Source organism: Amblyomma americanum, chromosome 8 (genome assembly GCF_052857255.1).
Source record: "Amblyomma americanum isolate KBUSLIRL-KWMA chromosome 8, ASM5285725v1, whole genome shotgun sequence".
Lineage (NCBI taxonomy): Eukaryota > Metazoa > Arthropoda > Arachnida > Ixodida > Ixodidae > Amblyomma > Amblyomma americanum.
In genome coordinates this window covers 64,082,620-64,204,515 of record NC_135504.1, presented here as the reverse complement: position 1 = coordinate 64,204,515, position 121,896 = coordinate 64,082,620, and the positions used below count along the sequence as shown (strand labels likewise).

General features: G+C 45.4%; 4 protein-coding genes across 9 annotated transcripts in view; 1 reads left to right on the top strand and 3 right to left on the bottom strand.

Moving 5' to 3' along the window:
• Positions 1-3,882: 3,882 nt before the first annotated feature.
• LOC144101794 (centromere protein X-like) lies at positions 3,883-15,817 on the bottom strand. Of its 2 annotated transcripts, none has more exons than XM_077635009.1 (6): positions 15,655-15,817; positions 13,852-13,903; positions 13,511-13,564; positions 10,823-10,854; positions 7,636-7,692; positions 3,883-4,068 (listed from the first exon to the last, which is right to left on the bottom strand). In XM_077635009.1, exons 1-6 carry the CDS (start codon positions 15,787-15,789, stop codon positions 4,051-4,053), a joined length of 348 nt encoding a protein of 115 aa, XP_077491135.1. In that variant the 5' UTR covers positions 15,790-15,817; the 3' UTR covers positions 3,883-4,050. The 2 variants fall into 2 exon arrangements, with proteins under 2 accessions (XP_077491135.1, XP_077491136.1); XM_077635010.1 differs by having other exon boundaries at positions 15,708-15,811.
• Positions 15,818-16,191: 374 nt separating this feature from the next.
• Positions 16,192-58,390, top strand: PICK1 (protein interacting with PRKCA 1). Of its 5 annotated transcripts, none has more exons than XM_077635006.1 (12): positions 16,192-16,384; positions 19,366-19,483; positions 26,818-26,929; positions 28,922-29,050; positions 31,194-31,260; positions 32,637-32,726; positions 34,493-34,609; positions 39,271-39,404; positions 42,098-42,190; positions 44,808-45,003; positions 46,911-47,258; positions 51,215-58,390. In XM_077635006.1, the coding sequence occupies exons 2-11, from the start codon at positions 19,392-19,394 to the stop codon at positions 47,219-47,221; spliced, it is 1,341 nt and encodes a 446-aa protein (XP_077491132.1). In that variant the 5' UTR covers positions 16,192-16,384; positions 19,366-19,391; the 3' UTR covers positions 47,222-47,258; positions 51,215-58,390. The 5 variants fall into 5 exon arrangements, with proteins under 5 accessions (XP_077491132.1, XP_077491130.1, XP_077491134.1 ...); XM_077635004.1 differs by having other exon boundaries at positions 31,191-31,260; XM_077635005.1 differs by lacking the exon at positions 16,192-16,384 and adding an exon at positions 16,697-16,715 and having other exon boundaries at positions 31,191-31,260.
• A 1,647-nt stretch (positions 58,391-60,037) lies between these two features.
• LOC144100385 (uncharacterized) lies at positions 60,038-67,803 on the bottom strand. Its single transcript, XM_077633351.1, has 2 exons — positions 67,654-67,803; positions 60,038-61,461 (listed from the first exon to the last, which is right to left on the bottom strand). Exons 1-2 carry the CDS (start codon positions 67,784-67,786, stop codon positions 61,232-61,234), a joined length of 363 nt encoding a protein of 120 aa, XP_077489477.1. The 5' UTR covers positions 67,787-67,803; the 3' UTR covers positions 60,038-61,231.
• Positions 67,804-117,190: 49,387 nt separating this feature from the next.
• LOC144100384 (MIF4G domain-containing protein A-like) overlaps positions 117,191-121,896 on the bottom strand; it is a 15,793-nt gene continuing 11,087 nt past the window's right edge. The window contains exon 5 of the mRNA XM_077633350.1: positions 117,191-117,568. Coding sequence (XP_077489476.1) covers positions 117,296-117,568 — 273 coding nt within the window. The 3' untranslated portion in view covers positions 117,191-117,295. The remainder of the gene's footprint in view (positions 117,569-121,896) is intronic.

The window sequence follows — 121,896 nt, the reverse complement described above, 5'->3', positions numbered from 1 at the left end:
CAATGTCAGCTGAATGTGAGGAACTGAAAAGGCGATGTTCTGACCTAGAGCAACGACTCATTGGTCTGGAACAGTATTCCCGAAATAAAAACCTTGAGATAAAGGGACTTCCAGCACAAGAAAATGAAAGCCTACCAGACATGTTGCAAAAAATTGGCGAAATGATTGAAGAGCCAATACTGGAGAGTGATGTTGATATTTGCCACCGTGTTCAAACAAAGAATAAGGCTAGCTCGAATGTGGTTGTCCAGTTCAAAACGCGAGGAAAGCGCGACAGTGTGCTGGCAAAAGCTAAAAAGACAAAGCTCGTAGCTGAAGACCTCGGTTACAATGGTTCGGATACTGTGTATGTTAATGAGCACTTGTGTCCCCTGCTCAAGAAATTGCTGGGTATGGCAGTAGCGCGGAAGAAGGAACAGAAGTGGAAATTTGTTTGGACACAGAACGGCCACATTCTTGCTAGGAAAACAGAGTCGTCGACAATTGTGCGTATCGCCCGTGAGCGAGACCTGGATAAGATAGCATAGACACCACGCCTTTTCTGATACCTAACAGTACAACGACCCCCAAGATGTACACATTCGTTCTGCCTTCTGACTTTTGTGCTATATCTGCACACAAAAAGAATGCTGTGTCCTTCTTTCATCTGAATGCGCAATCTTTGCGAAACAAGGGCGATGAATTGGAAGCATTTTTTTGCACACTGAGCTTCCGTTTCAATGTAATAATGATTACAGAAACTTGGTATGAAAGTAGTAACGAAGTTTTGCACCTGCCCGGCTACAACACGCATGTGCAAAACCGTACTGGCAAACGAGGCGGTGGTGTCCTGATAGCAACGGAAAAAACTTTCAAATGCACCATTCTTACCGACTATACTATAACCCACGAGGACTACGAAATACTGTCGTTGCAAAGCGGTAGTAGTGTCTTCTCCATTATATACCGGCCTCCTAAAGGCAGCATATCTAATTTCATCGGCTTTCTTGACGAATATCTGCAACGGATCACCGCAAACAACCTTAATCTAGTTTTAGGCGGTGATATTAACATAGACTTTCTATCTCAATCTACAAATAAACGTGAGGTCAACTGCGTATTGCACAGCAACGGATTTACTAATGTCATAATTAACCCCACGTCTTCATTAGTAACTATCCAGTTGACCGTCTTCATTCAGGAGTCATTAATGCCCGGATAAGTGACCACCTACCCATATTCATGTTTGTAGACTCTTTTACACCCCCAAAACAACGTAAGTTTCCCGCGGTACAATATCGGCGTATAAACCAGGCCACATTAATTTCCTTTCGCGCAGCACTTGCAGGCGTGGACTGGCATCTCGTGCTCAGCAATAATGATCCAGAGGACGCATATGGTGCCTTCATTACTACATTTAAGTCTGTCTATGACCAAACATTTCCACTTGTGACTTATAAAAAACCCCGCAAGGCCCGCAAGCCCTGGATAACAAAAGAATGCCTTGAAATGGTAAAACAAAAAATGAATCTTTACAACTGCTTTATCAAAAGCCGATCCCTCGATGACCTAGCACGTTTTAAGGCGTATCGAAACCAAGTCACTTCTTTTCTACGCCAAACAAAGCAAGAGTATATGGAAAAACTATTTAATCCAGACGTAATTAAAAGGAGTGACCTTGTATGGAAAACAATAAATCAAGTTTTAAACCCAGGTGGACATGCAAGCGGAATGCTTGAGGTCTTGGTTGATAACACACCAGTCAGTGGGAAACCTTTGGCAGAAAAATTTAACGATTTCTTCGCGTCACTGGTAAATGGCAATCACGGACCCCAGGATATCAAATGCCTCGACTCGCGGGTTTCTTCCACTGCATTCTTTATGCCAACGGACGCCAATGAAATCAAAACTTGCTTACTCACTCTCTGTAACAGCAGGTCACGAGACATAGACGATCTTAAACTCCAACCAATAAAATATGTAGCTGATGTAATTAGCCCAGTTTTAGAGCACATTTTTAATTGCTGCCTCGAACATGCGGTGTTTCCCCGACGATTGCAGATTGCCAAAGTAACCGTTGTTCATAAGGGTGGAGACAAAAATGACCTGTCCAATTGTCGGCCAATTTCTATCCTCCCCATTCTCTCGAAGTGTTTTGAAAAAATATTATACAAGCGAATGTCCAGTTTCTGCGAAAAATGTAACATATTAACGCCTAGCCAGCATGGCTTCAGGAAGAACTTTTCTACAGAAACTGCGCTTCTAACCCAAAAAGAACTAATTATAGAGTCCTTTGAGCAAAAACTTTTCACTCTCGGCATCTTTATTGATTGTTCGAAAGCGTTCGATCGCATCAATCACAGCACAGTGTTGGCGAAACTCGAACACTATGGTTTTCGCGGAAAATTTCATCAAATAATTACCTCATACCTTAGTTGCCGTGTCCAACAAGTAACAGTAGGCAACGAGTCATCAAATTTTATACATCTGTCTTCTGGTGTGCCGCAAGGCAGTATATTGGGACCGCTGCTTTTCCTTCTTTATGTAAACGACATAGTCTGTATAAGTAAACTTCCAACTTTTGTCATATACGCAGATGACACCACTCTATTTTTCCGATCAGCACATGTGCGAGATCTTGAACAGCAAGCTACAGATTGTTTGCAGAAACTTCACGAATGGTCTGAGTCCAATTCACTGATCATAAACACTGGAAAAAGCAAAGCTGTACTTTTTAGACCTCGTAATAAGGATCCTGCTGTCTCACAAGTTCATTTAAAAATGGGTTCCTCAGTCATTCAAATAGTTCCTACGGTCAAAAGCCTAGGAGTGCTTTTTAATGAAAATTTATCATGGGATGAACACGTTGAAAAAGTCAGGGACAAGTTGTCCAAGGCTGCTGGTATGGTATCCCGCCTGCGATACCTCTTTCCAAAGCATATTAAGCTGATGCTGTACAACGCACTGTTTTCCTCTGTTGCTAACTATTGTATTTTGGTCTGGGGAACAACATCATTTACGAATATCAAACGGTTGCATTTACTTCAAAAGAAAATTGTTCGAAATATTGTTAACGCTTCACGTTTTGAACATACGGAACCAATCTTTGCATCGCTTCGCATCACCCCCCTTCCCCAAGTCTTTGAATCTATACTACTGAGGCGGTATACAACAAGTATTAGAAAAAATAATCTATTTATGGTGCACCTGTCGAACTTAAAATGTAAAGAACTGATGTATGCCACCCGTACTGGTTTCACATGGTTCGTGCCAAAAACTCGTACGAATTATGGTCGCCAAATGCTTTCACACACTCTTCCGTCCTCATTAAATAAGGCATCTAAATTTGTGTGCACTTAGGTACCGAGAGAGTTGTACTTATTACCAACTGAGAGTTTTACTTATTATTTGTATTTTCTTTCCTGTATGCTTACTTGCCGTTTTATTTTATTTTCATATTCATGTTATGATCCTGTTATTAACATATATGACACCCTGTATACCATCCTGATGCTGCTGTCAAGTCATTGTAGGGTGCGTCGACCCCTGTCAAGCCTTCTCTCTGGCTTTTTGTCGACGCACCCAACATCCTCAAGATGTTGAATAAATTGAATTGAATTGAATTGAGATGCTGCAATGTGCTATCCTCAACAAATGGAACGTGAACAAGAAACCAAATGCTAACAAAAAAAATGCAAACATATTAGCTCTTGGAGGGAAAATACAAGCGAGGTTCATTTACACTTCTAAAGGACAGTCTTTGCACCTCTCAAAGTGAAATTAAACTGTGCTTGTACTTAGCTTCCCCCCCAGCTAAGATCACCTCATTTTGCTACTCACATTTCTTGAGGATAGCACAGTACCTACATTGTAGTACTGTAGACGCACAAAGGAACACAGAAGTACTCTTTTGTAACACCTTTATACAAGAAAATTTTTACAAACAGTATATAGTACATGTTATACACAGCAGTTTTAGCTGGAATTTAAACGTGTGCTTGAAGTGTTGTACAACGAAACCTTAACATTGATTCAGGTTGCCAGCCACTTGCCATCTTGCCTGGCGGGAACTCATGGAAAATCGTACATCTATACAGAAAAAAGGAATAAGAGCGTGAACATGTTATCAGACTACAATGGTGGCATATTTTACTTAGCAGCTTGGATCATTCACACAACATGAGGAAAGTTGAGTGCTACTGGCTGTTTTTGTGCCCCCCCAAAAAGCCAGCGAGGCAGTGAAAAAAAGAACCTTTTCCAGTCCTCTATGAAATTCTAATTTTGTGGAAAAAGGCCACTCTAACTGAACTTCTGACCAAGTGATGTGGACCATCAGTAAAGGAGCATTTGCACCATTTCAGGCAGTCCCCTGAAGGTTGGTCAAGTTGGTGCCTGGAGGAAACAAAACGTTTCGAAAGCAATTATCTTTTTTTTAAGGTGTGGTAGGGGGGAATTATCGATTTACAAAACTGTTTCTGACCTTTAAGCCTGGGCATGATTTGTGCTGGATCCACCATTATTGCCATTAAACCTAATAAAAGAAAAGTTTTCGCTAAGCTAACACTGGGCTGTTGTTTATGCCATCCTTAAGGCTTTATGTAACTTGAGGCAAGGTTTAAATAAAATCATTAATGTTTGCAAGATGGGGAACTGCAGCAAGATGAACACCCAGACTTCTTTTGGTCAGAAAGATATTACAGTGGCAGCCGACATATATGTAGTATACGATGAGCTCAATTTACAACATAACTTGTACTGCATGAATGGGATAACAAAGGTCTTCCCCCAGTTGGCTACTACAGGTAAAGGAAACTGTAGCACTGCACAGTTATCAGCTAGCATCAAACCTAGGGCAGAAGTCAACCTTCGCTGACACCACCCAACTCTGCATCTACACGTTCAAGTGCTCATTCAGCCTCTCACAATGTTCCGTACAAACAGCACTAGACACACTAAAAAGTGGAGACCAACATCTCTCAGTAGAACGGTATTTGAATGAGTTTTTTGATGTGGGCTCAATCAGTCCTAAGAAGTGTTTGCCTACCACCAACTCAGGTCACCGACCGATTTTTCGGGCTTCGTTGAGGAACCATTACACACGTCATAGGAATGTGTACCTATTCACAACCAATATTTCACACACTTTGCAGCCCGGAAATTCTTTTTGCACTAAAATAGATGCGAGCGATACTGTGATTATTTTTTTGACTGGAAATTCGCTTTTTCGACCTAATGTTGACGGAAGTCTGCATCGCTGTCACAACCAACCGACTCTTCACCGTCATGAACGGCACCATGCACCTTGGATTTAAACGAGTCAGTTGTGCGGACTGGCTTGTTGCCACCCAAGTTAATGGCATGCTCTTCATTAACAACTGGTTTTCAGGAAAAGAAATGGTGCAGTAACTGTTTCAGTTCTCGGTGGACAACCGCGCCGTAAGAGAAAAGATACAGGAGGAAGTGAAAGAAGAAAGAGAGGAAGGTACTGTAGTGGAGGGCTCTGGAATAATTTCGACCACCTAGGTATCTTTAATGCGCACTGACATCGCACAGCACAAGGGTGGCTTTTGCATTTCGCCTCCAACAAAATACGGCTGCTGTCGCCGACATTGGCATCGAAGCAGCCTGTAAAGAAGGATGCGTGAGCCAGGGCATGCCATCATGTTGAAAATTAGATAACAGTAGCGTCCGCTGTGGCGTGGACAATGCCTATGGTGTGGGAGCCACTGTGGGGCCGTCGGGGTGAGGCACAAACGGAGGGTCTTGCTTCTTCTCGGGGTTCCCTCTCGGTTGTTCCCGACCATTGCTGCCTAAGAAAACAAACTCATTTCTTGCGTCTTGTGGCCCACATAAAGCGGCGCGAGGTGTGCATTGCAGCGTCTTTGTGGCATGACCTGCGGCACAGTGTGGTATCTGTGACATGAGGTGGCAGTGGTCATAAGAGCATGACTCTGGATCGAAGTATAATATTAACATTTCCAAATGGAATGTGGGTAACGGCAAAATTCATGATTTTTCAAGCTGCTTTCACATAGATAAGTGATTTTTTTCTAAGTTCACGAATTAATCGGCCGGTGACTATAGCACACTATTAACCTCATCCATCGCTGACGAACACACCCAGCCCTCTTTACACAATGATTTTTTTTTCTGTTATGTATTTGGTTGCATCCTCTTGTATTGTACTGCACCCTCGTCGGTAATGAACATGCAGATTTCTTTTTATGATGTACACTGTTAAGAGTGTGTAATATTGTGTAATGTCCTGTAACAACTACTGTTTGAGACTGCTTTGTTTAAAGAAATTTTTTACCACTTCATCAACTGTTCCTCTGCAAACTGCTCTGCATGTTTGTATTAATTTGTAACATTTTGCTAGGTACACAATTTCCCCTTCCTGTGCATGTTCACTCAAGTTTATGCAGCCATTACCCCAACCTATATGCAGTTAAACCTTGATTTAACAAAGTTGGTAAAATCTGCAGTTTACTTTGTATCACTGAAATTTTGCTACATCAAAATTTGTCTCCTAGCAGGCAAAGAATCATCCAATGCATGCCAATCACGGGAAAAAAACCTTTATGTGCAGTGAAGGTGGCTTTACATTTTTGCTCTTTTTTCGCCATCGACAGCACGTTCGCATGCCCATTAGGACTGCAATATGTCTTGCTCATACCACAAGCTCGCGAGCTGGCTCAGCATGTTTGTCGCACCACGCATCTCGTGGGTGACAAGGGTGACGCATCCGTTTGGAGTTTTGGTTTTGTTATCATCGTAATCCTCTTGTGTGGGCCTGAGCACACTGCTGTGCTGACACGCTATGTTCCCTCATCACCGCCGCTGTGTCCTTGTGGGAAGGAGATAGCTAGGGAAATGAAGGAAGGCCGTCAATGTCGGGCCCCACGCCGACCCCCGACCCCCCCCCCCCCCCCCCCTTCATGTTGGCAAGAGCGAGAAGAGTGTCCTCCAGTCAATACCCAATAAAATGAGACTAAGCCCATTGATGTTTTGGCCACGACAGCATGTGCGTGCATCGTCTAAGCAGGAAGCGAGGTTGTCAGGTGTCAAAAGTGAGACAGGCTACCAGTTGACAGATGTTACGATGGACCAGACCATTCTAGTCCATTTAACAAGATTCGGGAATCGATAAATGCGGTGCACTGCCTTTGAGCACAGGCAGCACATCGCATATGGCACCAATTATGAGCAAGGCAGCGACAGCTGCGGGCTCGCCTGGCAGGGTGCCAAGGTGCCAGCCTCGCCAATACTGCCACAGATGGCGCCATCGCCGCCTGACTTGCCGCCATGATCGCCATCGTATTTCCGTCGGCCTATGCATTCCATATCTGCCAGCCGCGCAGCGCCTACTTTCACATACACACTCCACTCAAGCCTGCGGCACACTTTCTCCTTGTGTTCGCTTAAAGCCAGTAATGAAATTTCGTTATGTTGAAAATGCAACAAAACCGTTTACTTCGTTATACTGAAGCTATAAATACACGGTGTTCTATGGACACGAAGTAACGAAAACAGGAATAGTTTGTTACGTCAAGGCTTAACTGTGATGTTCGTAATGGCCCTTGTGGTCCAGACAAAAAAAGAGTGAATAAACCTTGTAATGTTAGAGTGTGTGCAGCACGACAGATGTATGCTCACCAACTGTGGCAACACTTTCTCCAGGTGCTCATTGGCAACTTCAGTGTCACACTGGATCTGAAATGTTCGGAAAACAAAAAGTTTGGTTAGGTTTAGTGGGGTTTAATGTCCCAAAGAGACTCAGGCTATGAGGGACGCCGTAGTAAGGGTGCTAGAAATTTCGACCACTTGGGGTTCTTTAACGTGCACTGACATCGCACAGTACACGGGCCTCTAGAATTTCGACTCCATCGAAATTCGACCGCCGCGGCCGGGATCGAACCCGCATCTTTCGGGCTCGGAAAACGAAAAGAAAGAAAAAGTAGTGACCAAGAAACCAGGTGAGCATTCGTCGCCCTATAAGGAAGCAGTTGGCATCACTAACGAGTGCCTTATCTCCCACACTCGAGTCTTCACTGAAACTCTCTATGATTTTCAGGCTTAACAAAAAATGTCCTATTCTATGAGACGCAAGAAAAACAAACGAGAAGAGCAGCACCTTGCAAGTATAACGGGTTGACAGTTTCAAGGCATAATTTGCAGACACATTATTACTGATCAAAGCTTTGATCGAAACATTGTTTGTTTCATAATTTACATGCCTCATATTTTATACTGGTTTCTTACCCTCAACTTTTTACAACTCGTGTCGAATAGGAAACAGATTTTTTTAAAAAATGCGACACAAGGAGACAACACATGTTCTTAATCTGTGTCCTTTACGTCACACTATTTTGCAGTTTCCATTCGACTTCAGGACAAGCCAAATTTTCATTCTCAACAGCGCACCTTCTTTGAATGCTTATATGTAGTATGAATAAAAAAAACCAAGAACTTGATTTTGTAAGAATATGGCATTGGGCTTTACCACTGACTGTTTCTTTACACCACCAATCATCAGCCGAATCTCCCTTATCTGAATGCAAGCCTGCAGCCTGATTGAAATGACACAAGGCAGGTATTTGCAGCTCGCGACACCATTTGGTCAAGCGACTGCTCTTCGCGTGCCTTTGCAGAGGCATGGGGAAGGAAGGACCATCAGCAAAGCATGCATCGCTTGCCATCAGTGTGGATGAACATGGCACCTCCAAAGTGACAGTCTAAAACTCATTCAATAGTAGGTTCAGTTGGCAACATGCAGAAGACTTTGCAAGTGTTCTTTTCAAAGCACAAATTCAGAATCATTGGTGCAGCATGAACATACTATATAAACTTGTAATGGGCTGCACTTTTTCTTTTGAAATTCGGGCGTAAATATTGAAGGTGAGGCCCATACCCGAATTAAAAAATGTATTCTTTTTTCCAACTACATAGTCCAAAACGGGAGATGTGGCCTGTACACAAATGTGGCCCTACATGAGATTATCCCCTTCGAGCGCCGTGTCCACATACGTGGACGCGACCTAAGACTACTATTTTCGCACAAAAGGTGAATTTCCTCCTTTGAATACAGCGCTCTTACTATTTTGACCCTCCCTGTCAAGTTTGTGGCGCCATCTCTTGCAGCTACAGCAAAATGCGTTTGTAAAAAAAAAGAAAATATGTGCATCAAGCCGTTTTTTTGGAGGGGCGAGTAAATAGCTTTACATTTTGCATTCTATCTTCACAAATGATCGCGAATGATGCAATTTAGGGCTCAGAATGTGTCGATAGGTTAATGCAGAAATGGCACACCAATTTTCATTGTCATAGATGAAGTAAAAGTGCTACGGTGGACGTTCAAAGTGATGCGTCCAGAAATTTAGACGTGACGCCTTAATGCCGAAAATATCAAAGTGGCATTTTATACCCACAACGCACCGTTTTTTTGTGCAGGATGGTACGAAATGGGCTTACTGCTAACGGGCGTTGAAAACTATGCTTGTACAAAGAGAACGTTGCATGACTCTAGCGCTGAAGCATTTTTCATGAAAATAGCCAATGAAGAAGCACTTCCAAAGAAGTGCGGCCGATCGAACAATGAAGACCCGCAGATGGTCGCAAAGAAACGCCACTTAGCTGAGCCGCTGCCAGCAAACACAGTGCGCTATGACCAGTGCTTAAAGTCAAAGAGGTCTTGGAGGGTCTTAGGACCCTACCAATATTCAAAAAAGGATCTGAGACCATTTGTGCTAGATTGTAGAACGCATGAATCCGAAGGAAAAAACCATTTTCAGTGATGGTCAGAACATCTTTTCTCTATCGTTTTGAAAATTTTGCTGTGGTTTTTATCAAGAAAAATTATATATTATATGAAACCCGAGACAGAGAAAAATACAAAGTGGCAGCACTGCACAAGGCAGGGTGAAAAAGGGGAACCCATGCCCTCACACCATGGTCAGTTCAGAGCTGGCCACTCAGCTCCAAGGCTACAAAACAACAACCAGCATATTGGTAGAGCAAGGGGACAGTTTGTTTCAGGTCTCTGACATAAACTGAGCAAACAATGACGTTTAAAAATGATGAAAAATTTTTGCAAAACCCATGTGTAAAACAGGCCGCAAGATGCTATCTCTCTCTCTCCCTTTCCACCCGTGCTCGCATCACACCAGTCCCCTTCGATGCAGCCGGAATTGAAGCATTACTTGTGATGGAAGCAACCATTGGCCCCAACTTCTGAACATGTTAATTACATAATGGTACCGACGTGAAGGCTGCACATCTAAAGCCATGTTCGGTGCTCAAAATACCCTATTTTCCTCAGCCTGTTTTCACAGAAAGACTGCTTTTATCTGTTTTATAAGTCATGAGCTACAGAATAATTCGCTGAAGTGTATATTCTCACAGCCAAACATTTATTCGTGTCTAACAATAAGTTAGAAAAAGCAAGCAAATGTAGCAGTACTTACGTTCATGTATCAGGTTTAGGCACCATGTTCACAAATGTGGACGCGAATAAAATATGCTTAAATATAAATATTTTTGCATAATTCTTTGCACATTACTTCTGCTTAGTCTACTGATCATCCCTTATGCAAAAGAAGAATTTTCCTTTCAGCAGATTAAATTGACGCCTGAAGGGGTTATACAACATAAGGAAATTTAGAACCTAGAGTAAGCCACGAGAACTGCTGCTTCTTGATGGTTTTCATACACAGCTAAGTGCCGAAGGCTCTTATAAACCCCTGCAAAACCAAAGGCAGATAATGGAGTGCAAAAATTATCATAAACCGACACCATCACAGAAAGATGTTCAAGAATATATAACAAATGCACAAACAGTCCACACCTTTGCCTGCTCTGTGGCCCTTACTATGGTCTCTGCAAAAATAAAAGAAAATGTAAAGGCAGACAAATTAGAAGGCAACCACATCTCCGTCTGTGCACAAAAAATAAAAAGAGGTAGTCAGTGCTATACTCCATCTCAGTAGTTCCTTGCAGCACTGCTACTAAAGCTGCAATGAGTGCAGAGACGTTCCGACGTTGTGGAATTTAGAGCCAGTATAAAATGTGCGTATGGGATAGCGTACGTAAAAAAAGAAATAGCATTCATCATAGTGTACATGTGCCAAACGCTATTTCAAATCGAGCCTTACCGTACGCTTGAGTTATGTAGGCTATTTCCAGAGTTTAGCGTTCGTGGCTCTGCTAAAATATCTTTCCAAAATTTCAACGCCCTTCAAAGCAGGACCTTCGCTTTGGACTGTATTCGTCATTGTTACTGCTGTTTTGAGCACTTTCAATGCCATAAATGAGACACCTTGAACAAAACGTATGAGCAATAAATTTAGTTTATTTTATTTATAGTAACAATTCCGCTACTTCCAAGCCTAGGTGTGGGTGTGTTGACAAAAATAGTTGCTTTTCAACCAACCAGATGGTGCCACTAGGTTGAGCTTATCGTTGCAATTCCATTTGCATACGTTGAACTATACCTACGTGCAAATGTGACAAATGGTGTAACAGCCCGCAAAATGCTAGTGTTAAGTGTACATAAACGTGCATACGCTTGTGGTACATAGCGTTGATTTATGCTCTTTTCTAACCATACCTGCGTAGGCCAGGAGCAGATCACGTGCAGGCAACGAGGTGTGGAGGAACACATTTAACGCAATCTGCTGATTGGCTGAGGGAACTTATGAGATGGAGTATAGTGACCAGTGTGCAACAAATTGCATTGTACTGTTGCACCATTTGTTTCAGGAACAATTTGAAGGACTTAAAAAAAAGGTGCAGATGAAATTCAATTTTATTTATCTACTTAATATGTCCTGCCTTCTATGAAGGTATGACTTAGGACTACATGCATGCTGCATCATACAGCAACAAGAAAGACAATAGAGCAACCTAGAGCAAAAAATTGAACAAATTTAAAATGCACACAGGATCACAATAACGCAACACGTAAGCAATGAATGTGTGAAGAAATAGTATTTGGGCATGTTTTTTGAAAAATTTGGAAGCATGAACAAAGGAGAAAACAGAATACTGATAAAAGTACAAAAAACAAGGTAACATGCCCATGACTGGCATTTGGCTAGTTAGCCAGGACTATCCAGTAATGCAGGGGTAAAAGCCATCTGGACCTTCTGCCAGACTACATACGTTGCTCTGATCTGGTCCACAGTATCCACACAATGGGTGCATACAACGACTCAATTTTTTAGGTGATCCAAATAGAGCAGTCTCCCTCAATGATCAATTCTGAGCAGGGGGATTCCCCAAGATCCCAAACAGCTCGAGGGTCTTGCAATTCATTCCTACAGGAATAATGTAAAGAACAGGTTTTGGGAGCATATATCTCGAAGGTGAAGAATATAGACTACTGGCATAGCAATTGGTGGATGAATTGCTCTTTATGAAGCTCACACAGAGAGTGGTGCCTCTTTTACCTCCTGGTGATTTTTAAAAATTCTGTGCCTTTGTAGAGCCACCAAGGTCAATTTACATAGGTCACGAAGGTGGAGCTCAAATGCAGTCTAGAACTAAGCGCCAGCAACGTCAGCTAGGGCTGTGGAAATGAGTCGAGTGGACAAACAAAAAATAGTTACATATTTGTGATTTAAAACCATTTAAAACACCATTCCAGTGAGTGGTTTTAAAAATGTTTTAGTTGCATACGTGGTTGGGAAGTACAACGTCTGTTTTATCAAATATATTGATGTTCGCGTTCTCACAGTAGCGGACAGCGGCTCTTATGCCATCCACCATGACCAAGGTTAAATGGAATGGCTGCTAGCCGCCGGCTCTGGATGCCCTATGTAGGTCTCGTAACTTCGCTGCCTGCGACTGCTCGGCTCTTAGCGTCAATTTTAAGTGCTTGGTTGCTTTTTGCTGTTCTGCTATGTTCTCGATGGTTACGTGTGTGTGCTTGTTTTTTGCTATACCGGCCACAGTTCCAGTAGTGGGTTCTCGTGCTGCTGCCTTCAGAAAGGTGTCAGTGTTTGGTTGTCCACTCATTTCGAAGAGGGTGCAGGCTTCGCACCACAAGCCACCATGTTTCGAACGTATGGGCTTCTGTGCAAGCTATGCTACCACTCTACATCTACCCTGCAACTACTGCTACAGAAGTCACAACATTGTATCATGCTTCATGCTAAATCCCAGGCACATGGCATGCTCCACTGTATATGCTGCCATTTATGTATGTATATGTAGCTGTAGAAACACTAAAAAGTAAAACAGAGAGAGAAAAGACTGAGAAAGCTCAAGACAACAGCCTCAATAAGAGGTGTTATCAAAAGCAAGGCACCCGAAGAATACACCAACTTTTTTTTTCAGTGCAAATACAATTTCATACAACTAATTTTCAGCACCCCTTCTGCTGACAGGAGAAGCAGCGAGCCAACATTCAACAAATTGAGCAACATTTAAAGCCCTACACAAAGCAGGTTGCAAACAGACAAGGGCCACTTGTTAAGCTCTGCTGAGAATCTTGGATGCCCATTCTCTTCGAAGATTGATGAACACAACTCACCCACTGTCATCATGCGGAAGAGTTCTGTCAGCATCTTGAGTGCGTCAGCACTGACTGCAACAACAAAATAGGATGAGGTTTAGTTTAGTTTATGTCGTTAACGTCCCAAAGTGACTCGGGCTATAAGGAATGCTGTAGCGGAGGGCTCCGGATAATTTCGACCACCTGAGGTTCTTTAACATGCACTGACATCGCACAGTACATGGGCGTCTAGCATTTCACCCCCATTGAATAAGACCGCTGCTGCCGGGATCAAACTCGCATCTTTTGGGTCAGCATCTGAGCACCATAACCACTGAGCCAGCACAACGACAAAAGAGCCGGCATGTACAGGTACTCACTTCTTGTTTTCTCGTGTTCGAAATTCATCTTCATCAGCTCCTGGATGGTCTTCTGCATGGAATTCACAGAAAAGCAGCAAAAAAGATGCACATTAGAATATGCATGAGCTTTATCCCGAAAATTGCAAGTTGGTTCTATTTTAAATAACAAGCATGCACTGCATAATTAAGAACTGGGGTGCGAGAGCAACCCTAGGTGTTGAAAGTAAAATGCAAGCAAACAATTCAGTTCCAGAGGCGATACTTAGCTTTCCTTAAGGCGTCTAGTTCAGCACCAAGGTTGAAAGCATTGCGGTCTGTACATAACCCCAAACGGCTTTAATTTGCACTGGCTGGAACTTGCAAAGCTTCACATCAATGCATAAGTAACAAATATCAGCTATAATTGGTTCTTGTGCATGAGAAGCTCACATTAGGATACAATAAAAAAAAAAAAAACAGCAGTTCGTAACACTGGGCCACGGTATCCTGCATTACTTCACTGGCCAATCGCAAGTTTGCAACAGTAAAAGAAATCAACTTTTTAATGTTTGACTTTATTAATCAAGCCAAGTATAAAAAATTCTAGAGCTTATAATCCTTTTCTTGTGATTGATTTTCAACAACGCACTACTTTTTTGTCATGGAGAAATTCTGTGCGGCATTACTGAGCGTGGGCGGAGCTTCACTGTAGAATTCATTTGTATCCGACTATAGCATTAATTAGATTGCCTGGAAAACAATGTTCGGCAGTCCGGCTACTCCTAAGATAAGCAGCTATTCCTATGTGTTCCTGCCAAAGAGAGCTCATCGATACCAATGCACTATATATGAGCCAGCACAAGTGCGAACCCTAGTCTTTGTTGTATTATCCGCCATATTCGCAAGATGTCTTGCGAAACGTCTGGCCAAACGCAAAGGTGAAATGACATGACAAAACAAACAACAAAAAGATCGTCTTTTCTTGCAAAGAAATGTTGATAACCACAACCATAACACCATAGCATGGCTGTCTGTAAAAATAAATATAAGCGATTCAATTTACCTTTGACTATCGGTTGTAAATATCTAGGACGAGACTACGGCACCAGCAGCCGGCAGAATAATTGCCTGCAGGTAACTTTGCTGGCAGTTTCACCCCATTGGCTGATTCCGTACACATCACGGCACACAGCCAATGAAATGACACTGCCAGCATTCTTTTTTTCCAGCCGTTCTGCTGGCAGAATACCCTGCACAAGAAACTGCCGGCAATCAAACCTAACCCAAAAAATCTCAGAATGCTATCAAAAGGCGACACACTCCCAGGTGAATGAAATATTGATTTGTCCCGTTTCCTTTTCCATTTATATAAAAAAAAATTCTCAAGAAGAGGGGGGGGGGGGGGGGGGTCTGTGCACGTCACGCACGTGACTATAGCGTGCCAATAAGACGACGCTGCCGGTACGTGTCATCAGCAGCATCCGCTGCTAGGCGCCTGCATGCCGCGCATAACACCCCCTCCGCCACAAATTGCAGCACGCACCAATATAACGGCGTCAATTTAATTACTTCCAGCACATTTTCAGCGCCTCCGAAGGAGGCTCACTGCCAGCTCACTGCAAACGCCAAACACGAGCACGCTTCATGATCCCTGCTTGTGTTTTAGCAGTGTCAGTTCCCACAAGCTACTCTCCAGAAGCTCAAATACTTTCCTCTGTGACCGCAGATACATTGTTCTAGGCTCCAAAACGGCTGAAAAGCCGTGCACCGCATTCGCACCAAGCGCCGCGCTAGCGACCGACACATCACAGCGCCTAAGACGAACGGGCTTCGCCAACCTACCGTTTTGAACGTAGGTGTTTCAACAATAGTAGATTGCTCGGACTGCCTCCTACCCTTTTCACCATTTTCGTCCAAGTGAACACCTCCGTCGTCAAATTGCGCTCTCGAAGTACCCGCTTTGGAACTGGCCGCCATGTTGAGGTGATGCGCAACAAATAGACCGATGGATACCGTAAAGCTAAGGGGCTAAAGCTTTACTAGCCACTGTTACCACTGTAGTGCCACCAGCCATCGAGCGAACATTCTTGAGAACTTGATTAATTTTATAGTCTAAATTACGTACTGTACTGTACCTCACTTTATTAGAAAAGAATCTTCAGGATGCACAACCTTAGTAAATAAAATTTAAATAAAAGATAAAAGAAAACAACAGCGCTGAAAAGAAAACGCATTCAAAAGAATTGAAAAGAGAAAATTTGCCTCATAATTAGTCAGTCAAAGTGACGTTTTATTTCTGATAAATCTGGTAAACATAACTGTTTTAAAACATAGAGAAATGAAGAAAGAGGCTTCGAGGCTCGACCACTTTTCCCCCCTGTCAGCGCGCGCATCGGTGTGCCGTGCCGTACGTGCCTGTGCTGCGGTGGTTCCAATGGTTCGGCACTGTTGAACCCGCATCGCGTTTCTCATTTTTTATTTCCCCTCGTTCCGGTCGCCTTCGCGGGTCGTCCGCCGCCGTCGCAAACATGCTGGACCTCGAAGAGAACTGCTACTTCGAGGAGGACAAAATGTGCGTATCTGACACAGCGGCCGCGCGTATGCGCGCAAGCCAGCCACCGGCCGCGACCGTTTCCGTTTGCTGCGTGTCGCTTGAGGCACCTGCCGCAGCTGTTGCCGTGCGTTTCGTGGGCCTCTCGCAGTGGCTTCTGATCTTATTTCTTGTTTATTCTTCCGTGGTCGCCATGCACGCGATCCCGATCCACGCGTATGCGACTAGCTGTTGTCAGGTGCGTTGCGTGTGCACAGCCGACATTCGCGGTGTATGTTGAGTTGGCACCTTGAATGCAGTTTTCCCCGCCGTGACAACACCGCGGTTTAGCGGAGGAACTGCTCGTTTTCAGGTAACGCCGCGACCGGGGTCCGGCTGGATGCGATTTGGAATTTTCCTCCTGCCTTGTAGCGAGCTTGAGGTAGTGATGTCTAAAAAAAAAAAAAAAAGGTGCAGTGACGGCTTTGAACCATCAGCGCGCTTAATTACGTGGTAGCTGAGGTTCAGCTTGTTGCGCTTTCCGCAGGCTTCACTCACAAAAAAAAAAAAAAGAAAGCATATTAATGCTTTTCGTACAATGGGCGTCTTTGCAGTGCAGCTTAAGAGTATTGTAGGCAAGCCGAATGCCACTTTTATATCACACGCGCATCAAGTCGTTTGCGAGGACTTTTCCCAGCGTGTTTCAGGGAGATTCTCTAAGTGGAGTAAAATACGAACAAGGGTGTAATTCTAGCCACATAGCTACAAACATACAAGGGCAGTTCTGTAGTGGCATGGCTGTTCTTGTGTGAGTTTTTGCTGTTTCATCTTTCTTAATTCATATTTTTTGTAAGATCGTTCCTAGTGAACTGCAGGGCATCCTTTGGGTGTATTCTGTGTATCTCTTGGAAATATTCCGCATAAACGTTGCACATATGAAAATTATTTAGCGTATTATCTGGAGTGCATCTCTCTCAGGTGCTGCAAACGAACTCCCAAGGATGCTTGTGATGTGTCTGAACGATATTAATAGTGGGCTTGTTTGCGAATTCTTACGGGATGCAGCAATCAAATATGCATCTTTCCGATATGCTTTCAGTGCTGTATTCAGCAGGGTCTGCCGACATTTGAAAAAGTAGTGTACTGTAGTGCTTGATTGCTGACATGTGTCTGCGCTAGCATTTCAGTGTGTCGCACACTCCTTCACTGCTTGCTTTACTTGGTTTACGGTAGATCAGTTCTTCCCTCTTTGAACCCACTTGCCCAGACTTCACGAGAAAAGTCTAGCTGCAAGTCTTGGTCTTCTAAAACGCACATGACGCAGATCATTCAGGGTGTTACGGTACAGTCTGTTACTTTGAAATTAAGGCCCATTTGGTATTCGCATTTGGTTCTGTTCTGATAACATAAGTGCAGTCAGGCCAGCATGAAACGCTAATGGCGCCAGTGAACAAAATAAAATGTTTTACCTGTGTACTTAAAGCTGCTCTGCGCAATTAGCCTGATTCATGTTCCGGGGTAAAGGGTCTATACCGAGGCACATATTCATCAACAGTTTGCGAATTAATATCTCGCTGCAAAGTAGAGAAGTACGCCACATGTGCGCTCACATTTCATTCCGGCCTGACTGTACACCGTTGTAACTACCAGTGTGAAGGCTCTGAGGATCCCGTGTGAGCTGCACTTCAAATGTGAAGTAATGTTGGTGTACTTGTCTTCAAAGCTCGAACAGGGCTGTTAAAGGTTCACTAAAGAGAATTCTGAGCTCGTCTTTTTACTGCAGGAACTTGACCTACAAGCTTCGAGCATTCCTAGAAACTTCAAAATATTGTTCTATGCGGCCGATTTCCCTATTAAATCGTATTAAACACCCTGGCTCCCACCTTATTTAATGCGAAAGCATTTCTTGTCTCATGAGTGACGTGTACAGGACCTGTCAGCAGAGCTTGTGGGCAAAGCGTGCCATCAGAGCGTGCCCACACGAAAACGACCATTCGAAAAAAGAAATTCGCCGGCATTGCGGTTCGAACTGAGGCCCTCTGTGTGCAGGCGGGCACTCAAAGCATATGCCACAAAGAATCGTTAGTTCAAGCACGAAGGGAATGCGTTGTCGTGTGTACGACAATAAAGTGTGTTGGGAATGTGTACTGATGTTAGACAACAATGACTTGCAAAGAAAAGTTCAAACACAAATGCCTTCGCATTTCTCCAATGCAGCAGACTGCAGTGCTCGACATTTTTGTTTTAAATTGACCTGTGAATGTAGGAGGAGCCAACCGATGCCTGCAATGCGTTTCAGCCAGTCATGTGGCAGCTTCGCTCTCGATTTTATTTTGTTTTTAGGTTTCCGCAAAAAAATAGTCTCAGTCGCAGACAGCATAGCTGCGAACTAGGCCCACGGAAATCAACATACACGTGGAGTCTTTGCTTTCGCAAATCACTCCGCCTATTACTGCATATCACTTTGCCGATGGCAGAGTGGCAAGCTGCCACGCGACTGACTGAAAGGCACTCCATGTGTTGATTCACTCCTCCCACTCTCGGAGTTCAGTTAAAAAAGGTGGGAGTCGGGACCTTTAATCCGATTTAATAGAGAAATAGGCCACACAGGACAATAATTAGAAGTTTCTAAGAATGCTTGGAGCGTGTAGATTGAGTTCCCGCAGTAAAATGGTGAGTTCAGAATCTCTTTTAGTGCACCTTTAACGAATCAAACTTTTTGTTTCCTTTTTTTTTTTGGCTTTCACTTCAAGAAGAGGCCTGAGCCTAAACATGACTGCGCTGCACCCTCCCACTCGTCTGTCACATCTTATCTCCTCCTCTTCTCGTTTTGATGGGCTGTGTCTGCTCTCTTCTTTTGAGTTTATGCTTTTGTTCCACCAAGTATGCCAAGATGTTCTTAAAGGCTTGTCGCCTCTAGTGCGTGTGCACGTGCTTCTTTTGCATCCCACCCATGCCCCCACAGTTCTGTTTTGTTTCCTGTTTTCTTTTTCTTTTTCCCCCCGTTTTCCGGCCCCCTGTAGTGGTGGACGCGCTGTGAGCGCGTGCTATGTCTGATGTGGCATGCGCCTACCACCTCATCCCACAAGAGGACCCAGACAACGCGCCGGATACGTTCTTCTTCACAATGGAGGACCGCATGTATGTCTGCTCTGACGACCCGCTGCTCACTAATTAAGCTCTTAGCAGTTTTCGAGAAGTGGCCTTTGTAGATGTACGCTGCCTCTTTCAGTTTCTCTGCATGACTGCACATATAGGGCAATGTTTTCAGAAGGGAGCACTTTGACTCGTGCAGTGCAGTCGGCGTGACATGGCAGACTGTTGTTTACTACAAGACTGGTCCTGTACAGTGTTTTTCACGTTAAAAAAGCAGTAGGGCCTCCCATCAGTGCCTGTACCCTACTTCCTTTCTTATTGGCTGCAACATTGACGCAGCACTTACGTATAGCATGAGTAGGCAATTAATGGGCAAATTTTAAACCTTTTAAAAAGCTAAACTGATGTGAGTAGGCGATCCTGTGGTCGACGCTCATTTGGCAAAGTATATACCATGGAAACAGATGAAAGTCGTAACTTGGTTGCTGCATGGCCCTTCTGAAAGAGCTTAGTTGAAACTCCCTGATCAGTCAGTTATATTGTTCTGGTAGTTTTCAGCACTTCGTCACCCAATGGGTCTAGTCATTAAGCATCGATTGTGCTATTACTGCAAGTAGTTCTGATAATGTACCCGTCACTAATGGGTGTTGCCGCATGAGAACTATCACGAGTTTAAGTATTATGCGCAAATGGAAAAAAAACAAGCATGGAGAAATGTGCAGTGCAGTCATGTTTCGTACCTTTACTTTCCGTTTTTTTTTTTTTTTCTAGGAGAACTGTATGTCTTCTCGCTTTAAATTCTGCAGATCTGCTCCAAAGCATTGACTGAAACCTGCTCTGAAACCTGTCTCGAAATGCGAACTTACTGAACTTATTTCCAACACGAGTCTGCACGTGTTACAAATTCTAGTAATTGCAGGAGGCAGCAGTAACCTTAGGCATTTTCATATTTTGAATAGCATCAGCTTGCTGGTATGCCTACAGAGGAAAGTGTATAAGAGTTCTCTGAGTACTTGCCATTGTGCGTACTGTGGTTGCTACTGTGAGTAGTTAGTTGCCAGTGCTTTCCTATGGTGTGGAAATTTAGAGGCTAATGAAAAGGTTTGTACTTGATAGAGGACAGTGCAGTGAGCTGTAAAGGAAAATGATTGGTGTAACGTTAAGAGATCGGAAGAGGGCAGAACGGCTCGGAACAAACGCAGGTTAATTACATCCTAGTCAAAATCAAGAAGAAATGGGTATAGGCAGGGCATGTAATGTGAAGGCGAGATAACCGGTGGTTGTTAAGGGTAAGGGACTGGATTCCAAGAGAAAGCAAGCGTAGCAGGGGGCAGCAGAAAGCTTTGTGGGTGGATGAGATTATGGCCATCGTAAAACAATGTGAATTGGGGTTCACTGGGAGGGCCTTTGCCTTGCAGTGAACTTTGTAACTGAGTGACAACAACAATTACGATGACTGATTTACTTTTCACTGATAGCACTGCTTGTTCCTGTCAGCTCAGCTGTAGCTCTTCAGTCTACTATTTTGTGTGTTGCGCATAGTTGTGAGAAATTCATGGAATCAACTCAGTGATTTCCCTCACATGGTGTCACTTTGCTCTCAGACAGTCAGCTGCACCTGCGCTTATCAAAGTGGTTGCACAGGACTCAGTGTCTTATCAGTGGTCGCATGCTGGCAGGGTTGAGGGATGTGACTGCATACTTGGAGGCTTTATCTGTTAATGTACACACCGTTAGATTTCGGTCATCCCCATTAGTGTGAGGATTCGTGATTTGGGGGTTAAAAAGAAAGGGTGTTGCAAGTTTTTTTTTTCACGCTGTATTTTACTGTCTTTCGTTAATGCGTCCTTTCTCATTTAATGAAATTTGTTACAAACTTTTCTGTTTGAAACGATTAAGTGGTAAACTGCCGTGAACTTGGCTACCCTCTGTCTCACCCTGCTTTCCATCCCTTATTGTGTGCCTATCAACGTATTGAATTGTGGTAGTAACAGAAACAGAACTTAAACAAGTGAATTAGTAACACAAACTGTGTGTTTGACATTACCATGCGTGTTGTTGTGATGTTAAAATTCTTTAAGGTGTTTTGCTGTTTCCTCGGTATGGTTTGGCTAATAAATAAGTTGTGGAGAAACTTGAGTTGGCAGAGAGTTCCACATTCACTTTCATTCTAAGTTGTGTAGTATTCAATACTTTGGCAAGTTAGTTGGCACACATCCATCTTCAGTTTGCATGGTTTCGTGTTTTGGGCAGGATAATTTCATCGGCAGCTGCTGAAAAAATTTTTAACAAATTAAGTGAATTAATGAAATGAATGAATATTAGAATTTGTGGGGCTCATAAGAAGGATGTTTAGTTTGTCTTCATTCCTACTGTTATAAGTTCTAGCCCTCGGAAAAATACACATTTTTGTGAGGCTTTTCTGAAAAAAATTCGGGAATTAAAAATATTTCTTATGCCGCTTTGCCCGTTCGTCATGGCTAACTGGCTTCTCAGTTTTGAAGAGCTGTGTCTTGAGAACATTGCCAGATGGATGCTCGACTCAAAATGGATTAGCGGCTGCCAGGTCTCTTTGATTGAGTGCTGCAATAAAAATGAGATGCACACAGCTGTGGGCAGCAGTAAATCGGAAACTGATTGCCAGAGCGCATGGTCGTGATCATTGCTGGGAGGCTTGGCAGTGCTACTTCACATGCCAGCATTTCCTTAATGGGAGCGTTGTTCTAGGGTTGTGACTAGGGTCCTTACTGTTGTGTCAGTGGTAAGGCAGATTGTATCTTTGGATGGAGCACTTCAGAGATCTGGTGACTGCTTGGAAACTCTGGTAAAAGGCGTCCAGTTTTTTTTTTTTTTTACCGCAGGTGTTGTAGTGCAGCATGTTTACTAAAGCAGCCTTTATGTTAAGCAGTTAACAGCACGCTGTAGGTTCAGGCCCCGAGAGGCCAGCCAGATGGGCCACAGTGGGGGCGAGGGGAAAGGATAGGCAGGGGACTGGAAGGCCGGGTGGTACTGTGTAAAGCAGTGCTCTATATCTGCATATGTGTCTGGACAGTTTGAGTACTGAGATGTGAAAGTGTACCTGTACAAATAAAGTTTGGTTGGTGTATGAAAGAGATTAAATTGTATTCAGCGAAGAATGCGAGCTTCACGGATCGATAAGTTTGAGTGTGGCGGTGGTAGATCAGCTAAGGCAATTTTTGCTACATGCAGTATTTTGCGGACAGTAAGTTTCTAAGCCCTGACTACTGCGTGCACCATCAGTGGGCTTGTCCATGAGATCCCTGGTGCCCGGTGTATAGCATCGCAGGCAGGCTGGTGAGCCAGGTTATTGCCGGGCATGCCCATGTGGCCAGGGATCCACCAAAGGGTCACTGGTTGTGGGCTCAATACTGTAACTGTGCCATCTAAGGCTGGTCGGGCAGAGAAAGGGAGGGCTCTTTCATGAAAAGCATGCAGAGCTGCCTGCGCGAGGCCTGCGACAATTCTAATAGTTGTAGCTGAATAGATTGTAAAAAATGAGGCAGTGAGGGAAATCATCACTCCCGGTGAAATAAGTGGCTGTGATGTCACTATTTTGCTAGCCTGTGAGCGCTGGTCACCACTTAGCCTAATCCCTGTCTTGCTCTGCTTATTACTGCCTCTAAGCAGTTGGTTAAGAAGGGAGGAAAGAAAGAGGGTGTTAGCACTAGATATAAATTAAAAGCTTGCTCGTGCTTGTTCCTGGCATATGGTAGCAGACTTGAGCAGCACAGCATTGTATTCGTATTGTCAGTGGACTTATTAGTAGCCTGGAGCATCAGTGAACTCCTCTGACAGGTACTTCTCAGAGCTTGAAAGGGGGGGGGGGGGGGGCACATTTAGCATGTGTTTCTTACCTTTGCCTGCAAATTATGATTTGGTGGTAAGCCGTATTGTTTCCTCTTGGGATGATTGCGTTGTTGCACCCACATGGGTCTAAATGTGCTCCTTTTAGATGTTTACTACTTCTTCAGAGAATCTCATTGGTTTCACATGCCTCCATATAACCGAAATGTCTGCATAGGTGTGTAATGTTTTCAGAAAAGCACACGAGGATGGGCGGTAATTTGCTGACATTAGCTTTTCTTACTAATTGTTAGGTTGAATTTGTTTACATCATTGCACTTGACTTGGGCTTTGTTTAGGTCGCATATGGTCTCGAAGTGTAATTAGAAGTTGCAAAATTTGTGCATTTGTCAAACATCATGCAGACGGACACTTTTCAGCTTGTATGCATCATTTATTTCTCCATAATTTTTTCCTACTTATGGCGCATACGACATAGTTTCGCTTTGAGACTTGTCTGCGTGCACTGTGAATTTCCTAGGTGTTTGCGCGTAATCATGTGACTATACGTTGTCAATATTCTGGCCTCTGTTCTTGCGGCAGGTAGCTTGTGTCGGTGTAACATTTTTTTGCCTTACATGTTGTAGTGACACTTTCCCTCCCTTCCTTTCACGCACTTCCGAGATTATTTTCTGAAAACTTGTAGCCATGGTTTGTGCTTGGGTTTTGAAGTGCAGCTACGACAAGGACAGGGCAAGACGAAAGTGCAAGAACTTATTCACAACTGAAATTCGTTTTCGAAAAACACACTTTTATCAAAGGCAAGGAATATGTTATCCACTTTTTCATGTAACTTTAATTCTGTTCTGCCACCTGAATCGGCTGGGAAGAAAGATTGTGGAGGTGCAACTTGTTAACAAAAGTACCTATGTCTTCATCATCCAACCTGTGTAGCCTTTTCAATGAAAGAATTCACTTAGGTGCCAGTTGACATTGTGCGTATGTGGTTTTTTTTCTTTCTTGAAATGGCCCTTTAATTTTGGCAATGCAGCATACTTGGTTGTCGACATTATTCTTTTCCTGCACAGAAGGCTATGTTTTTCCAAAATAAATTTCAGTGCGAAGTGAGCTCTTGGGTTGCCGTCTTGCTGTGACCCTGTCATGGCATTTCAAAATCCAATCATGAATCTCACAAAAGTCACCAAGTTTTCTTTTCTTCCGTCATACTTGAATATATGGGGTAAAGAGTCGTTAGCATTAAGCGTCCATTGCTTTGAATTCTGACGTCGCTTTATGTCACTTATTTTGTGAGTGTAATCCAGACTTCCACAGCTGCATCCTTAGTGCCATAATTTACTCGTGGAGCATTCATAATGGAGCCTCGTCATGCATATTTGATTAATTCATACTTCCAGTTTGTTCACTGATGTTTTGGTCCTGTCAGCATCACATTTGTTAAGAGGAGCCTGATTGATCGAGTTCCCCTTGATTCAAACTCTGCATGATATGAACATATTTTTGGCCTCCCTTTGAGTCCTAATTAATTGAGATTTGACTGTAATAGCTCAGCATGGTACTCAGCTGGACAAGTTGGTAAGCTTGTTCTCTTCCAGACTGAAGTATAGTTTTTAAAGACAGTGCACAAATGAAGAAGTGGGCAAGCATGGCTTTGTGATCTGAATCTAGGCTAGTTGGTTCAAAGCGCAGAAATACCAACAGCCAATGAGGGACACCATGCAGGAAGGAGACACGGCACGAGGCTTTGTCTTGTATGACATGGCTTTGTCCTGTCCATTTCTATCGGCAGTGGGATGTACTGGCTTGTTTACTGTGAACCGTCTTGTAAAATTAAGAATATTTGGTGAAGGCCAGAAGGATTGCTAAGCAACTTCACAGGTGTCCTTTGTTTCATTAAATGCGCACAAATTTTATGCTAGACGAGTATCTTTGTGGCAAAGGGCTTAGCATTCAACCTTTTAAAAAGCTTAATTGTTGTAAAATATGTGTAATGCTGTGTTTTTGTTATTGTGCATGCACTAAAAGGACAATGAAACAATATTTACTAAGGTTAGGAAAAGTGCATGAGCAATTGGTATTCCATCACTTGTCACTGCACCGCAGACATTTTTAAGATAGCTTCATTATCACTGATCATATCAGCGACTAAAATATTATGCCCCTCCTCTGCCTCTCAACTCATACATGCTGACACACCAGAAAAAAAAATGAAAATTTCAGGAATGCGCCCTGCCCCACCTTGTGTCTTGTCCACATCACTTGGGCACGCCCAGTCTGAAGGCTCACCCAGGTTTTCCTCTCTACTTCAGAGGGGTGGTTACTAAGAACACATGGTGAGAAGTCACCCTAATCGGTTGCGAGCAGCAATTTTTAAAAAATTAATTGTTAATTATGGGGTCCATGCAGAGCATTTAAATTAGACGTGACTACTCACAAAGACCACCTCTGCACATTTGTGGCATTAGTGTGTGACCACCAGAATTGGTCCAGGGTGCCTTTAACATGTAACAGCAGTCTTATTTCAGGTACAGTCAAACGATAACTTTAAATTGTTACCTTGTGTGACTACAAACATTTTCATAGCTATCCTGGGTGGCTGACATCAGCGCAAATCAAAGAAAAAGAATTTTTGATTTCTTAAACCTTTGCATCATCAGTTTTACCCTTATGACACGGGGTGCACCTCCTAATGAATGAAAAATAGCAATATTAAGCTAAAGCAGGCTTCTGGGTATACTATACTGAAACACTGATAAGGCATTGCTTGACACAACCTGGAATTGTTCATGGGTCAAGCTCGCTTTTGCCAGTGCTGTGAGACCAAGTTGGTGTTCAAAGCTGCCATTGCACATTTTGCGGACTTTTCCTGGATGCCACCTTCCAAACCTTTCCACTAGTGGGACAGTACTTCATTGTTTTGTTTATTTTTCATTTATTGGATAATTAATTTAATTGATGATGTCCTTGTGGGACCGCAGCTCGCTTCTACTGGACAAAATTTTTTTTCCAGGGACCTTGCTTTACTGCAAGGTCGCTAAAGTCTTCTTGGGGCACCAAATTGTTCAGTTACACCTTTTTCCTCCTCGATGCTGTAAAGTGTGCTTGGAACCGGCCACATGAGCTTGCACATGCGACCCCAGAACAGCTTCTTGACTTTAGGTCTTTATAATGTTTGCGATTTCTGTACACTGTGACTACCATACTAAGAATATGAGACATTTTCTTTTTGATGAAAGCAAATAATGCAGCTGACGGCACCAAAATGGTTTCTTTTTTTTGTTGAAAACCCTTGAAACCTTGTTTAGGGATGGTGTAATTGGATCACTTTGTGCATACTTTAACTACAGAAAAGAGTGCCTGGGCTGTTTGTGTTGCTTTCATATGCCCCGTTCTTGTGCTGCTTGTCTGTGTGACATGGTAGCGTGCTGTTTGTGTGGATTATGTTCATGTCTCTTATTAGAGGAAGCTGCTGACTGGGCGAGGTGAAACGTGCTTGTGTGAGTACGTGACGTTGACATCACCTTTGCGCGTGTTTTTTGCCGTCCACTCTCAACCAGGGGCATGACGGTGACCTCTGGCAGTGTGGTGATCCAGAAGGACGATAGCAACCTGATTGGCATCAGCATCGGAGGTGGTGCTCCCCTCTGCCCCTGCCTCTATGTCGTGCAGGTGAGAGAGCGTGCTCACTGCTGAATGAAATGGAGAGGACGCCACTGGGTCGAAATTTCTCTGCAGCTCTCTACTACAGCGTGCCTTTCTCTCTTCCTTCTTTCCTTCTTTCATTTCCTCCTTCCTCACGATGTGGGTGTGGTGCCCACCAAGAAGAGTGAGACAGTTACTGTGGACTTTCCTTTCTTCGAAACAACTTTATTTACATTTCACAGAGGTCAATGTGTGCCTCATGATTCCCTGCCTTGAAAGCCTTTAAGACGCTGGGTAGGAGATTAATTACAGGAGTTCAGAAGAAGGGAAGAATATGAGATATGAAAAAAAGCACTGTTGTAACCAGAAGAGTGCCTACTATTTAGCCAGCTGTAAGAAGAGTGAGACAGTTACTGTGGCCTTTCCTTTCTTCAAAACCAGTTAACTTACATGGCATAGAGGTCAATGCATGCCTGCATGATTCCCTGCCTTGAAAGCCTTTAAGACGCTGGGGAGATTAATTACGGGAGTTCAGAAGAAGGGAAGAATATGGGATATGAAAAAAAGCACTGTTGTAACCAGACGAGTGCCGATTATTTAGCCAGTTGTAAGCTAGTTGTTGGCTCATTTGTGAACAGTCAGTAGCAGCACTACACTGATTGGTATTTTGCACTCTTTGTGGGGCACTTTGATTTTCCTCTGTCTTTGTGTTGCTGTTCGGATCATTCAGACAGTTATCAGGATAGTGTACCTTCACAAGCAGTAAGGTACATTCTCCTCACGGTATTAGTTGCAAACAGCCCTGAACAATTGTAACATGTTCACTACGGCAGTGATTTTCGGAGCCCAAAATCCCCTTGAACTGTGAAAAATTTGAATTTGAGTAAAAGAAAATGCCTTGTGCCATGGCGCTCTTTGGCCATAGATGCCCTTGCGCCATAAAAACCTGTCATCATCATCATCATCATGATCATCGAAAATTTGAACAGAGCGCAAAACAAGCAACGCAAGGAATGCCTTTGAGGCAGTCGCGTAGCAGCTTGCCCCTCTGGCATTGGCGGAGTAATACGTAGTTATACGAGGAGTGATCTCCGAAAATGTGTGGTTTGCTCGCGAAACGAGCAACACTTGCATCAAAACATGATGGCATACCACAGATCACACGAAAGTGTGTAGATCCATGGATGTCGCGGCATTGCAAAACTGGGGAGTGGGCCGGACACGGGATCTTCGAGCAAGAACAACTGTGATCACTGACACACCTCAAGGGAAGAAGCAAAGCGCGCGCCTTGGCCATAGCAGGCGGTGCGGCGCATCACCTTGCGGCAGCAGTCTCGTGCAAGCAAGGGTATTTTTATTTCCGTGGGCTTAATTTGCGGCTATGTTGTCTGCAACTGGAATTTTTTATTCATGGAAACCTAACAAACAAAATAAAAGTGAAAACGAAGTTTTACCGAACACTCTTTAGTGCACATTTAAGTGCCCACCGTAATGAGTGCTACTGCACGATATTTCGCGCTTAGCCTTGCCATAAACCGTCTGATTTTCTCATTTTGGTTTTCCGTTCGGCATTTTCCTTTCGGGTCTTCGCGCGAAAACTGAACATAACGAAAACCTGCCTGTAACGAAAGATTCTAGACTGTCCTGTAATATTAACTTTAGTTGCTGTTTAAGTCAGGTTTTCCACTTACTGTGTGTCAAAACTTTTATAGCTGCAGACTTTCACTGGCCACCAACCTGCCTTCGAGGTCTCGGCTTTATGCTTGTTCTGCTCTGCGGAATGTTGCATGCCAATGCCGCTTTGCATTTTTACAGCCCTCCTCTTGTGTACATCTATTCTCTGTCCATTATTTGTCCAGCAATGGCATCAGTACCTGAGTGGTAAATGTGTTGCAAAGAGACTAATCGGTAGAAACAGGAACTTTCAGGTTGCTGCCAGACAAAGTAGTCAGTAATAGAACAAATGTCTCAAGAAGGCAGTAAAAATTGTGTTGTCCTGATTGGCTGTCTGGCCCACAGGTATTTGACAACACACCAGCTGCCCGGGATGGCACTCTGCAGTCAGGCGATGAGATTGTGGGGGTCAACGGATCGGCCGTCAAGGGCAAGACCAAGGTCGAAGTTGCCAAGATGATCCAGAGCGTCAAGGCAAGAATGCTGCTCTTGTTGGCACTTTGTGTGCATAACTTTTGATGCCATAAGGTATCTAACCATAAAATGTACCTTTCATTTATTTGTCTACTCTTATTTATATATCTGTTTCCTCGTGTTATTTTTTTGTACAGTTTATTCTCGATAGTTTGTACTTCAAAGGGATCGAAAATTTTGTTTTAGTGACGTGGAATTAAAATTAGGGTACGTTTTAATACACGCTCTACGTTGATGGACGCAAGTGTGAATTAGAACCAACTGCTTCATTAAATGCGTTCAGCAAGTGAGAGTCTGCTGTATTGTTTTACACATTTCATTACTCCATCATATAAATCCTGTTAATTTTACTCAATATGTTAAATGTTTAATTTTACTCCGTATGTTGAGTGTTAGGTATCATTTCCACAATACTTTCACTCCCATTCTGTCACTGTCACCACACTGGTTTCAGCAGGGGGCAAGGGTTTCCTTGTTGGTTTCTTTCCAGAAGCAACCCCCCCCCCCCCCCCCCCCCCCACTTGGTGCAAGACTGATGCTGGGGTCAAGGCGTATTTCTGGGGTTTGTGTGTCGGTAATGCATTGTGCATCAGTGTGTGGTACAGAATTTAACAGGGTTTTTATTTACGGAAGGGAAGTTTGGCACCAGATTAACGCAATCTATTTCAAGTCTTCCTTGTCCCTTGTCTTTTTTTTGCACGGTTTCAAGATGCAATCTATTTCATTGGGAATTTTGTCACTTTGCTGTTCTGGTACTTAGCACAACATGTTGACAGCAGAAAACAATCTGCTGTATTTATGGAAATGAAGTGGCGTAAATTGTATGTTAGAGGTAGTTTCACTGTCATGTGAGGGTGGGCACAGCTGGCAAAGGACAGGGCTAATTGGAGAGCCATGCGAGAGGTCTTTGCCCTACAGTGGGTGTAGTCAGGCATATGGTGATGATGATGGCTGTGTAAAATCACAGCAGCTTTCCTAGTCCAGACATGCATTGGATTGAGCTCACTGTATCAGCAGTTATTGATTCTGGGTTCAACTACATCCGAGGCGTACATGAGAGATGCTTTTCAAATTTCTCAGACGTGTCTGCTACTAGAAATAGCCAGAATAAAAATAGTTTTGTTTTACCATTGAGTGTATTAAAGGGGGACGCAGCTTTCAGAGGCGAATTTTTTTACTTTTTGGTGTAAACGATGGAATTTGGCACGCTTATTGGGCAGTGCACTCAATAAGTACAAATTTCCACTCATATATCTTAAGTAGTTTAGACATTATAAATTTTTATGTGGTTCTTCACTACAGCACTCTTGCAGAAAGCCTGACATGACAGAAAAATGTAGAGTCTAGAGCAGGTCTTTAATTTTAGCGAAAGGAATGGTTCATGCAGTGACATTCTCAAAATATTTTTATCATACAGATTTTTTCTGCTCAGAACATTATATTCATGCTTGTATAATGCACCCATTACAGTCATGTCAGATAAGTGACAGGGAAGCAATGAAAAAGTAATTCAGAAATACAGGAATGTCACTGCATAAAGAATTTATTAAGAACACAATGCAGCAAATCACATGAAAATATATGAAGCAATTTGTCATGCTATGCTTTCTGCAATCAGTATGGCCAAGTCAAAAAACATTTGAGAAAACTGGCATTTTTGTGCAAGTCTCTGCCAGCTTTTTGCTACTTACGGTCACAAAAAACATTTTTTGGAGTCACTTCTGGGCTGTTTTTGTGGAAGACCTTTCGGGATATCATTAGAAAGATTTTTAGATGCGAAATCTGGTGTTTTCAAAAATTAGATTTTTTTTTCGAGATTTTCGTGATTTCAAAGTTGATTGGATTAACTGCGCAGTGTTTTCCTTAGACTTGCATCTTTGCTTTTGCTTAATGGAGACAAATTGTGGCTGTTGATAAACTGCTGACCAAGGAAGTGTGGAAAAGTACTTGGATATGTGTACGTGCTGCGTAGTAATGAAGTTTTGTTTTGCGCTTTCCCGTCCCCGCCGAACTCTGTCCTCCTTGACCCCTCTGCTTGCTTGCTTGCTTTTATTTTTTATTTTTTTTGCTGCCTCCCCTGCTGGGTGGTGGGATCACCTCCTGGGGTCTGTGCCCTTTGTTTCCCGCATGTTTACCCCAGCAGAAAGAGGTGACCATCAACTACAACAAGCTGCACGCCGACCCCAAGCAGGGCAAGACGCTCGACATCGGTAAGTTGACAGTGCCCGCTTGTGAATTGACCTGAAATCTCCTACTACTGAGAGTAGAGGATATTGAGAGTGAGCATAATGTTGGAGTCCAGATCATCAAAGATGTAATTAAGTAGAGAAGTGTTTTGCTTAAAGAGATACTGAAAGCAAAATTGCAGCTGGCCTTTATCAAGAGGTTTTTGTGTTCTAATAACAAAGGACTACTTTCACATAAAGTATTGCTTTGAAATGCTTGAAAGCACCAAAAATAGGAAGTGTGGGTATTGTTGTCGCTGGCTTTTTTTTTTCAGACACACTGTGGTGATGTTGAAAATTATTTCGCTTCAAAAGGTTTTTGCTGTATCACTTTGCGATTCGACGATTTTGTGATAGTCGGCGGCTGCGGCCAGTTGTGGTGAAAAAAAGTGAACATGCTGAATGTCGGCCTGATGGTCAGGTATGCGTTTTTTATGCTAGGTTTAAAAAAAAAGGTAAATGGTTATTGACAAAAGTGGTGGGTGGGTTCATTATGCTAGTAAATACAGTATTCGAATTACAAGCTGTAAAATTTTTTTGTCACCTAAAACAAATATTGCACCCATTCAAATCGATGATCCAAATCCCAGTAACATTGGCTATCAAGTGGGCTGCTTTCTATATTTTTTCTTAGACTAGTTCAGGGTGAAATGTACAGCCAATTACACGAAAAAATGCACTTTATTTTGTTTTTTTTACCTGTAATGTCGTCTACTATACTCTAGTCCAACTATTTCCATAATGTACATGTCTGAGGCACGCAGTAAAAAATTGTTATAGTGGCCGCAAAAGAAGACTACATATTTAAAAAAATTGCAAAATGATGCAATTCAAGCTAAACTTAAACGCTAAAAATATACATAAGAATTGAGCATTGCTTTTCTATCTTGCACAATAGGAAAGAGCATTGCTTGTGCATCGTTAAAAAAAAACTGAAGCATCAATGAAACAAATTTAATGTGAATTTTTTGAATAGACCCAGTTTTCAATTGGTCTGAAAAATTCAAAGGGCTGTCCCGGAAATTTTTTTGCCAAAAATCTCCTGGCAGAAGACTTTTGACAGCATAGTAAAGATAAGGGCCATAAATTTCTTAACAGAATTGTTGCGGGTCAAGCGCAGTCTCTAACAATCTCTTGTGCGTCTGGTGTGAAATGACCCAGTAACAAACATACAGTATCTATTAGACCTTACTCCGCTACACAGAAAGTCAAAAGCTTTTGTCTTGACATGTATTTCGAGGAACATCAGTTCGAGCTAAGATAACTCTGATTATTAGTATGGCAATTAATTTTTGATAGGTATTATGCCCGTGGCCTACCTTGCTGAAAAGAAAGTTGGCATTTCTTGTTTTGCATTGCAGTGCTGAAAAAAGCCAAGCACCGCATTGTGGAGAATATGAGCTCCACCACGGCGGATGCCCTCGGACTGAGTCGTGCCATCCTCTGCAACGGTGGGTTGAGAACGGCTTGGAGAAAAAGAAAATACTTTGCGCTCGTCTCCCATTGTGTTCACAGTAGTCTCGTTATTTGAAGTGAAGCTTGGCACAAATGTGGAAGGCATTCATCAGTGGACAAGAATGTGTTAGAATGCAACCACTGCTTTGAGTGCCCTACATGAGCAGTAGTGTTCTTGAATATTCTGGGCTTCTCTGTTCCTTAGCTTCGGGGAAGCTGAGTGGCTTTCAGCAAGGTCCCTTTCTGCCTGATATGCATAGCAAAAAGAAGGACACGCTAGTGCACAGCCCTTTAAAAATACTCAGATTCAGCCAATATTGACTGGCTGTATGTCACAACATTCTGCTGGAAGCAGTTGTGGTATGATTTGTCACAAACCAAAGTTGGCAAAACGAAAAGTGGAGGCTTGAGGCAAGCATGGGTTTACTTGCTCGTGGAACACGAACAGCACTTCAAGGAATCAAGTTTGACAACCCCTGCTCTAGCACATCAACCAGCAAGGCTGATGATGAGAGGTAGAAGTCTCAGTCACCTTTTTTCTTTGTGCGTTGGTGTTTAAGACAACGGCAGATGTGTTCTATGCACTTTGCTGCTGCATGCTACGCAAACAGGTCTGCGGTAGCTGACGGGAGGCCAATTTAAGACCTCGATTATTCGAACTGTTAATGGCTGATCCCAATTTCGCCGCAAACTGATAAAGCAACAGCCCGTCGGAGCCACGATGTGGTGCTGCAGAGTGATGCCCATTCTTGATATTCGAAGCACTCCACCCCCAGGACTCCCAGCACAAAAACAAATCTATGGCACAGCTTGCACAGCACCAAAGCATGCGCCTGCAGGGAAGACATGCTTCACTGCAACTGAAAAAAGTCAGTAATTCATATGCATATCGATTCCGCTAAAGGAAATTTCGAATTATGCGTTGTTTATCCGGCTCATTCGCTCTGGTGGTCATTTCCTCGAACGAGTGGTAGGTAGTGTGAAAGCAAGACTTCAGATAATCTCCGGGGCGTATGTTGCGCCGGAACCCAAAACTACAGCACTGTATTCGCCTCTACGTGCTGCTGGTCGCAAAAGCGCAATGAAAGGTGGAGTGCCTGTTTTTCTTTTGTTTTTGATCTTCATTGGCTTCAGACTGCTGATCGTTATGCGTTTATTGCTTTGAAATGGCGCCTTGATGTTATCTCGCTGGAAGCTACAAAACAAAGTGTGGCGGAAGGATGGAGCGAGACAGGGATGTATGCGTCAACCTGTATTTGAAGTAAACCTTTTTCCAGCCTGCAAGGGCAATGAGTTGGGGTTTGATTTTTATGCAGCACTATAAGGCAGTCGCAGACCTCATCCAATAAAGGTGACATGTTCTTGCAATGGAATTTTTTGCTGTGTTTAGTTAATTCAGAAACCCAGTTAATTCGAATAGCTTTCACAATCCAAATGACTTCGAATTAAGAATGGTTCACTGTATATACCAATAACACACGCAGGAAAGATAGCACAAGAGAGGTAATTTTTTCGATGCACACGAGAGTCGCAATTACAATTTATGCTTCGTAATGCGCAGTGTGAGGGAAGACAGGTGTGTGCTACAAACTGCTTGCCAGGGTGCAGGTAGCGAAGGTACCAGTAATGTTTTGCGGCAGCTAGAGGTTTAGAATGCATCTTCAGGCTGAAGTTTGAAACCAGGAATGTTTTGTGCTTCAGTGTCCTGTTTGTGTGTTTCAAAGGCTTGTGTGCTCCCCCCCCACCCCCCTTTCTCCCGCAGACAGCCTGGTGAAGAAGCTGGAGGAGCTGTCAAGGAATGAGCAGATCTACAAGGGCCTTATGGAACACACGCACCACATGCTCAAGGCCTTCTTCGAGATGTGCCACGTTTACCGCAGTGAGTGCGCACACGCTGTTTGGTCCCGCCACAGCAGTGTGATGGGGGCTTGCTTGACCAGGGGTGGCAGTTGCTGTGGTTGTTATGGCCATTCAAGGCAGAAGCATTGATTTTTATCAGGGGTGTGCGAATATTCGAAATTTCGAATACGAATCAAATATGTTTGATATTCAATTCGTATTTGTATTCGAAAACTGATATTCGTGAATTTCCGAATATTCGAAAATTCCCGAATATTCGCCAGCGATCGTATACTGCGCATACTTCCATAAATTCGACCGTCGCAGAACCACAATATCTGGGCAAATTAGCCGATGATCGGGTTAAAAATTCTAGGAAACCAATACAGAAGTCCTATCTGCTTCCTTCTCCGCCGTTTATCACGCGGACCGACCGCACCCCGGCGCCGCAAGACTTCACCTCGTGAGAATTTCCCCAAGTGGGCTTTCCCACATATCACCCGTGCTGCGAACAAGACGGCCGACAGCCCGCTTCGAGCACTCGCAACGTGAAATCGAGCTTTCTTTTAATCCCTCGGTAATACGTTACATATTTAATGCCCACATCCGAAGAATGCAGCCTGTCGCCTTCATAACTCTCCGAGCGTGACTTCAGCCACCCCGTTTTGTAAACTACGCTATGCGGGAAAGCCTACTTGCGGAATGCGGCGGGAGCCTCCTGAAGGGGCGCGTCGAGTAGTCACAATAGGGCAAGCGATCCTGTTAAAATCTTGCCTATTGCATGGTGCATTGTAACCCGCACACCTCTTTAGCGGGCGTAATGGCAGGCGTGGCAACAATCGAAAGGCCTCTGTCGCTAGGGCAAAAAAAATAGCCTGGCTGCGTATTTTTGGTTTCTGAGCCTCACCGCTGCCCCGTGGCAACTTCAAAGGTCGGCCCGCGCATTCGCCGATAGTCCAATACCAGCTCAGCGCGGCTTATTTATTTTTCTTTTTTAGAAACCGCCTCGCCGCTTCGACGCCAGCGTGAGTTCCCCGGCCCCTTCCTTGCATTTGTGGTGTTCTTCCAGCACTCCTAAACGGGTGGCTCGTCACGGGCTTACAGGTGTTAGTGCGATGGAGCCGCCTCATGAGGCCTTACTGCATCTTCAGCATTTTCAGCAGCATTTTCGGGAGCATTTTTTTTTTCCCGGGGGGGCTGAAAATTTTATTAACAGAATCCTTCGGATGAACCGGGCATTTCTTCCGATCCCTTGAACTCTAAATGAATGAAGTTTAATAGTCACCGTGTTATTTTTTTGTTGCCAGTCTTGTCATTGTATGGATTTTGTTTTGCACGGTCTCATTATAGTTTGGATACTGTTATGCTGTCTTATCAAGTAGTATACATTTCTGTGCACATCATGTTTTTTTATATGGTACTGAGGCAGTCTAGTTTTGTTTATTTTAGTTGCAAAGACCATACACCATTTTGAAAAAATAAGGGCAACAACGTTTGCTTGCTGATTGTTTTCTGAAATTTTTTTTGTACTGAATAGATATTCGATATTCGAAGCCATTTTTTCTTCATATTCGTATTCGATTCGTATCTGAAAATTTCAATATTCGCACACCCCTAATTTTTATATCTACTGTAGGGTCTTGATGATACCAGTCTCACAGGCTCACAAAAATTATTCGTATAATTCGAATTTCATGTCATCCATACAAGCAAAATCAGTATGCAGAAGCATGGGAAATGCATTCCCATAGATTTGTTTGGGGCTGGCAGGACTTGGTTGCGGCTGCGCACCATTGCTCACTGCTTGCGGTAAGTACCGTGTGGCTGACAGCTGCGACGTCGGCGAAGAGTGCGGCCATGGCTGTTAAGATATTGCGCTGAAGAGTTGGTGAGAGTTTGTACTTTTTAGAGAGTCTGGGAGTTTATTTTTTACCGGAATCCATCTCTAGAGCATGACACTTGACCCAAGGTGCAGCAGAATATTGTCATAGCTGAAGCATTGTGTCATGAAATACGCAATGGAATAATTACTCCACGGTGATTTTGGCTGATCTGTGATGACAATTTCAGTGTGCTAAAGGGCAGATTGAAATCCTTTGGCAGTGAAGCTTAATGAATGAGCTAAATCAGATGGTTGCTAGACTAATGGCAGTGCTAAGTTCCAGGCAGCCTTGGTGCCTTGGGTGACGTGTTGGTGTTACCGTGGAACAACCAGATGTCGGCCGTCCATTGGTAAATATGTCTTTTGTAGCCCGGCAGCAGTCATTTCGTGTTTTTCTTCACCTTTCATGTCTGTTCTTTCCTTTGTCCTGCAGGTTTTCTTGAGGGTTTAGATGGTACGAATTCCGTTTTAGAAGAAAGAACTTACCGTAAAAACCGGACTATAGGTCGGACCGGAATATAGGTCGACCCCCTAACTAACCAATTCTAAAAATGAAAAAGATCTTTTTTCAATGGGAAAAGTACCGAAAGACATCCTTACTTTGAAACAAATGCGACTCGAGAGGTTGCACAATGGTGACAGTATTTAATTTCATTTAAATGCTGCTTGTATGTACACCCGGCAAATTTTTTAACAATATCGCGCACCAATCGGCCCGCGTGTTTGTTTCTGGCACAGGCAAGTACGGCGCCATAGAGCAAAGCCCTCCTCTTCATGAATCGCCGCAACCAGGATGGCGAGCCTTTGAATTGCGCCCTCATGAGTCTATAGGCACGCGCGATCTCTGCCGCTTTCACGCGGATGCATTCGGTAGTCACAGGCAGCGATCTTGCTCGCAGCGCAACGTTTCCTTCCTATTCTCGATACATTACGCAGCTTCTGCCTCCGCCAGTACTGAATGCTCTTTTCGGATACTCCAAATTCGCGCTGTGCCGCCAGGCTCCCGTGAGCTTCCTCGTACTCAATCGTGTTTTTCTTGAAGGCGACGGTAAATTGCCGTTAGCTTCCGCTTTGCATCTACTGAAACGCAAAATGGCGGCACTGCTGCTGATGGCGATGGTGATGGAGGCTGTTGACTTCAGCCACCCATTGTTGCAAGACTTCCGTATTTTTTCCGTCAATGACCGGTATATAAGACGGGGGTCGACTTTTCACCATGGTTTTTTGAAAAAAAGTTCGACCTATATTCCGGTTTTTACGGTAGGTCACTGCTTCATTGGCGGAAACCATCGCTGCTATGCTGGCTTTCCAGCCTAGTCACTTGCCAATCGCTGCAGTTTTCGGTAGCTTGCATCAGGAGGTTCCTCTGAAAGTCCCTGGTATACAAACTACTATTCTGCCATTTTGCATTTGTTTGCATTCATTGCATCAGCTGAATGTTTGTGTTTTTATACAAATTGCATGGCTCTGACAGTATGTCATTAACAGAATTGGACAGGATTTGACGTGCACAGCAAGCTGCAGGGTGTTGCGACCTTGACGTGATCCCGTAACGCTCGCCACCCGTTTTGTGACAGAGCGTCGCCAGCTCTCAGTTGGTAGCGAAGACTCCGAGTCAGGCGTCGGTGAGAACAACGAAAGGGATTTTATACATTATGTACAGAGCATTATACAGGACGAGATCGGCACAGGGGCCGAGAGCTAGCAGCAAACGCGACTGTTCTCGCACGATGACGTCCGGCAAGGTTCCAACGCTTCACACATCACACTCCACTCGGGAGCGGCACACTCTGAACGGGCTCGGAAGAACGGAGTCCAGAGTCTGTCCTGGTGGCAGCGTTGGGGCTTATATAGCCCCGAGAAACGGTCGTCACACAAACGAACCAAAAAAAAAAGCGAGCACTTGACAGCCGTCCGAGATTTCCAACCAGTGACCGCGCTGGCCGCCCGCTTCAAGTTTGCCGCGCGCGGTGACTCCCAGGGGGAAAGGGGAACCGGCGCCTGGCTGTCTAGCAATGTTGCAACATGTTTGGATATGTTGCTCGCCGATGCTTCTCCATAGGGTCCCGCTGCCTGCTGCCTGGCGGCGCAGCATCATAGCTTGTTAAGGGAGCGTTAGGGCGCTGTATCCTAGCGGCGCAGCACCGGGCTTGTTCAAGGGCGTTCGCAGGAGAAATTGTGCATCTTGAAAATGTGGAGTCCGGGCTGGTTGTCCGGGCACAACAAGGGTCTGGGTGAGCAGGTTTGGGAAGAGAAAGAAGTTATTGTCTCTGCCTTTCACTCAACGCCAGAGCAGTCATGCAAAAGACTAATAATTGCTCTTGTGGCCTAAGCACATGCAGCTGAGAATAAGCTGAGGGCATGGCAGCTACACATGAAGGTGTACAGAACTGCTGCACCTTCTACCTGATCGTGTCTAGGCTGTGAGGAATTGCAGGTTCTTTTTTTCTACACTTCTAGTGTTTCGCAAGTATATTTTTCATTATACTGCACGGTAAGAACTGGTGGAGCACAAAAAAAATATTACTTGCCGCAGTGTTGTTATTCTTTGTAGATGCACTTTCTCTTAACAGCGCAGTACTTTCATGCCATCACCAATGGGAAAACACCCTGTGTGCTTTCTGTTGTCCAAATAAAGCGCATCCTATAATGGTCCATGTTGAATATTAGGTTGAAAGTGTTGGCACATGCATGAAAGACTCTCATGGGTGGGCGCTGATTGTTCTGACCTTCCTTGCATGTTCTACCTTGTTCTTTCTTTCCTATGTGATTGGGCATTTGTGGAATGCACGCAAGCTTTGGTGATTGACTCGTCGCAGTATTTGGTGACGTCTTTGCCGAGATCGGAGTCCGTGAGCCGCAGCCGAGGGCCAGTGAGGCCTTCACCCGCTTTGGCGAGGCACACCGCAGCATCGAGAAGTATGGCATCAAGCTGCTGAAGACCGTGCGACCCGTGAGTGACACAATTGGATATATTGCACTGGCTGTGTTGGGCAATGGAAATTTTGTAGTTTGGCAGAGGAGTGACCTGCCAGTTTGTACTGTGCAGGTGTTCGCGCACCTAGACAGCTAGGGCAAACCACCAAACCTACTCAGCCACTTGCCGTCAGAGCTTAAAGTCAATCGAAATTCAGTCATCATCATCATCAGCTGGACTACGCACACTGCAGGGCGTATAATATATAGGCAGAAAATTTTAAATTTCGCAAATTGGGAACAAAGAAGCTGGGAAATTTTTTGGGAGACATGAAATAATGCTTGAAAATGAACCTCGCTTTATATTCTGAACCAGGGTAGAAATATGTAGTATCAATTCTTTCTTCTTTTACTGAGTTTTTCAGGGCAGCTTAAGCAACCTTTGCCACTGGGCTTTGAAAGCTGCCAGGGGAAGGCAGATTTTTTAATGACCTTAATGACTAATAATATTTATTTTAAAATTCTCCCGAGTTCTCAAACTTCTGTTTCGCATTATATATTCATATGCATCGTTTTACCATCACAGTGCCATTTGTATTGATGTGCATGACAGCAGTGGCATAAAAAATGAGAATGTGACTGCTAACACACAGCTCTGCAAAGAATGCCAAAATCCACAAATTTTCACAATCACAGGAAACTAGGGGCCTTACATATGGTAGTATTTGTTTCATGCCTTGTATTGTGTTTGATATAGATTAGTTTGGCACAAAAGATTCATGTTTGGTTGCCTTTTTGTTTGGAGGGTGTTTGTTATTGGTATTTTTTACCCATGTTTTTCTTTTCCCATCTGTCTGAACATTATGATAGGTCCGTTACAACGTTATAAAGAACGTTGCACTTAATGTTACGAGCAGTGGCGATAAACTTCCAGCGATTTCCCGCCGTTGCTCGTATGACATTTCTGCCTTGTATAAATATGTAGCCTGTCTCTTGCTAGAAGACAGCTGATAGTGAGTGCTTATCCTGTAGTTTCTGTTTTCCCGCTGTTTTCTTCTTTTTCATGCTGCTTAAAATGTTAAGATGAGAAACACATTAGCCCCTACCAAGATATTAATCAGCTTGTCAATCATGTTGCATATTGGCTATCCTGGTAATAAAATGGCTTGGGCACCCACTGCTTAAAACGATGCTTGCAAAAGGTCAGTACACCGTGGCAAAATTGAGCGAGAGTTGTTTCTTGCACCTCATTTTGCTTGTCTAATTGCTGTGTCTATCATTTGCTATTGTAAGTTAAATGATGCTGTCACTCTGGGAAAACTGTGCTGCCTGTTTCGTCCGTTAACAACAACCAAATAGCATTCCAGGCGTTGTTTTACAGCAGGTGTCAGCCGAAGAATTTGGCTTCAGCCAAACAGAGACGCTAAATCTTCTGCAGTTTTTTTTTGGTGTCGTTAGTAGAGCTTGACTTCTAGGCAGCATAGTTTAGTGTGAGGTTTCTGGCTTGCTGTCTTTGGGCGCAGTTTTTTTTTTTTTTGTACACAGCGAGGTTTTGGCATAGTGTTTGGACTTAATTGTTAATTAGGAGCACAAAATCCAAGGGTAAGCAAGGCTGGTATGATTTAACAATTCTGTTCTAATTTCATTCTATTGTGATTCATATTATCATCTTTTTTCTGTTTGTCATTGAAGCGTTGTCACGCTTGTGCTATCGCTACAGCATTGAGTCAGGGGTAAAAGGTGAAAAAAAACTGTTTTTCTCACCCAGATTAGCAGTATTGTCACGTAGTGGTAATGGCAGGCAGATATGAAGATTTAGAGGTGCAGCATTGCACAGAAATTAGGGCCATTTATTCGGGTGAACTTGCCACCCATAAGAAAATGAAGCATGGCGGCAGTCACAGCTACTCGTGCTCTCAGGACTTGTTGCTGTCAGAACGGGTGAACCTGTTAGACGGACCTGTTAAAGCATGACTTTCTGGGTAACGCATGCATATCTTCGTGAAAATTTTTATTCGCTTAATTATATGCACATGGCTGTGGATGTTTGCAAACAATCAAGCAATGTCCAGGAACAGCCGTATGGTGGACCATTCGCTCCATGTGGTGGACAAGGTAATTTAATACTGTGCACTGGAAGCGATAAGCAAGACAAAGTATAAAGAATGTAAACAGATGATGTCGTGGATGGAGGACGACGACTCTGGACGATGGTTGTGGAAGGAAGAAGGGAAGTCAGGAGTTTACTGGGTGAACTGTAGGTGTCCACAGAGAAATGAACGACTAATAACAAATTAACCACAATTGCTCTCGTTTGTGCTCAAATTATAGTTGTTTCACACAGCTAGGATTATTTTAGAGATATCTGGTTGCTACTCGATGGCTAATGAGAGAATGAGGCAACATGTTGGCAGCGTTGAACAGGGAATGCAAAAAAACAAACAAACAAATAATTACAGCAGCAATATTTTGGCAATATCGGGGCAGTACTTTAATGTTCATTCAGGTACTTCTGGAGGCACTGGCATTCATGATTGTCTACATGTCACGTTTTTTTTCTTTCGCAGATGAATGAAAATGTGCTTCCACATGTGGTTTAGTGTTTTTATGTGTATGCCAGTTTTTTGGATGGTTCAGTTGTGCTTATTTCATCATGAGACAACATGCAGATGGCATTCGATGTCTGGTCCATTGCCTGTTCCTCACATCGAGCTGTCCGCCATTGTGCAGATGCTGAGTGACCTGAACACTTACCTGAACAAGGCTGTACCCGACACCAAATTGACCATCAAGAAGTATGCAGACGCCAAGTTTGAATACCTGGTCAGTAGTGTCTCGCAGACGCATATGCTTCTTTCGACCTTTTGTCCGTGAACTGATTTGTGCTTCAGCAGCTGAATGCTTTGGTCCGTCTTGGAGGTACTAGGTTTCAGCTCTTTGCTGATGAGCTATTGACTGAGGGGAGCACATAGTCACTGCATGTTTACATTGAGAGTCAGTGATGTTACTAGTTTGTGGCATCATTGGCATTCAGGGCCACCCTGTGCCAGATGCAGAGATCAGGAGCTTACTTTTTTTTATCCCTTGGGACCAGTAATGGTGTGAAACCTTTACACTAATGCGACCATTACAGCTGATTGATTAACCTTTTGGTTGGTGAAAATAAATTTTGAATGCACAAATAAACCTGCCTGTGCACTGCCACTTCCTAGGCCGGCTTCAAGTGCCCCTTTCCTGCTTTTCAAGCATTATTCTTCGTATATGTCACTGCAAGCATATAGAAGCTATTAGCCAGATTACTGCTGTGTGACAAACATGAAGTATCATTTGGGACGTGGACCAAGAGAAGGCGGCAGAGGCAGAGCAAATGCGGCAAGTACCGTATAAACTCGTGTAAGAGCCGCACTTTTTTTTTAACTATGGTGTGAATTTTGAACGTGCGGCCCATACACGAATTAGAAAAAAAAATCGTAAAATAATTCGCTTAGACGAAATTCGTAATATAAAATTTCGTCAGAAACGCGTGCAACAGCGACGCAATTTAGTCACTGAAAGAACAGCAATTCTGGCGATCCTTACTAGAGAAACGGTGAGTCGTTTTTTAAGGTTTTGCCGGCGTTTCGAAGGAGCTCGCGGCTGTTCAGAAGGCCGAGCGCCAGTTAGGTTGGCTTCCCCGCACAGCACCCCAAGGGCAGATTGTGTCGGCTACGGTGGCTTCCCCGCAGCACAGCCGTGTAGCGTGGAAAGTGGTCGGTCAGAGCGAAACCTATCGTCGTTTTCACCACCTCCGCGACAGCTGACGTGAGCGCAGGATTGTTACTGCAAGCTTACAACCACCTGCGCTGTTGCTTTCATTGCACTGTTGACGCATGTCGGAGGCGTGAACGCGTGCTGACTGCCGGACTGCAGCGCTACACGCCGCTGGTGGCGAGTGCGAGATAAAAGTGCAAACCTTGGCGCGAACGCTTGCCGCATCACCGCTAGTCACTTGTGCAGTGCGGCGAAGCCTGCCATCCGAACAGGCGCAGTTTGCCACTGGGGAGTTCGATATATCAGCTTCACGGCCAACCGAGTTCTATATATAAAGTAGAAATTGCATGCGTTTGTCAAAAATATTTACGAAGAGTTCGTCACAGGCAATAATTCGTAATATCCGTGTTCGTTATATCGAGGTTTGACTGTATACGGTTCTGCACCTGAAGCAGTCGTGATTTGTGTAGACATGCAAAAGGAAATGCTGAAAGATAAAAGTGCGGCATGTCACTTGTCACCAAGTGAAGCATTCTATGCACCTTGCTATGTGCGTTTTTTCGGACACATATTTGCAGCACATCCTGAGTGATGAGATCAGATGTACAGGCTTGGAGGTGCTGAGAGGCATTTTGTTGATCATTGATAGCTTTGCTGAAGATTTCAAAAGTTCTTACTCTGGGAGATTGCAATAATAGTACTGTATCGCAGTTAAAAGATTTTGCAACTTTCAAGGCAGATACTTCGGTGCATCTTCGATGCCTTAGTTCAGGTTAGCACATGAATTCTCAATCTTTTTTGCTTCAGGGAATCCCTTACGGCTTCTTGTTTGCTGGCATCCATCTCTTCTTGCCTATCATGCATGATAGAGAGAGCTTGCGGCACAGGGCACTTCGAAGATTTCTTTCTCAGTTCAGGTTCAAGAACCCTTTGGTTAAGAGAAATATTCTTGCTCATATTAGAGGTGGCATAGTGAACTGATGTGATTATAGCAAATATCAAGCAGGCCGTCAGTCAAACATTTATTTTTTACCGATGAAGACATGTTTACATATAGTATTATTCAGCAGGAACTCCCAAAGCAAAAGCAGTGTCTGAGGTCTCCTTTCTAAAAAAGAATCAAAAAGGATGTCAGTTAATATATATGGGCAAACAAGAAAACAATAAAGAAACTTCTAATGGTTGCTCAGAAGAAAGTACAGCAGTGCACGGCAGTGACCATTAGTGGACGGCCAGAAAAAAAGTTCCCAAGATTTTTATTAAACGCTAGGTGGGAGGTATGTTTTAAATTGTCGTTTAAAGACTGCGGAATGCTAGCTTAAGTGGCGCTATTAGGCATGGAATTCGGTTGTTGAGCCCAAAGTGGTGTAATCAAATCCTGTCCACGGCAGCCACATTTCCATGTAGCCAGAACATGAAAGGCGCTCGTGTGCTGTGTGATGTGAGTGCTTGCCAGAGAACTCAAGATGGTCGAAATTAATCAAGAGCCATCCGCTGCGACGGTTTTCGTAAACAGTGTGCTGTTGCTGTACGTTAAATGCCACATACTACATAGCGTAATGATACTATTTATATTAGGGGCATTAGTCAGGCATCAGTGTGACCATGACAAGTTTGAGGAGAGCATGGGTGCTCTTATGTATGAGAAAAATGGATGGGGCACACCTCTGATGATGTGGCTCTGTTTCAGTCGTACTGCTTGAAGGTCAAGGAGATGGACGATGAGGAGTACGCCTACCAGGCGCTGCAGGAGCCTCTGTACCGGGTCGAGACGGGCAACTACGAGTATCGCCTCATCCTGCGCTGCCGGCAGGATGCGCGTGTGCGCTTCGCCAAGCTGCGCTCTGATGTGCTTGTCAAGCTGGAACTGCTCGACCAGAAACATGGTGAGCACCACCGGCACACTCTCTTCTCTGTGTGGTGTATGACAGATTTCCACGTTGTACGAATGGCTCCAATATGAAAGGCAGCAGATATTTTTCACTCATCCTATGATTACTACTCTTCGAGTAGTGTGGGTGAAAAGCACACTTTTTGCTTTCTTCTAAGTAGTTTTACTTTTGATGGAGAGACATTTTCAGCTTCAGTGCAGAAGTAACAGCAGAATTCATTGTGCACAAACTTTCTGCTTCTTTTCACACTGAAGTAACATGTACAGTCAGGAACAAAACTCCCTAGGATGCATGAGCCACAATTGAATCTGACAGCTTTTTTATTAGGTGCCGGATTGAGACCACACATGTGAAGGTGAAAGCCAAACTCACCTTCTTTAATCTGTAATGCATTCTATATGGTCACTGACAGGTATGGTGCCTATGGGCCTTAATGGCCTTCTGAGTGTCCTAGAGACTTCTGTCCCTGATAGTACAATGCCTGTGTGTGCAGGCATTATACAGCCCATATCTAGATTATTAAATCACTTTATGGCTAGTGCGCACCTTGTATGTCAGGTGCATTTGACGATGCTGTGGATAACCGTAGATAATGTAGATAGCTCTTATTTTGTCCAAACCGCAGCAGGCGAATTTAGATGGAGGCAAAATTCTAGAGGCCCGTGTACTGTGTAATGTGAGGGCACGTTAAAGAACCTCAGCTGGTCGAAATTTCCGAAACCCTTCAATACGGCGTCTCTCATAGCCTGAGTCACTTTGGGACGTTAAACCCCTATAAACCATGAACCACTATTTTATTGAAAGAAATTCATAACCTTTAGGGGATGCATTCATTGCACGGAGATATGTTAGCAAAAATTCACATGTTGACAACCAAAATAGCCAGTGTGTTCACTATGCAGGAGGCAAAAAAAAACAAACTGGGTAAGACCATGGCTTCATGGTTGAAATAGCTGTCACGACGAAGGCACAAGGAAGAGGTAGACAATTTGGGCAATGACGGCTAGTGCTAAATTTCAGTGTTAGGCTTGTTTGAGCCTGTGAACTAACAGAGCACCTCCTGATGTCTATCACTGTTGATACTAATTCAGCATGTCTGTGATATGCTGAAAGGGGAATTGGAAGCATAATTTCATTCTTTTTGAGGGCACAGAAAGAACTCGTAACTACAAGTGGCACCTCCCAGCTCATGTAACAGCGAACAGGAGTTTTGGCTGAAATGGGTCTTATTATCTTACCGAAAGCTAACAAACACCCTAAGGTGATTGTACCTGTATAATTTGTAGAGTCTTTATAATGGGCATTAAAACAAACAACTTCATCTAATTGTGCTGTTATGCGTTTGCATCAAGATTTAATTCTTGCTGCTAGGTGGCACTGCTTAAACAAAAGTCACTGCCCCTATTCAAAGGAGATGCGAATAGTATTCATTTATCTATCTTGTGTTGCTGCGCCTTTCACAGAATAAAATCATAACCCAGAAGCACTGCTGAGTGAAGTGCTGGAGTCAGTGTTGAAAACTTACAACTCTCTCTCTCTCTCTGTGCTGAAAAAACTGACCTCCAGTTATCACATCTGTATAACACAAGATTCATTGCCGTGTACAGCGCTGTGTCTCGCCTCGTTTTTTTTTTTCGTCTTCATCTTTCGCACTGTAGAATTATGGAATTGAACCAACTTGCCCAACTTTTTGTACTCTAGATTCATTGACAGCTGTACGCTGTGGTGAATGTGGCATTTGCTGCGCCGCGGAGGGGTGCAAACATTAGTTCCCGCCGTTGCGCTCAAAGGGTGCCATTTGCCTTTGCACCTTGCTTTTCCTTCATGTTACACCAACGCCGCCGCAGAACTGGGAAACCTGCCCTTAACAGCTCTCGCTGTCCAACAAACTCTCCTTGCAGTGCAGGACATAGTGTTCCAGCTCCAGCGCCTTGTGTCGGCGCTGTCCCAGTACCACAGTGACTGCCATGGTGTGATGAAGGGCAGCTGCATCTTCCCCATCGAGGTGGACCTGTCACGCTCCACCTTCCACTACCCGGACCCTTCGGTCAGTCCCTACCAGGATGAGGAAGAGGAGGACGAGGATGACGACGAGCTGCTCACAGCAGGCAGCGCCTCTGGTGTGGCTGATGGCGGCAGCAGCAGCGCGAATGCGGCTGCCTCCTCCGGGGCCGCTGCTGCCATCGAGAAGCCCTTGCTGCTCAATGAGTAGGACCTGCCCAGCTCCACCTCATAGATGTCTGGATGTGGTGAGGAAAATTCTTTGACCAGTTCCTTAGACCTCTAACATCTGAAAAATTTCTGGGAAAAGAAAGGTTACAAAACTTCCCAAAGTACTTTATTTGCTCATTTTTTTTATGCCATGCTGATTTAAGGGGGGGGCTTGACTTAAGAGGGGCTTGTTTTAAGGGGGGACTTGAATTTGAACTGTGTGTAATCAACTTGTTTGCTGTGGCAGTCACTTTAGTTCCTCTGTGGTGTCATGCATCGGTGGCATTGCATTTCATCCCTCAAAAGAATGGAGCCAGATCTGGGCTTTAAGGGAGTTGTGGCAGAACTTCCCATCCCATTTCGCGTTGCAAGGTCACTTTTTTTGCGGGTTGTTCATCACGCAATGCAAGATGGAGCTTCTGCAGTACAGTAGAACCTTGCTATAGTAAACTCGTATCTAATAAAATGAAATTGCGATCCCATTTCTTTCGCTTTCCATAGACGATTGTGCATTTTTTTCATTTATTGTAAAGATGCGTTTAATAAAGAAACTGGTACAGTAAAGAGCATCGTGCCACAGCGACATACTTTCCGTGGAATGATGACATTGTGGCATGCGTGCTGTCTAGGTCATCTCGGAACTACAGACGTGTAATGGTGCAGTCGCGGGGCTAACATTCAGAGGCAAATGGATACCAGAGAGGGTAAAAATGGCGCTCTTTGAGATGGCTTAACCACCAGGCTCGTAAGCTGCGAGGAGAAGCCAACTTATCGACGTCCTTGGGGCCACAAGGCAAAGTGGGCAGCATGCACGAAAAAAAAAAAAAAAAGTAAAGCTGGCTGTGCATGTAGGAAAAAATGGCGCAGGCCGCTGAGAAAGGAGAGACAGTAAAAGTGCAGTGGGGAGTAGGGAAGGGAAGGAAAGGGTAAATATTTGCAGCACTGGGCAGTTTTGCCGCACTCAACTGTGTGGCCTGCTTTTCTTAAATGCTGCCTTTTAAGTGACACTGAGGCTACGGAAGGCGGCGCCGTGTTCACACAAAGGTCTGTTTTCCATACGGAATCAAACTCTGGTCATATTCATAACTTCGTTGCATTCGTATAAATGCAGCAATTCCACGTGACACAAATAGAATCAAAAACATGTTAACATAAAATGTCATAACTTAATATAAATAATTATCACATTAAGGAATGATAAGAACAGGATAGCAGATTTTTGAGCTTTTCTTTGTAAAAACCAATGCTATGTGTTTAGCAATTAAGTTAATTTCTACAATGTTTAAGTGCGAGCCTTCTTCTCCCCTGCATCTCTTTCTTCCGCTGGTTCTTTTTTGCCAAAACATGAACCTACTTGCCCAGCAGTTCACGCTTCAAATTAGTTTACTAGATAGCATCCTCAGAGCCAAGCCACCACCAACAAGTGATATAGTGAAGACACTGAAATAGTAAAGATTTTTGCTGGTCCGAATGACTCTCCTAAGCCGGCCAGCATTTATTGTTTATTGTATGCATCGGTTCAATGCAATCAACCAAAATTGGACCTTCTGTGTCCAAGAAAATTATGCCCTGACTTTGGCATGTGTTGCCCTAGGTTTTTATTATTATTTATTTTTTTGTGACGGAGTGTTCTTGTTTCAGGCTCAAAGTGCTGAAAGGAGATTTCATCACTGGTCACGACATAGAGCAAGAAATCATCTCCTTCTTTTTGATATTGTTGCCGAAGTTCTGAAGTGGTGGTTCATGCTGAACTTTTGTGGTCTTCGGTTAATAGGTGTGGGTGTTGGCAGGCACAAATTTTCTGGTAATTTCAGTCAACCCATGAACTTCACTATGCACTTCTTCATGCATTCTTGTTATTTCATCTGTCGTTACTCACCTGTCTTGTTTGATGAATGCATCAATGGCTTCCGTGTTGGCTTACGTCGGTGCTGTCCAAGAGCAACCACTCCATGGCTGGTTGTCCATTCTTACCTGGCCATCTTCAAAATGTCTGACCCATCTTTGTACTTGAGCTCATGCATGCATCTCTCTATGCATGCTGAAACCTCTCATCAGTTTCCTCAGCTGAAATTTTTTTTTCAGGGAAATTCTATGACTGCATCTTGATGAAATGAGATATTAGGGACTGCCAATTTGTTTAACACCGTGGTGGTGGATGTTTTGATACTAAATGGCAACTTATGATTGCACTTGAGATGTCGCTATGTACCACGAAATGCCCATTCAGTTCAGTTCAGTTCAGTTTTATTCCTTAAAGGCCCCCATTTCAGGGGGTGTTACATAAGGGGTGGGATTACATTTGTAGTGAGGAAAACAAACAGCGATGGTAAATTAACATTGAAGGTGATCTGTTACGCTTTCTTGAAAAGCAGATGTTGAAGCGATGGCGACGATGTCGTGGGGTAGGCCGTTCCAGTCCGTGGCTGCTCGAAGAAATAACGAAGCTGAAAACGTAGTAGTGCGTGATAGTGGGCGGGCAACTTGAAGGGGATGACTGGTGCGGTGAGATATGCGTGATGCGGCGGCGATATACAGTGCTTGATTGAGAGAAGAATAAAAGAATTTGTGATTAAGGGTGAGGCTAGCAATGCGACGACGAAAAGAGAGGGGTGGCAGTCCGGATGTAGCTTTCAAGGATGAGACACTGACGTCATATGAGTATGAGGAATGAATGAATCGGGCAGCACGATTCTGCACAGCTTCCAATGCGGTGATTAGATATGCTTGTTGTGGGCTCCAGATGGGGGATGCATATTCTAATTTGGGTCTTATAAGTGATTTATACGCGAGCAATTTAACATTTGGTGGGGCAAGACGAAGGTGACGTTTTAGAAAACCGAGTGTTTTGTTTGATGCTGAAATGATGTTACCAATATGAACCTGCCATGATAGATTAGAAGAGAGGGTGACTCCTAGATATTTATATGATTGTACTTGCTCAATCTGTGTGTTAGAAATTGAATAATGAAAGAGATATGGATTGTGACGACGAGTGAAGGACATGAGTTTACATTTAGTAGGATTGAGGGACATTAGCCAGTTATCACACCAATTTAGTATGTTGTTAAGCTCTGTCTGAAGAGTGTATTGATCGTGACTTTCATACAAAAAATTGATCATTATGCTCTCAGTGCAACCCTTATGGTTGCATGCATTCTTGGAAACATTTCATATGCCTTCACTTCTGATTGCTGGCCTATGATCCGTGTGCACTGCACGTTTGTTCAGAAAATGGCTTCAGTAGTACCAATATATTTGGAAAGGTTCCATGGTGAAATTATGGCTGCTGCAGCCACATTTTAGTGGACGTGAAACATGAAAGACACCCACATGCTCTGTGATGTCAGTGCACAATAAAGAACCGAGGGTGGTGGAAATTAATTCTGTGCCCTCCACATCTGCTATAGCCCCATGTCCAACTTTGGGGCTAGACTGACACTTCATTTAAAAATTTGAAGGTCGCTTAATTACCATTACCCATTTACAATTCGATAGAATGGTATTCGTTTTTTTCCTTATTTTATTCACACCTTTGATAATTGAAGTTATTGTTTCAAACCTCACCCTGTTCCGTGTTATTTGACGCATACTCGTCAGATGGCACTTCCATGCACCTTTTTTTGTTGCCACTAAACTGGCCCCGCATTTGAACTCGGGCTCACACATTCTCTTGCCTTTTGACTGACTTGCACCCAGATGGAAGTTGATAAAGGTGACAGCATCCAAAGCACAGCATGGGAGGCCGACAGTAACGCGCGGGATTTTAGGGAGTGCCGATGGTACGTGTTATGGTCTAATGCAGCGGCCAGCAGAACTTATCTGTTTGCGAAGTGACGGGTTTAAATGCAGCTCATGGCTCTAACGCTTTTGGAATGTTTCCTATTTCTTTGACGCCGCGCTTTCTCAACCAATCAGTGATTTTCTGTGATGAACCGATGCCGGATTTTTCTCTGATGAGGCCTTTAATGCTTTTGCATTAAAACCCTTGCAGGCTACAAAAGCATTGGTCTTCATCATCATGCTTCACGTAGCATCAAACAACAGAACTGTGTGACTGGACCCCTTCTCGTGGCCTATTTTTGACCGCCACCTGGACGAGACCACTTGGAGTGCTGGGAGCCATCGCATAAATTGTCACCGCTGCCTGGCAGTGATGATGCTTGTTGCATTCCAGCTTGCCACAATTGTTCCCTCTCTTTTTCTTTTCTTCTTCAACATGTCCGCAGGAGAGTGATTCGGGGGCCAATTAAAGCGAGCACCTACCAAGCATTCTTGTGTGTTGGCACTCATAAAGGGCTGTCGGGGTACTCCATGTTCATGGGGATGCACGGTACCTCTACTTTCTATCAACAAAGCTGACAGGACCCAGTGTGCCGCTTATTCTATGCTTGTGCCTATTGTACTGATAGCATGACCTGCATGAAAGATAGGGATGTGCATTAATATGTGTCACAGGGTTTGCGTACGGTGTATTGTGGCCATGTCTGTTAGATGCAGGATAGCAGCTGCATGTCGTGGCTTAGGCAAAAAAAAAAAAAGGCCGACAGTTCAGCTCAGGCGAACACTGTCATCGCTCAAGTGGTTGCACGTTCCCTTCGGATGGTTTATGTCAGCATTCCAATTGTCCCAAATTTTGTGGGATTGTTTGGACTTTACATGAAAAGTTGGAAGTTTTAACTTGCACTGATGGAAAAGATGTTTGTCATGGATGGAAAGAAAAATTATAGGTGCAACGTTGATAGACCAGAAGAGGGCAGAGTGGTTGAAGGAACAAACATGGGTTAATGATATCCTAGTCAAAGTCAAGAGGAAGAAATGGGCTTGGGCAGGGCATGTACTGTGAAGGTAAGATAACTGCTGGTCCTTAAGGGTAACAGAGTGGATTCCATGAGAAGGCAAGCGTAGCAGGGGGCGGCAGAAAGTTAGGTGGGCGGATGAGATTAGCAAGTTTGCAGGGATACAGTGGATGCAGCTGGCAGAGGACAGGGTTATCTACAGAGACATGGGCGAGGCCTTTGCCCTGCAGTGTGTGTAGTTAGGCTGATGACAGTGATGGTGCGACGCACACACTCAGACCCCATCGAACTGCACGCTTGCACAGCGTAGCCGGTGCGGCTGTTTTCACTCTGGTTGCAGCTGTGAAGGCCATTAGCCAATTTAGTATGCGAGCCACAAAAACCCAGCTAGTGCTTCACCCACTGCAGGCTTTAAGCAGCAAGCAAAATATTGCTTTTAATTGCAAAACTAAAAGCAAATTCAAAAAGTCTGCTTAGTCTTGTTATTTTTAATTCCTACAAATTCTTTACTGAAAACATCCTATCCTCCCACCCTGGCCCCTGATTCCTTCGTTGAATATACAGCAAAAGGGACTGCGATGCTGATTTGAGATCCATCCACGCTTTAGTTGCATTGAGCTGCATTTCTTTCTTCTTTTTGAGAAGCCACTACGAATTCGATGCACTTGTAGATGATGTCTGCACTATGCATGACCTTGTATTCGAATGCAATCTTGTTGGTCTGTGAGTCAAACATTGTTTGTACCATTCTAGTCAATGCAGCATTGTGGGGAGCTTATGCACTGCGTTTTTTTATATTGTTTTGCTGTTTACTTTTTGTGCTGACCAGTCTTAAGGTATTTATCTCGAGCCCTCTGTCTTTCATTATGAAGGGGTTTTTTATTGGCCTATTTTTGCTGGTGTGTACCTCTGGGTTGTCGCAGAGCCTCGGTATGCTTGCAAGGCTCAGTATGCTTTTTCAGTATTATTTGAAGACTTTTTTTGTACTCGCAGCCATTGCTGCATAAAACGTTCAGATGATTTCACAGCTGTCCAGTCACTTACTATGTGACTGTTTGCAGCTTTCTGGCTGGAAGCTAGAAAATAGTTTATGGTTTATGGGGATTTAACGTCCCAAAGCGACTCAGGTTATGAGGGACACCGTAGCGAAGGGCTCCGGAAATTTTGACCACCAGGGGTTCTTTTACGTGCGGAAGCTAGAAAAGGAAAGTGGTATACATATATGTACTGATAAACTTTCATTTATCAAAGTCTGTTAAAATCTGTTGTTTACTTTGTAGCATACATATTTTGCTACATAGAAAGTAAAACACTTTGTTACGGTGAGGATTTCATTACACTGAAGTTCGTTACATCAAGGTTTAACTGTAGTTTGTGTCCATTTTTAGCGTATGTAAAAGAGTAATGATTGCCTAGAACATTTACTCACGTCTGTCTGTCTGCACAGCATTCAGTTAACATGTGCTGATCTCTGCGCCAGGAAACCAGTGCAGACTGTTCTTTGTGATTTGTCTTTAATTCTACCAGTGCCCTATTTTCTTCACATCAGTTCTTCATTGCGTTAAATGTTGATTGACGTCACTGAAGAAAAGTGTCTTAAGTCAAATCTTTTTTTTTCTGTAAAATGTTTCATTGCAGTTCATTCATGCACCACTAGCCTTTTCTCTTCAGGAAGAGCACTATCTGCAATAATTTTTTCCATCTAAACAGTATGTACACGCCTGAAAAAGGACGCATAGTCAGGTTTGTGGTGCACATCAAGAGTGTGTTTATTTTTAATTTATTAAATTTTGAACAAAGTGTGTCATTTTTGCCACACAGATGATGGAGAGTGTAGGGAATTGTATATTTTCTTTCACGAAATACGTGACATTAGAAACGCAGAAAGAAATTTTACCGGTGATGGAATGTGTTTACATAAGTAAGTCGAAACACATGCTGCCGAGATTTCTGTGATGAGAAATATTCCTGCATTTGCTAGTGAGCGTTAATAACATGCTAATTGTATTAAAAAGAAGGATAAATTAATCTATAAAAAAAAATTGCTGCAAGCTGCCACACACTTCCACAAAAGAGCTGTAAATTATGTTCAGAATTTTGTGTATAGCAGCTGGCTAAGCAGTAATAATTGGGAAGCAATTCCTCTTCTACAGCTTTGATGTGGCACATGCCGGGTCAAGATGGTGTTGAGTCTTCTTTGATTCCTCATTCCTAGTCATTTTGCTTGCACTCTCTCTATCTGTTCTGAAAGTTCTTTGAATGCATTCCAAAAAAAGTGAGCAACGTCACTTAGTGAAAGCAAAATCTTGATACTGAGGCGTATTTGCTGCATACTATGTACTATATATACTACATATGAAAAGTACCATGTAGTATGTACTATATATAAGAATCCTGTGCATTGAAGAGTTGCGCATGCCTTCCCAGGAACGGATCTAGTCGTGCCTTTTCTAGTCGCTTTGAGTATTTTCTTGCCACTTGTTGTGTGTCAGGTGATTGCAGTATATGTGAAAGCAGAGTGATACTGAATGTGCAAGAATATACAAAACATATATATGCAGAAAAATTTTTTTTCTTTTAAGGTTGTGGCTGCACTGATTGTAACTAGTTTTTTTTTCCAAATCTTGTTCCTAAAGATAGATGCAAATTTGCTCACAACTTGTCATAGGCATCACCTACCTGAGTGTGCATGGTATAGGAGTATTGGTCCAGGCAGGGGAAGTAAATTAGGCCTCCTTGAACTCTCATTATTTGCTCAGTGGAAAGAGGTGATTTAATGCTGAAGAAATTTTTATCCTTTTTTGAGTTAAACTCAGATGTGAGCAGTAAAACTGAAATGTAAGAAGTCAAAAGGCTTGAAAAAAAGTAGTGTGGCATTCATATTGCTGAGGATTTATAAGACACTGTGAATGCTGTTAGTTCCGTGTACTGAAACGAGCACTGTAATGTGCAATAGCTTTGCGGTGGCAACATTACATTGTTGCGCGTACAGAGCTGTCACTCACATGAGACTTCTTTCCTGCTTCCTGACGTTACCTAATGGTGCCCTGATGGGGCTGCACCATGTACCAGAAAACATAATGGTCTAGGTCTCTCTCTTGGCGGTCACATATAGATCAGGTTGCTGCGAAAGGGATTCGGGCGGTAGGCCTTCTGCGAAGGATGAGTAGCCCTCGCTGCGGTATGCACAGGCATGCTCTTCTGCTGATTTACAAAATGTATATCCGGCCAATCTTGGAATTCGATTGCGTTTTGTTTTCTGGAGCAGCTGCATACAAACTGCGCCCACTTCTGCTCTTAGAGCGAGAAGCTCTGCGCCTGTGTTTGGGTCTCCCTCAATACGTGGCAAACAATGTTTTGTATCTGGAAGCGTGGGTGCCGTCTCTTACTGCAAGGTTTCGCCTTTTGACAGTACAAACGTTTTTAAAGTTTTGCGACTCGGAGCAGCATGCATCCGAGTTGATCTTCCTAGGGCAGCGAGCGGAGTTCTTGGGTGTTGGATGGTCTCGCCTTCAAACTCCCCAAATCTGTTTCGTTGAATCTTTGCTGGGCCCACTCAACGTGCGAATACCTGAAATGGTTCCGGTGCGGTCCATCCCCGCAACTGTGTCTATCATCTACGATGACATTTATTCATGTAATGCAAAATTACTGCCTTTCTCGTGGTTAAATGGTATGTTGCAGGGTTATTTGTCGACCTTCAGCTCACATGTTGCAATTGCGACTGATGGCTCGGTGTGTGCAGAAAAGGCAGGTGTAGGTATTTACTCCCGGTCCCTTGACTGGTCTTTTTCTCTCCGTCTCCAAGATTTCACTCCTATCTATCTGGCTGAGTTTCTAGCAGTGGTTCTCGCTCTGCGCAAGGTACCAATTTCTTTATCAGCAGTAATAATAATTACAGACTCGTTATCTTTATGCACTTCCCTCTCGGCGTCCACTGAATCGCAGCTCTTTCGGATACTAAAATTCCTGATCCCTCCACACATCACATCAATTCGATTTCTTTGGGTTCCTGGGCACAGGGGTCTTCTATTAAATGAATCAGCTGATGCTTTAGCGAAGGCAGCCCTGAGTGGACCGATTGTTGACCCGCTTCCAACAACTGCTTACATCACGGCGGTACGCTTTCGACGGTGCACTGTAATGAACGAATTGGGCGCATCAGCGCTTACTTCCTTGGACGACTTCCAGCACCTACTGTTCCCTTGGAGAAGCTCAGTCTGGCGATCGCGCAATCTTGAAGTTTCCTTCACGAGGCTTCGTTGCCGGGTGCCACAACTAAATTTTTACCTCTACAGGCCTGGTCTGGCGATCTCCCCATTGTGTCCGTATTGTGCGGAGCCGGAAACAATAGAGCACTTTCTTCTTTTTTGCCGTCGCTACTCATCGATTAGGAGGCGACTATTAGAAGTTCCAATACAGAATCTCAGTTTGCGCCTGTCTTCTGCGGTTGTTCTGTCTCTTGGCGCTTCTATGCTTGGCCATACCAATGGGAATGTTTGCTCTGCCGTTCAAAATTATCTCCTAGAATCAAAATGTCTACCATCATGAGCTTTCGTCCTGCCCATCCCATTATCAGCTTCTGTATTTCGGTTTTTACAACCACTTATAGTAATCCCTACCCCTTCTTTGCCTAAATTATAGTTTGTATGACCCCCCTAACCTCCTGCAACCACCTCGGCTACGGAAACTGTGCAATCCAAATTTTGGTAGGTCATCCCTTGCTTGCCACATGCAACTGGTTATTTAAATAGTCACCGCCTGGTTATGGCTAATCCCCCTTGTGGGTATGTGCCATTGTGTGAGGTCAACAACAACAACAACAAATCAACAGAATTCGCAGCTGTGTGAGCTGTCAATGTAGCATCATGTGAAACAGTGTTTTTGTTTTATTTGGTTTTTGCAAAATACTTTATTTAGTTGCCAGCTTGTTTTTGCATAGAAGACCTGCAGACATTTCCAAGTGGGAATGCCACCTGATTTTTGGCACAATAGTGTTTTAGTTGTTAGCAGTCAGCTAGGTCTAACCAGTCAATGCAAGAATCGGTGACATGACAAGAAGCTGATGGAATAATTTCGGGGAAGCATTACCCCTTCTTGATGCACATTTACTTTTTTTCTTGTTTAGCAAAAATGTGCTCTGTTTACTCACATAATGAAGGCATTTCGTCCTTAATAAAACTGGTGCTAACTTGGGAGGCATATTTGTTGTGCTGGGTAAAATTTATGTTTTGAGAAATTGGGTGTTTTAAAATTTCAGTGACTAATGTCGGTGATAATTTAATATGCGAGTATGTTTGTCTTGTGGTTAAATATAGGCTCCACTCGTTAGTTTAAACGTTTTTTTGGAAGAATGCTACTTTATGTTGCCGGACACAATGTTTGCCTTTGGTGTCCTAGTAATTACATCTGAACACTGCTGTGTTGTGCAACAAGTTTATTGACCCAGGGCTATTTATTGTGCTAGACTGACAGCATGAGACTGCAGGCATTCTTCTAGTCCACATAAAGCTTTTTACGCCAAGGGAGTTTTAAAAAGTTTCTACAGTGTAAGCATCTCTTGAGACACGATTTCATTCCTCTTGCATTCTTTTTAATGTGATAGCATTTAACTTGTCACCTCGCAAAAACCATCAGGTTTCTCCTTAACAAAATTCTCTGTTTGGTCGAGAGAGTTGGGACACCATGAGCACTGTCAAATTTGCAAATCTGAGGAATGGAATGTTCGAATACCTTCCATTGAATTATCATGGGGGATCATATTAACCTGACTCACTAATCTACATTAATCAACCTACTATCCCAACAAAACCACCTTAATTCATATTCTGGGGCGGGCCCTACTCAAAATTGGGGGGGGGGGGGGGGGGGGGCAACTCACAAATGCTATTGCGTTTTCTTCTTTTGAGAATAAGGTTAAGAAGGCCCCCAAGATTTTTTTTTCGGCATTTTGTATTGCATTGCCACACAGCATTGCACTAGCATTAAGGTTTTGTTGCGCACAGCATGGAACAGTTATCATTGCATGGCTTCGTCTGCGGTGCTGTATTTGCCAAATGTATTGTGTGCAACCCAAATTTCATGTCTTTCGAACAATGTTATTTTCAGGGCTGGTGGGGAACTTCCCTTTCTTGTGGCAGAAGTAGCATTTATTTTTCTTATGCAGTGTCCGTGCATCCACATTTCTGTTCATGTATCTGCAATTTAAATAGAAATGTGCAACATACGTAAAGTGTGCTTCCAGTGATGTTCTCATTGCCTTTTTGCACTATCTCTCAGTGCTGGACGTGTTGCACCATTTTGATTATGCTTTTATGGTTTTATTGTGAGCTGAACCTGTGTGAAGAATAAACTGACCTTTGTTATTTTGAGGTCTGGGTGTGCAACATTGTGTTCTAAGCTTGAATTCAAAGTTTTGCAAGACCAAATTAGCTTTATTCAGGAAGTGGTGCTGCTGTTTGGGTGATGTCGGCCTGCAAAGCTTGTTTACTGTTGTGGCCAACTGTTGCAGCTTCGATGGTTAGGAAACTGCAAGGCTCGTGCCAAAGTAGGCACGTGACGGCAGAGACCCAGCTCTGGCCTATGAAACAGGCCACAGGCTGTCACGTGGTGACCGACTTCTTCCCTTTTGTTTTCTATTACTGGGCTTCACGACTATCACGTTAATGCTCCATTCTGCATTTGCTGCCCAATACCTACACATTACAATAGATTGAGACTGAGATATTTGGGCCTGCGCGTGGCTCATGTGAAGTGTGCCACTGTTCTTGACTTCCTGCGCTTGCGCAGCGTGGAGGCCTGTACTTAGCATTTGCAAAAGAATTGCATGTTTCAGGTCATTAAAGGGGTGGTAGGGAGATAAAAAATAGCGTTATATGGCGTGCGCAACCGTTTTCACCGCGCCGCTCGTATATATAGACGAACGACATGTATATGATTGAAGTGGTGGTGCTCGGCTTGCTGTGTGCGTCATACGGCCGCTTGATGACGTCGCCCTTTTTCTTGCCATCGCTGGACTTTTCTGTACCATCTGCGAGTAGACACACTCACACACACATCTCCAGCTTGTCTCGTAATGGGATGATAGTAATGCTGTCGCATTAAAAGTACTGATTTTGACCTTGTTCAGCGCTTCTCGTGGTGCACAAGAGCTGATTTTTATCCTGATTGACTATTCGCTTGGTTTATAGCCGACACTCGCGTGGCATTATCCCTCACCGCTTAATTTGTTTACTCAGTTTACGTCGAAGTGTACAATGTGCGTGCGTTGTAGTCTTGTTATGACAGTGATGGTTATTCCTACTTGCAGTGCACGAAGTACCGAATAAAAATAAGTCGACAGGATCGTCTTCAAACGAGCAAATATATGCTCTCAACCAGTTACTGCTAGTCCTATACACAACCACAACATTGCGAAAGCGTGCGAGATGCAACGACCCTTGTTAGGGCTGTATACTGTCTGTTCTAATTTTCTTCAATTATACCCAGTTTAGTACGCATCCCATGAAAAAAAGAAATTGACATGAGGGGCACATTTTGTAAGGGTAAAATTCGACCGTCAGAGGATTAAAAGCATATGTGCGGCCGTGCTCACGGCTGGGCCACAAAAAGGAGCCACTGCGATGTCGTCCCTGGCCGGAAGGGGGAAGCAAACGGTGCAAACGGTTTCAAATTAACCTTAGCATATGGTTATGCGTTTGAATTACCGGGTGTTTTTCGAGAGCTTACTCTACGCTCTAAACAGAAAGGAGTAAAAACAGAGTGAGCTGTCCTGTAATGCACTCTTTCTCTACAAAAAGGAGTGTGCTAGAGGACAGCTTACTCTCTTACTTCCATGTAGGTGTATTCATATGGGCGTACATAAAGGAACACTGATGACAACTGGAACCTATCTGATGTTGGCACAAGCCAAGAGCTGCAACGCATGTGACTACTCGGGAGAAGGAGGCGCAGCATATTGTGCACAGGTAAAAGAAAACCGCTGCATTTTATTTCCGGTCACTGGAAGGATCAGTCTCGTGCCTTCTTGCAGAAGTCACATGGCTCGTTCAACAAGGGCACCGAAACTTCTGTTATGACAGACAAGCGATTCGTCTCTGGCCGCTGAATGGGCTTCTTTCGACGCTGCATAGTGTTATTACAGAGCTTTCGCTTAACTTTACGGAATACCTGCATTGTACACCTTCACTGCCAGTGCGCATGCGCAGATTATCACGAAGGGGCACGTACAGTCTTGGTCAAAAATCCTAAGGCCACAGCGTTGAGCTGCAGCGAAACGAATGTTCCTAGAATGCTCCGTGTAGCGGATCACTCAAAAAAGTAAAACATGAAGCTTTTCTACCCGTCACGAAATCGCGACGAGTGATGTGTTATGGATGCGGTGCAGTGGAGACACTGGAGCGCCTGCTCCTTCGCTGTGCCGTGCTCGCCGACGCTCGTCGCTATGTGCTCGCGGCCTATAGGGCGCAGGGCATACTCCCGGACTCGCTCAAGACGCTATTGTGGCCGCAGGGCAGTGCGCGCACCCGTGAGCAAACCTTGTTGAGCCTCTGTGCATTTCTCGAACAGACGGGCTTCACGTCCCGTCTGTTTTGTGCCAGGTAGTGTCGCGCAGTGACCGAACGGTCCGCGTGTCCTACCTTGGACGATTAACAGCTGGGCGCGCCATCCCAGCTGTTGTGTGCAAATGGTTGTGCGCGTTTTTCTTTATTGGCTCTGCACGCGCTTGAACAAATGTATTGTTATGTAAATAGTGTATTTATCACCTCTCCCTCTATCCTTTCTCACTGTCCCCTCACCTCTTTCATTTCACTTCTTTAAACTGCCTGCTATCCTTTATTTCCGCAGCCCCAGCTCAGGTGCCGCCGTAGTGATGGCATATGCCGGAGTTAAAATCTTTTACCTTCTTTTGTTAATTTTTATTTTACATTACACACTTACCACTACTACTAATACTTCTATTGCAAGAAGAAACCTGCTAGCATTACAATTTCATTCGGTCTTTAATAGTGCCGTAATGGCTGTTATGTGGCTGAAGCGAAAAGCCTTAGGCCTTAAGACTTTTGACCAAGACTGTATGTCCGCAGATGGCCTGTTCCTGTCCTGTCGGGGCCATCTGCCCATGCACATATGACGATAGGGGCATGCGCTGCAAAACAATTCACTTTGAGAGGCGATAAGTAATCGGCAAGTTATCTTCCCGGATTCCACTCCTACGCCCGCGGGCCAACGGGGATTCGGGGCCCGCGGGCGACGCGGCTAGCCATGAAGTCGTGCAGGTCGTCGTGGACTTCGCAGAGTGCGTGCACGCCACACACCCCTCGCTGGCCCATGCGGTAGATGCCGTTGACGCACTGGCAGCCTGTTTCGTTGTTCACCCGGCAGATGGCGACACCGGGCTGCGGGCACGAGCAAGGGATGCACGCCTCTCCGTATTCGCCCTCTGCGTGGCAAAGGACGCTCGTGGGGTCTGGTTACCGCCATAATCATCAGGCTAACTACGTCCATGGCAAAACAAAGGCTAACTCATTGTTTTTCAATTAAGTGCTGGGCCAGCTTCGGCCGCCCAGTCTCCGCAAACTCCCTAATCTTATCCGTCCACCTTACTCTGGCGTCTCCGGCAAGCTTTGTCTTCTTGTATGTGAATAAAAGCTGTTTCCTTAAAGGGCCGGTGATAGCGGCTGCTGATAAAGTTGCGCTACGCTTAGCATGTTAAAAGGATGCCGCTTCACAAATATCCTCAAGCAAGAATTTTTTTCATGCGCTTTGTGTAAGCCGAGTTATCTGTGGTCAAAATTTGAATTTTCGCGTCTCCGCGCATTTCCTTCTCCTCTCGTTACTTGTTGACGCTGAAATGTCGGTGCACCTCTCCTGGCCCCACCCACTCGGCCCCTCTGCCGATGCCGACGCGCGCGAGAGTTCCCCGTTGGGCGGAGCTTCCTGACCCACCGGAGTGGCCCTGAACGACGAACCGACTCTCGGCTGTTGACGTCATTGCATAATAAGACGTCGTGTGCCAGGTTTCGCGCGAAGGCCACTGTCGCTGCGAGTTGCGAAAGCGGGATTATTTAAAAATATATTGTAAATTATCTGCAAGAGGCCCCCTAAGGTCTGACTGAGGCAGCGGAGGGGCCTCTACATCGACGGCAATAAAATTATCTTGAACTTAAACTCGCGTTTGAGGCCTCCTACGGGGCATAAACGCTTGGTGCCTGTAACCTACTTCATGAAACCATTTTATAGCCACCCACTAACACTGGTTTTCAGGGGTATCCGCACAATATTGCCTATGTCCATTCCCTTACAAAAATTTCTATAGATGGTCTATAGACTGTCCATAGACATTTGTCTAAGTCTATAGACTTTCTGTAGGCAAATCCTATAGATGAACTATAAACAATGCAAATCCTGCAGACAGCCTATATACGATCTACATACAGATTTGGCATTACACTTTTAGTGTACTTTTCTCTGTAGACAGAATAGACTTACGGAAATATCTATGGAAAGGTAAGGGAGCCTCTAAAGGGTCCGTGAAAACGGTGTGAGGTTGTCTATAAAATGCTCGCATTATGTAGAGTACAGGCCAAGGAGCGTTCATGCCGCGCACGAGACCTGAAAAGCGAGCCGATAATTTGCTATAGAATTTTAAAACTCCCGCTTCCGCGCCTACCGGCTACCTGTGGTGCTGGGCTTTAATAATAATAATTGGTTTTTGGGGAAAGGAAATGGCCCAGTATCTGTCTCATATAGGGCGGTATCGCGAGGGGTACCTCAGGGTAGTGTCCTGTCCCCAACGCTCTTTAATGTTGTCATGGCTGGTCTTCCCGCAAAAGTGCAAAAACATTGTAGGCATGTCCATATGTCGATAAATGCAGACGACATTTGTCTTTGGTTAACTGGATATCAACGCAAACGCTTAGCTCTATTAGCGCGACAGGCCGTGCTTTCAGTTAAAAGTTACCTTAAGGTGTTGGGTTGACTCTCTCGGTGGAAAAATCTGGCTTCGTCCTGTTTCCAGGTAGGGGACGACGGTATGCGCGGCTGAGCATAGACCTTGATCAGTCTTGCCTTCGTCAGGTTAACCACATACGTTTTTGGGCGTCACTATTGACTCACGTCTACAGTGGCGACGAGCTGTGGACTCGATTGTGGCTTCACTATCTTCGCGTCTCAATGTGCTTCGTAGAGTTGCTAGTGAGCAATGGGGAAACCGTCCTGCTTCAATGATCAGGCTTCACGATGCCCTGGTGACATGTCGCATAATGTACCAGCTCCCTTTAATTTCCCCCTCGGTATCGCAGCTGGAACGCCTTGAGGTTTTACACAGAATGGGATTAAGGAGGGCTCTCGGCGTTCCGCAGGCTGCTCCAAACAATGCAGTACTGTATGAGTCTCAATCGAAACCTCTTCGGCTAGCCGCTTCACAAAGACTTTTGCTGCAAATTGGCCGCCTCAGAGAGACTGTTGCCGGGAGAGCGCTTCTACAGCGCCTTCGAAAGAGATCTGAGTCCCGGGCGTACTTGGCTTTAAATACTCTTCGTTCTCTGGGTCTCGACCTTCGAGATCGACCTAAGACGTTGAAGCCACCTTGGTCCTTTCCGAGCCTCGATTGTTCCTTGACAATTCCCCACGTTCGCGCTAAGCGGAATTCTCCTTTAGCGGCAATGCGATCGCTCGTACTGGAACTTCTTGAGACCGAATATGCCAGTCATCTTCAAATTTTTACAGACGGCTCTGTGGACAAGGTAAGAGGATCTAGTGCAGCTGCTTTTCATATTCCGTCTTTGAAGTATGATTGGTCTGTTCGTTTTACTAAAGTCGTGTCCTCCACAATGGCCGAAAGCGTTGCCATTGAGGCAGCTCTAAAGAAGCTACGGTGTTGTACTTCTCAACCTACTGTCATAATTACGGATTCAAAATCTGCCCTTCAAAGGTTAGAGTACGGGTTCCCCACTGATGCCTTGAGTCTTAGATCCCTACGTTTGGTGCAGAATCTACATAGCAAAGGCTTCTCTATACGCTTTCAATGGGTGCCCTCGCACATAGGTGTCTTAGGCAACGAGATAGCTGACAACCTCGCCCATACAGCTCTCTCCGGGATTCCAGTACATGGAGTCCCTCATGAAGTCAAGCAAATGTTAAGAGATGTGGTGTTGTGCCACTTCAGTTCTTTGTGGAGCTCTCCTCATCAGCCATGTGTGACCAAGGGTCTCAAAAGGTTCCAAGCCACCTTGCTGCACCGCGTTCGCACGGATTCTGCTCGTACGCCGGCGTGGATGTATAAGACTGGCCTAGCGTTGTCACCATTGTGTTCAATGTGTGGTGTGTGTGGTGACATAGAACATTACCTCTTGTGCTGTACTTTGTACAACGCAGAACGGGCTGTGTAATTCGGATCCCTCAAGAAGGCAGGAGTTCCTCACAGTTCTCATCAGGACATTGTTTTCCCGCGCGGGAGCCAGTCGAGTAGAAGGGATGCTTCTCGCCTTCTTCTACTTTAACTGCAGGACACGGATTTGGCCTCCACATGGTGACCTCAGGAGTGTCTATTTGGGCTTTTTGCGGACAGTGTTTCTGTGATTTCTATTTAAGTGTCGCTACGGTGGAGCAATTGCCGGCAGCAACTGCAAGGCTAATCCCACCGGTAGTTTACAACCACTCAACTCAACTCAACTCATGTATCGGCGGACACCTGAACCGCGCCGTAAGGGAAGGGATTAAGGAGGGAGTGAAAGAAGGAAGGTAGAAAGAGGTGCCGTAGTGGAGGGCTCCGGAATAATTTCGACCACCTGGGGATCTTTAACGTGCACTGACATCGCACAGCACACGGGCGCCTTAGCGTTTTGCCTCCATAAAAACGCAGCCGCCGCGGTCGGGTTCTAACGCGAGAACTCCGGATCAGTAGCCGAGCGCTCTAACCACTGAGCCACCGCGGCGGGCCTGGGCTTTCGCCAGAATCCGCGCTCGTTACGTCAGCAGCGGACTGCTTGCATTGGTTCGCGCCCGTCGGCAGCCGGCGGTAGGTGCGAGTGCGAGGGGCCGGCGTAGAAGCGCCGACATTTCAGCGTGCAAAAAGGGACGAGAGAGGGAAAAGCGCGAAGAAGCGCAAATTCAAATTATTACCGCAGATAACTCAGCTTCCACAAAACGCATCTAAAAAATTTTTGCTGGAGGATATTTGTGAAGCGGCATCCTTTATAACCCTAGGCACATCGCATCTTTGCTGAGAACCCCTTTTCACAGCCCCTTTAAGAAGTCTATGAAAGTCTATAGACAATATAAGGGTTTTTCTCTTCATAAATGCTTCAAACATGTCATCAGCTGGTTATAAAATTAGCAGACGATAATTAATACTCTCTGTAGAGCGAAGCGGCGGCCACTCCGCAATAGTGACGACACTAGGTCTCATGGATATCCGAATCATAGCCAAATATCCGAACACTTGTGAGTACTTGCGAGGGATGTCCGAGGCAAGTCCTTGTTCTAGATGTCCTGACACGTTATCCGATGGATGTCCCGTTCGGGTGATTTATGAACATTTACTTGGGTCACTTTTCATTACACATATCCATAATGTTCGCGACACAAATAACAGAGAGGGCTATTTAGTTTTTTTCTAATAGAAGAGACCTGCAACATGGTCCGCTCATTTTCATTCCTGCTTTGTATCATCACGAAAGCGTCTTTGTGCATCACTTTGGCACAGTTGTTGATGATCTGAACTTCAGCTATGGTATCGAGGAGCCCAGGCCTTAATAAGGCAGTGTAGTAATTTTTTAGAGCGCCTACATTCTTTACTGCCTTCCGACGACTTTGGAAGAATATGGCTGCACCCACATAATATTCCCAAGCACCTAGAATGTTTGGCGTTTTTCTAGAATTCTTCCGGCGGCTGCGTTTTTTATGGCGGCAAAACGCTAAGGCGCCCGTGTGCAGTGCGATGGCAGTGCAGGTTAAAGATTCCCGGGTTGTCGAAATTATTCCGGAGCCCTCCACTACGGCACCTCTTTCTTCCTTTCTTCTTTCACTTCCTTTATCCCTTCCCTTACGGCGCGGTTCAGGTGTCCAACGATATATGAGACATATACTGCGCTATTTCCTTTCCCCAAAAACCAATTATTATTATTATTATTATTATTCCGACGACTGTAATTAGTAGCTCTGCATGAACAGCAATATTTAGTTGAAAGCTTGCATAATCGAGAAAATGAACATCAATGACGTACTGAATCAAATGACACTATACCAGACATTTCTAACTTCTTGTGGCACCTTAGCCGCGCAAAACCAGTAATCATAATCAGGCAGTTTTTGACTGGCCACACCACATGTGTGTAAGGAGATAAAGGGAGATGAAAGAGGGGAAAAATTAAAGGGGGCACTTAAGCTCTGCTTTAAGGGTGTGACGCGATAGATTTGATGGGTTAAAGTCCATGTACGGTGCGTTCGTCATCCTCCACTTCACGATCATAGAACTCTGGGAGTCCTGATACAATTCCTGGTGCAGTGGTGCAGCGGTTAAGCAATGACCCTTGGATGACAGGTGCTGCTTTCGGTGGGACTTGTACGATCCAGGAGACCAATCTTTAGTTTACCAGCCACCTGTTATGGTGGACAGTTTGCTCACAATCTGGTTGGCAGATTGTGATGACGTCACAAAGTAACGTGGCCTAGGTAGCCGAGCTAGGTTGCTTCTGCGGGGATTTTTCGCTCACAACGCCGCCGACGACGAGAGAGAGAGAGAATTGGCTTTGGGGGAAAGGAAATGGCGCAGTATCTGTCTCACTGTATCGGAGGACACCTGAACCGCGCCGTAAAGAAAGGGACATAGGAGGGACTTAGATAATTAAAGAAGAACCTCGACGACGACGCCGACGCTGGATTTTCTGTACAACGAGAGCCTTAACGCTATCGCGTTAACAGGGAAGCTGAGTTCTGTTGTCTATATATATATATATATATATATATATATATATATATATATATATATATATATATATATATATATATATATATATATATATATATATATATATATATATATATGCTGCCAGTGTAATATTGCTAACAACGAAATATCGTGCGAAAGCACAAGTGGAAGTTCATAAAGACGCTGACGTGCAATGCACAATGCGCAGAGTGAGAGCGTGTTGCAATTTCAATGAGGCATGATAGGCAGTGCCCTCGTGCAGTGGCCAGCGAAGCTGATCTGTTCGCGCCGCAGCGGCTTCGAAACCCAGTCACGGCAATATTTGTTCTATTTCTCAAGATTGGCAAAGGTCATCTTCATTCAAAGTCCCGTTTATTTCTTTCAATTTTTCGCATCACGCGACTAACTTCAGAGGCTCTACATACACCTGCATTTTCGAGGTTATGAGGAGAATAGTACGTACTTTCACCCTAAAAAATACCAAAAATGCTGCATGCCTGTTGAAAAATTACTGCGGTGGCATAAAACTGAGTCCACAAAGGCTCAGGTGGATGCACTGTGAACGACAACGAGTTCCCGTGCTCTTGATATCCATAACGATCCCCGATATACAAGTCCGGGCTTTGCTCTTTAAGTTCCGGCGACAGATGTTCACAGAGGATGAGTGAAATGAAACGCATAATTCAAAGTGAAAGAACTTACTGGGAGGAAGGTTCGTCGCCAGGACCATGGCAAGAGGCAGTGAAAGAGAACAGAGGATGCCCTTCATGACGAAGGCATCTGGACTCCAAAAAACTTTGTGCACGAGTCTAATACTGCTGTCGATTGTTTCCATTAGATGCGAATCTGCGGGAAGGCCGACTATGAAGTTCTGAATAGACAGGCCGCACAGGCCAATGTGCACCGGAGTCTTGACTACAAAAGAAAGCGGTTGCTTTCTTTCCTTGCTTTAGCGAGTCTGAAAACGATGTGCTATTTCAGCGTTCGGCTTTAAACTTGCACGAAGTTTGGATCTCTTCCTCAAGAAGCATTGCTATAAAAGCTGCACCTATTGGGTTGAAATGATAGGCCGGCTTGATATGTAATTCTCTTGTTTAGCCTAGGAGGGCTTATGGGCAAAAATATGTGGATGACAGCTTGAACCGACTAAAATAAGTTTTGCAAAGCAGTGCCGTCATGTATTACATGAAAGCAAAGTAGAGTAACAAAGTAGAGAACAAAGCTTCGCAGCGTCGTTACGACGTATTGCAAAGAAAACATTGTATTCCGAGTATTCCCTGTGCTTTGGAAGGAACAAGTTTTGAAATATCCTGACGCTTGTTTTATGTTTAGGCGCCCAACGCCTGGGCAATTTTATATGTAGAGTAATTATTTGCCTCGAACGAGTTTCAAGCTTTTATTGTTTCAAGATGCAGTTGATGCCTTTATATACGCCTGTGTCAGCAGGTGTTCGGTTACTGCGGCTTTCGCCTGCTGCGTTAAGATGCTTGAAGCGTGACTTGCGTGCACGCATTAATCAGATGTACGCATGCATTGCTACATATGTGTACCCGCCGTCATTAGGTTACGGAAAGAGACTATTGCATAGAAAAATGCTTTGCATTCAGGACGAATTCCACGATAATTGCTGTTGCAACCTGTAATTCTCCTCACGGCATTATGCTTTTTGCCAATATTGTTTTTCGTAAAGCTTTGCATCTTACTTCAGCCAAACTAATTTCGGTGTTTTCTCTTTCAGATTTCCGTCGTCCTTTAGTGATCTCAGTTTTCTCCCTGTCATATACTGGGTGTTTCAGCGAACCCTTTCGAATATTTTCAAAAATACGCTTTTTGGGGTTAATATTTGGCTTTTGCTGCATAGTTTTACCAGCGTTGGCTTACACCACAAAAACGGTGAATCGTCTTAAGTAGTAAACTGGCTAATCAATTATTGAGAATTAACTTTTTAACTAGTCGCCGCGGTGGCTCAGTGGTTATGACGCGGGCGGGTCTGATCCCTGCCGCGGCGGTCGAATTTCGATGGAGGCGAAATTCCAGAGGCCCGTGTACTGTGGTATGTCAGTGCACGTTAAGGAACCCCAGGTGGTCGAAATTTCCGCAGGCTTTCACTACGGCGACCCTCATAGCCTGAGTCGCTTTGGGATGTTGAGCCCCATAAACCAAGCCTAACTTTTTAACTATTAGAGTTAGGCGCCTAGTTGCAACTAGAGATTTGTAGCCGGTCGTTATAGTAATAGCCATATCAGTTTTTAGAATTTCGAAATTTGGCTGCATCGTGCGAAAATACATGCGCTTTCGAAAGCATACAGGCAAAGCAACCGCTCCAGTGAACGTAGCTAGTCGAAAAAGCCAAATTTTGTCGAGCCACAGCGCCAGGCGTAATCGCGTTTTCGAAATTATAGAAACTGATATGGCTATTACTAACGACCGGCAGCCAATCTATAATTGCAACTAGGCGCCTTACTCTACTAGTGAAAAAGTTAATTATGAAAAATTAGTTAACCAACTGACTACATAAGACGATTCACCGGTTTTCTGGTGTCCGCCAAGAGTTGTAATACTATGCCGAAAAAGCCATATTTTTACCCCTAAACCATATTTTTACCCCTAAAGCCTACTTTTTGAAATTTTTTTAAAGTGTTCGCTGAAACACCCGGTATACTACGGATGACACCACCTGTTTAGTTATCAACTTGAATAGTTTTAACAGTTCTTCCTCGCCTATGGAGCTTGTTAATTCCATCCTGCGTTGTTTTCCGACCAGACGCTTTGCTCTTTGTGTTATGCGTTTTCTAATGGCTTGCCTGGGTGAGCTACGAGTTACTGTAATGGCACATGTTTTTAAACGTTTGGAAAGGGTCAAGAAATGAACGGAATGATCTGAAGTAAAAGAACTGTAGTAAAAGAAAGTTTCGCCGACTCCGTCGCTTTGACCTTCAGCGACCTTCAGCTACTCCGGAGCTGCGCCGAAACCGATGAAGAGCGGTAGCTTCGAAAGCAAACGAAAGGCGCATAACTTTCCCCTTAGGACAGTGGACACCAGGGTCGCGCTTTAAGCTACGTGGCTGTAGTAACAGATGTGCGCTACATGCGTTGGCATTGACAACGTTGTGGCAGAAGTGCGGCACTGAAGCTACAGGCCGTCGGAGTTCTTTGTGTTTGACGAAAATAGGCGCCGACCAAAAGAAAGCATGTGATGACGTTTCGGATCCCCCACGGGAGCCTTGTTCACAATCTGCGATAGTTGTAACAGCCGAAACGTCATCTCATCCTTTCTTTTGGATTCTTTTCTTCTTTCGCTCCCTCCTTTATCCCTTCCCTTACGGCGCGGTTCGGGTGTCCATCGATATGTGAGACAGATACTGCGCCCTTTCCTTTCCACAAAAAAAAAAACAATTCAATTCAATCCTTTCTTTTGGTCGGCGCCTTCTGTTTTCGTCATGCATCCCGACCAGACGGGTTTCCGTCAGACACTAGACTTCATTGTGTTCATTGGCGTTAGCGTTGATGACATCCTAGACTCCAATGATTTGTAGGAAATGAAGGGCGCATAACCGGCTCCCTGTGTAAGTGGACACCTCAATCGCGCTTTGAGGTACGTGGCGGTGGTGAGAGAGAGGTGTGGGCTGCATGCGTTAGCGCTGACAACGTTGTGGCAGACACGCGGCACTGCAGCAGTAGGCCGCAGCGTTCATTGGGGGACAAACCTCTCGCGATCAACGATTAATTTAACTGCCACCTGCCAGGGTGGCAGGGTGGTAGCGCTGCCTATCCAGTGTCCGGAACGCACTCAGCGTAGCAGACGCCAAGCCGCGTCTAGTTGCCCGATACACCACAGCTTTCGCTCTCTAGTCAGGTTCAGCAAGTAGTAAACTGCAGCAAATTATTTTGTTTCTGACATATTTGGCGTTAAATTTCGAAGTGAAAGAAATTTTTTGTATGTCAGCAAGTGCAAGGTTGCAACGGTTTGTGCTCGCTGATAAAGGCTGTTTGAAACATGACCTCTTTGTAGGCGCTAAATTAGACGTACGCGCGCATCGCACCTTGCTTTCTTAGCATTTAGGACTCTGCCACGCTTGAATGATTAATCGATTATGTGTGTCTGACATTTTCCACTTGCTAGATGTTTATTAAAAAAAACTTGGATGTTTATTTCATTGTGTAGTTATTTGCATCCTGAAGGTGAATGACATCGCAGCGGACTGCGTTTTACATAAAGAAGCGCAGTAAAGAACAGAATAAAACACAAATTGCAATTTCTTCCGGACCGCGGCGGTTGCGTTTTTATGGAGGAAAAACACTAAGGCGCCCGTGTGCTGTGCGATGTCAGTGCACGTTAAAGATCCCCACGTGGTCAAAATTATTCCGGAGCCCTCCACTACGGCACCTCTTCTTCCTTTCTTCTTTCACTCACTCCTTTACCCTTCCCTTACGGCGCGGTTCAGGTGTCCAACGATATATGAGACAGATACTGCGCCATTTCCTTTCCCCCAAAACCAATTATTTATTTATTTATATTTCTTCCGGATGTATTGAGTTAACGAATGCATCGCGAATACATTGGCTGTCCTTAATGGTTGCAATATTGCGGGGAAGGCGGTTCTACCCAGGAAATGAATGAAATATGGTTAGCACGGCTTTGCTCCATGAGTGAGCAATCACAGCACACAGTGTGCACGAAAGATACCTTCCTTGCAGTGCTCACATTGTAGAAGACACAGGTAAAAAGCAGCTGTGTTGCGCTGTCACCCATTTCGCTTTGCGGTAGGCACAGCCAATGGGAAAATAAAACCGCCTCTTGAGAAAGAGTAATGCAAACTGAGCCTTTGTGCGTGGAGACAAGTCGCCTTATGGACCTTGAATTGTGGGACATAGAATATGAGGGACGCTGTAGTGGTGGGCTCCGGTTTTATTTAGACCACCTGTGATTTTTCAAATTCCGCTGCCATTCCACACGACACGGCAGTTTTCGTATTTTGCCTACAATGAGTGGAAGACTTTATTGTCTAAGAAAAGAAGACGACCGCATCCTACCCTCCGGCTCTCCCTCTCAGTCGAGAGATGAGGGCCGGGAGGTATTGGGGTGGAAGGGTCGCCGCCTCAGATGCTGGCCTGGATTTCTTGAATCCCGGCGTCCTTTTCAGCCAGTCGGACGGCGAGGAGCTGGTGCTCAGTGTCCGGGCAGCGTTTCTACTATCTATTTTATTCGCCCTGCCTTGAGATTGTGTGCACTGCCAAACAATATGGTCGAGGGTCCCTCTCACTCCACATTTCTTACATTTGTCACCCTCAATTTCCGGATTAATATGTTTAATTAATATTGGGTGCGGTTAGACGTTTGTTTGAAGACGTCTCCACGCCACCGCCTGCTGATTATTAAGCTTCACACTGGGCGGGGGAACTTGTCTGCGGTGTTGCCTGTAGTGCTGAGGTACTTCTTGATATGATATTAGTCGCCCTTCTCTTCCTTGGTTCTCCAGGTGGCGCCTTTCTTGAGCTGCTCGGGTGTAGATATCTCGAGCCAGCTCATGGGCAGCCTCGTTGCCACGGACAGATTCGTGCGCGGGTTCCAGATTATGTTAATTGGCCTGTCCAATTTTCTTTGTCTTAAAATTTTTTCTGTGAGAGGAGAGATCCCTCCCTCTACCGAAATTTGTAAAAAACAGCCGCCGAGGCTGGGATCAAACTCGTTACATTTGGATCTGTAGCCTGACTGCAAATCAATGGAGCCACCAAGGCAGGAAGACTTTATACCTATCCGAATCATTTGCAGAAAGTTGTGCGGCACGTTTCCTCATTGGCCATGTTACTGTATACTGCCGCCTTGTCAAATTCTTTAGCATTTCTGATGTTACGTGTATACTTCTCCTGGCAGAAACGAATACGTGGGTTTTGCGCAGAAGCGCCTGTAAAATAATACCAACGCAGCGGAGGTGAGTTTAATTTCGACTGGTTTATTCACTCTTACACAAGCAACACCGAAAACACTCGGGAAAACATGCTGGTGACGCAGAATAAATATCCACAGCAATAGACAACTTACAAATTTTAAAGAACGACAGACAAGTGAAGATTATTTATTAAAATGAACGCATAAACAATATCAGCAGCGAACAAATGTGCAGATAAGAGTTTTGGCAGCAGAGCTTCATACTCAGTCAAAGGATAGCGGTTAATGTTTATCGTCCCGAGGCTGTCAGTGGAGTGCTCGCGGATAATGATGACCGTATGGAGTTTGATATTACGCCCTGATAACGCACAGACCCGGAATTTATTTTCAATTTTGCCTCTATGTTCATCAAGATGAGACCAACGAAGCGCCATTCGGTCTGCCGATCTTCGGCTCGTCACCAGAACGCCCTGCCCATTTTTGTCGCAACTGAAGCACTGTCGTGAACAAGATTAATGCATATGAAGTTCGGAGCGCGTGGTTCTAGAGAACACATGAACACAATTTGGTATTTGATAGCTCGAGACACCTTGCATCATTCGTACATATTTATAGCGGCTATCACCATTGGCTTCATAGAGCTCAGGGCTTGAGGTTATTCTTTCTTACAGGTAGGCCACACGCCATCTTAAGCAGCGCATGCTGCATGGTGGCAGAGTTGGGCTCTGCCTGTTTTCTGCGAAAAATGCGAGCCTTCTAATGATGTGGGTCGTATAAAAATTTCGGCCATACCAATAACACAAATTTGTCAAGGTCGACAATGATGGGTTTTTGTGGAGCAATGGCTCGTCCATTCTACGATCCGTCACAAGCAGCTCGCACTTTGGACATTGCGAATCAAGGAGTTTGCATCACCGTGCTCTTCAAATATAGACGGAACCAAGGTGACGCTGATGGTCTTTCGCAAGCTTTTGTTGAGACCACCGCACGATCAATGCGATCAGTGCAGGCGCATAAGTACTGGCGACAGTAGCAGCGAACCGGAATATAGGCTGCGGAACATCAAGTTGCAAAGCCTGGGAGTCCACATCACCACCGCACACTTGGAAGTTGCTGATGGTGAAGCGAGGGTCTTAGTACTACAGGCTGCTTCCATGCTATACCTCGCGAGTACTCTTAGAACTTTGACTGTATAACTATACCCTCTGCTTCCGCCAAAGAAAGCTCCAAACAAAACACAGCCAGTGTCATTGCGTGAAGACACAGGAGGAAATGAAAAAAGAAAACACTCGTGAACGAAGACATCTTCAATGTTTGGTCATCAGAGTTGCTTGAGCATTTTTTGGGCACTATCTTCACTAACGCCACACGTTATCGAACTTGTGATAGTATCGATTCAGAGCCGTCTCGAACATCGTACGCAACAAGTGGCTGTACGCCCGAGTGTGGGAGAAATCCTTCCGCACAGGGGTGGTCCTCATTGCGAGATTAAGCCTCTCCCGAGATTCAACGAGTCCATGGCTGTACAAGTGAAGTGTGCAGCGCCTCAGACGAAATAAGAAGCACGCGGATTGTGGCCTGGTTGCGCAGCTCATACACTCTTCCTGAAAACTGAAAAAGCCGTCGCGTGTATTTACTATCTCTCTGAAAAGCAAGCCTCAGTTTCATGCCTAAGCCGAACTGTAGGCCATCCTCTTCGGCTTGTACAACTGTATCTAAAGCACCGCCACTGATGATGCATGGCTTGAGCAATTGCCCTCTGTCCAGCGCTACCTCCAGCTCTTCCAAAGTGTCCAATGGGTCGGGGGGCAGCGTGACGCTTAAGCGAGACGTCACCTCTCCACGAATGTAAATAGCCAGGGGAAATATGTCCAGGAGCCAGAACATCAAAATAGTCTTCCGGCTCCGCTCCGAGTTGTACGCCACTGAAGTCATCAATAAGGACGCGATCAGGAACATCGCTGAGTCGAAAGCGGGTTGTGCGAGGTCGCCACCAAATCGCACGTGTTTTACGGTGATTAGGGTTAACCATGTGGCGGACATGGTGGTAAAGAGAAGTACGAACGCCACTTGAGATTGAATCAGAACTGCAGAAAACGAGACTCGAGAGACGTACGCGTCTTTTCATGTGTAGAATGTTTCGGGGTGGTAATGATACAGCGGGAAACGTGAGCAGAAGGAGATCATCATGCTGAAGAGCAATTATCTGCATGATGATGTCAAAATTGCTGCATAGAATGCCCCAAAGGGCACTCCTCTGAGTGTCGTAGCCAATGAACTGCAGCGTTGCATTCAAGTAACGCAACATTGATAGTAATTCCTGGGCGTCTGTTGTTTGACATGAGCTTATTCTCGAGTTTTTGAAGACTCTGTGGCGCAGGCATCCGAAATTTATTTTCTTAGTTCGTAAAGAAAATGCGCTCTGCTCATCTCTGTTACGGATTGACTGCGCGCACCTTTTAGACAGCACTGTTAGCTCCGGGACTTTGGAAGTGCCGCTCCTTTGACTTGTACGGAGCGAATAAGCGGATCTTTTTGTACAGGTGTGGAGCTTTACGTCGAACGTGAGAAGCTCTCGTGAGTTCACACCCAAGTTGTTTTTGTCGTGAAAACGAACCATTCGATTAAGTGTGTGCAGAGGGGCGGATATAGGGCACGTCGCAAGCAGTCTGACTTCTCCCCGGAGGCACCTAACTCCAGAACCACCGTCGTCTTGTGCATTATGTTTGCCACCAACGTACGATAAAAACCAAATTCGCAGCAAAGCCAACGTGTCGCCTTCGTGGAAACCATGCGCATCAACCCCATTTCAAACTGGTCTCTGTGGTTATCGCAAGATAGGAAGGCCACATCGTCACGAACTCCAATCCACTGTTCTAGGAATTTTAAAACTTCGAATAACCGCCTGTGTGGAATGTTTCTATTCAAGTCTGGCACGGCTTCCCCATGTGCCGCTGCAACAATAATGCACGGAACTGCAAGAAGGCGATGCATCAGGTTCTTAATAACTTTACTGGAGTCACGTATAAAACAAACTGCACTCAATTTCGAAGTTATGTATTTGTTACGAAAATCTTGAACCCGAGTAAAGTCAATTAATATAGTCCAAAATAAGTCAAAATTATTACTTTGCTGTCGAGAGAGGAGATTTTGCTGCGTTGCCACTCTTCTTAGGCTTGCATGCTTCAACGAAACAACAAATTACACGAAAAGATAAGAATTCACGCCGGCCCTAGAAATGAAATTATTGCCGGGATAACGTTGCGAGACTTTAGCGTGCTGCTTAGCAGTTCGGGAAACCTTATTTTTGTACCGATAGCCATACTACGCCAGCCACTTCAGGAGGCCAGCGTGGCTGCGCGCTGAGCCGTGGCACCACCACTCCGCCAGCTGTGCGCATGCGCGGAGTGACGTCATAGCCCGCAGCTGGTGTGCGAGCCGGCGCCTTGCCGCTGCACCGACGGCGGAGCAGATGCCGCCTGCTTCGTCGGTTGTGCGCATGCGCGCAGTGACGTCAGAGCACGCAGCTGGTGTGCGCGCCGCGTGCCTACATTACACTAGCATTTCGAGCCTTCAGCATGGCGGCGCCGGCGCGCCTGCGAAACCGAGTGGGGGAGGAAGGGAGAGGGGTACAGCGGGGGGAGAGTGAATCCACGTCCAGGGACGAAGATGAAGAGGGAACACCCAGCGAAATGCAGTGGCGAAAGACTCACTTTGCAGTCGGACTGAGCGAGTTCCACTCGGCCAGCTGTAGCTATTACGTCACACCAGGCTTGACCAGGGCTAAACCACAGCCATTTTTTGCCTTTATGATTCGCAGTACGATATTATTTTACACAGCGACACTAAGACAGTCTTCTATGTCTAGGGTTACTGATATGCGCATGGGCGTCAAGACACAGGTGCATGAAAGGTCCACATTGAGATCATCATTGTTGGGACACTGCAATGACATGGAAGTGAAAAACATGTTAACGTAGGTGGCTTGGGCGTCTTTAGTCGGTATAGCTCGGAAATAATGATTTGATGTTGACAGCAGCATTGCGACGCTTTTGGTTGGGTCACTGCCTGTTTGATTTCTTCCTTACAATATATCCGCGAGACGAAGGGCAGGTTGCTCCTGGAATATAAAATTCATGTCTGTAGCAAATCCAGGCACAAATTTGCATTTTACGTGAATACGTTTTACGAAGGCCTAATTGATTTGCTAAAGGTTTCAAAAGCAGGTAAAGAAATTTGCTTTTTCCATCATCTGTGCTCCGTCCACCGTTCATCGTCCATCAGCGTCTTCCGTGTGTCTCGTCTCGTCCTCTGTGTTTTTTAGCGCTGGTTTTCAATACGATGGATCGCCACCAACTCACTCAATCCTCAGTTCTTCTGCAGTTCATTCCGGGATGCAGTGTTTTTTACGATGTGTGCTGTGAACACTCTCAATTTTTCTTACATATCTCTCAAGTCACTTCCGCTTAGTCTTTGAAGTGGTTGACCATCAGACGACGTGGCTTCGACGGGCAGCCACTACAACTGCATACTCCTCTGACTCGGATTACGGGCCCTTTCGAAATCTCCAGACAGCCTCGGAACGCACCGCTACAGTGCGACATACCGAAGTTGAGAATCAACTCGAAATGGAAGGCCCGGTAACTCCAGGATGAAAAAAATTATCTCTTCTCAACATTTCGGGCTATGCTTATAACTGCGCAAAAAGTAGGGCAGGATCTTCTACAGCTTGACTTGAGCTGCTTACCTTAGTGCCTTTAATAATAATAGGATATTTAATTTAGTTTCTGGTCTTAGGTACACGTGTTAACGCTTTTGTTTTGAGCATAATCCTGGCTCCCGTGATTCAGACAACAAAAAAATTTTCGGCAATAATATCAAGCAATACAGGCCCCTCCACTCTAGCTTGGAAAGTTAAAGCTAGAATCGACCAGAAGTGTGCATATGTTTCGAAACTGTGACTGATCTGTAATATTTTGTGGGAGTTACCATGAAAGCTGCTTCCTAAAAATATTTGTAGTTTCCTGGCACAGTCCAGAGCCCGAAAGCAATGACGCGATGACGTGACGGACATTTCTAAAATATCTTGCTCTAAGAATACGAGGAGCTGGGCAAAGAAAAGCATAAGCTTACCTTAATGAACTTTCGTTGATGCGCCAAACTTTTCATGGCAGATTTATTATAGCAGCAGTGAAGACGGTGCCTTTTGGACCTGTGCATTTAGTCTGAGTGCTTCGGCTCCAGCAGGGTACGAATGAAGTCGAAAGACAAACAACATGTTTCGTGGTTTCCTTGCCTATTTCTCTCTTCCAGAAATGTGGACACATATCAAACGGATTAATAATTAGGGAGGACAATAATAAGGGACGATGTTGAGGTTAATAATTGTTCTATCATATGACATCCTTCACTGTTAATTCAAGCAGGCCTATTAGCGCTTAAGTGGGCACAACGGATATAAGACATATGAGCGTGGCATTTGTGGTTTCGAAGTTACATACATTCATTACCGTGCTTAAACGAGTGAAGGTTCAGGTTGAGCTCTTCTATCTTTCAGGAATGGAAGAGGGACAAAAGGCGGGGAAGCCTGACCAGATCACAGTTCCCCAAAACAGTGAATAGAGCAGTGCGCAACAAAGATATTCCAAGTAATAACAGAGCATAAATAGCAATCAAAACAGTTACATCAAACGTCAGTATAACAGCGCCAGATTACATGTATGCACAGGCAGTACACCAAAAGTCAGGACAGTCTATAGGCGTGGCACGAAATAACCAAATAAACGACTCACACAAACTACTAAGGTATAGCCACAAATTTATTGTGCGCCTGACGAAAAAAAAATTAACTTTGATGTGAAGAGGGTATTACACATTAGGAGCAAAAGTAGTAGGATCTTATTGCACTTGACAGCCCCAGCTCGCAGCCGCTGAGCGGAACTTTTTCTGTGTTGTGTTGCATTGTATCCCCTTATGGCAGATGTCACCATTGGCAACAGTCCGCCAACAATCAGGCAACAAACTTTAGCACTCATCGTAAACATCCAATAAAATTTTCCATTGCTCTGAAGATGGGGTTTACTTGGTGTTTGTGCTTCCATAAAAGTATCCTACCTTCCTAGTACGCCCCTAAGGGCACTGTGTAAAAGCCTAGTTTGAAAATGCTGAGTGGAAATTTGACAATTTCGTTTTCAGCCAGCTTGTCTCTGGCGCGAGAAGGCGACTCTTCGATCACGGACGACCTGAGCAGGAGTCGATAGCAATGTACTTGGGTAGTTTCTGGGCTCTGGAGATGAAGTGACTGGGGCCGGCAGGAAATAAATTACAAGGTTGTTTTATCTCTAAATTGATGGAAGCATAACTTTTTCTTTTTTCATCTTGCTTTTTTGCTCTTTATGCCTAGCGCTGTTTGCGATTCATGAAAGGCCAGCAACGTCACCATACTGACGGACACACGAGAGGCATGGAGGGGCCATAACAATTTGAAAATATCAGAAAGACTAGGAACTGTGCAGGGCAGCGTAGTGACAATGTTCGACCAGTACGGAAAGAAAGGAGGCTGTGGTAGGCGAAACACTCTTAATGAAAAATGGGGAATCCAAACATGCCCGTATGCGGCCATGAAGTTAATGCATGCTCAAGTTTTATAAAGGCGAAAGCCTTTAATGGCTCGTCGTTGTCCGTCCGTCCGTCCGTTCGCGAAATCTGTCACACTATAGCTGTCAATCAAACGTGGTTTGGGTGTCCACCGAGATATGTGAGACAGGCGTCATTTCCTTTCCTTAAAACCAATTTTCAGTTCAGTTTCCTTCTCTTACGGCACGGTTCGGGTGTCCACCGAGATATGTGAGACAAGCGTCCCTTTCCTTTCCTTAAATTCTCCAACAGGCAAGGCGCCGCGCCGAACGGGCGATGGCGTTCCGTGGACCCCTTGGAAACGCTGCAACACGCTGTCGCGTTCCAATCCAGACGCCTCCTTAACGCCGATCTGTAAGGATGCCGCCTAAACGCTCTTTGTAGTCTTTAATCAATATCTTCACCACACATCAGCGACACAAGCAGCAACACCACGCTAAAGGCTTTCGCCTCTGCAATTTAGGTCACCAAAGTGCCCCTGAATTTTTTGTGCATGTTCGGACAGCGAGCCGGTACACTGCCCTTACCCCTGCTGTGGCAGGAATGATTTGTGCACTGCAATGTTGATTTCGCAGAAAAAGATTTATGTTTGCTTCTGGAAGGGCAAGGCTTTCGCAAAAGAGTTTCATTCGGCTCAAACGTGATGAGAAAACCTGATATTGAGACGTCTCTATGAGTATGGTGTGCTTGCACTGGTTGCAGGAACAGTTACTAAAGCAGAGTTCCGGCAAGTAGCCTATTGGGGAGAACTACTCTGCCTTCTCTTTCACTCCCGATGGTATTAAAAACTTGACATCTTGATTGGACAGGCACGCAAACAGACCTTATCGCACAAGGCGGATTTTCGTCCTGTGACGCATGGGAACGAATCACCGACCTGTCAAGGCAATGTTTAGGTGCATTACCTTTTTCCCATTTATTGAAACAATCAATAGCAGAGCACCATACCGAGGAAATGCTTGTATCCATTAGATAGACGGTGGGTATAGAGCGTCACATGGGATCGAACCCAGGACCCATCGAATGTGAAGCGGATGCTCTACAAGACCAGCACTTCGGTTCATGAGATCATTCTGTCAATATGAGCCCATTGTCATGCAAGCGCCCGTCTTCAAGTGAAGAGAATATCAAAGCACTACCAATAGAGGTCAACTGCAGCATCACATTCAAATCAACTATAGCGTATTGTTTTTAGCTACTTAATTTTCAGAAACTTTGTAATGTATTCAGAAACTTTAGCGCAAAAACAGCCTTGCAGTGTATGTACTTATTTGCTACCGCCACTAGTGGCTTCATCCTGAAAACAACTGCCTAAGTAGAACGACCCCCGCTCAGCGCGTCCGCTATCGGGAGCCGCGTTCTCGCACCAGGAACACGCTGGCCGCACTGCAAATCGATTGTCAAATTTCCACACAGCAATTTCAATGTATGCGTTTTGGCAGTGCAATTTATACGGTACCAGGAAGGCAGGAGAAATTCATACCCCCCAGCACTATCATCAAGTAAGTCGCACGTCTAGAGCAATGAAAAATTTTATTGAATGATCTACGATGACGGCTAAAGTTTGTTGCCTGTTTTTTTGACGGATTGTTAAGGCATAGAATGCAACGCAACCTAGAGGGCAGTTTCGCTCAGAAACTGGGAGCTGGGGCTCTCGTGTGTGATGCGCTCCAACTAATTACCCTACTATAATGTGTGTTCCATCCTTACAATGAAGTCATTTTTCTTTTCTCTGTCGGATGCACAACTACCCTGTCGCTGTATCTTTGATCGTTTAAGCACGCTACCAAATACACAACTTCGCGAACACAACTTCGACGCTCCTTCCAGGGCACCAAAATGTCCGACTGAATAAACAGCGGAAGGACATCCACTGATTGAAAAATGATCTGTAGTGCTCTTATTACATCCTCTCTTGGAACTGTTTTACATCCGCCCTAATTCATGTCGCCTTCAGCCGTTTCTGCATAAATAATCCACTAAGTCTGTGCCAACCTTTACGGCTGAGAGAACTAGGCGAGAGAACCACGAAAAAAAGTCGGCTGTGGTTCAGCTCGGCTGAACCTGGTTGGTTGGAGAAAGGTCGGGCGCGCCATCTGCTGGATCATCGCCGTACATTGCGTGTTGGGGTGTCAGTGGGAAGCTTTGGGACGTTAAACCCCATAAACCATAACGACGATATACCCTGATGAGGTGAAATATTGTTTACTTCTGCTCGGTTATTTGGCACGTGCCAATAATATTAAACAAATGCACTGACAAAACTTTACTGGTATGGACTTGGACCTTTCTTCCCACGCAGAAGCTCATATGCTGTCTTCTGGAGGGAGCAATCCGAAATAAGTGCTCCCCAAAGTCGCTGAACGCGCGTAGGAAGCCCAGAGCAACCAACAGTTACCGTAAGATGCCTTCATAGCACCAAGTCACACGATAGTGTAGTTTGCGATGGGGAGCTAATGACAGAGTGACGTAAGACGCGAACGCTAAGCCTACTCGAATTTTTTCTAGCAACCGCGAGTTGCTCGAAAAGAAGCCGTGCGCCGACCTACGATGATCGTTACTGATGGAGATCACGCCATGCTGCGGCCGACCTGGGCCACCACAACCATTGGCAGCAGATTGGTAGTGCTGCCTACCATTCAAGCCGAGCTGCTTTTAGCAGAACTGCTTTCTTCTTTTTTTCTTTATTGCCTGGCTTTGGCTCATAACATTTAACCAAAAAACTCAACAAAAAACACACAAAACACTATGTACATACGGCACTGTCGTGGTCAGCCAGCATGAGTCTGGCTTCGTCATACTAAAATTCACGAAGCATACAGAGCGGCTCTAGCCTCGAGAGCCACTCGGGAGGCTCCGCAGCTGCTTTCTGGATGGCCAGAAAGCAGTCCATTCTTTCCCGAAAATAAATTCGGGCAGGTCGTGCGTCTTTGTCACAATAATAGCCTGCCATTCTAGAGCGCCATATACAGTGGAGGCCCAAGAGCATTATGAGATCAAATGGTACCCCATCCTCATTGTCAGTGCTTCAATAACGAATTCCCTGCGCGTTAAGTGGTAGCTCTTTCTTTATTGTCCTTTGTAACACGTCCCAAAAATAAACCCCTTCCCAGCAATGCAAAAAAACGTGGTCTATTGTTTCGGGCTGTTTACAAATTAAGCAGTTTGATCCCCACGGTAATAAGAAATCCTTTCCCTCCAAAAACTTTTTAACTGGTAGTGTCCCGGTGTGTAACTTAAAAAAGAAGGTCTTTACTCCTGGTGGCACCTGCATTTTCTTCACCCTTTTTAAAACATCAGCTCCCGGACCTCCACTGTACAAGGTCCTGTACATGAGCTCTGGGAAAACAATATCACAAAGATCATGGTAAAACTTTTTTCTTTTAGTTTTATACAAATAATCGCTGGAAAAACACGCTGAAAGAAACCTAACGCTTGCTACAATCTCTTTGTAGTAACCAAAAATTCCACCCGCGACCTCTTCTGTGGAAACAACAAACTCGGGCAGCAATCGCCGCAGTCTCACCTGGCACACGGTGCGCAAGAATGGGTCTGAGACATCGCGAAAAAACGAAAAACGGTTCACCAGCTGCCTTAAAAAGAGGTGTCCTAGCCCCAGGCCCCCGTCTTTTACCCGCCGGAACAGGTTTGTTCGGCTGCAACGTTCCCATTCAGAAGCCCATATAAAGACGGCAAAAATCCGGTGTAGCTTCTGAATGTTCACCCGAGAGCAATGCAAAACCTGCATGACATACCAGAGCTTGCTAATAAAAAACAGGTTGCAGACTCTAGCTCTGGCGAAAATTGAGATTGGTGCCTTTCAATTTTTCAGCTCTGTCACGTGCTTCTTTCGTTTGCTGTTTCCAATACTGCTCGCTTTCGCGATAAGCATCGAGCGGAACGCCCAAATACTTGCCCGGGGTCGTCGCCCACGGTACGTTGGCGAAATGGTCCGGGTGGGATGGCCACCATCCATGCCAGAGTCCGAGGCATTTGGACCAATTAACCCCGCTACCGGTGACTTCGCTGAACTCGCGTACACACCCGACAGCTTCGCTTATGCTCTTCTGATCAACCGTGAATACAGCAACGTCGTCAGCATACGCCAGCAGCTTAACTTCAGCAGCTTGCAACCTAAAGCCATTAATGCTATTGTTTTCTATTATTTTCCTGCTCAGCGTTTCGATGTAAATACAAAATAAGAGAGGGCTGAGGGAGCAGCCCTGACGCACCGAGCGCTGCACGCTAATGGGGGCCCCCAGACACTTGTTAACGATCAATCTTGTCGTGCAGTTTCGATACGCCAGGGCTCCACCCTCGCGAAAAACTGAACCGACATTCACATGGTCTAAAACCGAAAACAAGATTTCATGAGGAACACAATCAAAAGCTTTTTCGAGATCAATCTGAAGCATGGCCACTCGCCCATTAATATCATCGCAGCTTTCAAGTACACTGCGCGCTTTGTGAATGTTGGAAAAAATCGATCGCCCTTTTATTCCACATGTCTGGTGAGGTCCAACAATATCCGATATCACAGTCTGCAGTCTTCGCGCCAATACCTTCATAAAGATTTTGTAGTCGACATTAGTGAGTGCTATTGGTCGATATGCGGTAACAGAATGCAATTTCTCTATATCGTCAGTTTTCGGTATGAGTACTGTATGGGAAGTCCCAAAAGACGGAGGCAAAAAGTTTATTCTATAGGCTTCATTAAACATTGTACACAGCACCGGGGCAATTTCATGCTTAAATTCTTTATAAAATGCCGCACTGAATCCATCTGGTCCTGGTGATTTCCAGAGCTTTAATTCATCTATCGCTTGCGCAACTTCGTTTTCAGTTATTGCTAGTTCCATTTTCTTTTTCTTTTCTTCGTCCAGCCGTGGCATTGCACCAAGAAACTGATGCTTAAATGCGACTGCGTCTACCGGATGCCATGAAAAAAGCCTCTCGTAGAATTCTTTAAAGGCTGCTTCGATGTGGTCAGTGTCTGCCGATAAGATACCGCCCCATTCTATTTTATCGATGTGATTCCTTTCAGCGTGGGCTTTTTCTAAACCGACAGCACGTTTTGATGGCGCTTTGCCAGCAGCTGTGTCTTCCGGCCTCGCCCTCACCAGTGCTCCGCGATAACGCCGTTCTTGCATAAGTTCTATCTTCTGCTTGGTTTTCCTGACATCTTCTATCCATTTCCCAGGCGCTTTGCATTCCTGCTTCAGCAACGTTTGCAGCAGTGCCCTTAACTCAGCTTGCACTTGCACTTGCGTGGCTTGCACATGCTTGGCACATGCTTGCACTGTGCGTGGCTAGAAGAAAAAATCCCACAGAATGAGTGAAGCGCATTTTCAAGGACTATAAAAATATAATTCTACAGCTATCGTTGCAAGAAGTAAAACTGAATTTGTTTGTGCAGCTGTGCATTGAGCGAAATGTCTAAAAAACTGTTTTTTCTCAATACGCTCGAGCTGAATGACTTAACAGTAAGTGTGACAATTGTAACTAAGACATATCCCGGTAACCTGTACTTTTATAAAGGGAAAAATCAAACAATATAAAAATGCAGTCCGCTTAGAAGAGGGATGTGAGTGTGTCTAAGAACACGTGCTTATTTTAAATAAAGAGTTGGTGGCCCTTAATTCGTTCGCTTAAAATGTATGGCAAAATAGGCTCAAAGATGAAAACCTGACTACACTTGCCGCATGTAGGTAAATGTTTGGGAAAGAAGGTACAGTGTCCAACGTGATTGTCATTACGAAATCCTGCACTCCTTCATGCTGTTGCGCTATGTTGTGGTTTGAGTAACATGCCTCTGGCTATGATGCATCAAAACAGGAATAAACTGAGCGTTTGTTACGACAACGAAAGCATTGCAGCTCTGTCATACTTGTCAAGCTTATGATTTTTTTTTTCTGTAATAGCAGCCGTCAAACTCTCGACCAAGGCCACTAAAGAAAAAAAAAACAAGTGTGTCACAAGAAACAAGGCAACCAAGAATACTAAAAACCGGTTACGAGTGGCTAAATGCCATTGGGGCAAGCTTCTTTAGTCATACTGGGAGCTTGCTTGGCCCCGCCGGTGACGAGATGCCAGCTGTGGAGGCGTCCCTAGGCGGATGATTTGTCGCTGTGACCCGCGGTAGCGAGCAATATGCACCCAGTTTTAATACGGGACACCAAATGCGCTGTTACCTAATAATAAGGATGAGCTATAGGCTATAAAGTTGGAAGAAGTTGCCAGAGGCTTTGCTCAACGGACACCCAGGCGGTCAAATTACCAACGCCATCAGGGAACACCACACCGGCCAAAAATTAAGTGCCACTCCTGGTATGCCACTTTCTGCTTCCCCAGCACTGTCCCCTGATGAATTCCCGTGTACACAACAGGCCAACAAAAGCGTTTAGCATTCAAAAGCTACATAACAGAATATTAAGGCGAGTAATTTACACAGTAGCCATTGCGGTGGCTGAGTGGTTACGGCGCTCGGCTGCTGGCCCGAAAGACGCGGGTTCGATCCCGGCCGCGGTGGTCGAATTTCGATGGAGGCGAAATCCTAGAGGCCCGTGTGCTGTGCGATGTCAGTGCACGTTAAAGAACCCTAGGTGGTAGAAATTTCCGGAGTCCTTCACTACGGCGTCCCTCATAGCCTGAGTCGCATTGGGACGTTAAACCCCCATAAACCATAAACCATTTACGCAGCACTTGCTGGATCTTGCTGGTGCTGCTTCCTGTTGCTTGCTGCTTTCTGCTTGCTCCTCCTTACAGCTGCTTGCTTCTTCTTGGTGCTTTCTGCTGCTTTCTGCTACTTGCTGCCGCTTACTGCTACTTGCTGCCGCTTACTGCTTGCTGGTGCTTGCGGCTGCTTAATGCTTACTCTTTGCTGCTGCTTGCTGCATTTGCTGCATTTGGCGCTGCAAGTTGCTGCATTCTGCTGCCTGCTGCTGCTTGGTGCTGCCTGCCGCTGCTTTCTGCTGCCTGCTGCTTCTTGGTGCTGCTTCTGCTGCTTACCGCTTGCTGCTGCTTACTGCTGCTTGCTCCACTTGTTGCTGTTAGCTGCGACTTGCTGCTTCCTGGTGCCCCTCGCTGGCGCCTGCTACTGCTGGTTGGTGCTTGCGGCTACTTGCGGCTTACTGGTACTTGCTGCTGCTTACGGATTACTGCTGCTTGCTTCTTACTGCTTGCTGCTGCTTGGTGGTGCTTAGTGCTTGTTGCTGCTTACGGATCACTCCTGCTTGCTTCTTACTGCTTGCTGCTGCTTGGTGGTGCTTAGTGCTTGCTGCTGCTTACGACTTGCTGGTGCTTACTCTTTGCTACGGCTTGCTGCTGCCTGCTGTTTCTCCTGCAGCTTGCTCCTTCGTGCTTGTGCTTAGTGCTGTTTGCCGGTGCCCATTGCTTGCTGCTGCTTGCTGCTGCTTACTGCTTGCTGCACTTGCTGGACGTGCTCCTGCCAACTACTGCTTGCTGCTGCTTGACTTTTCTTGCTCCTGCTTGCTGCTGCTTACTTCTTGCTGCTTCCTGCTGCTTGGGGCGCATGCTGACCATTTGTTGGAAAATAAAGTGATCTCATCCAATGAAGAACAAAACTTGCGGCGACGCGATGGCGTAATGAGTTAATTCCCAAATATGCAGAAGGTCATTCTCTACTTTACATTCACAGATCCCTGGGAGTCGTCACACTCATCCTGGCAGAGTGGTGCATGCAGAGATTAGGCGGTGCGGCACTACCCTGTGCTGGTACGTGCTCCCAGCGGTGGGCCTTGTGGGGCCTAGGTTGGTCGTCTCCAGAGACCAATCATTAATTTGACTACCAGCTACTGGTGGGCGGTTTGCTCACTATCCGTTGCGGGCCACCTTCCTTCTACATTGCTCTCTGTGTACTACCTGCCGCAGTCACGCGCGTGACTTTTCGCTCACAATGCCGACGCCGGATTCCCTGCCTTATGTGTCTTTAACGCTGCCGCGTTTTTTAAAAACAGGCGTCCGACAGCTGGGTTCTTGGAGTCGCGCTGTTGTTGTTGCAGACATTTATTCTCGAAAAGGGAAAGTAGATGGATTTAAAGAAAATTGGTGTCCTTATAGCAAGACCCCTACGTCTCTGGCTGCCTGGTTTAGGTGTTCACCCTGCAAGGATTAACCTGCACGCTGCCTATGAGTCAGTGACTATTTTAATGTCTTTGCTGGGGTTTTCTCCACGGTGAATGACCAGTGCGATATCTGCTGCTTCTGTTTGAGTAAAGTTGTTTGTCGAGGTCGTACCTCTTGTCATTGCCTGGAATTCGTTATCAAGGACGTCCTCTACTGAGTACAGAGAGTGGTGATGCGTTAACGTAAATAGCATTTACGTAAACTGCCTTTTGCTAAACTGCCTTCTGTTGAGGACGATTCAGGCACGAACGCATCGGCCCGACGCTCATCCTACTTTTCGTATTACAGCTGGCCCGGCTGTCCGGATCACCGTCGCGGCTTCCCGGTTCGCCAACACGTGCCGACGACTGCCAACGCAACTTGCTGGCTTTTACTAACTTCGTCACAGCGGGCCCAGTGGTTACTGCGTCGGCGCATGTGCGCATACTCCAGCTCTCCGACTGTGGCGCACTGATGCAGCGGGGCGTATAAAAGCTGAACTCCTGACCCTGGACGAAGCATTGCTGAGGACGATTCAGGCACGAACGCATCGGCCCGACGCTCATCCTACTTTTCGTATTACAGGTCTGTAATACTCTTTACTTGTACATACATTTGGTAGTTTGTGCCTGGGTCGTCCTAAAGCAATGAGGGATGATGAAGGGTCCGGTACCGCGTCTAACACGAAAGAAAAGAGAGAGAAGCTATTCGACAAGGCTCCAACTACTGTGAAAGAAGTTGGAAGTTTTCTTGTGAAGCTTAACAGCAAGTTGGAAGCCTTGGGAAGTAACCTGAACCATGAGCTTGGCACCCTGCGGGGATCAGTCGAATTTATGAATGAAAGTTTTGAAGAATTTAAGAAAGAACTGGCCGAGGCACGTCGGGAGATAAGCGACCTTAAGGAAGAGCAGAAGTATCTAAAGCATGAAAACAGTGAACTTTCGAAACAGCTGCAGCGTACTAGAGCAGAGCTAACTGAACTTCAGCAGTACAGTCGCAGAAATAACCTTGAGTTAAAAGGCATCCCTAATACTGACAGCGAGTCACTGACAGGCATTGTCTCCGCTCTTGCCACGAAGGTGGGAGCGGAAGTAACGGTGAACGATATTGATCTCGTGCATCGAGTGCCAACAAAAGACAGGAACAAATCGAATATCATCGTTAAGTTCAGGTCAAGTGATGCCCGTGATAAACTGCTCGAATCGGCAAAAAAAACTCGCTTAATCACATCGGACCTTGGCATTTCTGGATCAACATCCGTGTTCGTAAACGAACATCTTTGCCCAGAGTATAAAGTGTTGCTTGCTAGGGCTATAGCGGCGAAGAAACTTCACAACTGGAAGTATGCATGGGTATCTCGTGGCCGGATCTTGGCGCGAAAAGCAGACAACTCGGACGTGATCCGAATTTCTACAGAGGCCGACCTCGGCCTTATAGTCTAGTTCATTCAAAATGCTGACTGTACGAACCACTCATAAATTTCTCACGTTAAATGAATCACGCACCATACTGCATTGCAATGTAAGGAGCATAGCTAGAAATTTCGACGGCCTTTGTACGTTTCTAGCAGAGCACAGCTTTCTTTACGATGTTACAGCCATTACAGAAACCTGGCTGATGCCCGGTGAAAGCTATAACATTCCCAATTATGTATTTCTGTCCCGTCCCCGCATTTCGAACAATCGAGGAGGAGGGGTAGGTTTGTACATTAAAAAGACCCTTGTACACTGCGACTATCCGTATCTTAACGCATCCGTCAGTAGCAGTTCGGAATTTCTATTTGTTGAACTTGAGGGTGTCATGGTTGGTGTTGTTTATAGAGCCCCCCATGCAGATCGTTGTAAGTTTGTGAATGATCTTGAATCTGTTTTTGTACACGTAACCGATAAGAACAAAAAAGCAATCATCGTCGGCGATACTAATATTGATACTTTAGGTGCCAACCACAGCGAATACACTGACCTGTTATTTTCATATGGATTTACGAATCTTATCTCTACTCCGACCCGAATCGCAGGTTCCAGCTCGACATGCCTCGACCATGTGATATGCAATTTCGTGCCACCTTGTTATTTGGCTGGGGCATATGATACAGCAGTGGCAGATCACTTCGCGATTGCCTTCTTATACCGCGTAGACGATAGAGATAGCCGTAGAACTTCTGACAGCACATGCGAGCTTAGGAAGAAAATTGACTATCAAAAATGCGCACTCAGGCTCTCTGAAATGAGCTTTGCAGACCTCGCCGATATGAATGCCAATGAACACTGCTGCAGCCTTGTCGATAGAATCAAAGCTGTGATAAATGATTGTAGCTTTACGCAGAAAAAAACGTACTATACACATCCAGTGTGCCCTTGGATGACAGCAGCTGTGCTAAATATGATAAAAACGCGCGACCACTGGCACACCAAAATGAAACAAAACAGAGGGAACGCATATTATAGTGCTCAGTATAAGATTCATAGAAATAAAGCTGTTGCTACCATGCGTGTACAGAAGAAGCTATATTTTAGTAACCAAATAAACGCATGCGCCGGCAATTCTAAGAAACTCTGGGCTACAGTGAACTCGATAATTCAGCCTACTCCATCAAACCGAATACTTCCTGACCTGGCCCTTTCCCCAGATAAACACCTGCTATCAGATCAGTTTAACGATCATTTCTGCTCAGTGGGTGCTGATTTACGTTTAAGTATGGGTCTCACAGACGAACCTTCTCTGCCTCAGTATCTTGAAAAGACCTTCGGTTTTATAGAAATAAGCAGTGACGAAGTAATGAGTGCACTTAATTCAATGGATGCTACTAAGGCCACGGGTCTCGATGGTATTCCGGTTTCCATAATTAAAAACAACAGTGGCGTCCTAGCTGCCACCTTAGCATCTTTATTTAATAAAGCGTTTCTGTCCGGCATTTATCCTGATATTTTGAAGCTCGCCAAGGTAGTCCCTATCTACAAAAGTGGGAATCCTAATGAACTCGGAAACTATAGGCCGATCTCAATCCTTAGCTGTATCAACACTCTGTTTGAAAAACTATTGGCTAAAAGAATTACGCAATTCCTGACTAAAAATGCAATTCTGTCAACGTCCCAACATGGTTTTCAGAAATTTAGATCGACCACCACGGCTGTGCTTTCTATAACTGACTCAATCAATGAAGCACTCAATAATAACAATATTTCTGTTGGTGTATTCCTGGATATTAAGAAGGCATTCGACACTGTGGATCTCGATATTTTATGCAAGAAACTAGAACGATGTGGGTTCAGAGGTGTATCACTCGATTTCTTTAGAAGCTATTTAACTGGGCGACGGCAGTGTGTTATTATTGACGAACACGCGTCAAGTTCGCGTTCTATTTCCGTAGGTGTTCTGCAGGGCTCAGTACTGGGGCCTATACTTTTTACACTTTACATAAACAACTTACCCGATTGCCTAATAAATACCCGTGCCATTATGTACGCCGACGACACCTCATTGTTGGTGACCGCTAATTCCGTTGAAACAGCCAAGCATGCTTTAAACTCAGAACTTCAGAGAGTCAATAAATGGTTTTTAACAAATAGACTCACTTTGAACATAGGCAAGACTAAATATATTATATTTGCATCCCCTTATAAAAAATACCAGAATACCTGCTCCGCAATAACGATAGGAGATAAAGAAATTGAAGAAGTTAAGACTATTCAGTACTTGGGTGTAACCTTAGACGCTGCATTAAACTGGAAACCGCATATCGAAAAATTGCGTAGCAAACTATCTTATGCATGTTTCGTTCTGGCCAAAGCTCGGCGACATTTCGAAATACACACACTAAAAACAATATACTTTAGCTTCTTTCAGTCCCAATTAACTTACTGTATAGAATCATGGGGGTTCACTTACATCACTTACATTGAACCTGTTTTACGCCTGCAGAAGCGGGCACTGAGAATAATGACTTGCACAACACCATATACGCCTTCTCGCCCTTTGTTTTTTAGACTCCAAATAATGCCGGCATTGCAGCTTCGAGATTTTCGCGTTGCACTACTCGTACTAAGAGTCCTCTCCGGCACCTCCCCCTTTCCTTTGAACACATTCCATAGAGCCCCAACTAACAGCCGTTCAGCAGCACAGGGAAGATTTCTGGTTCCTACATCTCGCAATGACTATGGCCAGCGCCGCTTCGAGTATCAAGGGGTAAAAACTTGGAATAAAATCCCCTGTACAGTCTTTGCAACGTCCAATCCTTATATTTCACTAAAGACCTTTTTTCTGTCACAAATAATTACCTGATTTACAATGCAAATCGCTTAGTGATTGTCTCTTATTATTCTCTGTAGTGTCTATGTTGGGTTTGCCATTCATATGTCATTGAATAATCACTTCTAAGGCAACTGCGTTTATTTTGTATAAAAAATGCAGTTCCTGTCTTCATATGTTTTTTTGTCATGAGCCCTCTTGTATTTCTGTAATTTGAACCATCTTGCTTGTACGCTTTGCATTTTTCCACCATTCTTATGTGTATTATTTTGGCATGCAGTAGAAATCATTTGTCCTCACTAATCTCTTTGCTTTTATTGCATGGATCCATAACTAGCCTTTGGCTAAGGATCCAGACAGTGATGTTATGTACTGTACTGAAGAAATGATAATAAAAAGAATTGAATTGAATTGAATTGAATTGAATCCCCAGGTGGTCTAAATTATTCCGCAACCCTCCACTACGGGTCCTCTTTTTTCCTTTCTTCTTTCACTCCCTCATTTATCCCTTCCCTTACGGAACGGTTCAGGTGTCCAACGATATATGAGACAGATACTGCGCCATTTCCTTTCCACAAAAACCAATTATTATTATTAAATAGCATTTCGCGCTTTGCGGTGAGTGCATGGTATTCACTCGTTGCGGGCTTTTGGGCGCCCTTCGACTGCTTCCTTTTGCATGTTTTTGTGTAGTGGGGTCCCTTGGAGCGTTTCTCGAAGGGTTGGTGGTGGGTCTTCGGTATTTAGGATTTTGGCTCGGTCAGCCGCCTTGTCTATTCTGTCTGTAATTGTTCTCTCCGCTGGTGTAGTGTAATTGTGTTCTTTTGGAGTTATAGCACCGCTTCCTGCATTCCATTGTAAGTGTTGTGGACGTCAAGCGGCTCAAGTCTGTTGTTGGCCGTGAGAGACGGTATGCCGATGACCTGTTCGTATGCCATCCGTGTGATGGCATAATATGAATGCGCGTGACTCAGCATGCAGTCCGGCTAATAACGAGGGTCTGTACCGGTCGTCCGGTGTCCTCCTCTCTCATGCCTTTGCGATTGTTAGCGACTCGCTTTTTTATTCTAGAGATCTGTGTGGTTGTTGTCCTGAGTTTTTGGAGGACGAATGCAGCTTTCCTGTCCCTTTGTAGCCAAAGACAAACTTTGTATCTTTTCAACCTCTGATATAAGTGCTGTTTATGGTAACGTTGAGGGCGCTCGGAGATTGATTGACATACCGATATATACGTATGACTTCTGATTTCTCCTGGGCACAGCACAGCCCGCTAATGGCTACATGAGCTTCGATGGAGGTTGTTTTTGTCCTCAAGGAGATAATGGCGTATACCCACTGTGAGGATTGGAAAATATGCACATATAGCTCCTTCTTTTTTTACTTCCTCTTAATACATGGCACATACCCACATGGGGTGATTGGCCAAGGTGTAGTGGCATAAACAAGGAAATATGCGTAGGAGATTACGACAAACGTTTAGCACCAAGCGTAAATTTTCAAAAATGTATCGATGAAAAACGACAGAAGAAAACTTAAAGTAAAATAACAAAAAGCTTTTTGGTGAAAAAAGAATAGCTCTAAAATTTTTAAAAGACTTAACAAATGAACCTACCAGTTGCAATTATGCAATCATGGAGAATCCCACAAATTGAACCCAATGCCAATCCTTTGGCGCTCTCACCAAACGTAATAACACTGGTAGATATCACGGAGCCCTAACCTGGAGAAAGGGACCTCCAGACAAATCTCTCTTTGAAGTGCGAACTTTGGACAATGGAGGAGGAAATGGTCTACAGATTCAACTTCCCTGCATGAGTCACATCGGTTTGTCGGTGTCCACCCACATCTGCATAGATAAAAATTGAGAATCCTGCACCACAACCGCGTTATTGATACCTCACACAGCCTGGTTTAAATCGCCAGCAGGCTGAAATTCGGGACGGCATGTGTCACTGACCCGTTAAGAGCCGACCTTGCTGAGTAATCATCCACCTCGTTTGAATGAATACCTGCATGGCCAGGGACCCAGACAAAACGGACCTCCTTTAAAGTGCTTCTTGCAGGGCGTTTTCTTCGTCTGCCAGAGATCCTCTAATTGCCCATATTGTGCGATCATCCGCATAGATGGTGTAGCCACTAGAACTCAAACTGCTTTAGTGCTTCTTGTCCAGGCTTCTCTTAAAGAAAAGAAATGGCGCTTTTTGGTAAATCAAATAAATGAAATGCTTGTTCAGCTCCATGTTTCTTCCACTTTTCAAATGATGCACCGTGTGCCTACACCAGACTGCTTGGAAGAAAAAGAAGTTTGCTCCCGTTCTAAGCCGTCCTATAATTCTGGGAGCGATTTAATCGGATTGGACGATGAGTATATGTACCTCTTCATTTTGAACACTATGACTGAAGCTATCGACTGTGTGCGAACAAGCAGGTCCGGTGTAAAAATATATGCTTATTTAATTTTACAACAGCTGCATACCCAAGGTCCTCACTGAATGATGTGCGGTTTCGTACCTTGTGCCCAACGTGGGCGCTTAGCCAACACTGTTGGTGGTCTTCAGCGACCCTCGCGAATGAAGGTCGCTGAAAATCACCGAAGGGTAAAAACTGTATACTGACCTCACTGTCACTCGCAAGGCTGGTTCCATTTCTCTGAACCGCAGTGGCATTAGACGTCAGTATGTCACAGAAGAAATACAACTATGCCCATGCAATGATGAAAGTTAGGAGTTATCATACCTATTACGCCTGTTTAGTAATCTGGTTCTCTTAGCAGTACTAAGCATGCACCGTTCTGAGCCTTGCAGCCACAGTCAGACGCGTCTCGCAAATGGCCTGAGCCCAAAGAACCGAAAGCAATGCTAGCAATTTTGCCAAGTGTCGTTCATTCGGAAGATTCAGCACGCTGATTCAATTCAACTTTTGCCTTAAATATCCCTGCATGCACTGGTATGAGCGAACCAATGAGAAGTCATAGATCTCAAGCTTGGGAATGGTATCTAATTAAAACTTCACTGACGAAGCGAAGTTCCTAATTTTGCTACAGTGAATCCGGAGCCTCCAGCGGCATCATTCGGGGAGAAAGCAGCGGGATGGCAACCGGGTATTTCTAACTGAGTTCACTTAACTTATTTTTTTCCCGAATTCAAATATAACCTGTTTATTATGCCTGTTAACGGTGGACCAATAACGCAAACACACTGTGCAGGTCGATAAATGGAGATCTAGATTGATGGGTATTGCTTTTTGTTCCATATTTTTGGAAACAGCGGATGCCGAGACGCTATTAGGAAGTCCATAATTCGTACAGGATCTTGATAAGCAGCACTTTTGGAATAAACAGTCAAGATTCAGGGAGGTTTCGTGCGCTTTAGCTGCAACTAATTTAGTTTCACCGCGTGTAAGGTTCATGTTGTAGGCCAACAATTCTATTACTTGATAAGAATAGGTCTTTGGCTATCTCCTCATGTTAAAGTTATCTCCGGCGATGGACATGGAAAGTGGATCTTTGTAGTTCCATGCGTTTACCTATTCTTGCGCCAGATAGCTATTTCAGGGCGGCAGATTTGTCCACAGGGCTTTGTTAACAACCAAGGCTTCCTATGTCTTGATTATCTATATTATGGAAGCACATTCTCATTCCTTTGCGTGATCTTATACTTAAGGCTTTTCCCAATAAGCTTCCTAGGACGGCAAACAGGGAAGTCTCAATATTTATCAGGACTCCGGTTGGAGAAGTGGTGGGCTAAATACCTAAATACAGCCTATGCCAAATGCTCGTGCTAGGAGCACAGATTAGAAACTTTGTGATTAACTTTTAAGATTTGAAATCATATGATTGATTCCATGCTGATACGTAATTCAGGACTAGAAGGGCAGTTGGTCATGCGGAAGCACTCTCCCGTATCTTTATATATTTCGTCTTGCTCATACCGTCAATGACTGCAGACGGTGAAAGGTGATTGCTTATAGGGTCCTCGAGTTGACAACTAAAATATTAACTATTTCAGTTTTGCAGCCTGTGCCAGTTGGTCCTGGTAAGGAAGCTGCTTCGAGACATTGCCTTTTTCGTTTATATATCTTATTATGTGGCTAATAGGATGTGTTCACTTTGTCAGGGCCGTAAGAGCAGTATGACCCGCGTAAGTGCACTACCTGTACCCTAGTTTATCAAGTTGTAACGAAGGCCTATCCGACAGAAGGCGGAAAAGCGGGATTGTTTATCGCTTGTTTGTCTTGTGGACTCCATGCCAAATAATTTCAGTGCAAGAACCAGTGCCACCGGGTTCTCGTGAGTGTCGAGATTAGCGACAATGCGATTATTCATTAGGATTGAAAATGTCAGTTATTTTATGCTGACTTCTTTCCAGCACCAGAAGAGCAGATGTTCATTCGTACATATACTCGAGTAGCCTTGTTTACCTTTTCTTCCTGAAACATTTTTTCATAGTTGCGGCTGAAATCAAAAATAACTATTCCAGAGCAGCAACCATTGCCACCTGGTCCTGGTGAGTGTCGAAATTAGAAACGTTGCGATTATTCATTACGAGTGCAAGCGCAGCCGGTTATTCTATGCTGACTCATTTCCAGCACCAGAAGTGCAGTTATTCATGCGCATGTAAACTCACGCAACCTTTTTACCTCTCCTTGCTTGAAACGAATGCCTTCGTTGCGATTCAGGAAAAAAAAAACTGTTTCAGTGCGGCAGCCCATCGCTGCGTGTTTCGGTGAGAACCGAAATTTAAAACATTGTGATTATCCCCGCACATTGCTCACCTTTTTCGTGATGCGACACCGACTCCTTTTCAGGACCAGAAGGACAGTTATTCATGCGTGAGTGCATTAATCTACGTTTACTTCCGGCGTATTGTATTAAGACCGTCTTCGAATGCAGGTTGAAAAAGGTGATTGTGTACGTCATTTTCATTTGAGCACTAAAATGCCTATTAACTATTTCAGTTCTGAAGCCTTTACCATCTGGTCCTGGAAAGAAAGCTGCTTCAAGATATTTTAATTTTCCATTTGCATTGCTGACTCTGAGTGACAGCATCGGGACTCGTTTTCAGGACCAGATGGCCCGTCTCTGATGCGTACGGGCATGCCTGTACCTTTGTATATATCTCATCGTGCTTAAACCGCCAGACACAGCAGCCGTAGAAAGGTGTTTGTTTTTTCCGTCTATGGGATTCTAACTCCTATGCAAAATAAACATTTCATTTTCTGCAGCAAGTTCCACCCCTTCCTGGTACGAGCTTATCTTCCAGATATTATTATGATTCAAACCCACCATAAATTACGTTGGTGACTCCATCCCACTGCTTTTCAGGAACGGAAGGACATTTTATGTCGCGTAAGTAGGCTGTTGTTTAAGCCGTTTCTCGCCACTGGATAGTAGAGCCAAAAGTAGTCACTGAGCACACCAAGCGGATTTATGTTCTTTAAATGCGGATTGAAGCCCATATACATACACTGAGCTGACAAGTGAAGGGTAAACGAGGGGCTCGTTAGAATATATGTATTATGGAGGTGAGCAGTTACCGAAACAAAGTAGCAAAAGGGAATGTTTTCTCTTGTTTTATAATTTGTGTTCTTACACCTGTCAGCACTACTACCTGGCATATTTCACTACAATGCAGAACCACTCTGCTGTTGTGCATTTCTACACTTTTTCTACTACCTTCTCCTTAAACCGTTACTTCCTGGATAGCTTTTGGTCACCGCCTTCCTGTTGCGCATTCCTAAGACTCGCTATACGCTACTCCTCCTTAAACAGCTGCGGTGGCCCAGGGATTATGACGCTCGGCTGATGACCCGGAAGACGTCGGTTCGAGCCCTACCGGGGCGGTCAATTTCAATGGAGGCGAAATTCTAGAGGCCCATGTACCGTGCGATGTCAGTGCACGTTAAAGATCCCCAGGTGGTCGAAATTTTCCGAAGACCTTCACTGCGGCGTCCCTCATAGCCTGAGTCGCTTTGGGACGTTCAGCCCCCATAAACCATACATCTTACCCTTTCATGATAACCACCGTCCAGAGGTTTCGGTGGTAACCCCTCCGCCCGATCACGCATTCTTCTACACTCACCATCCCATTCACTTGCACGGCAACCACCCTCCCGGTTTTTGCCATGGCAACCACCCAGCGCCTTGTGCCGGCCACGACTACTCCTACTGCTACTACTCAAAAGCGAAACCCAGAAACGGGCACTTAAAAGCTGTCCTAAAATGGATGGAAACAGCTGAAGAACCAATGTCTTCTGTCTTGTAGAGTGAAAATGGAGACACGCAGTGGAGGATAAGGTATAGAAAGCCTACAACAGGCTAGCTGGAAGCATTAGGGAGAGGGAAGCTATCACGAGCCTCAAGAGGAGGTCTACGAAACCGGAACGGTTTTAGTGGACAGAAAAATTTGGAAGGAAGAATAGAATCGTTGCCTCAATACAGATCCGAATAGACACAAATCCGGAAGCGAGGGCCATAAGAGGAGGCAGTGCCCTTCTGTTAAGTCCTTAAGCACTGATCCGATGCATACCAACCCCGAACAAAATCATCTGTTGTCCGTTCTCATGTCCGTTCACAGCTGGCCTATGGGCAAGCGCTCCGTCCCGCGGAACTGCTTGCTCATCAACGTCTTCTACGCAGCACTAATTCCTACTTTCACACGGGTTCGAATGTAGTTAACATTCTCTGCAGTATTTGAGGTTTGGCCAGGTTTTTCCAAGACCGTGCAATATTCATGCAAGCATGAACAGGCAGAGTAGGTTTGTGTGACATTCTTGAGCAGTATAAAACGCTTAAATAATGTCCTGGCAGAGTGTAAAGCTTTAGCTGTCGATATCAAACAGGTCATTGTCAGCCTTCCTGATGGTCTGCTGTATAGGGATAGTGAACACAAACGTCACAGTGTAGCAATACAGGCGCGCAGCAGAAACAGGGGGCGTAAAAAAAAAGAATGGGAATATTGTACGAATCATCGCTGTTATTAAAACAAGGTAGGATATAACATAGGACATAGAGCAGAGCAGTAAAATCCCCGATTGTCTTGAGCAAAAAGGAAACCCACTTTATTTACTAGGCAAGTGGAGAGTGGCCACCACATAGGGAATGCCTCATGGGGAACGCCAGTAGGATATATCTGTATACTAGTATTTCTGCTCAGTCGTTTAGTGCGATCTGAACGCTAACTGATGTGTGACAAGATTTCATTGTTTCCTTTTAGCATTGACGGTTCGGAACACCTGCCCGACGTGGACTTGAATGTAGGCGGTCATTTAATTCGTTGCAGAGGGATGACGAGCTCTTTATTGCGAGGTTGTCACATAAGCTTGACAGCCTTGGTTGGGTACGGGTATACATATTTGACTTGAGGAATTCACTTTGTATGTTTTAAAGCTGAGCACCAAAGTGACATTTCATTCAAAAGCGAAAAAAGATTCTACCCCACGCGAGGATGATCCTCTGCTCATGTGAGCGCCATCAGCTTGGGTTGTTTTCAGAGCGTAATGCTTCAAAGACCTTTCTGGTAAGACCCATCAATGATTCTCGTAAAACAGCGAGAACTACGACGGACAAAAACAAGGACACGGGACGAGCGCTGTCCATAATCGGTGATGTTTTTATGGGCGTATTCTTTTTACGCTGACATAATAGTTGTGTCAATCGGTGAATGCATTTGAAGAATGTAGCGGTACCTTCCCAAAGGGTCTTGCGTGAATGTGCACGTCACCTGGAGCGGTCATCTTATACAGGTGAGGTATAGTGAAGTGTCTCCTGTTCGCGCCGTGTGCAGGCGCCCACAAGCATTGGGTACTGGTATTCAAGGCTAAAAGCTTCAGCCTGAGTGGTCTGATGTGCTAACATCAGTGTACATTGGAGCTGTCAATCTGCCGACCGGAAAGTTACGTCTTCTTTGACAAGTGGGACAAGTCTGTCGCGTGCCGGGTAGAAGATTGGTTGGTGCGGTGAGCAGTAGGCGTTGAAGGCTTCAATATGGAGGGTTCTCACGTGTGCAGTGGTGCAGGCATGGTCAGACGTTATCGCCTTTGCGTGGAAATTCGTATCCCACAGCAAGCAGATTTCTTGAGACATCTATTCAGACGTATGCACCGGCCATAGTGGAGATGGGTCTTTTTTCTTCGGTACCGCAAGACTGTTGTGTATTGCTTCGCCGAGTAAGTAAGCAAGTTACAGTGGTAGTGTTGTTAATTTTTCTGCAATTCTAAGAAGTACTTTTACTCAGAAACTATGAATCATATAACGTCCTGCTCCATAGTCTAGTCTGTATGCGCAATGCTTCTCCGCTGTGGACAGTTACATGAATGAACATGCTGTGAGATATACTCTCCGCCACAGGCACGTGCGTCCTCAGATGGCTCAGATATTATTGCGCTTTTGGCATTGGGTAAGCCAGCTTGACCATAGCTGTGTATGACCGTATTGAAGAAAATGCGCGAAAAAAGTTCAATGTTGAGAACAGTTGATTTACCCCCGGTACATCCAAGATCTTCCTTGCAAAAATCTGCCTGAGTTTTTATCAGGATGGTCTGTATTTCCAAATTTGTTTTGCAAGATTTGTTTTTATTTTTTTTTTCAGAGCACCCAGCTGAGCGGTAAGATATAAACGCACCTTTTAATGTCCCGTGCATTTGAGTGCTTTTGTAGTGTCGGTTTTCCGATTTCTAGGGCCTGTAATCGTTTGTTTGGCACAGGGTGCAAGAAGCTGTACAGGCCTGAAATATCGTAGTGTGCACTTCGATGGCGCCTAGCCGAGTAGAACTCTTAAAGTTATGTTTGCAAAAATAAGACTAGGTGGTTCTTATTCCTATCGCGGCAACTATCTTAACACAAAGTATTCGGAAGCTTTTTGGTGGCGGTATCTTTTCACAGGACAAACGTACGCATATTACTTTCACTGCACACTAATCTTTTCCCAAGATGAATAGATCATGACCTTTCCTTTGTAATCTATAGTTCCGTCTATTATGGAATCATATGGCCGTTTAAATAGATGCCACAATAAGCGGTCATTGAAATAGTCGCAATTTAATCTCTAATAGCATGAGGTAGACGGATTGAATTATGTTATTCTCATAAAAAGCCTGATAAGAGAAACAAAATATTTTCTTTTATTCGTTTAGCAAGTCTCACCCAGCCTGCTTTGCTGATAACGCAGTTAGTGCTTGGAACAAGCTGCCTGTGTCATACACAAGGTGGCTCTTTTTTGACTTACTTTATCCTTTTCGTTCAGTATGGCAACGATGCACATAGGTTGCCTATCTGCGAGCCAGGGAAAAGTCTGCGTGAGTGCAATATAAGTAAAAAACTGGCGAGTTTACATTTATTGTTCGTATATGTGAATGAATGAATGGGTGGATGGATGGATGGACGGACGGATGGACGCATGGGCGGATGGATGCATAGTTGAATGCGTGGCCGTTGTCACCATGCCCGGCTTTTTTTCTTTATATATTTTTATAGCGATGTTATCGGTGTAACAAACCAGTCCATAAATTCACCATATTTTTTTAGATGAACAACTGTGCCCTCTTTTGTTCAAAACTGCAACCAGCACAATTGCCGACCGTAACTATTTTTTGGCGGTAGGGGACATGCCAACGTGCGGGACGACTGGGACTCATTATTAGCAGTACTGGTACAATCTCCCATCACGTGTACAGCTCGGATACTCCCGCACAAACTACAGGCAGAGTCTACTCGAAAACGCTCTATTGTTGAGTTTACTCGTATAGACTAAGTATACTACGCTGTACTGCTGCGTACTTCTGTTTCAGCTTTTCTTGCAGTCTTTTATTACTCCTTTCAGACTCACGTGCAATGTTTAAACCACCTTTCTCTCACACAACAAACTGTCAGAACGGCAGCGCTCCCTCTTCCAAAATGACGAAAGTGCAGCTGAATCTATCAAGCATGCACGGAGCAGCATTTTCTTAGGAGTTTGGTTGTTAAGTTTTAAGGCCTCGCCTTCCAGGGAACGTGGTCCGCGAGGCGTGGCCTCTCCCGACGAGTGACACACCCACAGTCAGTGCCAAAAGACCGGTTTATTCCGGGCCAAAACAATACTTCAAAAGGGGCACATCACAGAACAACAGAGCCAAGCATGCGCTACCTCTTGGGACAGCGCAAGGCTACGGCTACAAGAAAACAGGCGCTACACCTGAGAGGATACTGGTGTGGATTGGTTGGTTGTGCTGGCTTTTAGGACGCAATAAAGAGTTTGTAGTCAGCGCCCGTCCTGTGTTTCGTGTTTCTTCTTCTCGTTCTGTTGCGCTGTGTTCATCTGTTTCGTAGAAAGCTGCACATGAGCGCGACAGAAGAAAAACGCACAGTCGAAAAGGCAGTTAAAAGAACTACACAGAAAATTCAGCAATACGCGGATAAGACCAAGCGGAGGCGATCAGGGCTTAAGACGCTACATGAAACTTGGCTGCTTGCGTAGCAGCCACTCACACCAACGAGCTATTCCGTCCTTGTGGATGCCACTTCCATCTGAGGGCCGCCGCGGTGGCTGAGTGGTTATGGCGACCGGCTGCTGGCCCGAAAGACGCGGGTTCAATCCCGGCCGCGGCGGTCGAATTTCAATGGAGGCGAAATTCTTGAGGCCCGTGTACTGTACGATGTCAGTTCACGTTAAAGAACCGCAGGTGGTCAAAATTTCCGGAGCCCTTCACTACGGCGTTCCTCATAGCCTGAGTCGCTTTGGGACGTTAAACCCTCATAAACCAAACTTCCACCTGCTCTCTTCATCCCGGTACTGTGCCGCACCGGCGTCCATGTACTTACATCCTGCTCGCTCGTGCTGACCGCCGAATCCGTGGCCACGCTCCAGCAACGCTCCCGCAGGAATCCCCCTCGCGCGACGCTTCGCTGCCCTTATCAAATATTCACCGCAGCGATCGCCACATCTGGCGAGGAACTGTTCGGTCATGCGCAGTTGAGCTACTTGCGCGCACGTAGACGACTGGAAGAGAGCGCGCGCATTTTAAATGTGTAAAAACGGGGCTAGTAGTAGGGGCTGGTAAAAAACAAACAAAAACATCACTACTAGTAATTGCTGGCGCACAGTGGTCACTACTGCAACCAGTCGTCTGACGTCATTGCTTCTTGTTCATCTCCCCGAATCTTTGCAGGGACACGAATATGGGCGCTGCCTTGATGGCCGGGGGTATTTGTTGCGTCCTGGTGATAATCATTATCTGGCTGGTTGGGGCCATGGTTGCTGGTGAGAAATTTTTTTTGGCCTATCGAGATTACTCTACTGTGACAAGCCCGCGGCTGTCACTCGTGGTCCAGCTGTCAAGGCGACCTGTTACGGCCTGTTTGAAAAACACGCGCGGTCCATGAGCACAACTGGTAGCTGGGACGGAGCGTCTGTATGCTTTATTAACCGATTGCTATAGAGCATTTGTAGTGCAAAACTCACGCTGAGGATCTTCGCTTCAGGAGCTTTACAAACTATATTGAAGTTAAGTTATTGCTTAGCTTATAAAGAAGTGACAGCTACAAGCACCCCGAGCCGAGCGGCACTGTGCGCGCCGGCTCTCAAGCCATGTCTCGAACGCGCGTGCATAAAATGAAGACACAACATGAAAAGAGGGTCACCAGATTGCTACTGCTGCGGCGTCGCTCGGAATGTTGGCGAGCTGAAGCACGACACATTGAAACGAGTCAAGAGACATGCCTGCAGTTAATGAAGGGCTCCCATTGGCTGTCTCGATCCCAGATGCCGCGTGCAGATGGCGCTATGATGCAGTTTTCCGTTGCTCCGGCTCCCGTTGCGTGGAGTATATCACTTTTGTCCCCGATAGTACACAAATAGCGCCGATTACCAAGAGAAAGCCTAATGGAAACCACCGACCATAACCGTTGTAATCATGAGCAGCGAGTTTACACGCATATGTCTGAACATTGTCTTGCTTTCTGCGTTCCGCCACTCACATTCTCTCAAGGTAAGCGCCCTCAAGGCCTATAACTGTTTAAGCAGGCAGAGTAGAGCAGAATATATTAATCTACATGAAAAATGCCAAGAGTTCTACTTCGCATGATCGTCGACAGCTTGGAGAACCGAAATTTTTCCTGTGCTCGAAAGATCGCGGTCACGAGTGCGTGTATTACAGTGCGCCCTTGTATGGACGTTACGAATAGAACGTTGACGAGGCACGGTCGTGAAGTTCATCTGGCTTGACAAAAGCGTGATAAAAAGGATGAATGCTATCGTTACCATACAGTCGTGACGCGGTCCCATACAGGGTTCCTCTCTGGCAGTTTGCTGCCTCTGCGGGGGCAACCACACAGTAAGAGCAAGGGTTGCATACACGGGTGTGTCAGTCGCCTGTAATGAAGCTGGCATCGCATTTGTGCGCTGTGCGAATAGTGTCTTCCGCTTTTGGCAGAAGTTTTTTCCGCAAAGAATTTTCGAATATACCCAGTGTAGCTTACATGGGCAATATTTTTAATTGCAATATACGTGTAATTATTGCAATTTAGATATTATAATTGCAGTATTGAAGTTAATTTTATGAACATATTGCCACAGTGTTAGCCATTTACTGGCGCCGCCATGCGGTGGGACAGCACCCGCTGGTCCTCCTTGTCTTCCCCGGCTCGTGCTTTGCTAGTCCTGGTGTGTCCTTCTTCCCTTTCTGCCGGCTTTCGGTGACAATATTAATGTCGATGGTCTAACCTTCAAATAGGTAGTAAAATGTGGTTTTTAAAGTTTCTCCGACACTCGCACCGCGCACTTAAGAGTGCCATTTAATACCTAAGGGGTGCGTTTTTCACAGTAAACAGCAGAAAACTAAAAGTATTCTAAGAAAAGATTTGTGCATGTATTGACTGTTATGGTCCAGTCTTAAGGTATGTAAAGAAATTGCCTTCATAGTTAGCTTTGCGGGGAAAAATTAAGTTATGAAGAGTTTCTAGGTATTCATTAATCAAGTTTCTTGGAACCTTGGTGTCGTTCTGCTTTTAAGGTTTATTGTTCCTGTCCGGGCATTTTGCAATGCGTAAAAACAGCAAAAATTAACACCTGATTTTGATTCAGGAACAACACTCCGAGGGCAGATGGCAGCTGATTATCCACTACCTCGTAGGTGCTGTTGAGCCAACTTCTGGCATCGACGCTGCAGATACTCAGGTGCATATCCTCACAGTTCCGACTATGGCCGTGGTGCGTGCGATGACTTACATGGTGTACACAACTGCGCCCACTATGATTACTTTTACTGAAACCACATCCACTACGATTATACCCACTACAACTGTGCCCTCTACGACTACGCCTACAACAGCTGTGCTCACTACTACTACACCCACTATTGCTATGCCCACTACGACCACGCCTACAACGACTGTGCTCGCAACGCCTACGCCCAAAGCTGATATGCCCACTATGACCACACCTACAACGACCGTGCTCACTACAACTACGCCCACTACGACCACGCCTACAATGACTGTGCTCACTACGACTACGCCCACTACAACTATGCCCACTATGACCACGCCTACAGCAAATGTGCTCAGTGCGACTGCGCCGACTACTCCACCGCCCAGTACGACTACGCCCACTACGGCCACGTCCACTAATACCATAGCCACTACGACTATGACCTATAAGACCATGCCCAGCACGGATACGCCGAGTACGGCTACGCTCACTGCTACTCCGACCCCTGTTGCTTCACCCCGTAAGTGCGACCGCCTTGCCTTCAGATGGGTCGGCCGCTTATAACGCTTCCTAAACGCAGCAAGACATCATGCCGTACTTTCTCCGTTTTCTCTATCACTCTGCCGTGCCGTGACATCCATATGAAGCTCGCAGATCAAAGCAAAAGATAGTTTACAAAAAATTTGTAAAAATAATTTTTCTACGCATTACGCGAGATTTTTTTAAACATAAACGCAAGACATTGTCATTGCATATATAATGACCTGGTAAGAATTTTTACCAAGCAAAACAGCTACAAAAGTAACTTAGCTCGACTTTTAAAATATTTTGATGTTCTCGAAGAAGTCACTCCAACTTTTTCTCGCATTCAGCAGAACTCAAGGAAGCAGATGAGAATGCTCCGGTGAGCATGAAGCAAGCAAATTGCTTTTGCGGCGGATTAAGCCGTCAACAGCACAATGAGCCAGCCTGAGTGAAAGCATGTAAGTCTGTAGTGAAATCTGGATGTAAGCATGTGCAGCTGAACTCATAGGATTTAAGCGTCATTGACTGCCTTCCTGGTCGCAGCGTATTTGGAGCCTTCGGAGCACACACAGTCCGGTTGTTTAGACATGTGTTCTGCCCTCTCTACAAACGTGTCCCTGCACCCAGCCCGACTCCACCTCGAACGACCCCGCTCGTCGCGTTCGCCGTGATATTGCGTACAGCGTCACCCGGGATATTAAACCGGAAGAGAACCTGAATTTGAAGGCGGAACCGAACACATACTCTTTTCACCATCTTGGGACTGGACCCGAACCGGAACGATTCAAAGGAACCGCTCCGAACCGGTTTGGGACCAGGTTCTGCTCCCCTTTTTATGCAACAAGAGATACTTTTTTTCTAAGAGCGTACATGATGTGATAACGTGTAGATTTAACAATCGAAAGCTGTCTGTCATAGGAAGTGTAGAAATGGGACCCTATGAGCGATAAAAAAAACTAGGAAAATTTGTATCTAGGAAAGTAACCTAATACGAGCTTGTGTAAAGTGGTTTCGGTAATTGTAATGCATTTTTCGCCAAACTGATCTGAAATCCTGAGTTTATTAGTCTCCTCCTTTCGCATGTATGCAGATAGATTCAATGAATTGCTAGCACTGCTGTAACTCATAAATATGTGAAACATAGGTGCAACGACCAAACCTCGTTGTACAACATTCGCTTTCGGAGGCATTCGTTGCAGATGCAGAACAAGACCCGCTACGATGGCTCAGTGGCTGTGGAGCTCGGCTGCTGATCCTAAGGTTGTGGGTTCGACTCCGGCGGGGGAAGCAGCATTTCGATGGCAGCAAAATGAAAATATGAGTGATACTGTGACGTCAGCGCAAGCTGAAGAACCCCAGCTGCTCTAAGTTAACCGGGAGGCTTCCACTACAGCACCGCTAATAGCGCCCATGTCACATCGACACGTTTAAACCTCAGATATAACAATTAGCAAAAAGAAAGGCTGCATAAATTGCTGCTGTTTTTATGTTCAGCATCCGGGCACTGTATGTTGTACGCGACGGAAATTAGCAAAGATGGACGGGCTTCTGGCAACCGTAGAGATACTTAAGACTAACAACTTAAATAGCGCTCACTCTAAGTGGTAATGCGGAAATGCATGCACTCGCTGACACATGCCATGATGACTACGTTTGTTGCCACCTTGGTCACGTGACTTGGTGACGTCATCACAACAATCTCATTGCAGCAAACCGCCCACCGTGGCAGGTGGCCGTTCAAACAACGATTGGTCTCAAGGGGTTGTTTGGGACGAAAAACCTGGTTCGCACAGGCCCCACTGGTGGCAGCACCTGCTATCGCAGGGCAGTGGCGCATCGCTTAACCGCTGCACCACTGCGCCAGAGCTGGTGTGAGGAGTCTGAGCTCTATATGAACGTAAAAGCGATAATGACCAGTTCGGCTTATACAGGCACTACCTATTAACGTTATAGTGTCATACCTTTAAGGCAAAGTTTTAGTCCAATTTCTCCGATCTTTGTCTGAAGACAGCTTGACCTTAAAAACTGAGCCTGGAAACGAAACCGTAGTGCCAGCGTACCTAATTCGCATTTGGCCCACCCACGCTACATCATCCGCCATTTTTCATTACACATGCAGTTTCAGTAACTGCATCGAAAACTTCGCGCATTTCTCTAGGGGAACGTAAATAAAAGGTAGTAGAGCTGTGAACTTTTGCCATGAATTTTCTGGCATTGAAAGTTTTATGGTGGATTACTCGACTGAATAATGCATTTCAGAGTTTAGACATTTCTCTAATAGCCGTCGCAGTGGCTCAGTGGTTATGGCGCTCGGCTACTGACCAGAGAGCCACGAGTTCGATCCCGGCCACGGCGGTAGAATTTCGATGGAGGCGAAATGCTAGAGGACTGTGTACTGTGGTGTGTGTGTGTGTGCGGTGGTCGAAGGTTTCGGAGCCCCATCACTACGGCGTCCCTCATATCCTGGGGCGCTATGGGATGTTAAACCCCCATAAACCAAACATTTATCTAATGCCGATGACAACAAGTCGTGCAGAAGATGTGCAGTTAATCTTGCGGCGCGTTTGCAGCTTTGATTTGGCAAGGATGGGCACCTGGAGCTGAAGTACGTAGTGGCTGCCTACGGCCTCCAGTACACAGACCACAGCGACGAGTGCCGCTTCCTGTCAAGCGGTGCCCACGGGCGCACACGACTCATGAAGACACTGGTTGGACTCTTCGAGAGAAGAAACATCGGATTCATCATTTTTATTTATATGTGTACTGTAGAGTTCTTTTCGCGTTGAAACGAAAGCGCACGAAATATGGAGAATAAATCTCACGTGACCATACGCTTTCGCGTCGCGACAGCAACGCTCTCAAACGCGGTGTTCATGCATGAACGTAGCCGCATTCGATGGTGCCGCGAATGTGACAGGGCAAGTACGATAGACATGGGCGTTGGCGGGAAAATTAAATGTCACATTTGTGACCCACCATCCACCCGAAGGAAGGACCGCTCGAGCTCCTTCCAGTTCTTGGACAGCGGACGCAGCAGCAGTCACAGCGGAGGTGACAACGGCACCAGCAGCCAGACTCAGAGTCCCGGACCGAAACAGGTGAGCTGGGCGGGAGTGGCCTCTCACGGAAAGGGGACGGAGCTGCAGTCATTACAGTCTGAACTCGATCAGGCACTCCACCACATTCAAATGCTCACGGACCGCATTAAACACTCGCAACACGAAAATAGCAAACTAAAAGCCCCTGCAAAATCTAAGCGCCCTTTTCCAAAACCACTCCCAATGCCGGAGGTCATAGAAATGGAAACTACTGTGGCCGCATCAGTCGAAACACCAGTAAGCGTAGCAAGCAAGGAAGAAACACCTCGCAAAAAACGATCAGTAGCTGACGTAAGAAATACCTCACTGGAAGATAGAGTCCCAAAACTCGAACAAAAAGTGGAAGAGCACAGCCAGAAACTCGATAATCTAACCCAAAGAGTTGACAATTTAACACAAAGCCTCGAACAACAAATACGGGATGTAAATCACAAGTTTGGAGTACTCGACACCGTTTTACAGGAAATTTTATGTCGCCTTCCCCCGTCAGCTCAAGGGGCGCCAATCGATCAATCCCAGCAACATGGCAAATCCTAAAACCATAAAAATTTGGCAGTGGAACTGCAGGTCTATGCGCAACAAAAAAACACATCTGCAGTTACACATTCAATCGCAATGCGAAAAACCTGACGTAATTGCGATCCAAGACCCCAGAATGTCTCGACTAAAACTGCCAGGGTACCGGGCAGTTCTGCCATGTCACATCGCAGAACAGCCATTAACCACTACAATGGCACATAGAAACCTTACCGTGGTTAACCACGAGATTGAAGACGTAGAGCTCGATTGTATATTAATCGAAATTCTACCTAGCAAAAGAAACTCCTCTTCTCTGTTCATACTTAACGCATAAAGCCACCCCAGGGAACAGGCTTGACCACCAAAAGCCGCTATACTCAAAGCCTTACAAATTGCAGGCCAAAACCCAATCCTAATTGTGGGCGACTTCAACGCTCAACACGTGCAATGGGGACACGCAACAATATCCAGGAAAGGCACGGCCCTAATGAATTTTATCCAGCAAAGAGGGCTAACCCAATATACGGTCCCCATGCAGCCTACCAGGATAGGCAACAGCGTGAACAGGGACACGCGCCCGGGCCTCACGATGGGCAAAAATCTCCCAGACTTAAGCTGGAGCAACACCAGACAAAATCTGGGAAGTGACCATTATATCATAATGTCAAAAATCGTCATTGGCAATCTCAAACCCCAACCCAGAAAAAACAGAATCACTGACTGGGACAAATTCAGGACGATGCGTGACCAAAATCAGGAACCGATCGCAGACCTAGCACAGTGGACACAAACCCTCCTATCAGACGTAGGAAAGGCCACTAAAGACGTAGTGCATGACTTAGGCGTAAGTATGATTGACAGCCGCCTCACACACATGTGGGAGGCAAGGCAAAGCCTAGAAAAAAGATGGCTTAAGCAAAAATACAACAAAAAGCTTAGAAATAGGATAGTCACACTCACGGAAGAAATTCAATACCGCTCCGCAGAATTCGAGAGACAGCAGTGGAACCATATCTGCGAAAATATAAATGACAATCTAGGCACGAGAGAGACGTGGAATCTTCTGTGGCAGCTCCTTGATCCGGAATCGAACAAAGCTACGACTCAAAAGGAAATCACCAAAATTCTAAATACAGACCCAGGCACGGATCAAGATATTATAAACACGCTACAGCAGAAATACTTCTGCACAACCCTAGAGACGAAGTCCCTAGCCGATTATAAAGGACAACCTAACCTCATCCTGGACGCTGAGATAACGATGGCGGAAATGAGAGCAGCCCTCCTTAAGATACGTACGACATCCGCTCCGGGAGAGGACTGCATTAACAATAAGACACTCAGAAACCTAGACGACGCTTCCATCACAGCCCTCACGGACTTTGCGAACGGATGTTGGAGGGAAGGAAAACACCCAGCGTCTTGGAAACACGCCATCGTCAAATTCATTCCAAAACCGGGCAAAAAGCTCGCGCTCGAAAATCTCAGACCTATTTCGCTTACTTCTTGCTTAGGAAAAATGATTGAGCACGTCATACTCGACAGACTGCAGTCCCACATGCACAAAGAGAATTTATATCCAAACACTATGGTCAGCTTTAGACCATATTTATCAACACAGGATACGATGCTCAGACTAGCAAACGAGGTCCTATCTCAGCAGCAAGAAAGGAGCACAAGGGCAATACTAGCTCTAGATTTAACCAAAGCATTTGATAACGTCAAACACAAAGCAATCCTAGATTCTCTTTCACCGTTGAATGTAGGCGAAAGAACGTTTAACTACATCAAGGACTTTCCGATAGAACGGCTAAAATTCAAATTGGCACAATCAAATCTTGACACCTTCACCTTAGGAGACAGAGAACCGCCGTAAGGATCGGTCCTCTCCCCCTTCTTATTCAATATAACCCTCATCAAAATGGCACGTGAACTCGCCAAAATTCCAGACCTAGAACACTCCTTGTACGCGGACGATATCACCCTTTGGACCACCAAGGGGAGTATCGGCACGATACAAGATATGCTACAACAAGCGGCAGATGTAGTAGTAGAGGAGGCACAAGCCGCGGGACTTGCGTGTTCCCCCCAAAAATCTGAACACCTCATCCTACACCCAAAGCGTAAAAAAAAATAAAGCGCCTGAGATCAAAATATACGCGGAAGGGGCAGCCATCCCAGAAGTGGAAACACTAAGAATCTTGGGAATGCTGATAAGGTCAGACCGAAAAAACGACACACTAAATAAGAAGCTCAGAAACACAGTCAACCAATTCTCCTTCCTCATCAGACACATCGCGAGTAGGCGAGGAGGAGTTAAAGAAGCCGAGACCAGGAAACCAATCCAGGCCTTCGTTCTTAGCAGGGTCATCTACTCCACACCATACGTCACCCTCACTGTCAGAGAAAGGGACGAAGTGGATTCTCTAATTCGACAATCCTACAAAATTGCGCTGAATCTCCCTCGTCATACCCCAAATGAAAAACTAATACAGTTAGGAATTCATAACACCTTAGCGGAAATGATGGAAGCACACCTCACCGCACAATACGAAAGACTCTCAGGCACTGAAACGGGACGTTTCATCCTAAAGAAGGCAGGAATACAATATGAAGGAATCCGTGCACACACCTTGCCAATTCCAAGACTCGTGCACAAACACTTAATAGTCCATCCTCTACCCAAACACATGCATCCACACTATGATACAGACAGAAGAAAGGCTAGAGCACAAAAACTTCACGAAAGATTTTCAGTTCAGAAAGACACGGCGCATGTGGACGTTTCAGAACATGCGGACAGAGACGCCTTTTCCCTGGCAGTTGTCGATCATCGAGGTTCTCCCGTCGTATCGGCGACAATCGATAAAACAAAATTTCCGGAGGAGGCCGAAGAAGCTGCCATAGCTTTAGCAATTACCCCGCCGCGGTGGCTCAGTGGTTAGGGCGCTCGACTACTGATCCGGAGTTCCCGGGTTCGGTCCCGACCGCGGCGGCTGCGTTTTTATGGAGGAAAAACGCTAAGGCGCCCGTGTGCTGTGCGATGTCAGTGCACGTTAAAGATCCCCAGGTGGTCGAAATTATTCCGGAGCCCTCCACTACGGCACCTCTTTCTCCCTTTCTTCTTTCACTCCCTCCTTCATCCCTTCCCTTACGGCGCGGTTCGGGTGTCCAACGATATATGAGACAGATACTGCGTCATTTCCTTTCCCAAAAAACCAATTAATATTAATTATTATTTAGCAATTACCTCCACCACTGCAAAATACATCATCAGCGACTCTAAAACCGCAATTCGAAATTTTTGCAAAGGAAGGGCCCACTCAGCAGCCATCAATATATTACAAAAAATCTCCAATACCCGCCAGATCACATTGATCTGGGTCTCCGCCCATTCGGGACGTCCTGGAAACGAGGCGGCGCACCAATTTGCCCGAGGATTCGTAGTTAACCGGGAGATGCGTTACCCCGAGCTCAGGTCGGCCAAGGAGCGAATGACGACCTACAAAGAAATTACTACCCACTTCAAGAAAGAAAGAAATCTTCCCAGACCCACATAGATCTCCAAGTAAAACACAACAAGTCAGTTGGCGGCAGCTTCAAACAAACTTTCTTTAATCCGTACATGTACTCCATATGGTTCCCAGACCAGTTAAGCCCCCTCTGTTCTCTCTGTGGGCACCATAAGGCAGACACACCCCACATCCTAAACTCATGTCCTCAAGACAAGCCGTCGAACAGTCTGCAGCTCTCTACCCAATCGCAGTGGGAGGCCGCGCTGCTCAGCTCGGACCCGGAGGATAACTCCAAGTCACGGAGCAGGCCGAAGAGGTCGCCGAACGACATCGTCGGTCGGCCACCTGGTGTCCGGCCTAGAAGAGGAGCCCACCAAGGGTGGATGATGGGGGGGAACACCACCACAACTCTCGCCTAACACCTCTTGTTTAATGAAATTTACCTTCTCCTCATCCTCCACGTTCAATGCAGAAAACAGCTGGCGCGCCAAATACCGGCAGCTTTTACGAAGCCCGAAACACTAAGCTCGCGGACCGAGTTCCGCCTCTGGCGCCTCAGAGGTCGTGTCTCTGCATGATTGGTGATTGGTGACGAGACGCCCGAACGAATATTGGGAATACTGCTAGAGGCCTTTGCAAAGCAACAGTAAATTTCGTTCTTCTTCATCGTTCACGTGAAAGTGGTGGTGGTTCTGTTGGTTCCAGTTGACAGGCCCGTGCACTGCCCCGTTCTTCGATGAGCTGATTTCACAGATGCACACACAAGCTAACGATGAGTGGCGTATCGTAAGGCAATCGCCGCGCCGTTGTGTAGCAACATGCACAACTAATGCCCACAGGGAAGGAGAGGCTCATTCAAACGACACTCGATGGTGAGCATTCGCTCCTGCGAGCGACCGGATTCGTGAGTGGTGAAGGAATGAACCCTCCTTGTTTGGATTCTCTGTTTCTGCCCTACTATTAATACCTTGGCGTTTGCTCAATGGCCGCGACAAATCAGGAATACAACAGGATAAAATGTGATGAATAGCTGATCAGAATCTTTTTGTGGGTTTCGTCTTCAGTGGGCATAACGGAATGGGAGACTTTAATGAAACAGGAGACGTCTACCTGGTTATTGGCTCTGCATGCTATTCCAGATAACGGGATGTTCTCTTAATCCGGTAGTAGAGAGGTCTGCGCCAAGATAATGTGGCTTTGACATTTAGATAACTAACACTGGCTTTGACATTTTGATGTTTAGATAACTGGCACTGTCCGTTAGGGTTCTTTTAAAAGCCTTTTAAGAGCACTTCTGCTCTTCGACGATGCCCGGAAAACAAAAAAATTGGGACACTTAAGCTCCGCCTCAAGGAGATGACGCGAGAGCGTAATGGGTTAATTGCCATGTATATGCAGAAGGTCATTCTGTACGTAATTTAGATTAGAGTCCTCGCACCCCTCCTGGCGCAATGGTGCAGCGGTTAAACGATGCGCCACTGCCCTGCAAAGACGGGTGCTCCCAGCGGTGGGCCTTGTGCGGCAAAAGTTGCTCTTTCCGACTGAGCAATCGTTAATTTAACTGCCACCTGTCACTGTGGGTGGGATGACTCGGCAAAGTCACGGGATCTAGGTGGCCCACCTGCCTCCTAGGTTTCTGTATGAGGACCACCTGCAAGAACCATGACCGTGATTTTTCAAGCACAACGACGACAGCGGATTTTCTGGAGAACGGGACGTATAACGCTGTTGCGTTGAAAAATATACGCACTTTTCTTAAGGTATAAGCCTGCCGAGCTGGGAGGTCAAATTCAACATACTTCTTTCCCACATGAGACGTTGACATCATTCATTGTTTACTGATGTGTATGGACGGTCAGTGCACACAAATATACCTGTGCTAAGCTCTTACTAGCCTCATCTGCTACAAATAAATAGAAATAATTTTCAAAAGTGGTTTTTCCGCTCTTATTTCAGAGGTAAAATAATTGGGCTTATTTTCATCGTCGCCTCTTTTTCTGTACCTCAATCATGAAGCTGCTGGCTCCAGTAATAGCAAGCACAGCTGTTGGCGTTCTTTCGAGAGTTTTTCTTGTGCCATTAACTTTAGCGCCTAAGGACAACACAATTGCGGAACCGTACTAGAATCCAGCACCGCTTACTAAACTACGGAACATTCGGTATATTTAAGGGTGGACGGACATCCACTTGCGGTCCGGCACCCTGGTTCCCCAGTCTGCCGGCTCAAAGCTAATCGTGCATTCAGTCAAAAAAGTGTAAAGGTGAGTCCTGTGGCGTTGATCACTACAGGCCTGGGGAGGTCAAAGTCATGGTAGAAAGCCTAACCAGGTATCAACCCCATTTTCAGCAGGGCCAAAACCCAGCCAAATTACCCACCCATGGAAAGGCCTCACCAGGAACTGACTACAAGAGAAAAGACGTAGCAGAAGAGCATTATCAGTTCTAGGGGCGCGTCGCCAAAGAGTCCAAGGCACTGAGTCCTTACGTCAGGTTGTTGTTGCCGTTGGCCTCTGGGTGATGTGGCACATACCCACAGTGGGGGATTGGCCAGAGTGCGTTGCACATTCAAACAGTAGTTACTCATTGCCGCAATAGAGGTAGACAGTCACAGGTGAAATTGTGTGTTAGAAGAAATAATTTTAGAATTTATAACTAACAAAGGAATCTCTCTGACGCAATGACGTAATCATGAAGACAATCTCACGCTGATTTTAGGACACTTCCCCGGCACCTTCCCCCAAAGGAGGGGAGAGCGAAAATAGAAGAGAAAACCCTAATCTAGCCAGGGGAATCTCCAAATAAGCGTTTCGCAGGGATGCAAACTGTTGACAGGAGAGGAGAAAGCAATCAGGTGATTCAATTTCGCCACGTGATTCACAAAGGTTGGATAGAGAGAAGCCATTGGTACGGTCTAAACGTTCATGTTATGATTGGCCATGACGTATGCGGCCCCGCTGACGGCGATCTTATGCCTGGCCAGACCCGCTAACCACAGTGAGGTCAACCAGGTCTCCCAGGTGCGGAGAGGGACCGGCCTGGCGGCGGGAGGGGACTGTGGGCAGGATACAAGAATGTGGGTAAGGGTATCCTCGGTGTACCCACTCACATAGAGCGTTAGTGGGGTTGTGAGAAGACCCAGGAGGCCTGCGTGCGTCGAATGAAGTTTGGCACTAACAATGACAACTCCGATTAGCACAAATAAATATTTAATCGTGGTAATCTGCACCGCAAGAGGGTCACGGACACCTCGAATTGCCACGAACTGCATAAACGAACACTCCAAGGCAATGACAAATGCTGAAAATCCGCTGTAGCAAGAACAGGCTCGTGACTCAGTTGCAGGGAACGCGGAAAGCGGGCTATTGCCAAATGCAAAGTGTTTGGAGTAAATGCGACCACAGGTCCGCAAAGGGCATAGTTTGCTAAAATATGAGCCATCACATTAGAGGCGATACTGTATTGTCCAGCTACCCATTGAAAACGCACTTCCTTAACATGTGGTGAAATGAAAATAGAAGAGAATGGCCCAGAAGACCGTCTCTCGAGCCATCGAGCGCAGTCAGCACAGAAAGACTGTCAGCAAATGTAATGACCAGATCAACATTGCAATGAATGTTTGAGAAAATGGCGCAGTAACTTCCTCATATCTCCGTGGACACCTGAACCACGCCCTGAGGGCAGGGTGGGAGATGGGAGTGTAAGAACAAAGAGAAATAGGTGCCGTAGTGGAGGGATCCGCAAGAGTTTCGACCACTTGGCGTTTCTTTTAACGTGCACTTACATAGCACAGCACACGAGCGTCTTTTGGTTTGGATCCCTTCCGACAAGATCTTTGTGGAGCAGAATTTCTTATTCTGGTGCGCCTATTTTGAACTTGTTTGTTTTGCAGCACTCACTGAATTTCGCCCAGCGCAATGACCTTATTTTCAATTTTGATGAATTGTCGATTTCTGGTGTGACGTCACGTTTGTAGTTTGAGACGTCTACACCATATCTATGGTAGAAAATGAAAAAAATTGCCGTAAAAAAAACTAAGACTACACGACGCATAGCTTGCACTCAGAAATGTTGAAACGGTATTCTGTCACAGTGTGGTGTGCAGGCGTTTCACAACGAATAGAAGAGAAAAAAAATGAGACTTTCTTCAGGCTTAACGCTGGGATTTTGCGCAAATACGCTTGAAAGCGAGCATTACCAACATGATGAGAAACTAATAAAAATTCATCAAAATAATAAGAGATATGTAGGAAGTCGCGTCTGGCCTAAGGGGATAGTGTGAGCGTAAATTCAAAGAGATTACTCACGAGCGAACGAGATCCTGTCCCGAAGCGTCAACTATCAGTGTATGCATGAACAGGTTGTTTCGCCGGTGAAAACAGATACATGATACAAAGAGCCAATGTAAATTAGCCAGCGACATCAAAAGTTGTTTACTTGTTCGCTCTGATGACAGCACTATAGAGGGCAAACAAAAATTTTTCGCAGATGCCGCAACGGCTCGCATCCTGTTTACCAAAATTTTTTTATTTGCAGCCTGTCACTAAAGAAAAAGCTGCAAAATCTTAGCCCATCCCACGACTTCTGTACAGGCACTTCTGTGGACTCGCTTCAGAGCTGAGCCGCCTCAGCATTGCTCACTTCTCTTCGATTCCTGCATATCATCGCTCGGCGGTCTTGAAAGTAGGCGTGCTGGGCTGCCTTGAATTCCCATCGAGAAGCCCGCAGCTCCAGAAGTTCCAGGAGGATCAGACGTTTTAGCGCTGTGGTGTCTCCGTACATGAACTCGGCAAGTAGACGTGACACGAGCGCCTCCATGCGCGCTGGGTCGACTTTCTCGGCAGCCTCACCTGCCCTGTGCAGTGCCCTGCAGAGACACTCCATCTGCGCGCAAAAGATTTTAATGCGAAAGCATTTCTTTTTTGATGATTTGTGTGTACAGGAACTGTCGACAGAGCGTGTCGGCAGTTAATAGACACCTTTAGCATACCCTGTACCGTGTTACCGTTAGCGTTACTGAAGTACCGGGAGCCGGCCCACTACCAGTGAGCACGCGATGATTGGTCCCGATGCGGGAGGCGTGCGTGCAGCTCCCGGGTACGGGGCGCCATCTGGATCCGCCGAGGTGATCTGCGCACGCGCATTGGCGGTAGGCGGGCTCCCGTTACTCCGGTAACGGTAACACGGCACACGGTATGCTAAAGTTGTTAATGTCATCAGAGCGTGTCCGCACAATAATGACCATTTGAAAAAAGAACTGTCCAACTAGGCAATATCTCCTCGTATTAACCACCCATTCGCCATTAAGCCGTACAAATCTAGAATTCACATCTTCAAGTGCTCGAAAACCTTCCTTCCGAAAACCATTCTTGAATTAAATAGTCTGGATCCGCACGTTTCCACGATACAAATACAGCGGAGAATTTAGAGAAAAGTTCTGGAATTGTACTTGTCGTAATGAGCATTTCTCCTCTATCATGTGCCGTCATTCTGTATAAGCTACCTATTTTTGTATTTGCTTCCGCACCCTGTAACAGCCGGGAAACGGCTTACAGTATTGTAAATATAACTCTTTCTAGAGGAGAGAAAATGTATGGCGATCACTGAGGAAGCAACTTCGCTGAAGACTTAAGTTGTATCAGACTTCAGTACAATCACTTATAACCCTAAATGCAATCATGAAAGCACCACCTCTTTTATTCATGAAGCCTTTTAAGGTAGCCATTGTGGGGTAGTGCCATTAAAAATCCTGATATCTGATCCTGTGGCGCCGAGGTAATTGACCACTACCTATAAGGGAAAAAAAGGGTTGAAGCGGAGTGTTCCAAGTGTAAGGAAGACGAAGGGCATGCGCATGAGCCGCATGGCCATCGCCTGGTGCACGCTCCTGGCTGGACTAGCTGACCTCGGACTGCTGTTGGCCCTGCTCCCGTTAAGAAGCTTCTCCGAATTAAGCCCACCTTACTATTGATGCAGGTGCCGGGTAATATCCTCTCGCCCTGGAACTCCGAAGCCGAACGCTACTCCCTACTGCGATGCCTTCGGATGACAACCACCAAGGCGTACAAGTGAGCCCGGCCGCCGTCGTCTGTTCTGGTTTCTCTGCCAGCGAGACCCCGCTATCTTCAGTTGCACGGACGACTATGATGCTGAGGATTGGCCCACATTGTATGAGCTGGGGCGCGCATACAAGAAATGGGACGCGGAAACCAAGCTGCACAATGTGATTTTCTATCTGACGGGCGTGGTAAATCTGTGGTGTCGGAACCACGATGCGGACATTACATCATGGTTCGTTTTTAAAGCCAATTTCTCAGAGGTATTCGGGCGTCCGGCTGTCAGAAAACTCCGTGCCGAACGGCGCTTGCGTGCGCGGTCGCAGCAGGTAAAAGAGAACTTCACGAGTTACATCGAGGATGTCGTCGATCTGTGCAAGAGGGTGAACGCACAGATGTCCGAAGCCGACAAGATCAGGCATATTCTCAAGAGCATTGATGATGACGCCTTTCAGATGTTGGCGCGAGACCTGCACGCCGTCGCGGAAGTCGTCACCCTGTGTCAGAGCTTCGACGAACTACGCAAGCAGAGGGCTCTCACACGTGAACACACCACTAACGTCGAGTCGCTTGCTGGCTTGAACGATGCAAGAGACCAGTCATCGCTCCTGCCGCACATTAAGAGCTTTATCCGTGAAGATGTTGCTTGGCAGCTCTCGCTTATTTCACGCCATCAAAAGCCATCAACACACACAACTCCGAATATGCGGCTCATCATTCAAGAACAGATCGTTGACGCTCTCCCGCAAGTCCCTCAGCCCATACCTCTCGTGGCCCCGCTGACATATGCGTACGTTGTTGCGCGACCTCGCCCACCTACCTATGCTCGCCTCTTGGTCCCGTTCGAGAGCCCGCTGCGTTAATTCCACCGCCTGCTCAACTGGGAAACTCCTGGCGCACGCCTGACAACCGCTCGATCTGCTACTTCTGTGGCTTGGCAGGTCCATGAACGTCTCACGACCACCTCCTGAAGTTTCCGGTTACTGGTACCAGCGTCAGAATTCACCTCCTGCTGAGCCACACCTAAGCCATTCTCTGTCTCCTGAGCGCACCGCCTTCTCTGGACGCCGTTCGCCTTCTCCACGTCGGCGCTCCATCTCTCCGATGCGATTGCGTCCTTCGACCACTCAAGAGGAAAAATAGGTGCCGCAGTTCCTGAGGCGAGAACTGCGTAGTCGTCGAAATTTGAACGGCCTCGTTTGTCGGCCTCTAACTTAATTGAAGTTTTTGTAGAGGGCGTATCTGTGATGGCGCTTGTCGACAACGGTGCTGCGGATTCTGTCATGTATGCAGCGCTTTGCCGCTCTTAGAGGAAAGTGAAGACGCCCATTTCTGGCCGGTCGGTACGAAATGCAAGAGCGCACCTCATCCAGCCGTTAGAAGCGTGTACTGCTCTAGTAGTCATAGAGGACATTTTATATTTGGTCGAGTTCATCGTTCTGCCGTCACGTTCGCATTCGAGCATCTTGAACTGGGACTTCCTATCGCTCCACAACGCAGTCATCGACTGTGCTCGGGCTCATGTAGCGCTCTCTACGTTGCAGAATCCCGTGCCAGAGATTGAAATCTGTGGTGCCCCTGTTTCTGCCAAAGCCTTTGTCGCCGACAGTACCGACATTCCTGAGTGCTCTTCCGTGATTGTGCCTCTCTCCTGTGCTTTTGTTCGCGATGCCAGTGTAATCTTCACGCCGCCTCCTACTTTTCTACGCCGACATTGTCTGCCGCTGCCTTATGCCCTGCTCACTTTATCCGCCGGCCTCACCGCACTGTGTTTCTTCCACCCGCTTTATGCCCCTTCGCTTTGCGCCGCGGGGAACGCGTCGGCACCGTGAAGCTCTGATTATGTTTTCAATCACCCGGACGCTGCAGCAGAATCACCGCCGGTCGCCATGGACGCCCTGAGCTCACCTACCCCTGCGACCACCCCGTTGTCGACCGACCTATTCCTTCGCTCTAATGACGCCATTCTTCCTCCAACTCAGCGAACCCAGCTCCTTGCACTTCTTGAGGAGCTTTGCTTTTCCTTCGATTTCCACCAACGCGTTTTGGGGCGAACGTCGACTGTCGAGCGCCGCATTGACACCGACGTCCATGCCCCTCTGCGACAGCGCTCATACTATGTTTCCGCCACTGAAGGAGGAGTTATTGAAGAACAGATAGACACCATGCTTCAGAGCTGCGTTATTCAGCATTCCACCAGCCCCTGGGCTTCCCCGGTTATCCTCGTCAAGAAGAATTGCTCCTTTCAAGTCTGCGTCAATTACCGCGGCATTAATAAGATCACACGCAAAGATTTCTACCCTCTGCCCCGTATTGATGACACTCTGCACTGTATACAAGGCGCGGAACTCTTTTCTTTCCTTGATTTGCGCTCTGGTTATTGTCAAGTCCTAATGGCAGCTGCAGATCGTGCCAAAACCGCGTTTGTGACCCCTGACGGCCTCTAAGAGTTTAGCGTCCTGCATTTCGGCCTCTGTAACGCTCCTGCTACTTTCGAGCGAATGTTGGATAACAGCATGGCCTAAAGTGGAAGACGTGCCTGTGCTACCTGGACGATATAGTTATCTTTTCGCCCAACTTTCAAACGCATCTATGTCGCCTGAAGCACGTCTTGACATGCCTCACAAACGCAGGCCTGCAGCTGAACTGAAAAAAATGCACCTTTTCAGCCCGTGAACTGACAATTTTAGGTCACGTTGTGTCGAAAGACGTTGTACGCCCTGACCCAGCGAAACTTCGTGCCATGACCGAGTTTCCCAAACATTCCACCACTAAGGAACTTCGCAGCTTCCTAGGGATCTGCTCTTATTTTAGGCGTTTCATTCGCAGCTTTGCCTCAATTTCTGCCCCTTTGACTCAGCTGCTTGGCGCCAATGCCGATTTTTCGGCTTGGTCACCCGCCTGCGACGACGCCTACAACACCTTACGTCGTCTCCTCACGGCACCGCCCATCTTGCGCCATTTCGACCCGGCGGCCCCTACTGAAGTTGGCATGGATGCCAGCGGTGCTGGTTTTGTTGCAGTGCTCGCCCAACGCAAATATGGTTTTAACGAATATGTCGCCAGCCGCACACTTCCTGGGCCTCACTACTGTGGGACTGAAAGAGTGTGCCTCGCCATTGTGTTGGCCTTAGGCAAGTTTCGCCATTACGTGTA

Coding starts and splice junctions, on each gene's coding strand:
- LOC144100385 (XM_077633351.1), bottom strand. CDS start 67,786: ATGGAAACAATCGACAGCAGTATTAGACTCGTGCACAAAGTTTTTTGG. Junction 61,462..67,653: donor GGCGACGAACCTTCCTCCCA/GTAAGTTCTTTC, acceptor TTTGCCACGCAG/AGGGCGAATACGGAGAGGCG.
- LOC144101794 (XM_077635009.1), bottom strand. CDS start 15,789: ATGGCGGCCAGTTCCAAAGCGGGTACTTCGAGAGCGCAATTTGACGAC. Junction 10,855..13,510: donor CTTCCGCATGATGACAGTGG/GTGAGTTGTGTT, acceptor TTATTTTTGCAG/AGACCATAGTAAGGGCCACA. Junction 7,693..10,822: donor GGGCCACAGAGCAGGCAAAG/GTGTGGACTGTT, acceptor CGAACATTTCAG/ATCCAGTGTGACACTGAAGT.
- PICK1 (XM_077635004.1), top strand. CDS start 19,392: ATGTCTGATGTGGCATGCGCCTACCACCTCATCCCACAAGAGGACCCA. Junction 19,484..26,817: donor TTCACAATGGAGGACCGCAT/GTATGTCTGCTC, acceptor ACTCTCAACCAG/GGGCATGACGGTGACCTCTG. Junction 39,405..42,097: donor TGCTGAAGACCGTGCGACCC/GTGAGTGACACA, acceptor GCCATTGTGCAG/ATGCTGAGTGACCTGAACAC.